At 37.5% G+C, this 121,896-nt stretch overlaps 1 protein-coding gene across 4 annotated transcripts; it reads right to left on the bottom strand.

Annotated features, from left to right (window-relative positions):
• Positions 1–3,945: 3,945 nt before the first annotated feature.
• LOC105380288 lies at positions 3,946–80,261 on the bottom strand. Of its 4 annotated transcripts, none has more exons than XM_048624771.1 (16): positions 78,498–80,261; positions 55,253–55,636; positions 43,359–43,371; positions 42,778–42,932; positions 18,711–18,898; positions 16,110–16,294; positions 14,248–14,386; positions 13,589–13,603; positions 13,126–13,278; positions 11,896–12,089; positions 11,491–11,630; positions 10,872–11,009; positions 10,266–10,523; positions 10,004–10,158; positions 9,538–9,693; positions 3,946–4,723 (listed from the first exon to the last, which is right to left on the bottom strand). In XM_048624771.1, exons 1-16 carry the CDS (start codon positions 79,726–79,728, stop codon positions 4,613–4,615), a joined length of 3,615 nt encoding a protein of 1,204 aa, XP_048480728.1. In that variant the 5' UTR covers positions 79,729–80,261; the 3' UTR covers positions 3,946–4,612. The 4 variants fall into 4 exon arrangements, with proteins under 4 accessions (XP_048480728.1, XP_048480731.1, XP_048480730.1 ...); XM_048624774.1 differs by lacking the exon at positions 78,498–80,261 and adding an exon at positions 74,929–75,983; XM_048624773.1 differs by lacking the exon at positions 10,872–11,009.
• Between the last annotated feature and the right edge of the window lie 41,635 nt (positions 80,262–121,896).

Raw genomic sequence — 121,896 nt, 5'->3', positions numbered from 1 at the left:
TATTGATGATACTTTATTAATGTTTATTCGTTTTAGGCCTTAATTTCATGCTTAAGCAGATTTGCTCTTATGAGAAGTTGGCCATATTGAATAGCGTTCAAATTTCAAAACACATAAAAATGAAACACAGTATTTTTTTACTCGTAGTGTATCTTTTAATTCTATCTTTTAACACATTATTTTCATACTTCTGCCTAATATTTTATTCTATGACTGACAAATTAATGTTAACCACACGTCTCAAAACGTATTAGATAAATTAAAAAATAACAGAAGCTAAGGCGTCGATACAATTTGTTTTATCTTAAACTTAATGAATAATGATTGTTTGAAATAATATTATACGGCAAGACTAGCAAAAACGTGCTAAAACATGAATATGAGCACCACATATTACTATAGGTATTAATTTTTTTTTCGCCATATACAGGATGTTACAAAAGTAGAAGGTATAGTAAACCAAAAATGGGTGACTTAGTTCGAGAAATATGACCCCTTTAAGGCACCCTCTTACGGCTTACTATGCCATTTTGCAATACTCTGTATAGCATTTTGGTGTGATTTTGTGACTTTCAAGGTTGAGAGTAAAGTGCAGCGGGTTGATCCTGAAAGAAATTTCAATTCAATTCAACACGAGTTCACGGAGGACATCAATCAAGAAGATGTCAAAATATAACTGTTTCATATGTTTTTTTTAAATCTAACATTGGTATTGAATGACTACCATTGTGAACTCGACGATATATTTCAGCCTCCCATCTGACTGTTACAGAACAACGCAGAATCTTCAACTGTCATCTTGAATGCCACAGAATCACGCAACTGACATACCTACTTAGGTTTACGAAAGATGACCAAAAATAGTGGCATAAAACGTCAAATTGTAGCATGACAGCATGACTGTGATCGTAAGAAAATTGAAAATTACAGCAGTAAAGTGGTCAACTTACGTAAACCGAACTCAAGTAACAAAATAATATCCTACATTGCACGGTGTGAGATTATAAATAACATTTCTAAAAATGTGCTTCCCTACGTTGCACCTCTAATAATATGTTTTACAATACTGTACTAGATCTTCCATAGCTAGATATAATTATTTATTCTTATCTAAACTATAGGTAGCTACAATTAACTTTAATATAATTTATCTAACTCAAAATCCATCACAATTCTTTTAGAATATCAGTTATTTTATTCGTTCGGGTCATTTAGTTAAGGAATACATTATAATATATATTTATCTATAAGTACTAAGATACATATACCGAGTATTTAGATAAATCGCCTGGTACTTTAGATTATTAAAATAGACGTCTACGTATATTGATTTGTCGATAAAATCTTTCAAGTTTATAACAGTTTATTTTAAAATACATAATTTTGTTTGAAATATAGATGATATTTATATACAAGTTTAGTATTTAGATATATCTAAGTATATAAGTAGTAGTAATAGATTATAACTTTCATGTATGTAACTTTAAAATTTTATTACAGAAAATATGCTCTAATGTACTTTATCGTAAGTATTTAACGTTGACTAGATAATTGAATAATATAATTATAACAATATATAATTAAGTATATAAAAAGGTAAGTTGAAGAAAGATTGGTACGTTAGGGCAAGAAGAAGGATTGAATTTAACTAATTAGGTTTAGGTATAGTAGGATTCAGGTTATTAAAACGGTTACATTATGTCTTTTATACATTATTTACAGTCATAAAATTTGTGGAATGATATTTTAAAATTAGGTAAGTACGTACTCAAAAATATGTATTTTTTATTTGGTGTCTGTGCTTTAGGTGTGCTTATTCTAGCTAAAGATCTTAAAATGTGTATGTGTATTACTTATGTGTGTGTTTCGATGATACTTATACGGTTGATTATGAAATGTCAGTTTGGTTGATTATTCGTTGCGTTGGTTGGTCAGGCCTTTAGGACATGCTATTACATTAATCGACTACCTACCTGTTACATACTGTATCATTATTATCTACCTAAATATTCGAATTATTGTTAATCGTTTCCTAATGAATGCTTGAGATTCCTAAAGAGATCAATTCCAAAAAATAATTATACACTGACAAGCAATGTAAAAGGTACTTACATACATAGATTTATATCTACAGTTGTACCTAACTAGTCATTATTCTGTGATCCTACTAAGCCTATGCTTGATTGATGATGAGGAGAAAAATATGAAAGTAATGAGGCGTTTGTTAAAAAAAAAAAAAGTTCCTTTTTGGAGAAATAGATGGCGTTGTCTGGGGTTGTACCAACTTTCAAACCCTCAGAACACACTCAGATCACAATATGTTATTCTGTGAGGCTAACGAAATGTGAAAGTGACGTAGGTAGGTAGTAGTAGTATTATTTTCTCTATGATGTCGATGTCACTGTTGCTTCAGCGTTCAGTGCGATTGTGCGTACAGCCGTTCTTTTCAAGTTTTCTCAGTTTCCTTGTGTTTCTCCTGTATTAATTGAGTTGTAGTTGAGCTATCTGCTCCTCCTCCCTTGATACTGTAGAGTTAGTGCACTTGAGATAGTGACTCTTTTGAGATAGTTTGAGTTTGAGTTCTTCAGTTTATAACAGTTTATTTTAAAATACATAATTTTGTTTGAAATATAGATGATATTTATATACAAGTTTAGTATTTAGATATATCTAAGTATATAAGTAGTAGTAATAGATTATAACTTTCATGTATGTAACTTTAAAATTTTATTACAGAAAATATGCTCTAATGTACTTTATCGTAAGTATTTAACGTTGACTAGATAATTGAATAATATAATTATAACAATATATAATTAAGTATATAAAAAGGTAAGTTGAAGAAAGATTGGTACGTTAGGGCAAGAAGAAGGATTGAATTTAACTAATTAGGTTTAGGTATAGTAGGATTCAGGTTATTAAAACGGTTACATTATGTCTTTTATACATTATTTACAGTCATAAAATTTGTGGAATGATATTTTAAAATTAGGTAAGTACGTACTCAAAAATATGTATTTTTTATTTGGTGTCTGTGCTTTAGGTGTGCTTATTCTAGCTAAAGATCTTAAAATGTGTATGTGTATTACTTATGTGTGTGTTTCGATGATACTTATACGGTTGATTATGAAATGTCAGTTTGGTTGATTATTCGTTGCGTTGGTTGGTCAGGCCTTTAGGACATGCTATTACATTAATCGACTACCTACCTGTTACATACTGTATCATTATTATCTACCTAAATATTCGAATTATTGTTAATCGTTTCCTAATGAATGCTTGAGATTCCTAAAGAGATCAATTCCAAAAAATAATTATACACTGACAAGCAATGTAAAAGGTACTTACATACATAGATTTATATCTACAGTTGTACCTAACTAGTCATTATTCTGTGATCCTACTAAGCCTATGCTTGATTGATGATGAGGAGAAAAATATGAAAGTAATGAGGCGTTTGTTAAAAAAAAAAAAAGTTCCTTTTTGGAGAAATAGATGGCGTTGTCTGGGGTTGTACCAACTTTCAAACCCTCAGAACACACTCAGATCACAATATGTTATTCTGTGAGGCTAACGAAATGTGAAAGTGACGTAGGTAGGTAGTAGTAGTATTATTTTCTCTATGATGTCGATGTCACTGTTGCTTCAGCGTTCAGTGCGATTGTGCGTACAGCCGTTCTTTTCAAGTTTTCTCAGTTTCCTTGTGTTTCTCCTGTATTAATTGAGTTGTAGTTGAGCTATCTGCTCCTCCTCCCTTGATACTGTAGAGTTAGTGCACTTGAGATAGTGACTCTTTTGAGATAGTTTGAGTTTGAGTTCTTATTCTGAGTTTAGTACTCTTTGCTCTCTATGTAATTTTTGACAGTTGATACACTGCGTTTTCACGCCATCTATCCTCTTACCCAAAAGCTCAACTGACAGCTGTCAAGGAAAACGGCTCATTTAACGTCAGTATTTTGGACGATATATTTTGAGTGTGTGTATGTGTTTACATGTATTTTATATTGCTTGTCACTGTATTACTCCGACATGTTAGAAGAGTTTTGTAAAAATATCAGTAGGTATGTAGGTACGAAGTATTGCAGAAATAAATCTTTTAAAATAATTTTATTAGTCGCTGATTACAATTAGGAACTTTCCACAATCATTAAATTTTATGGTCTCTTTATAGAATTACATAACGAGAGATAAGTAGTATTTTTTCATTATGTATACTTAAGAAAACTCATAATGCTATTAACTTTTACATTAAGTATAAATATTATTATGTTCTCATGCAAACGATTTTTAAATATATCATGCACTCAGTATAGATATATGCTCAACATGCAAATAGCCTCAAGTAGAGATATTATATGCAGATACCACGATTTACACATTCCCCTTTTACTCCCAGTTTTAAATATGTTTTTGATACTATACATTTGCTGGCAAAAAATAAACTATCCTGTATTGTTGATGATGGAATAAACTTTAGTAAGTATTTTGTGCTTATCGCCATCTTTGACCGAAGCCACGATAATTTGCTGCACAGGTACATGAAATTAAATATTTAAAAAATACTTCTTGTTACAGTAGCTTTAGAGCTTATTCACAAGGCATATGGTTCATTTTACTGTGAGTTAGGCGGTCGTAGCACGGTGATGCAGATAGAACCTCGCAGAATGCGGAGCAGGTCGATGACCTCGGGCGTCTTCATGGATGTGACGTTCTCATCATTAACCTGAAACAAGACACCAAGTGAAACTTTCCACGATCGAGTGTGCCTTTCAGGTTCTGACCAATTACATTATTGGGAAAAAAAATGGAGACTGAACTGGGGAATCAGGCACATTCGCCTAAGGCGCCATCTGTAATTATCTTTTAGTTTTTCTCCGCATTAAGGGGATCCCTAAAGCTAAAATGCTAAAGTCGGCTTGATATACTTGATTAGATTGGAAAAACGGTGGCTTCTATCACATTGATAAAAATATATTTTGTAGCAGAGGGTATACTGAACATGTTAGTTGCTTATAAATTGGTGCGGGATTATAATAAGTATGTTAAAAAAAATTGCAAACACACCATGTCTTTTGCCATTTTTTGACTTATTATGAAAAAACCCTCGAAATCAGAGGGCCCATTTTCATGGAATCTTATATGTATGTGTAGGTAATTAAATTCTTAACAAAGTTACCTTAAAGAGTTGGATTTAATGGACCAGAAGTCAACTTTTTTTGCAAAAAACTAATAAATTCCGGTTTAAAAATGATGACACCGTGACAGATTTCAGATTTCTTCAGTCGTCGCCCTGGTGGCGGCCTGTTAGGAGCGATACCCACGCCATTTTATTTTTTATCAAATATTTCACAAAAACTGATTAAATCAACAAATTATGACTACAAGTATTATAATACATATGCATTTGCTATGGAAAGTTAATTTTCTAATCATTTTAGATGCAGAAAAGCCGAAAATTCTTAGAAAACATTTCGCCTTTTCGATTTGTTTACATTTTTTACTATAGAGTTACAGATGCATAGATAAAGGTAAACATTGCACATAATGACACTTATTAGATTCTCCGAATAAGAACTATACGGTCAATGCAGTATGCCAAAGCGCGAGCCTGTTTATATTCTGAGGGGTAATTTATTTTATTTTAACGGTTGTGTATGGTAGGTAAGCTACACAATATACAGGGTGTTGAAAAGTAAGTTCATAATTTGTTTTATTTGAAACCAAAAACCGTAGTTAATTAAAAATATATATATTTTAAGATGTGGTAGTCTGTACACTACAGGTTGTTAAAAATAAGTAAGTATTTTTAAAAATTGAAGATCTAAAATTTACATAATTTTTTAAATCTATTTAACAAGCTTTGCAAAAAAGCGGTTAAGTGCGACTGTATCTCGCCATGAAAAAAATGAAATGTTTACTGTAGCTATGAATTTTATGCGTTACAAGTGGAATAAAATACCGCATAATATTATGTACAACTATGTAAGAGCCTAGTTTTTAAAAAAAAACTCATAAGAAAATATTAAATACACAGGTTTTTTAACCCCTGAAGGAAATAGAGGGGTGTTATAAGTTTAAAGTAAGGGCTGAATTTTTTTTTTAAATTAGGGTGATAGGTAATGTATATTTTTAATGATTTTTTCAAATAGATAAATGTTATACCATTTTTAAATTGCCATAAAATTACCTATAGTTATAGTTATAGAAAAGGGCAGGGCTACCAGTGCCCATTCGCCACTGCAACCTAAAAGATCTATAAATTATGACTCCCCATGCCGAGTCTCACTCTACAGGCCCAGGTCTTTTATAAACCTGATATTACCTATACAGGATGTTGCAAAAAGGGTATACTGTGCCGAAAGGGTTTGACTCAGGGGTTATTCTGAACAACTTTTGTTCTCCAAGTTTTGGAAATTCTCGAAAAATAAATTCGGTCTCTATAGTAAAAAGTCACGTGATCGAATAAGTTTCTATGTAAAAGGTTTTGTTACGTGAATTTTCAAAATTGTAGAAGAAAAGTGGATCAGAATGGCACCTAAATCCACTTTTGGCTAAGCTTTATACCCTTTTTTCAATACCTTGTATAAAATATCGTCAGCGTCACCTTAGATCGTAATCATCGTAACTCCTCGTGACCAAATTTTAGAGGAGACAAAAATACTGTTTTATTTGTAGTTCTAGTTGGCATACTACCCACCTAAAGTTTTTTTTAACTAGCCTAAAAATGATTTGTTTAGACAGTCTATCTTCCTGTTCAACCGCAGCCTGAGTGCCAGTGACTCAATGACTGAAAGGAGGCCATTAGTGCTCCTAAATAAATAAAGCAGGCCTGTAGATTATCTTTCAGTGTACCGACACATCTGATTGCTGTAAGAGCCTGATAAGCTCTTCGAACGAGTCATACCTCTGTGGTGGTACGGTTTCGACCTTTCGGACAGTCAGTTTGGCATCCAAAATGCGGATTCGAATAGTGGGTACAATACTTTGCGTTCGTTCACTGTCGGAGCAGGATAAGAACCACGGGCGAGTTGTTGCGCTGGCTGTTTGCTTAAAAATAGTAACCGCGTTCAACTCTATCCCCTAGAGGGCGAACCTTCCATCTATACCATCACTTGTCTTCTTATCTGCAGAAAATTGACAGAGGTCATACGTGTCTAACAAGTACATTAAGGATGCGAAAAGAGAGGGTTTGTTTTCACTGAAGAAGTTCAGTTGCGGAGTTCCACAGCGGTAGGTCTTGGACCCCTCTGCTGTGGAACTTGGCATACAACGCGGTCCTGCAAATCAAGCTCGCAAACGGCGTTAGCACAGTGCATTTTTCTAATGTCACACAGGTCGTGAGGTAGGCTGAGAGCCTCCTTCGGGGATGACATCCCAATGATTCATTACGAAAAAATTGCTGCAGCTGTGCTCGCCATGCAGTGCATGGGCTACTTCCGAATCTGGGGGGCTGTTGCAAAGGAGTCCGTTGCCTCTATACGGTACGGGTTCCGTGCGATCTATGATCCTTCCGGGAGCACCTGTCTTGTCAAGTCGAAGAGAATGGCTCGTATTCGACGCAACCTGCAGTACTGGTGGGATTGGTTGGAGGACAGGACAGCAGGAAGCAGCAGCAGCCGTCATGCTGTGATTCGACGCATAGATGCAAAAAAAAGTTGAAAGTAACTTCATGTTAATAAAATATTAGATCTTAATTTAACAACATAACATTGCAAAAGAAAAATTAACATTGTTGAGTATGTTATTGTAATTTACTAAAGTAGTAATAAAAACAAAGGCTTATTGCATAGTTTTCGTTCACGTTCGCCTACATCGCACGTTGTATATGAGAATAAAGGGTATAATTACTAAGTTTTCTTGTTTAAAAATCACGGTTTGGGGTTTAGAGGAAAACAAATGGTAAAATGCGGAATACAGTTTTTTTTTTTCGAATAAAGAGGAAAACATGTGAATTCAAAATACGTTTCTATTGACACCAAAGAGTACTTTTCGCCGAGAAAAGTGGAGTTACAATGTTTGCGATCTAAAGTGATGATAGAACTAGAACTTATTTTTTCAGTTCACCTGCTGTTGAGTGAAATCGTAATTAGGTAAATGACTCCTTGACATGAAAATAACTTTTTTTTATAATCGTTATAACAAAACCGTTTTTTTTAATACAGCAATATTTGTAGGTGTACTTACAGTGAGCAAAAGAGCGCAGCAAGGTGTAAATTTTTTGGTTTTTAAGAAACAAAAATATTATTTCTATCATATCCCAAATACACATAAGTACTTAAAAAAAAATACACACTCTCGCCTTGTACTAATGTACCCCCTTGCGGGGGTACTTACATGTTATTATTTTTCTGGTGACCTCCCCATATCCCTTTGCCAGCTACGTAACCTTTTGTGACACCCTGTATATGCAGAGTTCTGCAAACTACTGTTCTGCTTTTGAAACACCAAAAAAAACAGGTCGTCTAACTAAAAGGTCACGTGACCAAAAAAAATTATATGAAGAAGCGTTTTTTTCATGAATATAAAAAAATACGTAGGATAAAAGTTTTTCAGAGTTACGCCTGAGTAACGCCCTTTCGGCTAACTATACTTTTTTTATTACACGGGGGCAGAGTTTAATACAACACCCTGAACTATTAAACTCTGATAATATTTTCGCGATTTTTTTACATTCTGATTTCATTTCCTGGCTTAGAAATAACATCAATAACATGCTGCACACGTAGGTTTCGGCATAGTATTAAACCCTTTTTGCAACAACCTGTATAAATATCGGCACGGGTACGACTTTATATATAATTAATTATTAAATATTAAAAATACTTTCAAATAAAAATAAATATTTTCGTATCACAAAACAATATTACTTACTTAGTATATTTTTAACAAAGTGGCATGTCTTCACTTTTATGTTTTCGAGTACTATGTTAAAATTTCATGTCATTGTCCGTAGAACGCCCCGCATACCTCAACCCCCCCTCACTAGATTTGACAGATTCTGATTTTCTTCCAGCTTTAGTGACAGCCTTAACCGAGATAGGGAACCGTAGTAGTTCACATACACACAGATTGGGAGATTTTATACAAAAGACTTAAGAGTATAAGCGGCCTCTGTACCTGGCCTCCGTGGACTACGAAAAAGCTCTCACCGAAATAGCTCACCGAGTTAGTTAGCTGAAGTGGCAGTGGGCTGGTCATATCTGTTGAGGAACCGTTAACCGATGGGGTAACGTATTCTGGAGTGGCAACTAGGCAAATTTAGTGTAGGACGCCCTCCGGCTAGATGGGGTGACGACTTGCGAAAGGTAAGGATTGGATATGGAAACCTATAGATTTCATCCAGTGGCATGCTTTGGGAGAGGCCTACGTCCAGCAGTGGACTGCTATAGGCTCATGATGAGCTTGTAAACGGCACTGTAACTGTAACTTTTATATGTCAGTAGTGGTGTGGGCAAATGTAGCATCGTCACCAGGAGATATATCTCTGCGCCGACTGTACTATAGGAGTATAATGTGAGTAGTGGTGTAGGTAGGTACCTGTAGTATGACGTCACCGGGGCGCAGACGGCCGTCGCGCGCGGCCACGCTGTCGTCGTAGACTGCGGAGATGTAGCTCTGTGCTGACTGCGGGTGGCTCTGCACGCTGAAGCCGAGCCGACTGTTCCAGCCGCGGTTCAGCTCTACTGTCACCACCTAGAAGTTGAAAATTGCATTTGATGAGAGATAAATTAATGCTGAACTTGATAAAGCTGCATGTTACCTAACAACTATAGACACTGACCAATGAATAGGACACAAAAGAAGAACCCATAACTTTTGGGGCGGGTTTTGGGTAGACGAGTTTTCGCCGTGATGATAAAGACGCAAACGTGGTGTGAGTGCCCTTTATTCCGACGGTGACATTGGATGTCCAGATTATTGTGGCGCTTCTTGAGAAAGAATTATGTCCAGCAGACCCAGTATAGATACTACAGTTTGCTGATGAATGTAATCTGACTCATACCGTGGGTTCAGTGTTGGTGTTGAACTCTGGAGGCGGGTCAGGCTTGATGTTTTCTTTCTGAACGGCATCAGCGTCATTGGCAGGAGGCTTTACTATGGACTTGCGCTCATTATCCGGAGACAACGTCACTCCTTTCCACTTCTTCAAGCCTTTACCTGAAAATTTCGATATAATAATAAAATTAATTGATTTAAAAAATACAGAATCCTCATTCAAAGTGATTGAATTAATTCATGGAATGATTGCATAAAATTAAACAAACCATCATCCTTATGTCCATCAGTATTGCTGCCTCCATCGCCTGAAGTTGTATGTAGAACAGCTGATTGGTAAGCGGGGTTGCTGTGCTTGAACCTCGCTTCATCGCTTATCAGCTCCACTGGCATAGACACTGGCTCGTTAGAGTCCAAGTGGAATGTGGGCTCCGGATACCTCTGTTGAGATATGTCTTCCTGGTACAAATTCGGAGCATCCAATGTTTCATTATCCAAATTGTTTAACTCATATCCGTGAGGAGGCACTGAAATATTAAAATCGTTTTAGTTTCACAGCCAAACATATGCGATAAACATTGAACATAAAACACAAACAAATTACGATACAAAAAGTTTAAAAGGGTGTTGGGTGTAGTGTATAGGTATGTAAATGGGGTAGCACTTTGATTACTTTTTGGATGCCTAGTGTTGAACTATTTAGCGGCACTAACTAGACAGCATAAGGTGTTCGCTGCGTAATGGTAAGAATGTTTGGAACACATAGTTGCTTCTATGGTTAGACGGCGAGTCAGCTTGCCGTCTGGATAGGTGCAGTGAGAAAGAGAGGGGTGAAGAATGGCGCAGGACAGCAGAGTGAGCCGACAGCGTCTCACCTGTCAGGCTTAGTTTTTGTTTTCTACTAGAGCTGGACACGGGACTGGAAGTCACCGAGAAGGCCCTCGGTCGGCGCCCGTCTTCAACATCCGAGCGGCCGCGGCCTTGCGATACTACCGACTTGCCACTTGAGCAATCTGAAGAACACCTACATTGCTTAGTGCGATGCGTGTATCAAACATGCTTCACAAACTCTTAGCCAAACGCGTTTATGTGGAAGCGAATTAGTATTGCTTAAATTGTTTGATAACTTTAATCTACGGAGCCTTTGGTTCATTAGAATAATGGGTTTATACAAGTTAGCCGCTCATCCAAATACAGGAATAATTTCATTACGCCGGCATGCACTCCGACTGATTTGCATAAATAATGAGGCTTCATATGGACATAGGACATTTGTGTTATGTGTGGGCTGTGAGATTAGTATAATTAGCATTTACATTAGAGAGCGAACGCAGAGTTTAGTGTACACTTTATTATATTAGTGGATTTAGTGGTAATCCTGGATTAAATTGCAGTATATTTGCAAAGTTCTTTAGAAAAACCATACTGGCAGGTGTCGAATCTACCAGGAGTTCACAAATCGGAGAAAGTATTCCAAATAAAGAAGCACGTTACCAATAGGCTGTTCGTAGTGGTTTTCCTTGGTGAGCTTGCGGAACTTGCGTGGTGAGAGGCAGGGGGACCGGGAGCCGTCTACCGCATCCGGAGTCAGCCTCCGGGCTGCCAGGTCACATAGCATGGACACTGCTTCTGGTCTGGAATATACGAAAGTAAAGGGTTGAGTGGTAGACTTTACAGAGGGATTTCTACCTCAGCTTTATGAATATAATTGAGAAGTTAAGCGTTGTGTTGGGTAAATTACCATTGGTACGTTCTGAAGGATTGCTCAATAGTATGGTATTATGGTAAGGATTTCAGTGGCCTTACGGCGATACGGTAACCCTTAAAAAATAGCAGGGCTGCAGCAATCTACAGCAAGTGCTATATCCTGAAGAAACAAAGGAAATAAGCCGCTCTTACCGTAGTGGAGGCTTCGGTTTAGTGAGACTGCTAGGGGCATCAGAATCTGTAGGTCCTTCTTCCCTAGGCGACAGTGGCGAGAGTGGCGTGGCGGCGTGGTCCCGGTACAGTCGCAGCCGCACCTCGGCGCCGCACGCCCGCAGGAACGACACGGCGTCAGCGTGCGACATGTTCGACATCGGAGTGTCGTTCACCTGCGGAATTGGGGATGGAATTTTTAGGGCTTTTGCTGCATTAAGCGACTGTACATGCAGTTCGGTCTAAACGAATTGATAGTTCCTGATGTTGACTGTACTTTGTCAAACTAACCAACGACCAATCGTTGAGATTCTTAGTAAATAGGCGGTTTGTTAGTTTCACAAGGTATAAAAGTATTATTCGCTGCCAACCTCAGAATTAGTAAATTGATTGCACCAAACTATACGTCGCGGTGATTTTTACATTAAGTAGTTACTATTAGCTACCGCTCAAAGCAAAGCAGTGCTTGTCCTTAGGTCATATCTGATGAAGGTTGGAGTTGAAGAGTTTATCAGTAGGTAGAAGCACATTATTTGAAACCAATACTGTAGAGTTATACTTACACAGAAAGAGTTCTGAAAAATATTCTTTCGCACTACACCTATTTTTTTCATTCCAAAAATCACCCTATATTACAATGTTCACTGGCATATTGAAATGAATATCATGTGTTATTCTAATCACAATTAGATGTGGACTGGCTGAAATTGGATAGTAATTACAATTGTTATTATTATGGGACATAGGAATGTTTATAGTCATTGTTCACTGTTTATTGATTCCCATTGTTCTGGAGCATTTGATACGAATGGCGTATTAATAATTGCCATTAGCCACACCTATGCAATGTTCATTGTTCCATAGGCTCAGTTATTACTTACTCATATTTCATTTGCCAGTCAGAAATTTGAATTTCGATAATTCGGTCAGTTTTCTTGGGTGTCGGTGTCAAACGTAGAGCTGGTATTGAGTTAGTTACTCGAGGATAAAGTCAGTGCAATTAGCAGAAGTCGATGACTACCCCTAACCTTATTTGCACCATGCCTATTACAGTGATAAGATGCAGCAACACCGGTACCGGTTTATTTAAAACATTCACAAAAAAGTACGCTCACGTGCATCGAAAAAGTTCCATCTGCCATTGACGTGCCACATCTCACTGGAACTCTTTCATTGCTCGTGACTGTACTTATATTGTTACTAGATACTTACAGCAACAATCCGATCCCCCGGTTGTATCCTGCCATCGCTGAGCGCCGGCTCCCGCACCAGCGCGCGCACGTAGTGGCCCAGCGCGCTGTGGTCCTCCTTCCGCAGAGTGAACCCGAGCGAGCCGTTCACCTTCGTCATCACTATGTCGAACTCCTGCGAATTTATGTGCGCCTGGTACTTTAGTCGCTGGCTGATATGATCGGCGTGTTATAAAATACGGGTTTTATGAGTTGTTTATGCTGCTGATTGGTGTGATACGAGTAGGTTAAGTATCTAAACGTTTAGAAGCGAAGTAGAAGATATTACTACCTAAAAGTACAAAATTAGATTTTAATGTTACTTCTTGTTGTAGCAGGGGTTAAACAAAAACTAGAGCAAGAAGAAAGCAAACACAAGACCACTATTATGTGAGTCTTGTGGGAAATAAATTTGCAGTTAAAATAAAATAGATAAAATTTCATACCACAGATCCGTCGTTCTGTTGTGTGGCGTGAACAAAGAAAATGATCCGTTAGAACAGCGCTCATTAAAAACTTCTATCAACATCGTGTTCCCCGTTTTGAAGAGGAAACGTTGTTATAATACATGCTGCTCAATATGAAGCCTTAATGAAGATGTTTGTTGTACGATATGCATATGATATGGTTATAAATTAATGAACGAGGTGCTTTAATGTTCTAACATGATGTGAAGTAGTCAAACTTTTAATGACAAGGTGATAATAAGTTGGGCTACGACTTTTGTTTTGCAAACCGTGATTCTAGAATCTGGTCGGTATGGACATATCTTCTTCTTTGGGTACCATCTCCTATCGGAGGTCGGCAATCATCTGGCTTATTCTTTCCTTCGAGACTGCTGCTCGGAACAAGGATGTGGTGTCGGTGTTGTACCAGTCTTTCAGATTTTGGACCCAAGATGTTCTTTTTCGACCGGACATATACTTCATAACAACTCCTATATTGATTTTAATACCAACGGTATGCTACTCTCAGGGTATAAGAAGTAGCTACACGAAGCTCAATAATATAGTAGGTACACTCACAAGTCGTTTCTAAACAGGATCCATAAAATATTGCCTCAATTTACTTTTAAAAAAGTACTAGTAAATCATAGAAGTCTTACCCCGTACTGCACAACGTAGACGGGCAGCGGACGGTCCAGGTCTGGCAGGTGGAGGTCCCGGCGGTCGTCGGGGCTGCCGTCCCGCCGCCCGCGACCCTCCGATGAGGAGGTCGTAGCACTGCTGGTGGTTGCTGATAGCCTGGTACAATAGCAGAGACGAATGGTTGTTAGATGGATGTTCGGTTTGAATATCGGGATGCATATATTTATGTCTGCTGATAAAATGAATCCATTTGGATTGTTGATGTCAACTTCGGCGCATTTTCAAAGCCGATTTAAATTGAAATTTCTAAGGTTGTGAGTTGTGATTTGAGTAGGTAGACTCTGTTTAAATAAAAAAAAACTAAAGTTCCCACATCCAAACTGTATATACGGATGTAACATGGTTGCAAGAAAAAATGAGTGCGAAATTGGATCTACTAATAATTTGCACTTCAGAGAACATGCTGCTAATGATCGTCGGCGTAGAAAGGACGAATAATGAGGCAGCGTTGCCTAGTTTACCTAGGAAGGCACCCCGAGGCATAAAAGACGACACTTTGTAAGATGAAGCTCTTTAAAAAGGTGGAGCTAAAAATGTTCGCAACGACGCTAGTAATTTCTTTACCTTCCTTAGTGGCAAGATACTATTTTCTTTATTACCGCCATGGACGTTTACAAGCATAAATAGCACCGTGTCGGCCATTAAACAAAGAATGTCACCGTATCTTTTTTATACGAGGCCGCAGTTTAAAATATTTGCTGTTCATTAAAGTTTATAGGGCTGGCCGGATAGTTTAGACGCCCCGCAATCTACACGAAGCAATCCTTTCTTTAATTGAAGGAGTTTCTCATTGAAATTCATGGAAGAAGTTAGTTCGACGTGGATCTGGAACTTGTAAATTATAATGGACATTGAGCTGGCCGATCCTAATCGATAATCCGACTTCGGCAGGCAAGAGGCAGGCCTGAGCCTCATGCTAAGCAGTTCTAAATCTTCGACAATCTTCGGGCATCGCCGCGTGCCTTCGTGACGGCTTAGCTCGCTAAATCCTTAATCTGTGCATTGACGAACGGTGTCTACAAGTTTCGAATCTGCTTTCGCTCCTCAGAGTCGCTCTGAATTATTGTTGGCAGATTTTACAGTTCAATGCTGCTCACTGGGTTGCAAATTAGATAAGATGTGCATAGTTTGCACCTGTAAACAACAGATCTTCCACGTGAATAAGTAAAGGAAGCATCTTATCTGAGAAATAAATAAGATTAGGTTACGCGCGGTCTAACCGGATATTATTTTTAATTAAAAACCGTTTTTATCATATCCTCCAGATCAAATAATCTAAGCATGAGTAATTTAGGTGTACAAAGAAACTTGGGTGAGGCGTCGGTGAGCAGAGTCAACATTGACACAGTGGCCCCGGCCGGGCATCGAACCCGCGCTCGTTTGTTTGTGGGACGACAACTGCTGCGCTAACAATAACGAGGGTCATTTACCAATTTAATTTACACTTGTGGTCGGCCGAGCGTCGTGCAGCGTGTTTTAGGAGACACCAATTTGCATAAGTAATTGAAATCCCAGAATTTTCTTCTCTCTGTCATAGTAGTTACTTAGGTAAGGTTTGTAACATTGATTAAAAATATTTTAGACTACCTACTTTTGTATTTTTTAATTGCAAAGGCAAAATCTTCTAGACTTCTAGCATCCTTCGTAGTGCTACAAGAAATTAGGTACTAGCATTAGCGACTCATAGTAAAATTGTCGTATTGCTATTATAGCGCTGCAGATAAATTAATACAAGTTTTATAATTGCACTTTATAATTCCGTGGAAGTAATGGAGGTGCCATCTTTAAAAGGGTTCTGTTAACCTCCTGTAACCCTTACCTGGCATGCATAGGATGGCAGTTGAGCGGGTCAGGCGGCGGGCAGGGCGTGTGCGGCGGGTGCGGGGTGCGCGCGGGGGGCGTCGGGGGCTCGGGGGGCGTCACGCTCTCCAGCACGTCCAGCGGGGGCCGGCACACCCGAAGCTCGACCCTGGGGGCCGCCGTGCGGAGGACTTCCAGCGCTTCCTGCACAAACAAAGGAAAAACGATTATACTAAAATCTTCATCCATAGAACAACACAATTGTTAAGGTGGCCGGTAGACACTTCAATAGACTCGCACAGGACCGGAAGAGATGGTGTGATAGGGAGGAGGCTTATACTCAGCAGTGGGCAGATACGGGCTGAAAATGATGATGATGATGATAGAACAACACAGACTTGGGTGTACCCCATCAGTCAAATATGACAGAAATTGGGCCCATGATACCTAAGTAAATAGCCTATAAACTTTGCGGATTATCATAAGTCCATAACCCTTTGCGCGGGGTATGCTTATCGCTTACATAATCAGCAGAACTTCTTTGCGTTACGCCTGAACTTAGATTCGCTTAGCTCTGGCGTCCATTTTTTAACCTATTTTATTTTTTTCCTTACAGATACCGAATCAATAGCTAATAGAAATTCAACTAGCAAGCTGAGCTAGATTATTCTGGCGCACGCGGCACTGTTTCAGGGGAACAATGCATGTTGGACGGACAATTTTTCAAACGCCACGAGCAGAGCACCAAATGGATGCTCGGAACGATGTATTATCACTTCTACATTTTCTATTTAGCATTGCGTTGCGGGAATGTTTGAAATTACATTATTCTACATAATTGTACAATCCAAAACTTTGGTTTTGATATTTTATGTTCATTTTCGGAACCTCTCGGATAATTGAGTTAATGATTTGTTTCCGAAATTTAGAATGGAAATATGCGCGGGAAATTGACATCAATATCAATGCCAGTTTATGTTTTACAGTAGGTATTTCCTAACTAAGTATACTGTCAAAAGAGCATACGCAATGTGAGAACTTTATGTATGTAGTGTTATTTTATTTCTGTGGAGGAAGGAATTTTAAAAGCTCATTCATACATGGGCTACACAATAAAATAAATACTTAGCTCCAGCAGATACCATCACATCATAGTTACTTAAATGAGCTTTAGCTTTAGTTTAGTGAAGAATTTCCTAATGTTCCTACCTAGCAGTGGTAGGAAACCTTTTAATAAATCAACTTTTCTTTCACGTCAGCAATTTTTATGAAAGGTGAGGTTTAACGTCAATTTGCACGCCACCCGCTGAGCCGGCGGCATCAACCCAGGGTTATTTAATTTTGAAAGATTTATAGAAAAACATACCTTTATTTTTTTGCAGACCGCTAAAGTAGGTATTATCTACGTCATCAGATCCGTTGAAATTAAGCCGGCAATTATGGGCTTTAATGAAGTTCGGGTGTTGTTCACAGTTGGAAATCAGTTTCAATTTAGCACAAGGCAATTTCGCTGTGTAACTTCAGCCGAGATGTACATTTCACAGTTTATTACGTTCGGCCGGTGCCGCGACGCTCTCCCAAGTTTCATGAAACTTTTATGACCTCGCCTTTGAAGGAAAACGCTTTATTTTTTCACCGAAGAAACATTCTTAATATTCCAACGTAGCTCAGATTAGTGGAAATGTTATCATTAGACAACAAAGGCTCGGTGTATAATCCGGTAGTCTGCAGAAGGGCAAGCAAAGCGCGGAAATATGAAAAATTCATGCTACAAATGGAAAAATGCTTTTCCATTCGCGTTTTCGTTGTTGATTTTATTCTTGCGTGAGCTTTTTTGCTGCGAAATTCCGGCTGTTCCCATTCGACGGAATAATAGCATAAATGTTCAACACCATTTGGATTATTAACAAAAGTAATTCTCCGTAAAGCAGCGTAAGTAGATTGAGGTTACGGCTTTACATTTGCCGTATTATCGATTTGGGTTTTCCCTCACGAGACATTACTCATTCGGCCTGGTACTGATTCTGCCGGCGATTGCGATTCTAAAACCGTAGTAGAGAGACACCGAGTTTCAATTGGTCCCTAATTGTTAATACGGATCAACGGTTGATCTCTCGAGTGGTTTCGATCAAACAGTATCCACCAATAGGGACGCTTGTCCCGTCGGTCGTGCATGCTTTTGAAATTGGAACTGTCGGGGACCGTATTGTGTAACTGCTGTAGTATTGTTGCCGTGTGGGTCAAAGGACTATTACGAATACAAAGTTGCCGTTGTTATCTCATGGATTTTTTGGCGTGTAATCTGCGTAGGGATACTTAGTATAATACATATAGTTGTTTTTATTAGGTACTGTTTTTGGTTAAACAGGATATTTACCTAAAATTATATAATAATATGTAATCTTTAGGCGGTTTACACACTTCACCGCGCACCGCCGCGGAGGGCGGATTATCATTGCAAAAATCACAGTTTATATAAAAAAGCTTACTCTATCACACTGCCGCCGTCTCACCGCGCGGAATTTCAGTATGGTAAATCTACAATCCGCGGCGGTGCGCGGTGAAGTCTGTAAACCGCCTTGGGCCCGCACGTTTCCCCCCAAAAGCCCCACAAACTCACATAAGTGCTAAGTCCAGCGAGCGGCACTCCATTCGCGGCCAGCAGTAGGTCCCGGGGCGCCAGACGGCCGGTGCGCCACGCCGGCTGCGGCGGGTACAGCCGCCTGATGCGCACCAGCCCGCCGCCCCCGCAGACTGACATGCCTAGCCCGCGCCCGTCCTTCTCCACTACTACCGTGAACGTGTTCTCTGTAACAATGGATTTGAGGGTTAGGTGGAGGAGTGGAAGTTGTTAGGAGTAGAAACTGCTAATTTGGTTCATCAGCATCAGCCTGTAGTCATCCACTGCTGGGACATAGGCCTCTACAAGCAGCGCCACAACACGCTGTCCTCGGTCTTCCTCATACACTACCGGCCATCTATCTAAGATCGTTGGTCAAGCGGGTCGGAAAGCGTGTTTTGGTTATTTTCTATCAAAAGTTACTGAACTTCCTCTTGGTGTTGGTAGATGTAAACATTGATTGTGGTATAGATCTCCTCATGTAAAGGAATGATGGAGATTTGGGAAACGAGACATAAACTTAGATATTGTAATAGTTAAGGGTGAATATTGATTATTTCAAAGCCGTTGAAAGCATTATAGGGGTAAGGATACGAGTAGGTACTTCTATCTCCTATTTGTTCAGGACACTTGGGTATTCCAAAGTTGTGCATAAACCAGTCAGTAGGCCCAAAGACAAACACAAAGTAACATACATATAGTCTTATAGTAGACAGGTCATATTGCTGACTGTACTAGGGGCTCAGAAGCTCAGGTGCGCTTCACTGAAAGTAATAGGCGTGTTTACTTTACTCGGTTATTGTTTAACCTTTTTACCTGGATGCGCAACGGTAGCATGTTGTGTTTTTGACTGGTGTCTGGGGAGTTACCTATCTCTAGAGTTCGTACTAGGGCATGCAATACCGCAATACCGGTATTCGTAATACCGGTATTAGGGACAAAATTCACGCTTTTTTCAATACCGGTATTGAAAGTTAATACCGGTATTGAAGTAATACCGGAATCGAACTTTTTTAGGCTATAATAAAGCGATTAAGATATAGTATTCCTATGTACTGTGAAAGCGCACTTGTTTCCAACCGTTTGATGCAGTTTTCGGCCGTTTTATACTACTGTTGCGCATGCGTAAACGGACACTGGATGTAAAAATAATAATTTATTGTAAAATTTAAACTCTAATACTCAATTCTCGTAAAAATCTATTACAAAAAACTTAATTTCATTGCTTTTTCTCGTTTTATTTTGACCTATACGACCTTTAATCACAATATATGCCATTTATTACAAGGAAATCTAATACCGGTATTAATACCGGGATCCCGGTATTGAGTTGCAATACCGGAACTCAATACCGGTATTGAAAATAGTTCCGGTATTGCATGCCCTAGTTCGTACATATTAGGGCATGCAATACCGGAACTATTTTCAATACCGGTATTGAGTTCCGGTATTGCAACTCAATACCGGGATCCCGGTATTAATACCGGTATTAGATTTCCTTGTAATAAATGGCATATATTGTGATTAAAGGTCGTATAGGTCAAAATAAAACGAGAAAAAGCAATGAAATTAAGTTTTTTGTAATAGATTTTTACGAGAATTGAGTATTAGAGTTTAAATTTTACAATAAATTATTATTTTTACATCCAGTGTCCGTTTACGCATGCGCAACAGTAGTATAAAACGGCCGAAAACTGCATCAAACGGTTGGAAACAAGTGCGCTTTCACAGTACATAGGAATACTATATCTTAATCGCTTTATTATAGCCTAAAAAAGTTCGATTCCGGTATTACTTCAATACCGGTATTAACTTTCAATACCGGTATTGAAAAAAGCGTGAATTTTGTCCCTAATACCGGTATTACGAATACCGGTATTGCGGTATTGCATGCCCTAGTACATATGTGCACAAAATGGGTTATCCCGTATTATTATCACATTGTTGTGGTGTTAGTAGTCTGAAGTAACCTACATAAACATTGCTAAGTAAAGTCAGACTCAGGTACATAACAATCAATACTCCACTTACACTAATCTAGCGCGGAAGCCGGGAAAAGTTCGCGTGATATTATTTCGTGCGAAATTGTTGCAAAATGGCACATGTGTATTCAATTTCCAAGAAAAAGGTTAGGTTACGGGCCATTTACGGTCAATTAGAGGCCTTTCCCCATTCCGGCGGACATCGGCGCGGAGTGGACATGAATTATACATAAAGGAAGATGGCCGCGGGGCCACTCGAGAGCAGAATTTCTTTTTTGATATGCGCGGGAATAAACAATTAAAGCGGCAATTTGCATTTTACTCCGCTTTATTACGTCTTTATGGTTGTTTCTTAGGTAGGAATGGAATAATTGTGTTATGCTCTTCTGAGAGCGTAATCACATCCAGATAAAGGCAGCCACTGAGTGGCAAGGCGGAAGGAAGAAAGGAAAATTTGTTCTTTCATTGTTTGGGAAATCTAACCACATTAATTTACGAGATGCATTTTTTATGAAGCATTTCTTTTTCTTGTACCCAAAACTGTGGGAAATTATGAGGACCATTTATAACTCTTTTAGGCAATACTGAAGAGGCGCAGCAAAAACACAAGTTTCTTCAATATTGGTCTGTGTAGTTTGGACATTAGCAAAGTTTGGCGGTCACGCGTCGGCTCGGCCAGATATGACGATACGAGTGGACCAAATGTTGTGACCCTCTTCCTCCAAGTGCGCTGAGGAAACAACTCTCAAACTTCTTGCGGAAACTTTGGCCGACATTATAAATAAACATTTATTGCAATATTTCTGCGAAAATCTGAAGCGCAGTTGACGCGTTGGCACGTTTTGAAACAGAAACTAAAATGTTGTAGGAAAATGACGCTCACCTCACAAACTGCTGTTTTATATTCCTGTTTTATTCCGGAGTGTAAAACGCTTGGAGCTTGCAGATACGTTTCATATTCTATGCTGCCTGTGCTGCCCTGTCTATTTTGTAAGGATAAATAATTCACGACACACAACATCAAATCATTTTCAGTCATTTCAGTGCTATGTAATAAAATAACAGTAAACTTTTCCAGAGCAGTCGTTAAGTGTAGCGTTTCAAGAATAGATTTTTAATGGTTCAATCTAAAGTGTGGTGTTAATATTTCCTACCCTTGTAGGACCGGAAGCGGATACAGCGACAAGGGCGTTTTAATTTACGCACGCTTAAGTTTTCCATTTAAAACGGGATTTTGTATAAGCGCTAAAGGTATAAAATTAATTAAATTTATTCTTTGCGACTTTCGTTTACCGATTGATATAAAAAATGCATATCTTGGTCTATAAATAAAAAGGCATGTAAAATTGTAATCATTTTTCATTTTCGTCAATAGGATGAAATAAAGGAATTGAAAAATTGAATCTTACATTTTGAGGTCACAGATAAAAAAAATATCGTAAGATTGTTAATAGGATTTGTGTGTATCAAAATAAATTTAAGGTTTTATTATATCAGCTGTGGCCTAAGAAAACTCCATAAATAATGGTAGGGAGAATATTAACGCTGAACTCCAGTAGAGTAAAGGCACTTTTTAAAACGTAAGAAGAAATTACCATTGATAGTAGAAACTTGGTGTAGGAACTAGTCACGGTTCATAAATGTCTTACCTATTAAGATCAACGATCCATGTATTAAGTTTTGTGAAAAAGAACCATCTCTTCTCAAAAAAAAAGTAAGTAAGTAAATTAGTTATTGGGTGTTTTTTCATGTTGCAACTGTAGCCATCTATAATTTTATTTCTGTTACGTTCTGTCTATATTTGTAGCCTACAAACATACACTGTTATTCAGAAAAAAAGACCACTCTTTGACAATATTGTTCTTTGCTAAAACGTTCAATAACTTTTTATGAATAACAGGGATAGTTTTTTTAAAATATATAAGTATCCAGTCTTGGCAGAAACAATATGAAGCAAGGTTCCAAGTAAAATATAATTTCCAGCATAATGTCCATATACCTATTTCAATTTCCGTTCACATTCAGTCTACAACTTATTTTATCTTTAAGTTTATTCATATTTTTTGTTAACAATGGGAAAGGTTCTCGACGGTGTATTTTAGGAACGGGTATTTTTAAAGTAGGTAGAGTCTTAAGAGTAGGCACAGGCAGTGATGCGACTCGAGCTTTGATCTCACGCACTTTTGAGCACCCTTGAGCAGCTCTAAGCACCGTCGCCGGATCGCAGCATTATTCCCCCAAATTCCTATCCTCTCTGTTTCGTATTGAGAATAAATAAATGTCAAGTGCTTGTGACGTCACATGGAACGCTTTTGTGAAGAATTTCACGAGAGCGTTGGTAAAGGTAAATTAAATTAATGTTATCGGTGTTTAAAACCCCGATGTGTGATTTTATACGTGAGTGATATATTTCAAGAATAGCTTTATAAAAAGCTTTTGTTTTTTTGTAAAATCATTAAGAAATTATGGTATCGATCATAATAAGATAGGACGGTACAACCACAAAACAGTAAGTACATTTTTATTCTGAAAATGTTCTAACAGTTAGACAAACAATACTTACAGCAATTTTTATTTCTAAAGTAAATAAGCATGGTTTGTGAAGACTTTATTGTGAATAACGAAGTAAGTTGGTACTTGAAAGGAATATTGAATTGGTACTGTAGTTTTAAAAGTTTCGTTTCAGTTCGAAGACAAAAGAGCCCACTTCAAAGAAGACTTGTTCGCCGCTATTCCTCTTTGCTCTTTGATTCTTGAGGCAAGCTCCGTTCACGGCAAATAAATGTTATCTAAAATACATAAAACGCATATTTGGTATTGTTGCGGTATTATTCATTCTCCCTAAAAAGTATGTACTTACAACTTCTTCTATTCGTGCCGCGAGGACTTCCATTGACTGATGATAATGTTCATTAAGATATGAGTAGGTCAATGGAACTTTTTATTTATCACTTGTTACATACAGTGGCAAATCGAAAAATAAAATATATTTTTTTCAGACTCAGCAGTTACTTATTATGTTCATAATATTTTCTCAATTTTCCATCGATAAAGCTTTATGCTAATCACGCAATGAGGGTATAGGATCCAAGATAAGTATTTAGATATTAACTATTCTTAACACTAACGTTCATAGTTCACGACTCCTGCTTACGAACAGAAAGCCCCATTACACACAAGCTTGTGATCGCATTAGTTAAAGGTCAATAACCGGAGTGTGGGACTTACTTACGTTTTATTGATTGTAAGGAAACAAAGTGTGCTTAGTGTTTGTTACAATAATTAGGAATCTCACTGGCCTAGACCATTATTAAATCTGTACCTACCCGTTTGTAATTGATGCAATTAAACACAACAAACAAATGGCTGCACAACACAAACAAATACGTCGGACGATGGTTAAGCAAGATTAATTTCCACCAATTAATTTGTAAAGAGATATCAAACGAATTGCAATTAATAGTAATTGAGTAAAACTACTAGAACTGAAACGATTTGTCTGTGTTTAACTTTCGTTCTGGATTCAGCGGCATGTTTTGTTAGTCACGCGAATAAATACGAACATTTTGTTTGCGAAATTCCGCATTGAAAACACGAAAAATACGTGCTTGAAATACGTGGAAATGAAAAATTATTGAATGAGATACATATACATTTTATACTTAAGCGAATACCGTGAACCGATTAGAGTACGATCACATACCTATTTGTTAGAAAATAACTAAAGATAACCTTTAAAATTAGTTTTATTATACCTAGGAGACATAATAATTTAACTACTTACCGGTTATATGATATAGGAAATCAGATTTTAACGAATCCCCGGATTTTGTATAGTTTGTTTGATTGAGCTCTACCGCTTTTATATTCTTTAATATATATTATCGGTACTTTTTTATTTACTAACATATTCAAATCAATCACACTCAGTACCTAAGGCCACATTACATCAAACATAAATGATAATACTCAATAATACTACTCTTTCCCTCACGGGTTACGAGATAATTAAACACCTAAAGCCCCTCTTCAAACATCACATCCAATACGGTCACAGGTGAGCATCAGCATCGTTACGGATCAGCACCCCCCTTTGTACCCCCACCCCAACGCGGGGACCTCAATTCACCTTTGTTGCCGGCAACTGGCAACCTATTATATTCCAATATTAGAAACCCTTTAGAAACACATTAACGGTAATCGAACGCCATGTTTGTTTTCCATTTTCAAACACATATGTGCTTCCGATATGAGCCGGTGTGTGTGGCCTTGCTAAGCACACTGCTGTAGACTTATATAGTTACTTAGTCAGAATTCGTGAAGTCTCTGTGCAGAATACGGCTCATCATCATCAGCCTATGATCCACTGCTGCGGACATAACCCTCTCGCAAGGGGTGTCGGCCGGTCGACACTCGGCTTTTTATCACTGTCGGTTCTATAGCAAGCTGCATTATACTGAATACAATGTTCGCCTGTTTGTGCATAACTAGTCGAGCCGTAGTCTACCGCGTTCAAACACAATATTCTATGATGACCATAGAAACATCGTCATGATTTTGATTCCTAATTCCTAACAAGTAAAACTTACTTATTCATTGGTATCGGTGGCAATTAATTAGAGTAACTACTTAAAACAGCAAAGTAAAGTTTTACGTAAAGTATTGAAAGATTACCCCCGCGCTACAGTGAATTCGGGGCTAATTTAGGGAAATTGCCTGTGACAGTTGGACAGGCCGACTCGACTGACAAACGAGGGATCCTATAACAGACAATCTGTTATACGTACAGAACTCCAAAAAACATCCTACCCTTATTATGTTCATACATTTTATTATAAAAAAGTCATGAGTTAATACACACACGCACTCACGCCTTGTACTAATGTACTCCCTTGCGGGGTAGGCAGAGGTGCATTGCTGCACCCACTTTTCGCTAGAGTGTTATGTTAGTCCCAATGTAATAGGGGGCGGGCCTATTGCCATTTTACGGGCACATCCAAGACCCGAGAACAAATATCTGTGTTTAAACAAATATCTGCCCCAGCCGGGAATCGAACCCGGGACCATCGGCTCAGTAGTCAGGTCACTAACCACTACGCCATTCGGTCGTCATGAGTTAATATGATTACTTATTATAAAACTCTTGGAATCATAACAAAAATGTCAACATCGTAGTTGAATTTCCCCGAGGATTTGTTGATCGATAACAACATCGCAGAGATTGCCGGGAGGAAATACGACATGAAGTAACTATGTTTTTGCTCGTTTTCAAAGGAGTACGAAGATTTTCCTTTGAGGAATTTGAGGTAAAAGTAAGGCGCTTAAACACGTTATGTTCATGTTTAATCGAGCAGAAATCTGAGATTATTCATATTATTCAAAGTAAGTTTTGATAAGTAAAGTACCCAACACAGTGTCCCGAATTATCGGGAGTTGTACCGATTTCGACTCACAGAATAATCAAGATAATTATTCTGAGTGTAGACGAGCCTTAATATTAATATCGGCGAGTTGAGGGTAGACTAATTTATCCACGTAAACGAGCAGCGCGGGAGCGCTTTTCACTTTTGGTGAGCAGCCGCGGTGAGCAGAGGGAGAGTGAGGGAGTTATCAGTGTCGTGGGTGCGAGAGGACCCCGCGAAGCGGAGCCGAGGCGCCCAGGCTCGGGGAGCCGAGGCGGGCGTGATGGCCCGGTTCAGACAACAGCCAGTTACTGCAAGTGCGCAGCTAAGTGACCTTTCTACTTACCTTTTATATCTCGTTTATGATTGATAAGTTATACCTACACTTGATTTCTTGATGTACCAATTGTGTTTATAATGAGTAAGGAAACTAAGGAGCTAATAATGTAAGGTTTAAAGGAGGTACGAGGTACATACCGTACCCGTACCGTGTGATAATAGATAGATTAGATATTCAGTGCGCCAGGGGAAACAATCCCATGTGATCAGTGTAAGAAGCTAGGGAATCAATCCCATGTGATCAGTGTAAGAAGCTAGGGAATCAATCCCATGTGATCAGTGTAAGAAGCTAGGGAAACAATCCCATGTGATCAGTCCCAGGGAACAACCCTGCTAGCGAGGCACGGGGTGGCTATAGGGGAGGTTGGAGGCCACTGGGGTGAAACCCCTAAGAACATCAGGATTATCCTTGACATTCAGACGATCAGGTTATTAGACTGATCGGTCATCACGTGTGCGTGATACTAAGTAACTAATTTGTTTATGATATATCCCATATTCAGTTCGTCACCGTGATTAGTATGTTTGTACTAATCACGGTTATTAATTATTAACAGTTCAGATATTCGCGTTTACTCATATAAATAGTTAAATGAATACGCGACATGGTGGAGATGCTGGGATCTGAGTGCAGTGTTACAGCTTTGTTTGACTTACGTGTAATTTATTTTTCCCTGCAAAAGGGTTTTGCAAAATACAAGAAAAGTTATTTTGAAATATCATGATAAACGTTCACCAGTGAATACTTTAGTTGTTTGAGAGAAATTGGGGACTATTCTTGAGACTCGTGAAAGGTTTTAATGAAAATATACACATAAAGATTAAGATACATACAATTAGTTTGGTGTAACTGTTATATTAGTAGTCAATAGTATTTGACTGATTTAAGCATTACTTATTGAGTATTTGATGAAATTACAAGTACCTATAAATTGAAGTAAACCTTTGAGTGTTTAAATGATACATGCATTAGAGTCGCTTTTAGAGTAGCGTAACATTATAGTGACAAGATCCTTCCAGTAGTGGATGGCATACGATATTTGAGAGGATTATGATTGGAATTTTGCAGTATGTCAATTTGCAGTTAGCAATTGATCAAATTTAGACCTGCAAATGAGCGAAGTCAGATTTGAATTTATTAGTTATCATACTGAAATAATGTGATAGTACAGTCCGTTCACCGAAATGTGACTTTTAGATAATGAGTATTGTAGTCTACAATCTGTTCACTCAGCATATATTTTTCCCTGAGTATTATAGATATACCTATTTAGTGAATTTTTGAGTAATATATCATAGCGTGTGTGAGTAATTTATTCCTGGCACTTATTATGGTGCAGATTCAGATATTTAGTGATTGAATTAGACGCCATCGGGATAATCAAGTGGTTGCTCACAAGTTATTGGACTGCAAAGATGTTACATAGTTAATGCTATCCTTGATAAATGAAGCACAAATTCTACAATTTTATAATGAAATGAAACTTGTAAAGGTTCAAGTCACAGTACGAGGCGAGTAGACAACAGGCGCCCGCGCTGGCGCCACCGCCCGTTTCTTTGTTATGTTACATTGTTGCAGTCTAAATAATTTGCAAAGAAATTTGTTTTTTATTGCCTATTGAATATGGTTCAGTTTAAAGAAGGATTTCCCAGAAAATATTTTTTGATTTGATGATAAGTAGTACAAAACTCAGGTGATGATCTTGCTTGTGGGTAGCTACTCCTTGAAATTTAGAATAACCAGTTGAAAAGCTATGAGCTAAAGAATATACCTATACCAGATGTTCGAAAGGAACAGTTTGCCTATTACCGAACATTTTGTAGTTCTCTTCGGATTGATAATTCGAGGATATTAGAATTAGATATCGTGAAAGTTGGTAGAACTTGTACCTACTAAGTATCTGAGTTCGGCCGCCACGGCGCAGTCCGCGTTGCACGTGCACATACGGGATTTCCACTGAACTTCTTAGACGGTCAAGATTAATCTCTTGACATGGAGTCAAGTAATTAAATTCAAAACATTGTACCGAATATGAATAGTGAAGTTGTTAGTTAATGAAAATTATACCCATGTATATATTGTTCTCTGAAGTTATTTTAATTAATTCTGCTTTATATTATAATAAAGCTTCAAGTTATTTAGAAGTTAAATGTATGTCTTACTTTAGTTCAATGTGAACTTTAAAATGTTTAGATTTCAGTAAGCGTTAAACTTTAGTTACAAATGGCCTTAACCAAGGAGCGACTCAGAAAAGGATCAGAATTTAAAGTACTTAGCTTATAAATCAAAGAACGTTTTTGGTTATTAATACCCAAGCAGGGTGGCCAATATCGGAGAATGAATCTCCTCTTAAAAATGAATATGATTCACATTGTGCCCAATACTGTTAAGAGTGTTTGAATTGTCATTGTATTGAAACTCGTACTCTTACTGAGTATACTTACTTATACTTACATATATCTTAGCAATGTAAAATTTCAGATAAATTCTTGCGATTTTCTTCTCAAGCAGACCAAACGTAACATAAGTCTGTATAGTTGCTTAAGTACTGTACCTTCAACCTAAAGTTTCTGAAGGTAAAGGAAAACAAACTGTAAAATTGATATACTCAGATGAAATTAGATATATGAATACTGGGTTAACTAAGACTATTCTTTTTCTTTGCATATAAGTACCAAGTTGGGGCACACAATCACGTGCCAACGTAAACAAGATATATACCTTATAGAATGTTTATAGTAATCATATAATTTAAAGGATCACGAGTGATCTCAGAAGTTTTAGTCAATGAGTCCGAGACGAAAATAAGTAGTTTCAGTTTCATCAAAGTTGAAACAGTATGTGAGATGAAGTTGATTAGTGTCGTTACAGCTGTTAGAATTATATCACATTAGAATTATAAAACAAGTAATAAAGTAGCGCGACAACACTTGCATGGTTGCATGTTATGACCTATCAGTAACAGTAAGTTGCCTATACAGAGAGATCAAGTTAAGTCAGTCATTCAGAACGTTGCATTGTGGTATGTGGTATTCACCATATTTTTAAAATGAGTTATTTAGCTAATATTCAAATCTGTCGTAAAATTGGCCATTTTTATGAAAGTTCTGCTATGATTAATGTTATAACATTCTAGTAATAGCACGTAAAATAGCCCAGTTGCAGCAAAAGCAATGCTATTAAGAAATAAGAATTCAGATCTAGTTAAGAAGTTAATCTAGACTACTCATTGACAATGTGGAATACCTACAAAGTAACTAAAATCTTAGTGATAAATATCATGATGGTACAGTAGATCGATTATTAATTTAGAGTTTTACTTTACGAAACGTGGTCTTAAATCCATGGTTATAAACTTATAACAGTACTGATATAGAGGAACGTTAGATATAAGATATATACCACCACAGACTTAAATCAGTCATCAAAGATAAAATTCAGATTCACGTTATTTTGAATCCAAAATAGTTATAAAAACAAGTTTGCCATAGGTAAATAGTATGGATAACTAAGTAGTATATAAATACATCCCTTTTATTGAGATCTGCAATATTTTTAGATTTTGTATCATTTTTAGAATCCAATTATGTGTGGTATACGGTATACAATGTATAATTGTATACATATAATGCACATGACCTTAACTAGCATGTGGTATTGGTACTCATAAAGTAAAGTACCTACGTAAGAACAGAATTATATTTAGATATACATGGGTACGTACGTACGTCACCAATGAAAGAAGAATACAATAGACAGATAGACGGTAATCCTCTTTATGTTTCCTTAACATACATATGTTATATCAGAAGAACATTGTATAAGTCAGAAGTTTAAGTGGTTTGAGTGTTGGAGCAAAAGGGTACCTAAGTCTCAATTAAAATTAAAGATTAACAATTTTCATGTTAAAGATTGAGTACTTACCTAACTAGAGAATGGATATGCAAACTGTTGCTTACGTACTATGTATTAGGCTTGAAGAAAGATAGATAGAATATGTGCAACACATGTAGGTACATAGTCATTTGTTGCTGTTTGCTGTGTTTTAGTGTGAATAAATGAAATGAATATTTGAGGCCCAATGGGGATGTAACTGAAATTATAAGATAAGATAAGAAGACCTTAGTGCAAGGTATGCAGATTGGGGCATACAATACCGGATAAATTTTTAAATTTACAACTCAATACCGGGATTCCGGTATTGGTGCCGGTATTAGACTTCATTGTAATAAATGGCATATATTGTGTTTAAAGGTCGTGTAGGACCAAAATTAAACAAGAAAAGGCAATAAAATTTAGTTTTACTTACAACAATTGAGTATTACTCTAACATTGTTTTTCGTTTACGCATGGACAGCAGTAGATTTCCAACGTCCGAAAACTGCATTAAACGGTTGGAAACAAGTGGGCTTCCATGGTATATAGGAACACAAGGCTAACTATATCTTAATCGCTTTATTTATAGCCTAAAAGGGTCCGATTCCGGTGTTACTTCCATGCCGGTATTAACGTTCGATACCGGTATTGCGGTGTTGCATGCCCTAATGCAGATAGACAGATATGCAAATGGTAACCTGTGTGCGTTTTATAGTAAATGGGTACTACTATTCTTGTTCAGAGTCAGAGTCAGAGTCAGAGTCAGAGTCAGAGTCAGAGTCAGAGTCACAGTCAGAGTCAGAGTCAGTCACAGTCAGAGTCACAGTCAGAGCCAGTGGCAAAGTCAGTGCCCGTTGTAATTGGAAAGGTTGAGCTAATTTATAAGTAATGAACCTACCCATACATCTGAACTTTCATAGAACGTTGAACAGAACTATAGACAGAACATATAATTGCATATCAGTATCAGTATCAGAACCAGTATCAGCATCAGTATCGGTGTATGACTAACCGTGTCATCAAACTCTGTATAATAACCAAGTCCAGTGTCAGACCAAGAGAGAGTTAGCCTCAGTTTAGATATACTAAAGTATCTTATTCATGATCAGGACTTCTCTTGACTTTTATGTGGGTTTACTATCACATAATATTCCCAGCAACTTAGTCCTATTACAAATACTTGTTGCAATGAATGTTTCCAAACTTATATCGTAATCTGTTAATGATAAAGAGACAAATTCTTTAATGGTATCCTAATATGAAGGGATGAAAAGACAGAATAGCACTCCTAAAGTTCAGGCATACTATAAGAGTCTGATGACTACTAAGTTAATGTTTTATGGCAGACGGACAGACATAAGTATACCTGCTTTCACTAGGTATTTCAGTAACAAAATGGATTTTGTTGTTTTGCTAGCATTTATTATCATTACCAATCTATAATAACTAGCACTGTTTTATACGAATAGTCGTAAGGATAAAAGACTTGCCATAGGGCAACGACGAAAGTCGAATACAAATCACAATTTTTAACTTTGAACTGCTGTTAACTTCCTATATTTGCCCTTGAACCATGTATGTGTTGGTTCAACATTTTAACTGACAAAGGCAATATGAAAGCATAACAATAATGATGGAGGTTACAGAATGTAAAATATTACAATACACAGAAATTTACTCTAATGCTTGTTATAATAAAAGCTAAGGCTTAGATGTTCAAATTAAAAGTTTTTCTGTGCCGGGGAGGGTCTTCGAACGTAGTTCAAGATAATAGCTTGTAGTAGCTAACACTCCACTTACACCAAAACATAAATACATATAGAATAATATGAGTATGGTTATAGATGAAGAGATTAATATAGTTGTTGTACATTGAACATTCATTTGGGATACCTACTAATATTTATATCCTTAGAATAGCAAACAATAAATACAATATTAATAAAGATAAATGATAAGAATGTGACATGATTATATTGTTTAGTCTGAAGCGTTAATTTAGCTATATGGGGGACGTGTCGACACCGAATACATTATTGTGTGTTGAAATAGATGTATTCTATTCTATTCTGTGCAGAGAGGAGGCGATGTTTCTGTGCGTGGCTCTCTCGAGTAGAACCTTTGTGCATTTCCCCTTGGTTTCGGCTAGGCCAGCCACAGCTCCCGAGTAAACTGTCACAATAGTTTGTTTGCTAATTCTTATTTGATTTAAGATTATCGTTGATTGAGTATTAAGATTTAGAGTGTTCAAATGTCTACATACTGAAGTCAACAGGAAAAATAGCTAAAAGCAGAAAATTGCAGTACAGTTGTGTGTATTATTTGACAGATATCAGTAATAAATGTAAATGCAAGAAGAGGTGTAGTAAGAAAAGAAGAGGTGTAGTAAGAATAAAAGATAATAGAAAAATAGGATGAACTATTATTTGTAATAGAAGCCACATAGTAGAAGTATCAAATAGAACTTGCAATAGAAAATTGCTTGAATTACTGGCATGTTGTTATGGTACGAAAGGAGAAGTGCAATTGAGGAACTTGTAGCAAAGGAGCCAAAACTAGAGATTGCTACCGATGTATGCTTTATTGCTTATTAATGAAACAGGCATTAATATAGACGTAAAATCAAAACACGAAAATTTTGAGAAGGGTCTAATTTGTCGGTGGCTGATCTATACATATACTTATGACCTATATTAGAATAGGTAAAAGCGTCTCACTCATAGAAACTTTTCTCTCGGCGGGAGTGTCCCGAATTATCGGGAGTTGTACCGATTTCGACTCACAGAATAATCAAGATAATTATTCTGAGTGTAGACGAGCCTTAATATTAATATCGGCGAGTTGAGGGTAGACTAATTTATCCACGTAAACGAGCAGCGCGGGAGCGCTTTTCACTTTTGGTGAGCAGCCGCGGTGAGCAGAGGGAGAGTGAGGGAGTTATCAGTGTCGTGGGTGCGAGAGGACCCCGCGAAGCGGAGCCGAGGCGCCCAGGCTCGGGGAGCCGAGGCGGGCGTGATGGCCCGGTTCAGACAACAGCCAGTTACTGCAAGTGCGCAGCTAAGTGACCTTTCTACTTACCTTTTATATCTCGTTTATGATTGATAAGTTATACCTACACTTGATTTCTTGATGTACCAATTGTGTTTATAATGAGTAAGGAAACTAAGGAGCTAATAATGTAAGGTTTAAAGGAGGTACGAGGTACATACCGTACCCGTACCGTGTGATAATAGATAGATTAGATATTCAGTGCGCCAGGGGAAACAATCCCATGTGATCAGTGTAAGAAGCTAGGGAATCAATCCCATGTGATCAGTGTAAGAAGCTAGGGAATCAATCCCATGTGATCAGTGTAAGAAGCTAGGGAAACAATCCCATGTGATCAGTCCCAGGGAACAACCCTGCTAGCGAGGCACGGGGTGGCTATAGGGGAGGTTGGAGGCCACTGGGGTGAAACCCCTAAGAACATCAGGATTATCCTTGACATTCAGACGATCAGGTTATTAGACTGATCGGTCATCACGTGTGCGTGATACTAAGTAACTAATTTGTTTATGATATATCCCATATTCAGTTCGTCACCGTGATTAGTATGTTTGTACTAATCACGGTTATTAATTATTAACAGTTCAGATATTCGCGTTTACTCATATAAATAGTTAAATGAATACGCGACACACAGGGCAGGTAACCAAATCTGACTATCGTACTTCAGAGGCTATAGAGGTACTTATACGGTGTTGAAGCAAAAACATGCAACTAAGTATGCCTTAGTCCCCCTCTCGCATTACCTTGCCTCTACACGTACTATAAAGGACAAGTTCAGCTTAAAACTAGTAGTAAAATAAGTCTTACGGTGTTGAACTTAAGATTGGCACAGTAGCATGTCAACCACTAGTTACGAGGTGGTGATTTCACGTAGGCACTAAAGTGTTGGGGCAAAAAGCTTAAGTTATTTTCTTGCTAGTAGCGGCGCAGCTTTTTAGTTATAAGACTTATAGTTATAAGTATAGTTACGTAGTCGTGGGGTTCCTTGGTAACGGAAGTTATGTTTTAGTTGTGTATTTTTTTGCGGCCAAAAGACGCGGTGTTATGATTATGCTGAATAGTTTAAGTATGCTTTTCAAATGTTCCAAGACGCACCCATTCTATTCTATTCTATTCTCTGTGGGGGTGTAAGTACCTGCACCTGGCTTTCTCGAATGGAACCTTTGTGCATATCTCCTGGGTCTAAACTGCCTTCCTAAGCTTGGATCATGTCCCACCACGCTGGTCCAATGCGGGTTGGTGGGTTCACATACCTAGATTTATGTGCTAAATCTAGATATTCAGGTTTCCTCGCGATGTTTTCCTTCACCGTAAGAGCAATGGTATACATAAATAAATAAATAAATAAATATGTGGGGACATCTCACACACGGCCATCCGACCCCAAGCTAGGCAGAACCTGTGTTATGGGTGTCGGACTGCTGATATATCTACACAAATACATAGATAGATAGATACTAAATATAAATATCAACACCCAAGACCCGAGCACAAATATCTGTCTTTAAACAAATATCTGCCCCAGCCGGTAATCGAACCCGGGACCTTCGGCATAGCAGTCAGGGCCACTAACCACTACGCCATTCGACCGTCATATACATTGTACTTAAGTTAAAAGAACTCATTGGTACATGTCAGCGCCGGATTCGAACCCGCATCTCTTACGTGAGAAGCGGGCGTTCACCCGACTAAGCTACCACCGCTTCAAGACGCACCCTTTTTCTTAACAATTTCTGTGAGTCTTTCAAATACATAGTATAAATGAAAACCCCACGTGTTGATAGATTGACATTATCTATATTCGTTATCCCTATAGAACAACGCATATTCGGATCTACCACTCTTTTACCACTTACATCACAATTGACTTACTTATATATCTTTATAATATACCATCATTATGATAAATAATTTCAGCGAGAACCTCAATTGCTTAGCGTCAAGCCGTTTTCAGCTTATTTTTATGAAAGTAGACCTAGACCGATCTTAAGCTTTCACCTCCGAGCGAGCCAGGGAAACTCGGTGTAAGTTTCATAAAGTTTATTAATAAAGCTCAGCAGCTCTCTAAAATATTTCATTTTCGTTTTTTCACGTAATAATTGTGAAGCATAATTAAAATGGAAAATTTAGGAATTTGTTTAAGTATTAGTGGAATTTTCATAAATACTACTTAAGTACTATGTGCACTAAAGAATTTAGTAAATACATAGTTTAGGTACTAAATAAACGCTATTTCGTCGAGCGGATCCGTAAACAATAAGGCAACAAAACATATGGTTTATTTATTAGAAAGCTAACCGAAATGGGCAATAGCTCTGGCAGGACACAAATAGCACTTAGATACATACATTGCATTGTCGCATTCAATTTGCGAAGCTCCAAGAGTTCAGGGGGTTACTTTAGCTTACAAAAAGGAAAGATTCGGTCAACTAATTCAAAATGTGGTATTTGTATTTATTTATTTAACAAAAATAATCCTTAAAAACTAATATTTACAATATCAGCCAAACACTGTTTATCGGCTGGTAATATTCCCATTTAAATTACAATGATCTTAAAGTAAACAAGGACCTAGCCAAGTTATAGTACATGCATATAATAGCAACTTATGTATGGTAGAAGGGGGATGTTATTTGATGGGACGTTTCTTTTGCACTGACACTCAATCTTGTTCGTATATTGTTAGTCTATTTTCTGCACTTACCAAGGTCGTTGTGAGAAACCTACATATTGCATGACATTTTTCGTTCGTTCGTTTTTAGTCATGCTGGAGTAACCCTCTAGGAACACCAGCCTTTATACAGGGTGTGTGTGCAGCCACAGTAATATGGAGCTAATATGATTATTGTGGTGACTTTGTAGTGTTGTATTCGTTACGGAGTAAAAGCAAAACAAGCTACGAACACACTTTTATACTGGTTTCACAATTATACTTGTAACCGCGAAATTAGAGTAAAATGATGAAAAATTATAATCCTAAGTGTAAGTGATGAGATAAGAACATTATATTATTATGTAATTACAGCATGTAAGGTGTACTATACAGTAGAAGACTCGAGTAAGCAAAGAAAATGCCAATTTTTTTTTGTTCTTAAAAGCGTTCAGTCAGGTTGTTTATTACTCATAAAATTGCACCTTGTACATGAATACTCGTATCGTACCCCACCGGCATTTTTAGGTGCGTAATGGCCCTATTCATCAACAGGAATTTAGTGACATGAAACGCAAAACATTTTCCATCAAGTGCTCGTAATAATACAGGGGAGGATTCGTTTTATACGAGGAATAATAACATGGTGTGGGTAACAATGTAGGTTAGTAAAATTATTCTAAAAGACGCAAAGTTTCGGTAATTTACCAAATAGGTCAACATGTGACCGGATTTAAGTCCATGTTAAGGTAGATTTACTCAAGTTAGAAAATATTTAGGAGGAATTTCACCAAACGGTAAACTTATAATTTAGTAGCCTATCAAACGTCTATCAGTTAGTAGTACAAAGTGTATTTAAAATTTAATTTAAATCCAATTTTAAACACGTTTAGCGTTTGGTAAAACCAACCCTGAACTCTGGTGACCCTGTAAAGTAAAAAACTCTAGTTGTATTGATGAATTAAAAATTAAATCTATATTAATTGAAAACGTGCCCAGAATATTTTAATAATTGATTCCTCTGAACATTTCAGGTAGTTTATGAATAAAGAAATAAGTATACCAGTTGCGAATATTTATACTTACGATTCACTATCGAGATGATTCAAAAACAACTGTATGCGTCTACGGCTTATGTGCCTAGATAGGTATTGAGTAACATGATAGAGGTACTAGGCGTACATAGTACTTGAGAGTATGGCACAGTAGTTGTAACGTAAGTGCACTGATCCGATAATACTAGTGTCATATTGCTCACCACAGAGACCTACCTGTAACCGTATGCTACTGGAATTGCTTAGGCAATTAATCTGTACTAACCTATGTGATCATTATTATGTAAAAGACTATACCGTAATTCAGTATAACATATATGTAAATTCAATGATAGTACTGCACATACGGTAAAAGCAACGTAAAATCCTGCATTTGCAGTTCCAAATTAGTCCTTTCCACGCATGAATTAGAAGTTTCACATACTCTACAGTAACTTTTAATGAGTGCCCACAGCTAGGTTGTAGTCTCCAATGGCCGTCCATTCGTTTCAGAGATTTCACGACAAAATCAAAAGTATAAAACGCCGAATTCTGGACAGGAAATTGTCCCATCCGCAATTGTTTCGAGCCTCGTGTAATGTGAATGTTGTCTCAAGTTATTCCCGTACCTGTGTGGTGTGAGCATCAGCTAGCAAGATATTTACACGTCAATTTGTATGCGCACGAAGAGGTCCCTCGGCCCTAGAGCGGGGCGGATCCACGCAGGCGAGACAATAGCTTAGCGAGTACAGTTAAACCAAATGATACGGTTGTCAGTGATAAGGTTGTTGAAAAAACGCTTTAAGCGATAAGACCGCCATTTGCATATGTATTAGTATATAACATAGGTTACTTCTGTTCTTGTTTGTAAACATAATAAAGAATATCCTATACTGTATCTATCGATGGGGAAGCGCTGCATGGTATATGTGTAGAGGCGGCATAATACGTTTTTATCAAAAAACGTTTTGATACAAACCCTTTGAAACTTGTCCATTCAATATGCACATCTCTAGATCCGAGAATCCGTAGTATCAGTGCGAATAATGGATATAAATTAAAAAATGTTATTAATAAATATTTGGTTATGAAATCTAAAGAGCCTATTAGTCATATTTTTTTTTTAATAATCGTAACAGAATAGACTTGCACGACCAAGAATAGCGCAGCGTTTGTTATCGTTTCGGCTAGGTCTTCGGCCGAAAGCAAAATTGGCGGAAATGGAATAGAATCGCCTCGGTAGCAAAATCCTGTATGTACGTAGCCGCAATAGAAACGTTAAATTGTTTTCCCATTTACATTCACAATAGATAAAGGTCGTTTTATTTAAATTTAAATGTTGGGGTAAGCTAGGTTTATTTGTTTATTGAGACCGTTATTTTATACTGAACTGACTGTTATAGGTACACCTTAAACCTAGAAGCGAGGCCGGCGGCGGCGCCGCGTGGCATTTTAATTAAGTAAAAAAACCTCTACTTTTGGAGGAAGCTTATAGCAACTTGCAAATTGTAATGCTTGATAAATTTAAAACAGTGGTGTTCAAATAAAGAATATTCTACCCCCCAAATTCATAGAGCTTTTTGACACTTTACAATAGGTTTGAAATTGACGTTGTGATATACGAATTTCAACCTTTTCACTGAGGTAAAGAGTCGAAACTCGTGTGTTTCAAAGTAAATTTTAACCATGTGGTTAATTTACAATATGTTGTATGAATTTGAGTGTAAGTATCTATCTATTTAATAAGATACAGCTCAGCATTTCTTTTCATCTCACATAGTGTTGAACATCGATCAATAATAGGGATATTATTGTGACGATTACGACCGATCTCGACATGATTTGATTAATCGGTTCTACGCAAGAAATAGGTTTTCTACGTGGTGGAATATGTGACACGGATATAAAGGGTTCCGTACCAGCACATGTCGGTACTTGGAATTAATAAAGCTTTAAAACTTTCTGTTCATAATTTGGGGAAAATTTAACATATATTTGTGAACATCCAAATTAATATAATTATATCGGTAGGTACTTTACATACCAATTGACAACGGAATGGGTCAAGGGTCACTCTAACATCAGCAAATCAGAACAACTCTGCGAGTGCTGCGTTCCTATCTCGTCGTATTAAAATTGTACCGATTGCATGACAGCTACCTTACCACCACTGACACATTAGCAATTAACAATCCATAAGCATCGTGGCTAACCTGTCAAATATGACGTAACTTGTATGTATCTGACAGAAGTTTGACAGCGAGCCAGTGCCAGCACAGCTCTCATTCTTTAGTTTTTAGTAAATCTAGTGTAACCCTCCGGAAACCGCTGATACGATATTATGTTAATCGGTTCTACCTTTTTTGGCATAAGATTTTTTTGCCTAATCTCGTATTGCATAGTAACGTTTGGTCAAAGTCTCGTTACGCCGAAAATCGTATGGCATAAATCTCGTTTAGTAAAAAGTTATTTCGCATAACATTGTTTAGCCTAATAATGGTATGGCCAAATCTTGAATAGCCTAATAATGCTATGGCATAGGTTTATACAAAGTAATAATATTCGTTTGGTTTTAACTTTGACGGAGCGTCTCCCTACATAGCGCAAACTGGTGCCTTGTATTGTTTCCGCTGTTTGGAAAACGCTCCGCTCCGCTTCGCTGCGCTCCGCTTTGGTTTTGATGAACATGTGCAACTAACACGCTCCTCCTCGCTTTGCTCGTCGTCGCACCTATTTTTAGGTTTCGATCTCATGGGGTTTATAATAATTATATTGGTCGTTAACTTTCGATTTTTTGATCATACCATATCGTGATTTTCGGGATGTAGGAGAAAAATACCACAATTTGTACATTTACTACATACTTAATATATTATTTATTAAGATAACATTAGGATAAACAAGATTATACATAGGTATAGACGAACATAAATTTGAGCAAACGAAACTTAGGTGTTTAAAGATTGTGCCTAAAGAGTTTTAGACGAAACGAGCCTTATGCCACATAAGTCTTGGCAAAGTGATGGTTCGGCCAAAAAAGTTTAGACCATACGAGTTATGCGAAATGAGTTTTGGTCAATAAAGATTATGCCAGATGAGCGGAACCCATGTTAATCAATTATCACAAGTACGTACATCTGTAATACCAATAATGTGACGTGAACAATGCCGTTATATTGATTGATTAAACAATATGTCTGCCAAATAATGTCCAATGTAGATATATTAGGGATACATTCATGCATTCATTTCATTAGTGGCAATGAATCGGCTTTTGTTTCAATTCAGTATGAATTAATTGATGTTTTATGTTGGCAGATAAAACCATTTTTAGGGTTCCGCACTCAAATGATGCTAGACAACGACATACATACATTGTCATTTAGCTGACCTGTAAAGCATGACTGTAACGGACATATATGTATTTATAATAATTCGACAGGACAGCAAGAAAATGTATTTAAACATAGACATAAATAGGTGAGAAATACTAGAGCTGGACTAGCGTTCGTTACCGTGTTCAAATGATTATTTAATCATCAGCCAGTAACATTAGGTGTCAGTCCGTCCATGTCCATGGCACTGAGGTAATGTTTAGTTTTACTAAATTTTTATTATTTATTTAATCCTTTATTGCAAAAATATAAAAATAAGTGTACAAAGGGTGGACTTAATGCTACAAGCATTTTCTACCAGTCAACCCACAATACTATACAATATGAACTAAGGGTAAGGTCACGTTATAAGCCAAAACGTGCGAAAGTTACATTCATACAACTCCTGTTTTAGCTTTGAGTAGTATTATTTCACAAACTTCTGTTAATTACTTTGAAAGGATGGCAGTTGTTACTTTTCATAATGGGTTTGAAGAAAATTATTTACGTAAAGTACCTACCTAATCCTTTTTGAAATATAAATTTAATAAGCTTGTATTTCTTTAGTACTTACATATCATTCTTATGCACTATATTGAATTCAGTAATACTGTACAATTGTACAAATTGTACAACTAGGACTTCAGAAGTAGGACTGACATTCTCAAGCAAAGCTCATGTTGAGAGCCGACAACGGCATATAAATCCTCTACTTCTTGGCAGTTGTAAGGTTGTCCGCACCATCCTCAAAGTTTTCCACGCGCGACAATATAGTGCAGTTTTCCAGAATACCATATAAGAGGAAAGCTAAAAGTAGATACATATTAGTTTCTATGTTTCCTTCTTAGAAGATGTAAACATAAACAACTATACAAAACCATGTGGGCTATTATACTCTTGCTGACAAAATACAAAGTTTCTAAGCGCTAAATAAAACTCTTTATCGTTATATTAAAATTAGCGAATGCATGACTAGTCTCCGAAACTTAAGAGTTTCGTCAAGCAAGACTAGCTTAGCAGTTCCTACGGTGGACTTATTGCCTTTGGAACTTCAAGGGTTCTTATTTTCTGCGTTGGTAGAGCTAAATTTGATAAGCGGGCGTGACGCCTCATATATCTTTGACTGTACAATACCGTGGCAAACTTTGTTAAAGCCGCGGTAGTCTGCAACCCCGTAGCGACACATTAATTCAGAGGAAATTAATTTAATGATAAATTAGTTTTGTAATTAAATTGTTTTGTGTGAAACTGAAGAGGATTTAATAAGGTGTAAATGGATTAATATCTACATCATGGAGTATTGACCTTGTTCAATATAAAATAGTGTTTTAAAACCGTGTGTTTATCTACACGTAAGTACATAAGTAAAACAAGAGTAAGATATTGAATTAAACTTAAAATTTACCACAAAAAGCCCCTATTAACGGTCCCTAAATATCTAGTTCTAAAAATAAACTAGACAACGTAAATGAAAAGGAACAGTTGAATAAAACCCCCGCTTTTCAGTTTTCAGTTAGGAAGCCCGGCGGCGGATATTGAGAGAAATTAGGCCACAGCCTGTAGATACCTCCCGCCAGCGCGCCAGTCACTCTGGACCTATTCAACGCGGATATCAAATGATAAATTTAATGTGCAGATAAGTCCATGTAATGTGGGTAGAGTAATGAGAACAGATTGATGTAATTATTTATTACATTGCTGGAAACAAAACAAAACAAGGTAAGGAAGTAAAGCGTATAAGTCAGAAGTTTTTTCAGAACGTTCATCCTCATTGGATCCAGCTAACTGACACAACTTGATTTATTTTACAACTAATTTCCACTGGTAGAATCAATTTTGAATCCCTACCATAGATGGTTGAGCCCTAGAGTTTCCCCACCGCAATTCAATTGACCAATTTCTTATTGCTACACAGAACACCGGCAAACCACAACCACCAGCTGGGTCTCTCTAGCTTGCGAATTTTTTGAGTGCTGCTGCGCTTATAACAACTCTATGCATTTAACGCACCAATAAAATGCCAGCGCGAATTTTAATAAAAGAGTAAGCCCTAGTTTTACTACCATAGTCTGTTAAATCATTAACACCACTGCGAAACTGGTAAGTGTCATCTAAAATAAATTTATATTTTGAAATCTTTACAAAAAAAGTCGTGTCAAAAGTCAACAAACTACCTTATTATAATGTAACAAAGTATGGTGAAACTATGCATAAAGTATCGATGATACTGCGATAGTTTACTAGCTGCTAGTTCTCGAGAATTCACTCGCTTATCGCTCGCTGGCTGGCTTTTAAACTCACTGACTAGCTGTCCCAGTGTCATCGAGCCCTAACCCATTCCAAAATAAACTAAACACTCACGGTCATCAATAAACGGGTACACGGCGCGCAGCTGAGCCTCATACTCCTCCAGCGAGACGGGCGCGGGCGGCAGCGCGGGGGCGCAGTCTTCTTCAGGCGAGCGCTCCGAGCCGAAGCCCTGGTCGCAGCCCGGGTCCTGCAGCTTCCACACCGGCCTCTATCCTAGGCTAGGATGCTATGGTCTATCCTAGACTAGAATGCTATGAATGCTAGCTTAGCTAGCTTTGACAACCACCATCATATGCATTGGTCTATATAGCACCACCAACCCGCACTAGGCCAGCGTGGTGGACTAGGCCTAAAACCCTTCAGTGAAAGGTGACTCGTGCCCAGCAGTGGGGCCGTGATGGGTCCTGATGATGAGCATAGCATTGGGAACGGATTTCTTTCGGATCTCTGGTGGAAAGCGTAAAACATAACACTCACGGTCATCAATAAACGGGTACACGGCGCGCAGCTGAGCCTCATACTCCTCCAGCGAGACTGGCGCGGGCGGCAGCGCGGGGGCGCAGTCTTCTTCAGGCGAGCGCTCGGAGCCGTAGCCCTGGTCGCAGCCCGGGTCCTGCAGCTTCCAGACTGGCTCCGCGTCAGACCCTGGAGAGGTAGTGGGAGTTTTAGGGTGACGGTGTCTTGAGGTAAGAAATCTCGGGTCAGGGCTAGTAGTACGGGGCGCATCGCTCACTCACATCGCGCAGCCTCAAGAGCGAGAGCGACGGAGAATTAAGAGAAATAATTGCAATATTTGGTAACAACATAAAGGTGGTGGATATAAGAAGGGCTACCAGATTAAGCTAGGTTGGGTCGTGGAAAGCCAGTTAACAGGTTTTTTTACAGTTTTATTAAAGATCTATATATGTACATGTCTGTGAAGATATACTAATATATTACAGAATCTGCCTAGTTTGGGGTCGGATGGCCGTAAGTGAGATGTGCCCACGTTTTATTATTATTTTTATTATAAAATGAAATTAACGTTAGGAGATAGATATATGCGGGCGTTAAAAGTGCCGAAGGCTTGATGTTTTGTTATAGAAAATAAACTTATTTAGAGCACCTATATGTTCCTTAGACTACAACAGGGTAATGTACTATATAACGAGTTAGATCGGCAATCAGATTTTTATTTTAGTGCTAAGACCATACATATTATGATTGTTGTGTACGCAGTTATAAAATATGCAAAATCTTCATAATATTTTCCTTTTTTTAGGGTCGTAAAGGGCGATGGTTGGCACCATCAAATGCTCATCATCATTTGTTAAGAAGGAGCCCTTCCTTTTTTATGTTTGGTTCAGTTTCATAAAAATATTAGTCCTCGAAGCTTTTCATAACATTTGCTTGGAAGCGAATACAGTAGGTACAACCCGCGCAAAGTTTCTAGACACCTGGCCCAAAAATCTACCCCTCCCCCGCTTCCCCGCGCGAGGCCCCGCTCTCGTCCTTTTGTAGCGTTAGCATAAGAATTATCAGACAATTACCTAACAATAAATATTTTTTATCGCATACTTTTTGTTACTACTTTAACAAGTAGGTATCAACTTGAATACTAATACAGGGTGTTGCGAAAAGGGTATACTAAGCCGAAACCAGCATGTGCAGCATGTTATATCTAAGCCCAAAACTGAAATCAGAACTTTAAAATTCGTAATTTTTTTAAATTCATTTTCCATAGAAACTTAGTTGGTCAAGTGACTTTTTATTATGGAGAGTGATTTTTTATCTCGCGAATTTTGAAATTCCAATTTCAGATTCGGGCTTAGACATAACCTGCTGCACATGCTGGTTTCGGCTTAGTATAACACCCTTTTTGCAACACCCTCTGTATAAACAAATATTCATACATTATATTACAATATAACAAAAGTCAGGTAAGTAAGTATGTTTTTAGATAACCAGAATAATTTCAAATATCGGGGCGCTACATGTATAATATATTATTATGTTTACGTTCTCGCAACAATTTTCTTTATAAAATTAGTTCATTAAAACTGCGCAGTAGGGCGAGGTTCATATTTTTGTAGCCGAGCTTAGTTATAAAAATACTGATAGCAAAGAGGATATTTTTTGTAATATCGATATTACTTTTTTTGCACTCAGTACTAAAGACAAATGTCATTTAACCCAGGTGTCTAGTTATCTCGCCCGCCTTGTATACATAATAAAAATGTCTAAAACAAAAAAAATAACGTACCTAAGTCATCTTTACTTCGTAATTTAGGACAGTAAGTAATATTATAGTGGATATTACTAACTCTCCTCTATGTTTATTTATTTAATCCATTATTGCACAAATATATATGTTCGTAGTTCAATGTACGATATGAAGTGTGTGTTGTACTTATTGTGTAATTTAGTCAAGTGATCTATTCAATAATTAAGGACGGCCTATAAATCCAGAAGGTAGACATTTAATTCCTGTATTTACAACAAAAAAAACATAAGTACATAAGCATCTCAGAAGCCTCTACCCAAGGCCGTAGCCACTAGCCATGCCATGATGAAACAAGCCAGCCACCGCAGAGGAGACCTTTACAACTTCATGCTTCGTAAACTTAAACTCGGTACTGGAATTTATAGAGCAAGTTTTTTGTACTCTTTGTCTCACTCGAGTGCCCAGGTCACAATAGGTCAACGGTTGATATAAAAATAAACTACACTTACTCAGTCGTAACTTAGTATTTACGCAGAGCTTTGAGCTAGGTAGAAGGATTCGTGAGCGTTATCTATCTAAAACAGCTATCCTAATGGCAGGGCGTGGAAAAGGAAGTAATACAGGTAATACTTGGTATTACCTACTAGTATGTTCTATATTTGAATTTTGGCGCGTTCTCCTAACGGAAGTCAGGAAACGAACGGGCAAAGGCAATAAAATATAATGCCGGGGTAATAGCTGTACCTCAGCCATACAATCCTGTGAGTTATTTGCACGCAAATATAGCTTTTGCTGCTTACCAGGTAAAACTGAAAGCTCAGATAAGTTTACAGTAGCCCTTCTATTTAGCGGTTAGACAGGATTCGATTTGTGTGATGTTTTTGTATCCGTTTTTGCTGTAAATGTTGGCACAAACGATTTTGATATTTGCTTTCCTTGTGTCACGTCGCGAGATTGTCCTGAAAATCAATTGTTGGATAGAAATTAACTGTGTTTAGTTGTGATCAGATACTTTCAGATTTTACAGATTTTTTTCAGAAACCGTGTTAAACTCGCTTTATACCTTGTTAAAACTTTTTGCGGTACGGTATGTTTTCCTAGTCGTGTTTTTTTACTTGTACCTAGCGTGTTGGTTTACAAATAGGTACATACCTAACTGTGCTAAATATAACATGTTATGACCTAATTCATTGTTTCAGCGAATCAAATAAAACTGGTTCGTGTTATGTAGTATTTATTCGTTATTTTTGTATTCGTCCTTGTAAGTTAAGAATGTACACTTCCATTACCCTAATTTATCATTAAAGTCGCTATGTTACTTTTCAAAATTAAACTTAATAAGATAAAATACCCAGACCACTTGCTAGTAACTTACTGTAGTTTTAAATCATCATGTGAAATACAGTATAAGTATACATATAACTATGTATTTCTAGTTATCTAACTAATTACTGTACTTACTATATGTAAATAATTTGTTTATTGTATAGACTATTCTTTATTTTTATGTGTGTATGTAGAATATAAGCTGACCGTGCAACACCGACTAGCACCGTTTACAAGCATGTTAACTAAGTCACAGTAATTGCAGCACTCAGGAATGATATACACTAACATTAGTGTCGCTATTATGCAGTCACATCTAAAATGCTCCTGCAGTGAACACTGTTTCAGAAATTTCAGACAATTGTTGTTTATTTTCACAGTGAGAAATATTGGTGCTTCTTACGATTCATAGCTGCAATAACAACATTCTTGAGGTGGTTGGAAGAGTAACCACACTATTTTAGTAAGGTTTCCAGTCTTTGCTACAAAACTTTAGGTCGAAATAAGACGAGGACAGAGTACGTGGCGCTCCTTGGGCGAGGCTTATGTGCAAAAGTGTGGCTGTTGATGATGATTAGGTCAAAATAAAATTACACCTAATTCGGACAACATCGTAGTTTTGTGTTCACACAATGTGAATAAACTTTATGTTTACCAAGAAGCATTATTTGTGATATGGTTTTAAATTGTAGTACGAGTAGATGTACCTAGAATAAAACTTCTATCGTAACGTTAATATTATTTTTGAACATTAATCATTTAGAAACGAAACAGCAAAGTTGATGCAAGATTAGACAATTTGCAAACTGTCACGAAATGTGATAAATGTTTTAAGTTTTTCATAAAAAAAACTCGTCAATCTTTTAGCTTGAGACAGCAGGTCTTGTTACTCGGAGTAGGAATTTACAAGGATTATGATTATGATATGTACCATCTACAGCTACCTAATTAGAAGTAGCATATATAGGTATGCATGTTATTCCTGAACACTAACACAGTTTAGAAATTAGCTTATGACGATTACGGCTGGTAAAAGTGACGGTTATGTTGGATTTCATCGTAACCGCCGACGAATTATCTACTTACTTATGAAGAATTTAATGAATCGTGTGAAATGACAATAGCAATTCTCCATCCCATAGAAGAAAGTGCAAAAGTAAATCCGTATATTGTTTATTTGCCAACAGTCGGCGACGGCGGCGGCGGCATGGTCGTTCACTGTTATCGAGTCGTCTGGCCAATCCGCGCCGAGCACAAAACAAGGAACAAGTCCCACAACAAAGCCCTCCCTTATCACAAAATGCCTCAGTGGCGAGGAGACGCCAGCTTTTATTTCCACTAGTCTTTTGCGATATAAAATAAGCTTTCATTCAAGTGGCTCGGAGCTGCAGAACTCCACATAAAAGTCATTCCAACTCCCAAGTGCTCTCTGCATTTAACAAGCGCTTTCATGCATTTGCTTATTCCAATCTGCTGATGTGCCGCGCTCGTGGCGATTGTCCATCGAGGCCTTTGTCTCCGGGTCCGGGCGGGCGCTGGGGCAAACCCGGCAGTGAATGCAGGGCGAGGCGATACACTCCTTTGTTTAGACGCCACAGTACGTGGTTGGGCTATTGTAATAATATTGAGGACACTTTGGCGCAGTCAATAATGGCAGTTGTTGTTGAAAGAGTTCACTGAGGCAATTGTTGCAGTATCGCTTATTTAATGGGCTAATCGAAGTATGCAGCGGTGGAGCACGTTTAAGCAGATAATAAAATTATTCCGGGAATAAAACATTCGTGTAACATCCTGTGGCAAAATAAACGTACGTATAAAGATAGCGGGAAGTATTTGTGGAGCTAAGCATGTTTATCTTGGTATCTCGCAATCGGTTGCATAACGCTATTTGTTCGCTGTGAACAAAAGAGTCCTGACCTGGCTAACCTTTCCTCCGAAAAACAACATGTTCCACAGAGTTGAAAGACCTATGGTATACGTATTGTAATATAAGATCTAAGAAAATGGTGGGCTTTCCAAACGAGTGTGAATCACTTGCAAACTTTCAATGACACAGTAAAAAGATTGCAAAACTATGATTTAATGAAAGTATAATTCAACGTAAACTTTTGGTTTAATATAATGCTGAAAGCTATTAAATTCTCACAAAAGGATCGGTCATTTCTCTATTCAACGTAGTATTTAGGCTGGCACCGAATTTTCAGTCCGTATTAATTAATGTAGATGTTAAGCCAACCAAAGTTAGCGGGGGAGCTATTCAGGCAAAGTTAGCATTTTTGAACCAGTATACATTCGATACCAAATTAAGCTGGATAAATAAATAATAAGAAATCTATAGGTTTGTTTTTTATGCATAAGCTCGTGTTTATTTTGTCCACTCGTGGGAGATGAGGCTGTCTTTTTCCGCATAATACCACTACCATACATAGCTTATTGGACCATAGGGAAGTGTTAACCTTTTCTTCTCATATTTCAGTATCGAAAGTTTTCGAATAACTTTACACTCGTCTCAGAATAAGGAGCCAGGAAGGTCACTGAAGCTTTACGAAAGCGATATTTCGGAGCGCTGCTTCGCCCAACACGACTCTATTTCGTTGCATTAAACGTACCGTTGCGTTGGCAAGTTATCTCTTCGTATTTCGTCAAGCAGAAGTAGCCCCCCAGGACCCATTGCCGTAGGTTTCGCTCGTGCAGCGCGGCGCATGACACGAAATGCCCGGAGGGAGGGGATGGAGAGGGAACAGGGGAGGGGGAGGGGGAATGACGTCACGCGCTCGCCTCGGAATAAATACAAAGTGCCACGTTGTACACGCATTGAGCAGTATTCGCGGCGCTTAGCTGATGAGGATTAAAGAGTTCTCGGTTGGTCAGTTTTAGTAACGGAAGTATGGTAGTTTGGGCAAGCGTAAATAGGCAGGATTCGGTATTACGGGAGCTTTACAACCTTCTCAAAAATCTAGTCTTTCAATAGGTTTTGTGTTAAAATATCTAAGTACGAATGTGTAAATTCTGTTTCCAACACCTTTTTAATTTTGAGAATAATGCCACACACAATAAGTTACATATTATATTATAGTATATAGGTACATTAGGTACTTACAACATAATACCTGCATTATTAAGTATACCTAGGTAAGTATTATGTTGTAAGTATATACTTAAGTATTTGAATTAGGTAATCTACCAGTTGGCCCAGGATATTAGGTACTATTTCCTTACACTACTTACAAATTATGTTATTTTAAACCTTATGTTTCATAAACTGTGCATGCCTGCGAGTGTGTCACTCCGGCGGGTCAAGGGCACACATAAAGGGGTTCGACGTCGACGCGCACACGGACCGTCTCGGAATAACTCGCGCCGTCCACGTCCTAACCTTTACTGGATACGCTTTAATAAATACTGTGACAAGGGCCAAATGGAATGTTTAGGCTACGGGCTCACTCGGTCTCGATCGAATTTACATCCAGCCGATCGACTTTGTTTTATGTGGGTTTTTGATGATTGAATTTATTTCCTGACCATTGCTTTGCAAGCGTTTCGAGGAAAACCGAAAGACTAATATTTTTTATCAAATCAGCATTCTGGTCTGGAATTCGGTTTCGATATTTGAATAATAATACTTAACATGTTCTGCATGAATTTATTAAGCAATTGTTAGTGGATGGCTGGTGAAATGCCTAAGTAGAAACAAGGTTTACAAATACAATTCTATTCGTAGCATAAACGAGAAGCTTGAAATTTCCACGTGATTTTGTTAAGAAAATACGATGAAGTTAATGCTGCTACCGCAAGCAGCATACCACCTACGGTATAACGGTTTGTGTTGTGGAAATGTTACTTTAATTTGGTAGTAACTGTGACTCACTCCTTATATTACAGAGGCTCGGAAAATGCGGCATTTTGTTACTCATTTATTTTTACAACTTATGGCATTGAGATAAGGCGTTTTTTGGCTCGGCCTACGAGAAAATTGGCAAATACTGCATTTTTCTCGGCGCATTATCACACAAGGAAGCGATAATTACATTGGCACATGTAACTATATGCTTCTATTTATGATTTTGTCAAATATTACATATACAGCATACAATACAGCCTATGTAAATAGTACACCTACTTACTTGAACTGAACATGATTAATGAAAATCAACTTAACAAGTAAGTAATCGTTTTAGGTACAGACATGAATTTAAATAGGATAGGCAACTTTCCTTTTGGGAAACTACCTAAAGTCAAGTTTAAAGGACGCCTCACGGAACGAAAAGCTCTCTCTCTTGGATAAAGCACAAAACTTCTAGAGACTTCTTGAAAACGAAGTTTCCATTTACTAGTAAGTCATGAGCTATGTATATAGCTGTAGGTCATCTAGATAATCACGATTTTTTTAAGCTTTTTATAGAGACCTTTAAACAATGAATCTTTAGACGCAATGGTAAACGCTGTCAATGGCCTTAAAACATGTCTGATCAATTTTAAGCACCCGTTACGAAGATTCTCAGTCATTTACAGTCGCGACTAGTCGCCCAACAGTATTTTCACTTGAATTTTGTCTAACAGTGTAGGTACAGAGATAACAACTACCTACTAAATATTGTTATAAGCTAGAGCAGCAACCATTACTATTATTATTAAATTCTTTATTGCACAAAGTAAATTGGTACAAAGAAGAACTTAATGCTAATCATTTCCATGATCTTCTAAAACAATACAATTGTTTACATATCCAGCAAGAACAGTGAACTGGATCAGTCTCAATGTCCTGGATCAATGAACAAAGCCAAAGGGCTAAGATCCCGGGGTTGTGCCATCATTGCTTAATGTTACGTTAGTGATTACCTCTCCCTTCCGGCCCTGAAGAAGAAAGGAGACAGATGATGTTTTCCCTACTTTTCTGTGGTAATTTCAGATCGGTCGATACGTTTCCTGGCGTAGATTTGTACTCTGAATCTTTGAGCTATTCGATCGCTGTAGAAACTTTAGGTCCCTTCAGATTATCTAGACCAAAATAGAATAAACATAATGAGTACAATCTAGGGTTGTCGGATTTAATGGTGTCTACATCGGTAATCTAAGCACTATTAAGTTCACGGCAGTCGATCATGTCCATCTGCAAATCAGTCTAAGGCGTCGGGGTTCTTTAGGTATATGGCTACGGACAGACACGCGCTATAATCTTATAACACCCATATTTTGTACTTATATAACAATATTAAAATGTAAATTTTACACTAAAAATCTTCCTTTTGGTTATGGCCTGCTATTTAGCATCACCCTGTAAGTATAGCGGGCTCCATAATAAATAAAAATACAAAACTCCGCGTGTGAACCGTCAGTTTAATTCAGCTTCGTCACGGCAAGTTCATTGTTTAATTCACAAATTTTCATTACAAAAACACAGCGATGTACAAAGTTAACAAAACGTGACGCAGCATCCCATTCGTTATTTTCACAGGTTTATTAATTTCATAAAAATAATTTGCTAGGTACTTTGTGTTTACTTTCTTCGAGATGCTTTTTAAATTCACAGCTGTCGTGCCACGACCGACACATTAGCAATAAACAATCCTTAATGAGCAGCGTCGCTTATCTTTCAGATTCATATAAGTTATGTCAAGATTTGATAGATAAACGATGCTGCTTGAGGAATTTCGATTGCTAATATTCGGTGGTGGTAGCCCCGCAGTTCCGGCGTCACTGCAGCCGGTAGCCAGCTGCGGCTGCAGCCACCGAATTATCATAATCTTATGAAGATTATGATACTTACGTCTTACTTTAAAAAAATAAATATTCATTTCTAGTAAGTATTTTTATTTCAATACCGATTCCAATTTCAACTTATTAAAATAAAACCGAATATGAGATGTGTTATTTCGAGTCTGTTTGTGACTAATTGTGACATCGTAACTTGGAAAGGTTTTAATTTTATGCAGTTATTTTTGGGTGTAAATTTTACCAAACAAATGAATTTAAGTTGTAAATATTGGGTTTGATTTGTGCCTTATGTATTATTACAATGCACTAAATATAATTATGTAGGTCACTTCTCTTCAGTACCTACCAATAAAATTTAACATAAACCTTTTACTCTTAAACATCTATTCATGCAAAATAAATGTGAGACCAGTAAGTCTACGCTTGATCAATCAACAATCAATATCAAGGAATTGCTGGTATCAAAAGGTTTCGTTAGAAAATTATATTTCGTTTTAAATGTAGCAGAAATAATAATAAAAAAAACGAGGCACGAAAAAGGAAACACCACGTTTTTCCAATTCAATAACTAGAACAAATAAGTCGTAAATAACTTTTCGTTACAAATAAATTATGTGAAAGCTTTCGTCTACTGTTACTTTTCATTACGGAGTAGGTAGCTACACCCAGCAAATGATTTACCTTTATTTATTTCTGCCGTCTATTGATATAAAATGTTGTGTAATTTTAATTATTGATTAATCAGCATAAATATTACTGCATTTTATGTCTCACTTATGAAGTTATGAATTATTTTCCAACCAATATTTTCATTTTGTTAACAAAAATGAAAGGGCGGTTAATAAATAATTTTCAACCGAAAGCGGAGTTGCAATTAATTTTTCACCTCGATTTATTATTAATCGATTTTTCATCATAACCTCACAAACCATGGACCCTACCCACATTTATTATAATGATTTACGGAGATCACCCTATTGTGATGTATCAAGGTACTTATCTGATCTGACTGGCTAATCCTTTCGCTAGTTTGACAAACCCTACAGCAGCTCTTGTGTTGGTAGCCAATACGCTAAGAAAAAGAAGAAACTGGGAGATATCGTCATAAATTCGTCGTAGGCTCATCTTCATCACTGGATCTCATAAGCGTCAATGTCAAATATTATATGAAAAACAGCAATACATCGCTACTGTTCTTATAAAAGTGTACCTAAGTCGGGCTTTACACCTTCTCATTAGAGAAGTAGGTACTATGTTCCTTGCTTAAAGTTTTAACTTTTTCTAGTGTAGCGTTTACACGCTTTAGCGATAGTAACTAAGGCCCGGGTCTCCTATTTACGCCGTAGATCGCGTCCAGCGTCATAAAATCATCCCAAACCCAGGCCTAAGAATCATCAATCCATCACTTCCTTTTGCTTGGTACTTCCTTACTTTTTATCTCGCCATAAAAGCCTGGGTTCCTAGTTCCGTGAATTCATTGTTTTTCAAATAGTGAAACGAAAGTGTTAAACACTTCTATCATCTTCAGCAGACCGTAATCGTCTGATGCTGAATAAAGGCCTCTCCCAATGAGCTCCACAACACTATGTCATCGTCTTATTAGCAAAACGTAAGGTTACGTGCTTTTATTGCAATATTTACAACAATAACAGTTTGCAATTGTCATAATCATTATCATCATCAGCCAATAATCATCCACTGCTGGACATAGGCCTCTCCCAAGGAGCGCCACAACACTCGGTCCTCGGCCTTCCTCATCCAACCACTACCCGCCACCCGCCTAAGGTCGTCAGTCCAGCGGGCAGGAGGGCGTCCCACGCTGCGTTTGCCTGTTCGTGGTCTCCACTCGAGAACTCGTCCTACCCCAACGGTTATCGGTTCTTCGGCAGATATGACCAGCCCACTGCCACTTCAGCTTGCATATTTTGACAGCTATGTCGGTAACCTTAGTCCTCTGACGGATAACCTCATTTCTGATACGATCCATCAGGGAAACCCCAAGCATAGCTCTTTCCATAGCACGCTGAGCGACTTTAAATCGGTGGACCAGTCCTACCGTCAGTGTCCACGTCTCTGCACCATACGTCATCACTGGCAGGACGCACTGGTTGAAGACTTTTGTAATCATTCACGACGCACGAAAGCATCAAAAAGCTACTTAATAATTAAGTTAATTTTGGAATTAACTTCATGACAACCATTATTAATAAAGATTTTCTGGAAGAAATTGCTTTAAGCGATAAGACCGCCATTTGTGTTAGATTAAGTTTTTTGTTGGCTGTGTCCATGTTTTCTGTGTAAGTACACATAAGTAAATAATATCTTATTGCATCATAAAACATTCACAGATGTATCCAACTAATTTTAACTCGAGAACTAAATAGACGATAGAATTATAAGTAGCCACATATTCCACATTCACCTAATAGACTTCTTTATGCTTGTTTCTTCAATGCCAAGATACATTAGTTTGAATTGCATTTCTTGTAAAGGCGTAGCAGTTAAAACGTTAATTAACTTGGACTTGTCTGAAGTATTTATAAATGATTTTCTTTAATCACATTCTACGGCGATCGCGTTTACAGTTGTTATTATTATCATGCTGTTACTGGGAAATAAAAGATGTTAGAAATAATTAACAGAAACATCCAGTTATTGAGTACTAAAGATGACTTTACGAATAGAAAGAAAATGTATAAAGATATTTATGTTGATTAAAAGCGATTCTTTTCAAGCATTCGTTTCTTATATGACGTTTAATGTTACATAACTAATGAAAATCTCTGACTACCTTTTCAGGGTTTACCGTCGTGAGCATATATCTGTAATAATATGTATGAATGTAACTAATGCAAGCACGTAATAACAATTCAAAAATAATTGGTGAGTTCACGAACATAATGATACGGACCTACTGAAAAGGTTAAAGTGGATCGAGGTAGATAAAAATAGACTAAATGTTTGAGATACGAGCCGCGGCGTGGCGTGTGAGGTGATTGATGTAATGAATCATTCACTGTGAGGCGCAACGCGAGCATCGCAAGTTTGGCCATCAAGAATTACACATACAATATCAATATGTTACATAATCTTAAGCGCGCTCTAGACTCCCGACAAAACTACAAGAGATGCATGGAATACAAGAGTGTAGAGGCTCTATTTGGGAGAGCCGGCGGGTCAGTAGTTTTAATAATGAATGGTATTGTCGAAACAAGTAAGTCGTAGAGAGTATGGAGCAGGCTTTACAGATACTTTAGTAAATGTACGCCGTAAGACACTTACCAGACTTAGACACTCTGTACCGCAGTCCTCTCGCCCCCTTAGCGTGCTGCCGATTGTAGGTGCCAGTGACAAAGTCACCGCAGTTGTTGTTCATGCGACTGTAGTCCGCCAGGTGCCGGTTGCCGTCCAGATGGTTGGGCAGCGAGCGGTTCCAGCCCATGACGTCGCCGACCACGGAGCCGCAGACCGAGGACTCGGTCTGGCTCTTGGAGTCCCCATTGCAGAGGTCCCCGCTGGAGCGCGCGCGCCGCCCCTTCAGCCCCTTGGACGAGTGCTGGCTGATGTTGGAGCCCATGCCGCCGAGCGCTACCCGGGCGCGCGCCGCCGCCCCGGCATCCTGACAACCCTCGCCCGATGATTCGCGAGCGGACTTCTTTTGGGGACCTGGAAAGAGGAATTATTTGTTAGTTTGGTGGCTCGTTTCTATGAGTGACGTGGGGCAATGCCGTGGTATTGGTGGTGGTATTCGTTTTGGGTGGTTTTGGTAAAAAGACGATAAACACAAGAACTGGAGCTCTTTGGTAGCTACAATGTTGTATATTCTATTCAACGGCTTGCAAAACAACACCTACATGGATGAATTCTACAAACACAGATGCATTGAATCCTATAAATAATTCAGTGTGTAATTTAATCAAGATTATGTGACGGAGCTCGCTAAATGGCGTATTATGTATGAACACCTGTCTTATCAATGCAATAATATGCACACAGATGCTTTGTTCTAGTTTCTATTGGTAGCTTTATATTAACTGAATACAATAGTTATGTGAGGACCTATGATAGACAGACATAGATACTGGTAACCTAGATAGATTGTTTTGTGGCCGAAGTGACTATTTGTGCTACTATGTATTAAGTTCCACGAGACCGCTGAACAGCTGCTGTCGTATTGATTTTCGAACAAATGGTTTTATTTCAAGCTATAAAAGTAACCTTTGTAGGCTTTAAAATATCTATCAAGTCGGATTGTATTGTTTTACATTTAAATAAGAGGTTTGAAAATAAAAAGTAGTTCTAAGGTGACACAGTTACTTATAATGTTTTAAAGATATTTCTTGTAGTCTAACAGTGTAGGTAATTAAGAACCTATTTACTTAATCAAAAACTTATATTATAGGGTGTATCCATCTGAACCTTTAAATACTTTTTAGTACTATCTGCCTGAGTAACTTTGCATATGTATCTGCGTAATTTTAATGAGACAAGATAAGATGATTGATTGATTCGTGAGGAATTCTACTGATATGATAGTAAATAATGGAATGAAGTCATTCAATCATGAAGCAATTAGCAAGAGAAGAAGTAAACCGTCTCGTTTGTTATCGCAAAACCTTGATTAGGTCGTGGGAATAATAAAGAATTATAGGTAGTATATACTTGGTGCAAAAAATATGATATGACGGTAAATTAATCAATAGCTTTTATGCCCATAGGAAAAAAAAAAGGTAAATACTAATAAAAATAAGGATAAATATCCGGCTAGAATTATAAAAACACGCTCCAGTGAGTGTCAAAATCAGCTGAAAATGAAATTTTCATTAAAGACACGAAAATGAAACAGCTATAAAACATAACGGCCGTGGCATAACCCCATCGATCTCACTCAGGGCGAAGACCCGGGGGACGGTCCCGGGGGCGCTAGGAATCTCAATCAGCACTCAAAGACGGAGGCAGCAATTTATCACCTCTCTGATGTACATCTTCAGGGAATCTTCCATAAGCAGGTAAGTATTACAGGATTATCCGGTATTATCAATATTTAGGAATTGCTTTACACTTAATGGTACTTAATTTTTCATGTTTAATTAACCTTGGAGAATAGGTTGTCGTTTAGCTGGACAGAATCCAGGAGCTCAATCCCGCAGGTCCGGATATAAGAACCCCAGATATCTTCGGACACTGACATGTCTATAACGAGATGTGGTCGATGGTGATGATGCTGTGTTTAAGAACGAAACATACAATCACATCATAGACAAAAATATTTTATAGGGCTATATTTTTAAACCATCAGATATTTATTTTCAGTTGTCTGTACCTATATTACAATCGATGTGGTTTAACTATTTTACCTACCTATGTAATTAAAAGTACTGGTACAAAATGATACAGAATTAAGTAACCAATTTCGGCGATCACTAGGGCGGCATAGTCTTCAATCACTGTAACTGATGGCCTTAGAACTAATTTAGGTCGTCACCTGTTGAAGTGGAACGTTTTCCTTTTAATACAACTTTATTTTTAGTTGTTGCTATTAAGCTTGTTTGTTAAAAGTGATTTATGGTTTGCGATTGGTTCACAGAATTTCGGAAATATGCTAACCCTTCTTGCTTGTTGTTTGCTAACAATACGATTGATTGATTGATTTTATCCGTTCGATGTTTGTTTGTAACTAATTTTGTAAATGATTTGGAAATAAATAACTTTTCGATGAGATGATTAAGTATAACTTACAGAGTTAAAAATACACTAAGCCACCTATATAAAATTTTACCTAAGTTGAAAGGTTAGTTATATTGAATGTTCGAAACATATAGAGAAGTAACCTCCCTATTTCTATCAAGAGTTTTCATGGACAGAAGTCTGCTTAATTTTATAGATGAGTCAATAGCATGGCAAACACGAGGAAATGTCCTATCATAAATACGTTTGAAGTGACGATTGAATTGCAGCCTCAATGGTTCGCCAATGGGCTTAACTTCGGGCCCTGCACAAAATTTTGCACTACACAATAGCCGTCAAAAGTTGAAGTAGTCGCGCCGTTTTCTAACAATAGACACGTTATGCATACAGTCTCGCCACTCGGCTCAGTCAACATCACACCTACATGGCTCCCTCTCTGTTTGCTCTGCTAGACCAAACTCTAATTGAGTGTTTACACGGTAAACGTTTTGATTATCCTATTGTTATGACAGCTCATGAGTGAAAGCTTCCAGGAATCGAGGAATTGGAATGGTTTATCCGGAATTATACGGGTTTTATGTAATAGGTATTATGATAAATATAAATTGATTTATGCTTATTGCTCAAGAAGATTGTCAAATAATAATAAATAATAATACATCATGTATCGGAAACCAAACAATCACAACATTTAGTAGCTAAATAAATAAAGGTCTTGGATAATTACGCAAGGCACGATTATGGCCGGGACAAAATTAGGCCGAGTACAGACTAGCGGTAATAAGGGATGAACCTTCAGAATCTTAAGTGCAAAAGCATCTTATTAATAAACATACCTTGTAATTAACTGTAAGTAATTCTGCCCTAAAGATATCTCTTCCAGTCTTCTTTGTAGAATCCTGTGTATATTCAGGTTACTGTAGGTATTATAAATATTTATAAGTTTATCATGTCATAATGATAAGTATACTAGTTATACCTTTGAAATCCCTGATAAAGATTTACATAGCTCACATGTAGTGTGTTGTAACTATCTCCTGCGACCATTCGCAAACTAGGTAACTACACTAAGCTGCAAAAATATCTTTCACTATTTAAAATTGCAATAATTTTGTAACTAAATAACTACAAGATCTAAAAAAGTATACTAATTATTATTGCAAGCCAGTGTGTTATTAGATCTTGTCGCCGCCGCCGCACACATTCACTCCACACTCTGACATATTTTCTGTAACGCAATCCAGCTAAACATTTCTGGGTATTCCTCTCTTTCGCTTTCCTGCAGATCTTCATGTCTTGATGAAGTGCATGAGCTGCAGTCAAATGAGGTTTTGCTTTGGAGCGGTAATGACGTAGTCGACGAATGCTGCTATTAATCGACTCATTAAATAGAAGCCGCTGCAGGCGCTCGTTTTAATTACGGACCCATATTGCCGGAATATTGTAAACTAGCCTGATTATTTTGGCTGCAGTAACACATGAAGTTATTAAGGTTGCAGTAATAACGCTAATCTTAATAGGTATAACGTAAGTAAGATATTTATAAATGTACTTGAACCAGGTGGAAGGTAGTAACGGCATTTTTTAAATCTAAGATTGATGATTGAGGAATATACTTAGGTACTTATGATTTCCGTTTTATTCACAAAAATTAAAATAATATAAATAGTAGGTGTTGGTCATTTGTAAACAACCAAAAACATCCAATAAGCATGACATTCACAATTCATAAAACAGACAAGCAAATAGAATTTCTAGTGTTTGTTCTATTTCTGTACCTACATAACTATACAAACTTCTAAATCATAAATTGATACCAAAACCTAGGCATAGGGAATAAGTCGATAGAGACTATAATTGGGATGCGATTCCTCGTTAATTTGACGAGATTGAACTGCAGCAGGAATTTCATCAGATGTAGTGCCGGAACTCGGATCTCTAAATATAAACTTTAGGTTAAGCTCGGTCTAAGCGACTGCTAGCTGTAACTAGATTTTAGGAAATCTATTTTGACTGGAGTTAGTTGATGATTTTAATTAATAGCTAGGTGCAAATATATTTTGGCAGCATTACGAGTTTTATGTTTAATATTTAACAGTCGGTACTCGGTAGGTGTAGGTATATAAAATTACCTATATTTGATATAACACTCTGGAAATAATAATTATTAGTAAAGAATGTTCAATAAGTATAGTATGAAAGTGGCCCACACAGTTGAGAAGATAATGAGAAGGGTCATAGTAATGCTTTCTTGGTTTGCAATTGTTATATAACAAAGAAAATTTTAAACGTATTAGGTATACCTACTTTAGTAATATAACTAGGTTTTATCACATTTGACTACTTATTCATAAGCGTAACTATTCGCTCCAAGTGACTCGTGAGGATGGGTCTCGTCTGTCAGAACTCAGACGTAATCCGAAGCATAGACATGCCTATGTATGTCTGTGATTCAAACCCTATTGTTGAGTTTCACGGCTCCACTGTGACTTCTCTATAGCACCTACGGCACTACTGTAACTCCTCTGTACTCTCTGGCACCTACAGCTCTACTGTAACTCCTCTATACTCTGTATAGCACCCGTTCCCGGAAATAGCGACGGAAATGTATGGCGGTATCTTTGCTAGTTTTGTTAGGTAGATAGTGTAGATACTCGGAGGTTCCGAACGAAAAAGGGTGTTATCATTTCACGAGCGAAAATGTATGAAAGCCTTGGACACAATGGATATTACTATCGCAAAGTCAAAAGTAGTAAAATTAACGAAGTAATTAGTGTAATAGTGTTCAATACAAAATAGTTGTCAAAACAAGTTCGCGATAAGGGGCGTGCGATTTTCTGTAGGTAATAAATAGTAGTAATTAAATAGAAATTGGGCTTTTTAATGAATAAAACGTTAAAGGTTGTATAGTAAATATAGCCGTCGAAATGATAGTACTCGTAAACAAATACATAATTTCTTCAGGAGTCGTATCCGAATTGGAATTAAAGTAATCAATGGAACTCCAAAGCTTCTAAAAGTTGCGAAAAGCTTTTCCTTCGGATATTAATTGAACGTTAAGAAAGTAATGGATACGGAGAAAAAGGAAATCATACAATAGATTGAGCCCCTATTCTTATATATCTATGAATAGAAATGAATGGGGATTCCGGATTAAACTGATGCGGAGCGGAAATACGATGAACTTTCTTGAGATATTACTTAGGCTCGTACCTTAGGACCAATCACAGCGCTGAATAGCGAATCACAAATGTATTAATATTATGTATACTTACAGTTATACATATAAAATTTTTAAATTTTGTAAAGCAAAGAGTATCTTTTTACCGTTATTTATTAAAAAAACATAATATTAGGGTGATGCACAGCATTATTAGTTTCAATTTTAAAAATAGGGAATATGCATTAAAAATTTTTATACTTTTATTGGATAGTTTTACATCATTTTATTATAGTAAAAAAAAATTCAACGCCAAAATAAGTAATTTAAGGTATTTTAAAGAAAGTTAAAAAATTACAACCATCACGACCACTTTGAAATTCCCGTCAGGATGGCGGGCTGGTGTGACGTCATAATCTTTTAACTTCACGGCTCAGAATAATGAGTCCCGTCAGTCGGCATAGATTTTTTACCTAATCAAGAAATCACAGAGTACTTTTGTATTTTCAACAAACCAATGTTGTCATGGTAACAAACGAAAAAGGAAGTGTATAAAGTGTGACCAGTGGCTGTTTTGTAATGGGAGCACGTAAGTAGCTCTTTTGAAATGGGAGCGCGCTAACCAGAGGACCTTTGTACACAATATTACGCTATTATGGCAATATGAATATAAAGTAATATTTGTATTGTATGTAAGTACTAATAAATTGGTTTATTAGTACTTACTGTAACTTTGGTTCTCAGTAAGAGAGGCTAGGGTTAGTGGGTCATTCTATTCTATTATCTGTGAGGGGGTGTAAGAACCTGCACCTGGCTCTCTTGAATGGAACCATTGTGCATATCTCAAAGGTCTAAACCCCCTTCCTAAGCTTGGACCACTTCCCACCACGCTGGTCCACTGCGGATTGGTGGGTTCACATATGAGAGAGCAACTTTTGTCATGTTCATGTCATAATACTTACAATACTAATTTAATTTTATTGTGTTGCAATATGGAGCATATTTGAGTGGCTCGTTGACTAGGGAATGGCTGTTTACGCCTCATTACAAAAGAACAACTAGTGGCAGCCCATACACTACCAACAAAAAATATAAAAAGTCCTAAACTTTGCAAACAAACAAGCATATCAAACAAGAAGTGGAGAGGTTATAGGAGGCTAGGATCTATTGGAAGAATTTTTATGCGATCCATCGTATCTGATCACAACGAGCATCACAAACACTCGGTGACATTAACATTTCTTTGTTTACACTTGACATTTATTTAACTTCCGCCGTAAACGCAAAGAAGTTATTATTCTGAGATTGATATATAAAGAATTTTGACGTCACATCCGCCCTAAGAAAATGGGTGACGTTTCTCTGAAGTTAGAATTTACCGAAGTTTTTTTGTACTTTTCAACTTCATTTACTTGCTCAAAAATAAATTATAATCAAAAATATTGATGGAGTCGTAGTTATGAAATAACAAAGTTTATTATAAATAATATTTGACCTTTATTTGAACGACTTGCATATTCCCTATTCATTATGAACTTTCTTCAAAAATGAAGTTGAAAGTTCCAGTGACATATGGAACGGCAATGCCAGGAAGAACTTTTTCATTGCGCGGAGTTTATTAAGGTGTGAATATTTTTGGTAATCATGTTTCTGATATCACGATTTTTATATTTTAAAACCTGCATCAAGATATCCCTTATACAGTCAGCAAAAGAGATATAATACATGTAAAAGAGATGTAATAGGCGACGCACTGAGGGGTGATGTCATGAAAAATACATCATAATATTATTATACAGATTGTATGTTGTGTGTATCGATAAAATATTATGTCATTCATTTATGCTCCACCCATGAGTGCTGGGGTAAAATTGGTGGCATGTACATTATGTTTAGCTGACTCTACGTCCAGAATCAAACGTATAGCAAGGTGCAGAAGGGTTACTTTATACTGACGAAAAACTAACGAATGAGATATGCCATGCAATTAACTCGTTTAATACAACAAGATAGAGTCGTGGCTTGCGCAGCAGCGCTCCGAACATAGTTTTTAGTCATATAGAGTGACCCCCCAGCGGCGTACAAGAGAAACCTGTTAGGTTTGTTTTATTTTGATGTTGTAGCAACAAGTATGTGCACTTTAATGTCTGGGGACTAAAATAACATTAGTCTACGTCTAACACGTAGAGGCGGCACCTGAGAAACATTCTGCAGAACTAAGAAAATGGAGCATTCCGGATAAGTACTAAAGTACTTAAACATAAATTTTAAAGGTGCTCTAAAAGATTCTTAAGGTTATATATTGCTATGTAAATGATGATTAATGAACACTTTACATTGTACTTATTGAAATAGTAATGAGCGCATGTGTGACACGAATACACTAATGTACAAATTAACGAAATTGTAATTGCTTTAAACAATTCGTCACCAAAATTAATGTTTCAATATAGACGCACGTGCTTTGTATTTTACTACTTAGTTATGTTAGTTTCAACAATCCATATAATTTATTATTATTAAGGCAAAGTTATGTCTGTGTACCTCTATTTTTGGTACTTTTTCAAGCTCAAACGGCTGTAGTAATTTAGATAAAATTTTGAATATACAGGAACCTTTCCATGGTCTCAGTGTAATATTTTAGATACAACACATTAATGTAAACCTTTTTTAAATAACGTTCAATCAGAGAAACGGGCCAAGTGTAGGCTACGGAATACAAGGCAATGTACAATACTATTCAAATTAATAACAGTAGGTCCGCCGGCAGCATTGTTGCTATTTTGATCGGAGAGAAATCGCAGACGTCACGAGGTTCCTTTGTCTGCTGCACATTGTTCTCTAACTCATAAACTGTTTGCACGAGAAATGAAAATAGGACTGGCCCGCTGGATAGTCCCGGCTTCGAATCCGCGAAGGTAGGTACAACAAGGTGATTGTGGGAGAAATTCCTGGAGTCGTAATGACCTAATGAATGACTCTCATAAATTTCATTGTCAAAATAGATAGATACAATATAATTTTTCGTACACGATTAGAATATAAGTACATGTATAACTTATTATAGAAAAATTAAAAATATAGAAAAATTGCGGTCTCAAATAGATTTTTCAAGACAACCTTTGGCAGCATATTATTTTATGATACAAAAATTATTTTGTACTTACATGAAAAAGATCGCAGAATAACACCAATTTATTTACTGGTAGTGTGTACTTACTTAGCTAATGTACTTATTTTATGAAACACTGCCTGCAACGATAATTTTCCCTGATATTAAGTTCCGGTCTAAGATGTCATAAGGGAATATAACACTGGCAGCATCCAGCTCTCTGAGGATACATATATTCTGTTCTTCTGTCTAGGGTAGTTATTTGACTATGGTCCTCTTGTATCGGTTGACAGCAGCAAGTCTTAGCAGACCATATTAAACCAGCTACCAGCATCTCTTAACTGATTCTCGGTACTATGTTTATTTGGCACCCTCGCTTGCGCTTATCCTGAGCAGACCTACACCATTTTTTAATTAGGGCGTATACCTAGTTATAACTATATACTGTCGCCTATTTCTATTATTTTTCTTTAACTTATCAGCACTGGTGAGGCTAAATCGCTGGTACCCAGCCTTCTTCGTTTATAAATAAGCCTTTACAATCTTCTCGCAAAGGGCGCAGGGCATATACGTAATACTCTTCTCCAATGATCGAGATTCTATCATACGGTCTGCTTAGCCCTTTTTTAACCGACTTCAAAAAAAGGAGGAGGTTCTCAATTCGTCGGGATCTTTTTTTTTATATTTTTTTTATGTATGTTCACCGATTACTCCGCCGTTTATGAACATATTTTGTTGTATTGGGTTGAGCTCCCAGGTGGTCCCATTTTTTTTTCAGAATTTTATCCCACCTCCAAGGGTGGGTAAAGGGGTAAAAACAGGGAATGAATTTCCATTTCGGGCACATATTAACCGATTCTCATGAAATTAAGAACGTAAATATAGTTCTTATAACAAAAAAATATGATGGTGACTTTGAGCTGATCTGATGATGGAAACGGAAGGCAGTCAGGGGAACTCCTCAACGGTATATAGCAACTACTTCGTCTTTAGGCTTGAATGATTCGTATTGATTAGTAGGACTTTTTGGTATCATTTGCACCTTTCTTTTGATTGAAAATTATTGTAAATAAACTAAAAACCATAAAATAAAATAATAATTAAAAAAAATAAAAAACCGACTTCAAAAAACCACTAAAATGTACCTAATAAATAATTTAAGGTTTACACAAATTCTACTCGTATGTGACAGTACAAATATACCTAAGCAGGAACTGTTCTTTTTTGAAGTTGGTGCCATATTTCTTCAGATTACTTTGTCCCCGCACCAACATCAAAAAAGAACAGTTCCTGCTTAGGTATATTTGTACTGTCACATACGAGTAGAATTTGTGTAAACCTTAAATTATTTATTACATTTTAGTGGTTTTTTGAAGTCGGTTTTTTAATTTTTTTAATTATTATTTTATATACTCGTCAGTACGAGTCTGTACGAGCACTAATGAAATTTTACCCTGTATTAACACGTACTTCCACATTTCTATTTACTATACACCTACGTATACGCTACGAATTATTCGAAGCGTACACTATTGTAAACACAATTTACCACTTATACGGTGAATCGTTTAACTCAACGACACTACATGTTCCACAAATCTACAAGAATGTGTAATACGGAAGGGTATACGTAGTATGAACTGAACTTAGAATTTAATTTAACTAGAAAGCAACGTCTCAGTTACCTACAACTGTTACGAACAACTTCATTTCGCTTTACCAAATTATTATACTCTAATAATGGTCTCGACGGTATTTATTTATAGACTTACATAATATGAAAACTATTATGAATACTACAGATACCTTGTAAATATTGTATGTATAGGCACATAAATAAAATAAGCAGCAAGACTGACTTCAGCCCAATTTACTTTCAAAACAATAGCTAAGTATACATATACACTAGGTATACCTAGATAATTCCGTATAGCATACACACACAAATTGCAAAAATAAAGGAACTAATATCAGTAATTTAATAATGCAATTGCCTCACTCCCAACAAACAATCTACTCTTATAAAATTATATGTATAAGGTCTAATCTCTTATAGTTGTTTTAAAATAGCTTTCATTATAACAATGTTCCTTATAATCGCATGACATAAGAAGATTTGGCTAATATTACCTTTATTCTTATAATTTGGTTGGGTTAACCATAACAAGTCCAAATTACATGGTTACAATAAGGATTGAAAATGTGTTATACTTGTAAGAGCATTTACAATGCTTTTAAGCCATATAATATTCAAAAGCCATATAAAAGCTTTTTATTTGGCTAATTGTTCTTATAATAGTAATGCATAAGGTAACTATGATACTTTTAACCTCATAGGAGCATTTTACATAATGTCTACCCAACAAACAATTCACAGCATTTTATATGATCTTTATAAGAATGAAAGCAATCCATATTCACTTACATAGCTATTAAAAATGTATTATTCTCCAGATGGTCATATTAAAAGATACCCACCACTTCTACTGCTACAAGTATAATGCCACAAAATTACCAAGCTGATACCAACAAATCACTAGATGGTCCCGTAAATGATTTTATGGAACATGACTATGTCTAATCAGTGAGGAAGATTATACTCAATACTCATATTATAACAGTACTTAGCGGTAGTGAACTAGATATTATACATTTATGGAGGTGAATGAAATGGATTTGGATATTCAAGGGGATATCAACTTTGGCCAATTCTGTCTGAAATTAAAAATGTATCGAAATATTTATGTACTCAACGTGGTGGGAATCTATGAAGGAAAATCAAATAAAACAAATATTTGAGAATCATGTTTTTTTTTTCAGTCACCATATTGGTGATAATCAGTAGAAGCATTAATCAATACGAGGGCTGATTCAATGTTTACAAAAGGGTGTTTTAAGGGCCGATGATTGTGTGGTCTCCGATTGCTTGGAACTGCAGATAGTTTTGATGCGACGACGTTAAAAAGTAATAAGTATAGCTAATAATTATTAATATAGCTACGGTAGGCATAATACTTGCGTCAAAGGAACCCTAACGATAGATAAAATGGCGATAGCTTATGAAACAAGTGTTGCCATTACAGAGCTTATAATCTTATAGATTTCTTATAGACGATGTGCGACTGCTGTTACCCTTGTAAAAGCGTTATAAAGAAACATGACTCAATAATTATTCACATTTTTACCGTAAAACTACTCAAATTCAAGGGCCCGTTGATATAATTACACTTTTTGTACCTCATTTTACCATACGTTTGAATTCCCACACAGTTTTCACATAAATGAGCAGAATATATACTCTCTAAAAAATAAATTAAATTAATTATAAGTACTTGGTTCTTGTCATCTGTCTTTATAATACTTGTTGACGCTGTCAAACTGTCAATAATCACTCAGGAAAACACTTACTGTAGAATCTCATACACTGATTAGCTATCTAATAGAATTTATCTTACCGCTATAAGTTTTACTCCCTTGTTGCTCGCCATAATAAAACACGTATAAGGTTGGTTGGCTTTATTGACGCTTTTCAACATGTCTCTTACAAGTTTATTGGCTTTCTATGAGCAATCCTTTTGCTTTTATTAGTTTGACTCTCTTGTTGCTTGCTATAATAAAGCACGTATAAGAAAAATAAGCTAACAATAAAACAATTATAAGAGGGCTTTGAGGTTATTGTCCTTGTAATTTGTGCCCAAACGCACGCTTATTAGCGATAATACGGCTTTTATAAGTAAATTATTTTTGGCATTATAAGCCACTATGAGAGTATTTTTTGTTTGTTGGGCTGTCTTGTTGCATTACTTCAATGAAACTTTTTGGTAGGTATACTTATACTTAAGTACCTACCTAAAACTCAATAAAATCCGATTGACAGAAATTCAATTAAAGCTAATATTAGCAGCAGTCTTGATTGTTTGAACCTTCTAGCTAGTAAGAAAGTTCCCTTCTGCCATTAAAGGATTAGGCTTGGAGCCGTTAAATACATACTGTCCCTCAAACTGGGTGAATCCTGAAAGTGCTACATCTTCAAGTGTATAAGTACGCGCGATGTTTATTAGAAAAATAAAGAATAACAGGCAGTGTCCCTGTCGCAGTCATCTGGTTGAATCTCCTATTTGATTGAATCACTAGCGATTTTTATAGTGAAGCCAACTCATCCCCAGACCAGAAGTCAGAAGAATGGTGTTAATGCATAAATGTTCGCTTTAATCATGAACTAGTTCAGTTGCTTACACTATAAATAGTATATAAATATAATAATGATAATAATAATGTCCTCCTAGCCGAATTTCGACCACGGCGGCCAATCTCATTTGAGATCAGCCATCTACGCAGGAGTAGATTATAGTGCCCAAGTGTGTGCGCAGTACACAGGAGCACTCTCTGTTCCATCACTCTCATAACCCAATGGGACGGATTGACCGACACGACTGGAGAGAGCTAGGCGCAGGACCGACTGCTTTACATGCCCATCCGACAGCATGGATCGTTTCACTGTTTCGGACATCAGGTGATCAGCCTTCTGTGTCCTAACCAAACTTAGAACCACAATTTAGAAACACAAATTGATGATCCCACCCGGGAATCGAACCCGGGACCTCTGGGTCATGAAGCGAAGCTTTTACCACTAGACCACAGAGGCAGTTAATATAAATATAGGTAGGTACCTACTGATGACTCAGATATTTCGGATACAGTCATCAGTGGGTTTGTAACTACAGTGTCCGTGTTCAAGTGTCCAGTCATTATCATTGTTTATGTATATTATGTACTTAGATAAGATTTTATGTTTTTAGCCTAGTAAAAAAGTTATGGTTGTGTTGAAGTTCGCCTTCTTCTATGGTTTTACTGGTGTAAGCCCTCCAGGGCCGACCCGCGCAGTCCCAACGGATCACGCCCGAACACACCACGAAGATTATAACAATTTAATAGGGCTTAGGGGGGATTTTTGGAAACCTTTCTAAGTTATTTTAATCAAGAGTGATATAGTGACGGATTGGCCGGATAAAAGGTTTCGGTTCACACGTAAATACGTAGATTAGGGGCGTTGATTAAAAAAGTTTTTTTTTAAACTAAGGCTGCAAGCTTTCAAGCAAGTATAATGTCTTTTTTGCTGTTTGATGCTATTTTGGTAGATTTGTTTACTATTTCAACAGTAGTCACATTTACCTATGAACGAATGTTAACATAAACGCAATGCTAATCGCAAAGCCAGGGAGCAGAGTATAGTGTTTGTGTAATAAGGTGTAGGTAAGTAAAGCGTTTGTTGGGGGAGGCTTTTCAGAATACCCGTTGGGAGGCTGCCTGATATCACGTCAGCTGTCACTCGTAAAAGAAAGTAGGCCAAGCCAATAGGTCCGGATCAGTACGCCACGTCGCGATATTGTAAGCTTTTCAAATTTTACTTTACTGCGCCATAAGTAAAAGGATTAAGCGAAAGTATTCTGGATTTTCCTAGAAGTTCGTAAAGGATCTGAGGCTACAAAGCTTGAAATGATTGATTTCTGATTAATTGAATGGTAAAAAAACTTACAGCTTTTGAAGCTCAGAATATCCGAATTAGCGCCTTAAAGCTGAGGTAGCTAGATAATCCATTTATTTCATGTGTGTCCTAGTAGGTATATCGAAGATATAATTTTTCTTACACGTAACTTTTTAATACTTCCTCGTTTGATTCTTCTTTGTTCTCAACGTTGACTTGTTTTCACATCAAACAAGACCGTTGACGGCAAACACTGCCTCCTCGCATCCCACGACGACGTTATCTCACACGCACCCACACGACAAACACGCTCACTAACGAACCATTGTGGAGCAGTAACTTTATTTATAGATATACTTAGTATACACATACAGGAATACAGGGTGTAAAAGTGATGCTCCCGAAAAAAACACTACATTGATTGGCTGATTTTCCAAATGAAACAAAGTACCTATGTGTATATATTTGTAAAATATACTCACGTGCAAAGAAACAGTTCCACTTACAAAATTCCGGAACTAAATGGCCTCAATTTTTTATAGATTCAGGGCAGATTTTTCAATGGTCAGATAAACGTTATGTGAGGAATAAAATTGTTGCTGTCTGTCTACAATTATTCAGATGTGACAGCATCAGAATTATTCCTCAGATAACATTTATGTGACCATTGAAAAATCAGCCCAATAGGATATTTGAGTGGATGAATATCAAACTGCCATATGTCCACCTACCCGAAAAATTCACTTTTTGATTTGGTCGTGTTCTCCGTTAAAATGTCAGTTTGCCTATTCCCTTCAAAATTCAATAAGTGCAAGGCATTCATGAGAAAAAAGCCGTTTAAAAAGTAAGTTTTATTCAAATTCTATTACCTAAGTCTCAGCGTTTCGCATTTCAAATATACTAACAAGTCCATTGCGGCCAATCACAGAGCGTAATTTTTTCAACATGGCGTCTGTCTTGCTGGGAATTTCGAGGTTGTAGTTTGCGGTCCTAGTGTTTTTTAACTAAAATGAATGAAAATGTGGATCAAATTGTTATTGTTGAGCTCGCAATAGAAACAGGTTGAAGACTATAGCGAAGAAAGCAAGGAACACTATGGAGAAGTAAGTTTAAAACCCCTTTTTTCCAACCCACGTAGCATTTTCGTAGTAAACACAGGGCATTATCGGGAAGAATATACAGTAGGTACCTACATTTTGGCCAGGTTTTATTTTTTTCTACCTCTATTACCTATATACTTTCTGTTTTGTATAACTTTTGAAGGGCCAGTTGATTTTGTAAAATAAAATGTTTAAAAAATATTAATAGGTATTTATCAAACAACTATAAGTCCTAAAGATTCATATCAAATCAGCATAAGTCCTGTATGGGCATATCAAACTGCTATAAGTCCAAACTGTTTTTTTTAACTTTTCCGCCTATCTATGAGTGTTATAATGGATTTGTTTATTAAAATACATTCTTAAGATCACAAGTCGACTGATTAAATCACGGGGCAAGTTCTATGACCATTAAATAATACAGAAAACAAAAACCTCCATTTCCCAAATTTTGCGTGGAGGTGACATATATGGCAATTTGATATTCATCCACTCATTTGTACAAAATGTTTACGTTTTTAGTTGATAATATTCTGGTAAGATTTTAAATGTCCTTCAATATTGCAGACAGCATCATTTCCGCTCAGGAATATCTTGGTGATTTTCTGACTGGAACTTTTTCATTGCCCGTCAGTGTCATGTGTTTTTTAATCGACCTCCGATACATAGATTTCTTTTTTTGCATTATCAATTTAGGTTGTTGCGGTTACTATAACCCGGCAGATTTATGTGATCTCGTTGGTAACACAAACCCATTCGGTGTAGATGGTATTTTACGTTGTTCTCAAGGTCTCAATTTAGAACAAAGAGTGCATTCTCTTATCTATCTGTATTTGCGCTAAGTGTGTTATTGTTACTGATAACATTATGTCAAGTAATACAAGAAGGCACTTAGCGAGTATATGCTCCTTTGTGCACTAATGGAAACTGTCTCTAATGCGTGCAGGTAATAGATATCTACCAGGAGTTCAGACAATGCTAGATGTGCACTCAATTGATTACGACAATAGCGCCATTATGTACGGGCTTCTGTGGCGTATACTGCTATTTCGACAAAGATCATAGGAGAATCGTCATTGTGTTCCAAGTTCCTTCCGTCTTCTGTCTCCCCATATCCGTAGGTTCATTTTTTAAATTTGGGTTAACTTAGTCTTATGACCTAACTTAACTTACTCTTAGGACTTATTTTCTTGGTTATCCTTTATCCTCCTATTATGTCAACTTTCATAAGTTTCATAACTCATGATAAATTAGATTTATCGTTCTCTAAACCAGTTCTATGCTGACAGCAGTGATGTTATAAATCACTCTCTTTTATATCACTTTTAAAATGTAACTCAGAGAAATCTTTGAAGGTAAGCACTTACATTAAACACTAAACTTGTGCTACTAGCTTTCAAATATTACATAAAGAGCAAACTCTTCATAAACGAGAGCGTCAGCTGTCTCCAATTTGTCTGCGAATTTAAAACTGAATAATGAGTCTCGGTATTTCTGTGAAAACAATAAGCTGTGTAAATATAAATAGACCATTTGTATCGCACTTGTTTCGCTCACCGCACTTTCAAAAGAATCCATTACGTAAAACATTTTACGAACAAGTGACTGCTGATGGTGTGAATTTGCAAAATTGCAACTCGTTTGGTTTTGCCCATCATGTTTCACTGTTACAGTCAGATATACAAGTTACTCAGCTATATTATCATGAATATCATATCATGAATTCGATTCATTCCTCGCTCCATATCCCGTGGAAGTGAGTAACAATGAGGGAACGGTTGCAAACGCGGGGCGACTAGGTTGCCGCCCCACATCGCTCGCTACGTATTAATAGCTCCGACCCGAGTGCATGCCTGCCCGCGCTCACACTGCCAGTGTCAAGTTCATTACTTCAGACTAGAGATAGCTACGCTAAGCAAAAATACGGGATGAAAATAACACTGAAGTTGAAATTCATGAGGAAGTCTAAACCATGGAATATAATCTGCACTATATCTCTTATGTCCTGGAAGTGTGAGCACACTGTAACTGAGAGATAGTTTTAATTAGTAGTGATGCAAATTATTCTGGATCCGGAAACATGCTTGTCTGGTCCTTCGGGCCGGATAAGACAGACATGTTTCAGTATTGATATTGTTGGTGTGTATATACAGCAGTACTCTTCTCGAGATAGCCCAGGGTGTCATTGACTCCGTATGACAGAATTGCCAGACGCACGTCGGGGAATTCACAATTCCTACTCGTCTCTTTTCATTGACAAATGTGACGCCGCCGGTTACCTGTTAGTTCACTCTCGTGCCGAATACGTCGAATACCACGCCTATAACAATATCAACAATACGCCCACGCTATAGTTAGAGTGAATTAGAACGAACAAAGCTTATGCTTCATAGGACACATTGTGTGGAGGAGACAAGCTTTTGAAGTTTGTTAATTTGTTGACTGTTATAGAACTGGTACCTAAATGTAATTTTAGCAAGAATCGGGGGTAAGTTTCTAAACGAATATTCTCTGTAAGTGGAAGCCTCTTTGTGCACCTAATTTACCTTCAAAAGGGTCACTTATAAGATAGTTTTTGGGTGTTATTAATAAAGTAATAAATAATTTGTATGTTTTGTATATTATATACATATATGTATAGAATCTAGACCAAAATACATAAGTGAAGAAAATAAATTGGGACTGCCTCAAAACTTTCCGACCAAAAACAGAGGAGGCAATAAATAGTTTAGGTAAGCTGATTCCCTAGTAAATAAGCTCAAAGTATAAGTGGGACAGCAGTGTACCAGGGTCGCAGTGGTACCAACAAGTAGACGGCTGATACTTGGTGGCACGGTCGATGGGCACATTTTGTTTTTTAGGTGGTGATACTAAAAGCACCTTTTTTAAAGTACTTTTTACTTGGAGTTTAATTATAATAAATAAAAATAAAGATAATAAGAAAGACAAAAAAACATCTAAATATTTATAAACGAAATACAATTCTAAAGTTTATTTTCATTTGGTAAATAAACTAGCAAAAACATTGCAAAAAAGTTTAAAACAGTTTCAGAGGAAAAAGGGGAGAGCTTGTTTTTGCTGCCCTCTATGCAACTTTTAATAAATGTTTGTTTTTCGCCGGAATGTAAGCATTGGACTAGCACTAACATAATGCCGGTTCTAGTTATGCAAATGTTTGATGGTTTTTTGTAGTTAACAAAGTAAGTAACCTACTGAAAGTGAAATAATAACTTACATGCAAAACATGAATAAATGCGTTAACAACGTTAAAAATGATAGGCTACATGGTAGCTACATAATAAAGTAGATGCAGGTCAAAAAGGGACTATTCATATTCATCCAAAGGAGATAAAATATGTATGATATAGGTTAGTACGAATCCACATTCGTTCAGATTTAGATAATAAATTGCAGTTTACTGGGTGGCATCATGTCATGGCAGCAGGTAGACTTGCAAAAATAAGGGAATAATCTTAAAAGGGTCAGTTTTTTGTTATCTACAAACAGAAGTAGGTAAGTACTTATTTATTTTAATCCCATGAGCCGTTTTCCTTGACAACTGTCAGTTGAGCTTTTGGGTAAGCCGATAGATGGCGTGAAAACGCAGTGTACCAACTGTCAAAAATTACATAGAGAGCAAAGAGTACTAAACTCAGAATAAGAACTCACTAGTTGTGATTAAATGTCGGGTGGTAGCGCGAGCCATCCTTCCGAGGCTCAGACTGCATGTGGCTTGGGATAGTGCTAAGTATTCTGTGAATAGTTCTACCCGCGCCGTTTGAACGGGTGCTGCGTGCGAGAACTGATTTTCTATTTTTATTTATTGTATGATCCTAAATAAGATCCTAAAGAAATACTTACAAGACAAGATGAGAATGTGTGCCGCCTCACAGAATAACATGTGATCTGAGTGTGTTCTGAGGGTTTGACAGTTGGTACAACCCTACACAATGCCATCTATTTCTCCAAAAAGGAACTTTTTTTTTTTTTAACAAACGCCTCATTGATCGGTTAATATTGTCAAATTGACATTATGAATTGATAAAAATAATAATACAGTTTCAAAGTATCGACTTACCTACCTGGTTACTTATGGTGTTTGTTCGTTTTCCTGGTTTTGCTTAATAAAACTGGTGTAAATAATTGACAATAAGTACTTAGCTAGAATTAACCACATAGGTAATGAAGCGCAAAGCTTTAGCTTAAGTTGTAGGAGGAGGTTTGTAAAAAAAGCAAGTTCAAGCAATAAACCGACTAAATGAAGTAACTCAACATAGAACGAAGCCTTAACCTTGAAAAAATGTTGCTTTTTGAACATACATAATATGTACTTACATAATAACGGCTAATTGGCCCTCAAACAAGGACTAATAAAAATGAGAATATAAAATTACCTATGACACCAACACTCACCTTAGAGCTTAAAGCCAACTGCTCACAAAATCAAATTTGATGGCACATAAAAATACCACTCAACAAAATACAGTTGTCACACCGAACACTTAACTTATAACATGAGAATTACAAATGCACCAGTTTCAACATCCGCGAGCACTAACTTTCACAACATCACAACGGATTGCAGTTCCATTTTCGAATAGGTTTTGATAGTGATGATCCTGTTTTTGTCCACGTGATGTGGCGGCACCGGCCGGTCGTACACAGCCCGCCGACGCGCGGCAACCACTGTCAGGCGGCCAGCTGGCCGGAGGTCCGCGCCACTCTGACGGGCAAACTTGGAACTAATGCCGCCTCCAATACCGAACGGAATAACATCGTTTTTGTCACTTTTGTGGCTATGGTATTGACGCGGCTATTTGAGATGTGCGTCATTTGTGCGGTTGTTCTAGAATTTTTGGAATTATTTTGGAAGCTATAAATAAGTTCGTAGTGATACTTTAGCAGTACTTATTTATGAATAAATTGTGGTACTTATATGTATAAATGTGAGCTTAATTTTGAATAAATATTTTACATATTTCTACTTTGCCTAAAAATATTCATTTATGTAAAACTAAATAAGTACTAACTTAAACATAGCTAAAGTTATGCCTTTTTACAGTTTTACGCCTATTTGTGCGCACGAAAGGAGCAGTGTCATGGCGGCTCTCTGGCGGAGGGAATATTGACTCGGCAAGTCGAGAGTGCGCATGTACTGAAGCATGCGTTTGTGCCCTAAGTTTCTCAAATAAAGAGAAAAATCACTTTATGTCCTCGCAGACAAGTAAATCCTAGCACGTCCAACTTGTGGCGCCGAGGTTCAGCTGCCTTCAGCGTTGTCGATTCTGCCCAGCTCTTGTTATTGTTGGTTCCTGAGAAGCGAATGTTGCGACTTGCGGTGCGACCTTGACCGTATACCATTTTAGCGCAGTGTTTTAGTGGCACTCGGTAGGTTGAACCTGAATTAAGGTAGTGAATGGTTCTGGCGTGAGCCTCGTAAAAGTTATGATTAACTTTCGTACTCGTACCCATATTTTCTAGCTTGCTGAATGAAGTGAGTTTAGGGCTTTTAGTTTAAAAAAAATATGTTAACCCTAATAGAAAATCGCAGTTTCATATGAGTTACGTATCTGTCTGTCTATTTGTGCCAAACTAACGTTTTCTAAAGTTCTGATTCTTTGGATTACTTAATCCAAAGAATCAGATACTTTTTGTGTGTATTGTGAAAAAGCTTAATCTATGTGTTTCAGTTATTTCCCTAAAATTATTTACCACAATAAGTAAACTATTTCAGAAAATAATAGTAAAGAAAATATTCTTGATAACAAGTTCCTTTTTAAACAAATCTAATAAAGATTAAGGAAGTAACAGGAAATGGGCACCGTTATTAATCGTCAGCTTACGACGACGACGACGACGCTATTTATGAAACTTACTGATTCAAGTCGGATCTGTCTGTTCATTTTCTTCCCTATTTCGTAAGGAGGTAGAACGTTAAGTATTGGCCTTCAGCCAGGCTTCAGATTTTTCTACGGCCATCACTTTTTTCGGCGTTTTTCTCTTCAGAAGGGGAGGAAAGCCATTACGTAGATTTATGGTATCAAAGGCAAAAAGAGTTCGGATATTTGGAGCCTGCGTTACAATTTACTGCCGGGAACAAAGCAGCCAGGCGATTATTAATTTAATAGCAGTTTTTATTAAAACAGCAGGTCAGAAGTACGGTCAGCATCATAAGTGGCTGTATACTTTTGTAACTTGTTATACATAAACTAGAGAAGCATAAAATCAAAATGTGATTTGTTCATCGCTTCCAAATGATGGGAAAACAAAAAATGGATGGGAAAGAACTGAAAAAGTAAATGGCGATCATAAGTTTACATTGACAATACACTGATTGGATGTTTGAAACCTTCAGAAGCTGTTGGTACCTAAGTTTAACAAGGTACAAAAGTGTATAGCTATATACCTACATACTTCATGAAGCTAACTGTACTGCTACAACACAGGGTGGATTTTTTGGAAGTAAAATTTATGTAATATTTTAGTGATAGGTGCCTTAACGATTTCAGCTATGTAACATAATATATGCAGTAGAAAGTTAGTTAGTTTTACAAGATAAAAGTAAGTCCTACTTAATGTTTCATTAAATTAAAATTAAGTCATCAGTTAAATTAAAAGAAGAAGAAATCGTTACTGCTATTGAAAAAACACGCACTCACCAAAAAGTTACGTTTTTTTTTAATTTAAAAATAAGTACAATTTTCTTTAGTTAAAGTATTTTATTTAGTAATAGCAGTAATAGAAAAAAACTCATTTAAGGGCGCTATCTGTCGAAATAGCCAAGAATGAGTGAACGAGTCGGCAAACTAACATCGAAATAATAATATCCAATTTCAGACTGTAGTTCAAGTTGAGGAGATAGCAAGGAAGTTACCAATCATTTCACTAGAGGGCTTAGCCTTTGTTTTAGCTTAGCCCACAAAGTTGGGTCCTCTCCCTCTTCCTCCGAACTTGTAGACGCCCTCTCAAACTAAAAAGTTATAGCGTTTACTGCTAGATGGCGCTGCTTAGCAATAATTCTCATTTAGAACTATTCTATACAATGTAAATGGAGTAGGTATACAATATAATGATATAATACATATTACAGTTGAATTACCTATATTCAAACAATATACATGTGTGGCATTTGTATTTACGTATCAAATGTCTAATGATAATGGGATTTAATTAACAGCTGTTTATATTCAGTATTAAGTTAATACGCATGTGTAGAAAACGGGAAGAAAAAATTATCAATAACATTTATCTACTTTTATAACTTATATCTAATTATGAGGCTTGTTGTAAGTATATATTTATACTCATGCAATTAAAATTACATCTTAATTTCTGAACGGTTATTTGCTATATTATTTATTCTTATACAGGCAGTGGTGAAAAGTAATATAGTAAGCAAACAATACTGTATTATGTATTGGTAAATGTACACATAAATTTTGCGCGTACTATAAGGTAACTCTTACATAACTCTTGTATTTCAGCACTGACATAAGGTAACTCTTCGATAACGGTGGTCTTTCAGTATGGCTTTCCGAATAAATACCTCTTTCAAAAGGCTATATTTCTTGCACGGCCCATTTACTTTAGACGAAGTAAGACTACTTTATAAACGTGAACGTTTTACATAATGAATGATATCTGTTTCGCTAATGTTCATTGAATAATCAAAATCTTTGAGATTTAAGTTAGCAGTAGTTTACACAATGTGCACCGAGTAGTAGCCCAGTAGCTTTATATTCTAATGTTTACTACCGCTCCCGGCTGTAAGCTCCAGTTTAAAGGCTATAATGGCGTGTATTGTAGTTACGAGTAAGTATTATTAAATGGAGTTTGCATGATATTGGCTTTCTAATAGAAAAGTTAAGAGACAATTTATAAGTATAAGGAACATACTTTTTAAAAAATCATAGGGTTATGCTTTAATCACGTGATGTATGTTATGTTTGAATTATGTATGTTTCAAAAATGTAGGTACTCACCAACAACACCTTGATGTCTCTCCCTCAGCTTATTCCTCAGGATCCTCCTCCTCAGCCGGCTCAGCACCAGATCAGCCTCGTCCAGGCTCTCGGAAGAACTCGTGCACATCCTCATCAGGTCATTCACAGAGTACCTTCTGCCAATGAACTCATTCCTGCGCTCCCTATGTTCATTCTCCGATATTCCCCGTCTATATATTTTCAGTCGCTTTTTGAGTTCGTAATCCGCTGCCACGTCAGAGGGGACATTGCAAAGGTCCTCGGAAGAATGGTCCCTGCGCAATCTGCCGGGCTTCCAGGCTTTAGTTCTATTCATTGGTGGACGTTGCACGAAACCTATTGTTTCTCGGCCGCGCGCCGCCCAATCCGGATTACAGTCAGTCCGGTGCGGTAAGCTTTTTAAATATGTATTAAGGAAGGAGATTTTATTATTTGGTTGCGTATAGGAAACTCCGGAATGCGAACGCTTTAAGCTCTCCCTGCAGTCTTTAGTACAATTGCTGTTGTCGTTAAAGGATTTGGATTTGAGAACCACTGGAGTTTTTGTGTCAATAGGTTTGATTTTGATAGATTCGTCGGTGCACGTGTCACTTGTTGATGATTTTATGATAATTTTATTCGTGTTAATATTTTCATCCTTTGGTTTTGGCACATAAACATAGTCCTCTGAATCACTCATTTCATTATCAGTACTTTTTAAACTACTTACATCACTGGATAAGTCTGAATGAAACGGAGTTGTTTCAATACTATTGGGTTGTAAGTATGGCTCGTAACCTTTAGTGGTAAGATTATTTGGAATGTTTGTTATACTTTCGTCATTCTTTATTACATATCGTTCATTTAGTTTTTCATCGATATTATTATCTTGTATTTTAAGAGGAGCTCTGAATACTCTGGTGTATATAATATCACCGGATATAGTGTTATGTTTCTTTAAGGTTCTGTTATGAATAACATGCCTGAAATCTTTTTCTCTTAAAGATTGAGAGTTTTTTAGTGCTGGAACATCAAAATCGGAACTTTTTATTGATATGTTGTCATCGTTTGTTTCTACTAAAAGATTTCCATCACAATCAAATAGTTGTATTGTGGGAAACCTTACACTGGGGGAGAGGTTCCTTGTTCTAAGCTCCCATTTCCTTTGGTTTGGCTTTCTTAACTGAATCCGTATTACATTATCGTCTATAATAGGTCCATCACTATCCATATTTTCATCGTTCTCTGCCATGATCTCATGTAGTTCCCTCTTATGTACTCTACCACAATTATAGTAATATAATTATTATAACATACGCTAATTTATTTGTTTACAGTTAACGCGTTCTCCTATGTATTTTGGCGTTGTGCCAAAACAAAGTAATTCAGGCGCGGTTTGTTCAAAATAGCATATTTACATTTTTTGTTGTTCACTTTCATCACATTCCTTATTAAAATTAAAAAGAGCACTTATAACACTCGCGGTCGCTTTAGCATGACATGAAACTATAACTGAAGCGTCCAGTGGGGCTCACGGCATAATTATGCAATGTTCGTGTGGATTGCGCGCAATTGCTTCGGTTAATGAGTTTGCACAGATGACTTGGATTCCGTTGATGGGGATGCTAGATAGGGCCAGCAGTCACAGTTCCAGCCAGCCCCGGCCAGGCTAGGCAGACCCGCGGCCCGTGGCGTTCCCGAGCACTTTTCTTCCGGGACGCTCGTTGCGAGGGTCTCGGCGCTGGTTTCTGCCCGCTCGCGACTCTAGTCATGTCTGCACTAAGAGAGAACAGCTGTGTACACGGAGAATACTATAAATAGAGAGCATTGGTTGGCTAGTTCCCCTTGAACCTAGAAACGTTGTGAGTTACGTCAAATGACGCGCCGGCTGCACATGCTGACACAGTTTGCGTGATACGAGTTATGCAAGATATGAACGCAATTACTCTAATGGATACGGTTTTAAGGTGATATTAATCTTGACAGATTAGTTTTGCATTTACCTAGAGTGTAATATATGTACTTACAGTGCCACAAACTTATCTGTTCCGGTGAGAGCTCACATAAATGTCTAATATTTCTTAATTCAATAAGATTTTAAGTTTGCTCGTATTTTTAATTCGCTCTTGCAGTGTTGATAAACCTATCTAATCTTTTACAATATACTATTCATTAGTAAGTAATGAGATATGGATCAATTTAGTTCGCTCTCACCGGAACAGATAAGTTTGTCGCACTATAGTTACTTTTGTGACTTGAGTCGTTTATGAAAATGTAGTTAATTATATAATCTGGACAAAAACGGGTTCATGGTGGCTAAGAAGAAAAAAGCATAATAATGTATTTTTTATGAAAAATTTCATAGACACTTGAAACGGACCCGTAGCAAGCCGCGGTTAGAAATTTTAGCATCGAAACTATATTTTTTGCCAGCCAATAATACTTAACTAGATTTTTCATGCAGAGTTATGAATCGAACTTGGCGGATTTTTAACCCTAAAACAATGCAAATGTCAGCAGCAAATCAATTTAGAATAATAATCCCTGTGTTTATAAATTACACAGTCAGTGATGTTTAGTTCACTGAATTAATTATCGAGTCAAGCACATGAGTGCTCTTCACATTAATAGGCGCTGATTGATTGTGGACTGTGCCGGTTAATTATCATTTTCCTTTCATTAAATTTATGATCATCAAATACAACAAATATGTCATTGGTTTTCAATTGACTAAATTGGTCAAAATATTTGTAAGTAGGTATTATTTTTATTAGTTTGCCTTCGTGCAAATGAAAATTCGTGATTATTCAAATAGAAACTAAAAAATATTAACCAAATAGGAACATTTACGGTCTTATCGCGAGATACTCACGGGAACGACATTACCTACTGCTAAATACTACACTATATTCATCATTAGCCTATAGCAGTCCACTGCTGGACGTAGGCCTCTCCTAAAGCACGCCACTGGATGCGATCTTTAGCTTTCCGCATCCAATCATAACTAGCCACCTTTCGCAAGTCGTCACCCCATCTAGCCGGAGGGCGACGCATACTATGTTTGCCTAGTACTACACTATATTGTGAAGTGCCAACTGATAATGATAAGTTTTAAATTAGATTCATAGTAAACATTGAGTCACTAACAGAGCGTGATTCACTCAGACTTCACTGATGAAGGTCTATTCAACATGTATGGCCCGAGACGAGACCTTTATGTCTATATTTAGTTATTCTCGTAACTACATCATTAATAATGTGTCTAATTACTTATGGCGATTTATGAACTTACTAAAATCATTCTTGCATCCACATTGTTATTTGCAAATTTTCGGTGGTGGTAACCCCACAATACTTAGGTAAATGTCACGGCATGCCCATAGAACAACTCGGACTCGGGATTCCTATCGAGACCATTGTAAAAGAGGTGCTTTGTATGTTATGTTTTGATCTTTCTATCCCTAAAGTATACTTTACTATTACTTCTACATGCAAAAAATAATAATAATTGACTTAATTAAAATCTCCGTCTCTCCAGGCATGGGTGAGCGTGGAATAATAACTCGCCCAAGTTTTTCTCTGCGAGTGACGGGTTCACGCTATATTCCGGTCGAAGACACAATTTCATGAAACTGTCAGAAATATATAATAAAACTTTAGCTGCCATCAGACGAGCATTGCTTGTAGCAATGATATTTAATTTAAGACCTATATAATAATATTTTTCCTCCCTGTATGTATTGTATTCAATAGTCACGGTACGGGTCCAATATCGCTGTCGATAAACTAGTGTCGATATAGTGACGTTTATCTACGCCGATAACGGAGCCGTGAAGCAAGCACTGCTAGGTATAGTTAAATGCCTAGATTCTACTAATCAATTTAAACGCGTCAACGTCACACCACACAGCTGTGCATAGTAAGTGAGCTGTCAAGTTGCAATTTACCACGAAATTGGTACGCACAGAATTCCGTCAGAATTCTGAAACATACCCTGAAATCCATAATATTTTAAATTTTACTTTGAGGGTAGTTTTAGTTGGACATTTGCATGTAAAATGTAATTAATATAATTAACATCTAATTAATTATACTTAGGCACTGTGTATACAAGCGGTAAGTGAAAATGTGATCGGTGAAAGCATTGGGATGGGAAAAAATTAACAGAAAAAACAATTATTGGAGTAATTCTTCCGATTTTAGATTTAGCCCTTTAAAATGTACTTTGGGTATCACTCACTTAGTAATTATCGACGATAGATTGGAACCCAGCTCCGGTAGTGAATAAAATCTATTGGTATCACGAGTAATCACGACATTAATCTTGAACTTCTTACTTCCTGACTTTTAATATATTTTATTTGACAAGGCTCTGGGTGGTTGCCAGAGTTTGAGTGCCATTCATCGAATCTGGATCTTTGATCATGATGTATTGCAGAAATAAAGGCCAATTGATAAAATAGCAGCATTTACAATTAATTACGATTAATAGTAATACGTTACTAAATTTCGAATTGTCAGGACAAATGGCAGAATCCTCTATAAAGAGCTGATGTTCTTCAAACGACTGAACAGGTCATTAAAGTAAAATGATACCAAATTTCGAATTTAAAGTAAATATTTCTATGTCTTATGTCTAGGTTAAACTTATAACACTCTGCTTTTACGCCGGTGCGCGGTGGTTAAAAACGTTAAAGTCACTTAAGTTGCAGAAATTTCCTATTTTCTGATCTCTTAAGGCCGTATACTTACTTACTGATTACTGATTACGAACCAGGCAGCGAGCGGCAGTGCTGATTTCGCGTGCAAAATATCCATAGTAAATGGCATAAAGATTATTTTAGGTTTAAGCGAGTAGTAGAAACGGATCCCACACATCGAACACTTCAGTTAATAATGTAATCCTTATGTCTATCGCACTAACGATCACTGCATACAGTTTGAGCATAGCTCGTGTTCAGGTACAGACATTGTACTAAGCTTGGCTAATTCGAATGCTCTCCGGTTAACACGCACAAACGGATTGTTTCGCATTTCGCACTTAGGATTTCAGTTGTAATACCAAGTGTTAATACCAACCCGCACTGGACTAGAAAGAAAGAAAGAAAGAGACTAGGCCTAAACCCTTCCTTCATTGGAAGGAGACCCGTGCCCCAGCAGTGGGGACGTGATGGGTCGTGATGTACTGGGTACTTTGATAACGAACACTTATTTGAAGTGCATAAAAGTCACTCATGCATGTGTCATGTCGGTGAAACCTGAGACCCAGAGATCTAAAATTTTACAACTTTCAGTTTTCGGCGGTTGCAAACTTAACTTTGTCTGAACCTTTCAGATATGCCTTTCAGATATGTGAGGACATCTCTCACACGGCCATCCGACCGCAAACTACACTGAGAGATACATATTAAATATAAATATCAACACCAAAGACCCGAGTACAAATCTGTCTTCAAAAAAATATCTACCCCAGCCGAGAATCGAACCCGGGACCTTCGGCATAGCAGTCAGGGCCACTAAACACTACACCATTCGACCGTCTAATGTCCTAAAACCCTGTCGTGGGTCTCCACATTATGTCATCATATGGGGTCTCTTGGTCTCTAGAGGTTAAATTACGTAGGAACGAAAAATGGCTAGAATGTCTCATGTTACAAATTAGGTATATTTTCTGTCCCAACACTCCCAACTATAGTTATAATGTTTATAGCATGCTACTACCAGGCCCGGGGCTAGACGGGTGACAAACTGAACCCCTATTTAAATATGTTGGAAAACGTATTTTATTTATTCCATATGATCGATTATTAATCGAATTCCAGTCCGCTCACATAACAAAGTAATCGCCGTCCCTATTTTAGATTGGCAAAATATTGCAGAGGTGTATACTGTGACGTGTTCTAACTGGCAAAGAGAATTCGCCTTTACCTCTCTGTGATAAGAGTCACGGGGGTTGTTATTTTCTTGGTCGTCTGGTACGGTCGGAAGCTGCAATATTGCAATAATTTGTTGGCTGCCAGTCCCGCCCGCGGCGGCCGCGTCCCGTGCGATCTGAACATACTGGATGTGATGTATTAGATGTTGGAATCACAAAAAATGCTTTTAGTTGCACGGTCGTCTTTATAAGTAGTTTTACAGCGTAGGCACGTTGTCAATCTAACAAGTTGCCAATTTTTTAATGAATAAAAGTGAGTGTTTTGTGAGTTTGACGATGAAGGCGATGATGCAAAAAAAGGTATAATAAGCCGAAAGGGTCATTCTTAACACCCATTGTTTTAGAAGTTTTGAAAATTCACGATAAAAAATATGCTTTTCCCCAGAAACTTTGTGTAGGGTATGCTTAGTGAGTTACGAATATTGATTGAGGGTAGCATATGTGTCATTCATTCTGGAAATAAAGTGCGCTCGGTGAACATCAGCTCCCTGGTTTTATTGGAAGATATCCCCCAGGATAGGGACTTCACAGTGGCGACGAAGAAAAATCGGTGCCGGGACATTTGTGCGCGTGTAACGAAAAAAATTCGCGTCGAAAACAATGTCGGTCGGCAAATTAGCGGAGTTCCAAGTGCGCGGCGGCACGTGGTCGTCATACGTAGATAGACTCGAAATGTACTATAAAGTGAATAAAATAAGTGCCGACCTAAAACTACCTATATTAATTGCGAGTATGGGTGATGAGGCCTACGAGTTACTGGTGAACTTGGCGTGTCCTAGTAAGCCGTCGGACATAACCTATGAGGCCGCGTGTGACCTACTACGTGACCATCTGCAGCCTTCCCCGTCGGTGTGGGCGGAACGGTTCAGGTTCAGACAGAGGCGGCAAAGCGCAGAAGAAAACGTTTCGGGTTACGTGGCCGCACTCAAAAAGGCGGCACGTCTTTGCAACTTTGGAGATAAGCTGAACGACAACCTCCGGGATCAGCTCGTGTGCGGGCTGAGGAGCGACGTCATTCGTCAGCGCCTGTTCGCCGAGGACGACACATTGACGTTCACGAACGCGGTGAAGCTGGCCACGTCACTGGAAGCGGCGGAGATAAACGCGGCAGCGGTGGAGGCGCCGGGAGCCAGTGGCGGCGGCGGCGGCGGCGGGGCGGCCAGCTCCGGGGGCGCGGCCAGCTCCGGGGGCGCGGTGCATGCGCTCGAGCTGGCGCAGCAGGGGCGCGCGCGCGGGCCGCAGCGGGGCGGCGGCGGCGGCGCGGGCGGCGGTCCCCACAGCAGCCGGGGCGCTGGTAGCTACAGCAGCAGCGGCGCGGGTGGAGCGGCGTTCAATGGAGCCGACGGTTGGCGTCAATCGCGGGGCCACGAGGCAGTGACGGCAGCAGGGCCCGGCCGAGGGGCATGTCGTGCTTGTGGTGCGCGCAACCATTCGGAGAATAGTTGTCGTTTCCGGGACTATGTGTGCAGCCGGTGCAGGGAGACGGGCCACCTGAGGCGGGTGTGCCCGCGTGCGGCGGGGCGCGGGCGGACCGCGGGCGGCGGCGGCGGCCGCGCCCCGGGCCGGGTGCACTACGGAGCGACCGCTGCGGAACCTGACTCCTGGGAGGAGAACCTCGGCGAGGGCGCCGATCTCGAGGAGGCGTTACACAGCTTGTGTCTAAACGATTACAGAGCGGTGAGTGTACCTATGTGTTTAGACAACAAAATTGTAAAAATGGAAGTTGACACAGGAACAGCTATATCCTGCATTAGTAAACAACTGTATGAGGAATTATTTTCACATAGAAAAATTGAGAAAAATAATATTTGTCTCAAGTTTATTGATGGCTCTAAAGTTCGTCCTTTAGGTATAATAAAACCTTTAGTTAGGTATAAAGATAAGGAAGCTATCTTAGATTTATTCGTAATCGAAGGGGCAACAACGTCTTTATTAGGTCGTCAGTGGCTGGCAGAACTAGGTGTAGTGATACCTAGTTTCAATTGTAACAATGTTAGCGGTGACTCACAGCCTTTGAATAAAGACATATGTGTTTTGTTGGGCAGGTATAAGGAGTTGTTTTCGGGCGGACTGGGTCGGTACACTGGCGGCGCGGCGCGGCTGCGCGTGCGCGAGGGCGCCCGGCCCGTGTTCCACCGCGCGCGGCCGCTGCCCTTCGCGCTGCGGGAGCGCGTGGACCGCGAGCTGGACGCCATGCTGGACGCCGGCGTCATCGAGCCCACCGACTGCTCCGACTGGGCTTCTCCTCTGGTACCCGTTACAAAGGCTGATGGTGGGTTAAGAATTTGTGCTGATTACAAAGCGACCTTGAACCCCGTCTTACTGGTTGATAGGTATCCGTTGCCTAGGATAGATGAGGTACTCGTAGGACTCAATGGGGCGCAATATTTCTCAAAAATTGACTTGAGTCAGGCTTATAACCAGGTAGAACTCGATGATACTAAGAAATACACAGTAATAAACACTCATAGAGGTTTATTCACGTACAATAGACTAGTGTACGGCTTAGCATCGAGCTCGGGCATATTCCAGCGCATTATGTCGACATTATTAAGCGGTATTCCAAACGTAGAAGTTTTCCTTGATGACGTCATCATAGGCGGACGGACGGAGGCGGAGCATTTAGAAGCATTAGAGGCGGTATTCCAGCGGTTGCAAAGTAAAGGATTAAAACTTAAAAAGTCTAAATGCATTTTCTTAACCGATGAGGTGTCGTATTTAGGTTATATTGTTTCAAAAGACGGCATTAAAACGGATCCTGCTAAAGTTTCAGCTATTACTAAGATTCCCCGGCCGGAAAACGTTTCCGAATTACGATCGTTTTTAGGTCTAGTAAACTTTTATGCAAAATTCGTCAGAAACATAAGTGCTACTTTAGTACCGTTATATGATTTATTAAAAAAAGGCCGTGAGTGGCGGTGGGGCTCGGAATGTGAGCGGGCATTTAAAGAAGTGAAAAATTTATTGGTCAGTTCGTCGGTACTAGCACATTACGACCCATCAGCTGAGCTGATAGTGACGTGCGACGCGAGCGCCAAGGGGGTGGGGGCGGTGCTGTCGCAGCGGGGCGCGGGGGGCGTCGAGCGGCCGCTGGCCTACGCGTCACGCACACTCACGGACGCTGAAAAAAATTACTCACAGATACACCGTGAGGCGCTCGCGATAATATTCAGTATGAAGAAGTTCCATCAATATATTTACGGGCGTCATTTCATTCTGCGAACCGATCATAAACCCTTGGTTTCTATCTTCGGTTCCAACGCCAGTATCCCGGTAATGGCCGCGAGTAGAATGCAACGTTGGGCTATTATTCTATCAGCTTACGATTACGATATAGAATACGTACGGACGGACGTCAATGGTGCTGATGGTTTATCGAGACTACCCGTGTCTAGTAGTGAGAATAGTAAAAACTGTATACTGCCGGAGCAGACATATTTACATTTTGCTCAGGAAGCCTTGTTATTAGAATACGAGTATAATGAAATTAAATGTCAAACTGCTAAAGATCAGATTCTAGGTCGGGTTCTAAATTATGTTCGCAACGGTTGGCCTGACAGTTGCGACATAGTGGGTATGCAACCCTATTTTAATAGGCGAAACGAGTTGTATGAGGAGTTGGGTTGCGTAATGTGGGGACACAGGCTAGTAGTACCAGAAAAATGTCGGGAAAAAGTATTAAATATAATACACGAGCCCCACATGGGCGTCGTGAAGTCGAAGGCGATAGCTCGCAGCTACGTGTGGTGGGCAGGAGTGGACGAGGCGGTGGAGCGGGTGTGTCGCGCGTGCGCGGTGTGCGCGGCGCAGGCGGACGCGCCGCCGCGGGTGCCACACTCGCCCTGGCCGTGGCCGGCGCGCCCGTGGACGAGGCTACACCTCGACTTCATGGGACCAATATTCGGAAAGACTTATTTAATAGTTGTAGACTCCACTTCCAAATGGATCGAGGTGTTTCCGGTACCTAGCACAGCAGCCAATTGGACGATAGACAAGCTCGTTGAATTATGGGGACGATGGGGCATTCCTAAGCAGTTGGTCAGCGACAACGGCCCGCCATATTCTAGTAGCGAATTTGCGAAGTTTACTAGATCATACGGCATAGATCACATATTTGCGGCACCGTATCATCCATCCTCCAACGGGGCAGCGGAAAACGCAGTTAGGACTATCAAACGAGTTGTCAAAAAGGCCATGTATGAAAAACAGTCGATAGATAGGGCTTTGCACACATTTTTGTTGTATTATAGAAATACGGAACATGCGACGACCGGACAGAGTCCCAGCATGCTGCTGCAGGGCCGGCGCCTGCGCACGCGCCTGGACGCGCTGCGGGCGGACGTGGGCGGCCGCGTGAGCTGCCTGCAGCGCCGCCAGCTCGGGGGCGCCGCCTCGGGGGCGGCCAATCGCGAAATACACGCGGGGGAGGATGTGTGGTATAGGCAATATCTTAGGGGCGAAAAGTGGGAACCGGGAAAGGTCATTAATAAATTAGGTCCTAAAAACATGGAGGTTAGGGGCATAGATGGTTCTCAGGTTCATAGGCACGTAGACCAGTTAAGACGGAGATCTAGGAATTCGCTTGTTTTCCCAGCAAAAGATAAACAAGAGAACCCAAACGTTGTGATCACTTCTGACACAGCAGATGTTGTAACGGTGGGCGTTTCGCCTCGAGGGTCGGAGGCTCAGTCGGAGCGGGGCGCGGGGTCCGTGACGCCGGCGCGGGCGCAGGCCCCTCCGCCGGCAACTCCGTCCGGCTCGCCGGAAGAATCAGCTGATCAGTTCTTATCGCCGGAGTCATCGCCCGCCAGTGTGCCGCCCCAGTCTCGTCCTATACGTACTTGCAATTTGCATAAAAACCCTAAATATAGATTTTAGAATAAGTCAATTGTTATTGCTATGTTCAACGTGTATAGACGAAGAATACTTACATGTAATTATGTGTTTTATTGGTTCTTAGATTATTGTGTAACTGATAACAACTACAGTTAAATAAATAGGTAATCAGTATTGCCCAGTATAACTACAAACGTTGCTTATGTTTTTAATTTTACGAATGTTAAATGCTATATATATAGGATTAACTTACGTCTTTTGTTTGATTGTTAATGCATTCCTTTGTTATTGTTAAAGATAAGACAAACGCTTTAAATTTAGAATTAGTTGTGTAATTGGTGTGGGGGTATTGTAGGGTATGCTTAGTGAGTTACGAATATTGATTGAGGGTAGCATATGTGTCATTCATTCTGGAAATAAAGTGCGCTCGGTGAACATCAGCTCCCTGGTTTTATTGGAAGATATCCCCCAGGATAGGGACTTCACACTTTGATAGTCACGTGACTTTTTGAAACGTAGCGAATTACGTACAAGGTTTGAGCGAAGCAATTCTTTGTTAGAAAAGTATTTTAAGTAAGTTTTGACTCAAGTTACCATAACCAAACGGGACAAGCCCGCTGTGCAAACCCGATAGTCGAAGTTTAATGGATGTCTATCATTTTGCTTACATATGTGAATTATACAATATTTTTCTCAGTCCACGTTATACAGGGTGTTGCAAAAAGGGTATACTAAGCCGAAACCTACATGTGCAGCATGTTATATCTAAGCCCGAAACTGAAATCAGAATTTGAAAATTCGTGAAAAAAAAAATTCATTTTCCATAGAAACTTTGTTGGTCACGTGACTTTTACTATGGAAAATGAATATTTTTTTCGCGAATTTCCATATTCTGATTTCAGTTTCGGGCTTAGATATACCATGCTGCACATGTAGGTTTCGGCTTAGTATACCAATTTTGCAACACCCTGTATAATAAGTTTCTAGTAGTCGTGGTAGACCATGTGTAAATAGACAGTATAATTTATTAAAGATTTTTAATTCAATTATAGTTTTCTTACTTTACCTACTTGTTTTATGAAGTGCAGTGCAGCAGCATTTATTACAGTCATAAGAAATATATACTTACTATACATACGTTATACGTATAAATTTATTTATTAAGTATTTAGTAGAGAACTGGCCAATAATAATATAAGTACAGTAATTATTTAGAACTATATTCGTTGTTTAGAACTATAAAAAGCAGCAGTCAAGTGAAGTGATTAGTTTACCACATAAACTGTTTAGTAGCAGCCAAGTTGCAGTTCAGCAAGAAACTTCATGCAAATGCGACTTGCATGAGTTAACTCGTGGCCAAGTGGGCCGGTTGACCCTTGTTTTTAACCCCAGACTGATAAAGAGGGGTGTTACAATAAGTTTAAGTGTCTGTGTAGCTATCTGTGTGTATACTGTATAATAATATTATATCTGTCTTTGATAGCGAAGCTCTGAAAAGACACTGGTTATGGTATATACATTAGTAGGTACCTACCTATCATCATCATTGGCCACGACATCTTGATCAGATGATAGTTGCAGCGTCAATCCATTCGATGGGAAGAGGTTTGTGCGCATCTTTTTCTATGGCTGTAGAGTCCGATTGCAGCTCGACACCTTCTGCCACAGAGATCGCAAGTGTAGCGTGAGTCTGCAGACGGTTCTTGAACTGCACGAAGTCTTTTCTGCCTCAAGCCATCGAGCCAGGCTTCGTCGTGGTGAGCTACTCCATCACACAGAAGGCCTCGCCATTCCGCTCTTGCGATGGCTGCCGTTTCCCAGGTGTTCGGGTTAATGCCAAAGGATAACATGTCACGTTTGCAGGAATCCTTAAAACGGAGCATCGGGCGACCTACTGGTCTTTTGGCGTCTGCGATTTGGCCCAGCATCACCGCGCGAGGAAGTCTATCTGGGTCCATACGTAAAACATGGCCCAGCCATCGCAACCTTCGTTGTTTCAGTGTAGCAGTGATACTACAGGTGCGAGTTATGTCGAGAACTCTTTCGTTGGACATCCGGTCTTTCCAAGTGACATCTAGTATTGCGCGAAGGCATCGCATGTGGAAAGCATTTAGACGGCGTTCGTGCATCGAGTAGGTTGTCCACGTTTCAGATGCATACAAGAGAATACTCAGGACGCATGTTTTGTAGACTAAGACCTTGGTAGAGATATTGCGGATGAGGCAACGGATCTGGGGTACCGTAGGCGACAGTAGGGTACAACCTGAACAAGTCGGCAACTCCTGCAACTGATGCGTCTCCACACGTAGTGATCACTCATTCCTGTGGATAAAGACGTTGAGGTCGAGAGAGAGGCATGAATGCTGGGCAAGTTCGTGTTTCTTAAATGTGTCCCAGGCGATGCAGCGCCAGGCCTGTGGAGAGGTCACTTCACCTGCGTCTTTTTGGAAAGATGTGGGAAACAACACGGGGAGTCACAGTCACCGGTGATAAGTCTGCGCCAATGGACGTGATGCGCGGGCGCCAGGGGTGACTCTCGACGGTAGGATAGCCCATCGCGGCTAATTGATCAGTTACCGCCTGCCTTAGCTGGGCAGCCCCCGGCCAATAAGGTACTGATCCGTCCCTCACCTACCTATATATACCTACTTTCAGTCGCCCTCTCGCACCATTCCTATATTAAAATGTTGCAGCTAGTTTGCATAAAGTGGTATGTTCAGATAACGTCTGGGCTGGTCCAACGTCACAGGGGAATAGCTTAATAACTTCTGCATAGTTGGCCGCCTGCCCAATATGTGCGCATGGCGACAATTGCCATACCACAGGCATTGCTTCAAGTTCTTAGGTATGCTTTATAATGAAATTAAATTGTCACATGCCAAGACATAGACATATCGGTAAGTAGATACCATTTGAATTTAGATTATTTATAGATTTAATTTTTTTAAATAGCTGTTCTGTCTTATCCGTCACTCTATTAGTAATTTTGACGTACATAATTAATACAAAGAATACCTGCAGGCAGTTATTAACATACAATTTAGTGTAGGTTACAGACAGGGTTCAGAGTATGGTTGTTATTTGCAACCACTTATTTCATTAAATCCATAAAGAAGATCCCGCTTTGCAAATCAAATAAGATTTACAAAAACGGAGCTGGAATTTCCAAATGCAGGTTCTTTTTAACAAGACACCTATGAAAGACACGAAGAAATTACTTACAACGATTTACTATTTTCGACTTTTATAATTTTATAAACTTTAACCCTGTTTTCCCGAATTTATGATATTATATGCAGTGCATTGAAAGATGATATAGGTAACATTAGCACTGTCGAGTAAAAATAGATGCTTTTGGCCAGAAATTAAATTAAATACATTATGCTACGATATATAGGAATTGGTACATAATTATACATAAATATCATATTATTTATATTTTTTCTTTTCGGGAAAATGCTTATGGAGTGACAGTATACCTTTTACACCAAATTACAGCTTAAATGAGTAAGATATTTTAGCCCCAAGCAAAATAGTTAGAGACTGGTCCCAAGATTGTGGCAAGTGGCAAGTAAACTTGGCAGTTGGAGCATACTCTCTCTGACACTGCGGTGTGCTAGCTATTTCATCCAGTTTACGCAAGCATTGGGAATGTCTATGTAAACTCTACAAGTATTTTGGAAAATAGCATGGTACAAAAAATATTGCGTTTAAGAACCCCCTTTTATTGTGACCACATCTAATTAGAAGATTTTCAGTATGTACAGAGCTAGTCTTTCGTCCGTGCACATAATTATTATGAAAATAGGCCATGATCTCTTCATTCAGAGCAACTTCAGGATGTGAATTGACGAAAGACTCAACCCTGTTTTTACAAAATTCATGAATATTATTTTTAATATCAATAAAACTTACTAAAAATGCTGCAGGCAATATTATATTATATGAATTGTTGAGTCTCCTACTCGGTACCTCGGTAGACGTTACATCTAGTTCTGAAGTTGTTGTTGATGTGATATAATATGAACAAGAACGAGCAGACAATATGAAATTGTGATAACTTAACAACATTTTTCTGTTTTAAAAAGTAAAATACAGGATGAGTCTTTCGTACATGGACATATGAAAGTAAGTCACATAACATTCTGATGTGCATCTATGAAAGACTCACCATGTATTTTATTATGTAGGAGGTTGTTTAAATATTTGAAATTGTCTACTGTACTGCAGGTAGATATATCTTCTGTAAATTTTAAAGTTACACATGACTCATATATTGTAGATGGGCAACTAATGAATGTACTTATACAAAAATTTTGACGTAAGTAATTAATTTAGGTCACGCAATCAACATCTAGATAATGATGATGAATGAAACAGTAAATTATATCCCTTGGATGTGGCATTGTCTTTGAAGAGGTTTCTCAAAATCTTTTGTTTCTTTATAATATTAAGTATTATGATTAAGTAGTGCCGATTCACCGTTTCAAGTTGATTGAATGAGCAGGTTAATGAGTGGTGGATCCTCAATAAATTGCTTTTATTTATGTACTAACTATGCAGCGAGCTTTGCTTTGTCATAAAAGGGACTATCGTGAGGGGATTTTTAGTTATAGAACTGAAGTATTTTATTGTTAATATATTATTAAAGTATTTACTTATATAACTTTTTTGAAACAAGCCTCAACCAATGACTTTCCACTGTCTTTTCATTTAAAATTTGTGGTGAATAGTTAGTGTGTGATTGGCATTTCCAATTTTATCGATATTGTTTGAGAGCAGTCGCGATCACGCAGAGGAGGTCTACTCTAGTTTGACGACGATCGATCGACGGCTGTTATGCTATCGGAACGTTTCTGCTACTGCAGAAGGCTTCATTAAGCTAGCCTTTTCTGTTTAGGAGTAATTTGTTGCTTTTCTCAGTGAAAACTTTTCATTGCCCGTGAGTAATTCGATCACGAAACAAATAATATAAGCTACATTTTTCATTGTTTAATATCATCAATTACCGCCGTAAGTATTCGCATATCACTGTAGTTTGGCCCCAGCATTAGTTTTTCATAAACTAGAGAGGTGCCTAATGATGGACGTCGGCGTCGCGGAAGACCCAGACGGAGATGGCGTGGCGAACCTCGACAGGTTTTTGCCTCAATGGCCGAAGAAGGCACAGGATCGGGAGCGGTGGTCAATTTATAAGGAGGCCTTTGCCCAGCAATGCTACATTACAGAGTCATCATAAAAAAAAATATCTAGAGTGACCCCCCCACTCACCAACAATGCGATTTACGTCGTTGCCCCGGGGCAACGCGATGATACGCACTTCGGAAATTTTCCCGCTCAGATATTTAGGGGCAATTTTCTTCGCCATTATTATATTTACTTCGTATCGTCTAACATTGTGGAATGAGTAATAACCCAGTACTAACAGTAGACTGTACCTAGGTATATAGCGGGTCTTGAGAATGTAGCAGAAGGGAAAATGATAATAGATTCAGCCAATCACAACGCTGCATTACATTTTCAAGTTCTGCTTAGCTCGACTGTCGCCGGCGGCGGCGGTGCCGCCCGTGTAAATATGACTGACAGTTTTTAAGCAGTTATACCCACGCAGTGCATAACTTAAAAAGTCGCCAGTAGGAAATGAAAAGACGAAATTATTTTAGCAGCTGTAATTTCTTGCCATTGCATGATGTCGAAAAATTCAAGTATCGTAGACTTAATAATTATCTAAATGGAACGTTTCATATATTGCATGATTTTTATATACACGAGATGCGTAATAAACGAGATCAGAGTTTGTCTACGTCCAGATAATCCAGCCTATATATTTTTATCCATCAGTTTTATAAGGCCAAGTAAAGGGCAACTTATGAAACGTCTGGCCCTTACTCCATAAGATCTATTGTTGGGTCCCTTTATTAAGACGCTCTCTTGACCCGCCTGTGTGATACTACAACATAATTATTTAGTAAAGAATACTTGAGATGACGAAGGAATATCCGGACTATAGAGGTTACTTATATCGATGGGAAATATATTATTCTCGTAGAACAATCTCATCTACTCTAAAAATACAGATTATACTCTGTCCATTATATTATTGGTTTTTTGACGTTCGAAATCCCATACATATTTGAAGACTGCAAAGGAAAACCAACTTTACTTACCAGACATAAGCAAATGTCAAAAATAAAATAACATAGTGGAAGCTCTATAGAAGTTATTGTGACTTACTGCCAGTTTCAATAACTCTATACAGTTACTAGGTATCATACGACTTTGACAGAATGCAACTTTTTATGTGTCAGAAAAATCGTATGATAGTATAGTAACTGTGCAGCGTGCACCGGATTCGATACTGTTTTCGAATCTACACGAAGGGTCACTTTTACCAAACGCTAAACGTATTTAAATCAAATTTTAAATACATTTTGTACTAACTGACAGACGTATGACAGGCTACTAAATACGTTTAGCGTTTAGTGAAATTCCACCTAACATATTATGGAAAAAAACAAATGTCACTTTTGGAACTAACTTTGCCTTACATTTTGACAGTGACAGTTGACGATACGCAACGTTAACGGAGGTTCAAAACTCTGTTAGCTATCGAGAGATAGAGTATTGAAACATGCAGTTTAATAAATATACAGTATAAGTATAAGTATACAGTACGTTTAGGTACAAAAGAAATCAACATAGTGGCATAAAATATGACCACGGCCTTCCTCTGAAATTATTCAACACAACAGTATTTTCATGTTTCATAATCATGTCCACGGGCAGGTCCTATACTACACGTATGCGATTTATTTAAGACCTCTAAAACAGTTATCTACAATTCGGTATGTTAAGTATTTTTATGGTATTTTTTTATCATTTCTTATTAAAGTATGTGGAAATTTAAGACACTAATTTGTTTTTTTTTTATTTTGATGCTCTGATTAATTTTTTTAAAGATCCGCTCCTTTTGTACAGCGTGACGTCACGCGTTACATTATGCGAAATTTATTTTTAAAATAATGCATAATTACACTATAAAAGAGGTGTTCTGTGGTACTTTGTTATGGTTTCTTGTCTGTTTGATACACTAACAGTGATAATAGCATTGTTAACTATTGTAATTTTCGGTAAGAAAGAAAATAAATATTGAAATTTGACCTTGAGGAGCGTTTTGAAGGACAAAGTATATTTATGTTTTTGTTAATAAAATCGGAATACCTATTTCGCTTTTTTATTTTTTTATCAATGAAACATTGACTAGGAGGACAATATCTCGAAATGGTTTTGGAATCAGCATCATTAAATTTTACTTAACATACCGAATTATGCAGTTCACACGCTCGACGGTAGAGAATAGCACTGCAGACCTCGATCATGAAAATCATGTTTGAATGTCATTGTCGATGCCAATGTTCAGTGTTATATATATGTTGGCCTCTGTCCAATAGGAAGCGAGATTACCTCAGAATAGTTCAGTTTAATTGTAACTGAGCCTATCCAAAAATAAACACAAGTTTATTATACAATTAAATATACTTGCATTACATCAGGTATGTGTATTATCAAATATAAGCGAAGTAAGGGAATACCTGGACTTTAATAGCCTTATGGTGCCGTATTTTTCTGGTGTTGTTAAATAAATCAGCCACGGTTTGCATTAATATAATAAATACATGAAATGGCCAATAAAACACATTTAGCATTTGATAAGAAGCACAACATTATGAATATTAATGACCTCGTTTAGATGTGGAATATTAATATAATGACGTCATTATAATGGCAGGCTCAAGAAATAGAATATAGCGTTACGTAAAAATATTTTCTTTTGGAATAGACAAAACTTGAGCTTAATTGAGAATACCGTTTTCAAATACGTCGTAAGGGTCTAGGGGGTCACAGCTAGGTAGTGCGGAGCTTGCAAAGCTTTGGAGCGCTGCTGAGCTAACGAGGACTCTATATTGATGTATAGGAAACGTAACATAACAGCTCTCATTTATTCTTTTTTTTTCAATCTAGAGTGACCCCTAGTCTTTCGACGTGGCGCATAAATACATCTAGAATTGTGGAAAGCTACCACGAAACTGTCCATCTCTATACTTTATGCAGCACCAACACCGATAAGCACGAACATTTTCATACTAGATACTGCCTGAAACCACTAAGCACTATTCAATCGGCGGCGGCGCTGTTTAATCGGCTTTGGTAGCCAGCTTTCTACGTGTATTATACTTTCTTAAAGTTGCTCAGCGTGCTAGGAGACGGCTACATATAAGTATTTAAGATTAAATTGAAGGATTGTATCAGAAATATGTATAGAAGAAATAGAACTAGACTACCACTTCTGAGTTCTGTAGGTCTAGTACAGGTTTGATAGATTGACGAAAACTATAAAAAAATACGTTTTCTCGCAACTAAGTGGCGCCTCTAATGGATACTATCATGAAACTTTTGACAGATAATGTATGCAGATGACAGAAGAAAACATTTTTTTTTGTTTACGCAAATTGCAAAACCCGTATTAGAAGCCATGTCACTGTAACGTTCAAAACGTACAGAGAACGGCCATTTTTATCTTTTAAAATCTAAAACAATATGTGGAAAAATATAATAAAATGAGTTTCTTTTTCGATTCGTTTAGAGTCTTGCTGCAATAACAAAGTATCCTCTACCATACTAGGCCTGTGTAAGTATTTGTAGACGTGCAGTGTCCGAGAAAGCACTTAGGTTCTAACTCTTGTCTAGAGTTTATTGCACGTATTAGTGCCTAGAGTGCTGTAAGAAACATACTACATAAGTACTTAATGGGAGCTCACTGGGTACTATCTGTAGAGACATCTTGTTTGGTACGAGTATATCTAAACATTAAATTACTTAGGTAGGTACTTATAGTATTTGTATATTGTATAAATTTAATATGTCAGTTAAAATATTTACTGGCCTATTTACATCATAAAATGCCCTACATTATTAAAAAAATATGTATATTTATAATTTACCTATATGCCTATTTAGTAAATATTCTTACTGAACTTGCAGGTGCCTAGAAAGTCCTTCCAGATGAAAATGAATAAAACAAAAATATCTTTATATTTATCCAGACATTGATGCTGTGTGTTAGCTGACTGTGTTTATCCCCGCGTTCGAACGCCTCGAATTTGAATTTTCGATAGCACTTCATAACTTGGAGCACTTTTAAAGCCAACTCCCCTGTTTCATATAACTTTTTTCCGGGAAATTGAGTGAAAATCTGCGGTATGCAGAGTGTTAAAAAAGGCCACGAGAGTTGTTTATGCACATCGTAGTAGATGTTAGTATGTTTATTTTATTGTTCATACGTGCTAGTGCTAAGATATAGGGTTTAATTTTGGCTCTGAGGCTTGGACACTCACTCTCAAGGAAGAGAATAAACTTCTGGTTGCGGAAAGAAAGGTGATGAGGAAAATGCTCGGACCAACTAGGAGGTAAGATGGTAGCTGGAGAGTACGGAAGTACCGCTCTATTACCTATTACGAAGTTTGGAAACAAATGGATATAGGTAATAAGAGCATCTATTACCAATCAGTACTTTTACCTTGGCAATACAACAACAGCTAGGACACTTTCATTATTCACGCCCTGAATTCCAAACTTGTAAAGCTTAATGTCTATTATGTTTTACACAAAACAAATTTCCTCAGAAAACACACACACACACACACCCACACACACACACACACACACACACACACACACACACACACACACACACACACACACACACACACACACACACACACACACACACACACACACACACACACACACACACACACACACATACACATACACACGCACACGCGCGCGCACAGACACCCACGCACTGGTTATAAAATTAATTTAAATTATTATTTGATTTTGTGTTCTATTTTTGTTTATTTGCCAGTAAGGCCCTAATCTGGAAGAGAACTGTTTTCTGAAATACAGATTTATATCTAGTTCGGAAAACAGTGCTCAATATAATTTGTACGTATGTTTTTGGTGAAATAAATAAATCTCTAAAAATCTCTAAAAAATCTCTAATGATACAATCCATTCATGGAATTATGAATTGTTTTCAGTTCTGTTGCATACCGAGCTAGTTGTGAAATTTTGCGAATTTCGGCCCGGAATCAACCGTTAGTTGACCTAATAACCTGACTGCCCTATTGGCCGGTGCTATACGATCCTGTTACGATACGATTACGTACTAGAGTCAATGTAAACATTATTAATATTGTTCATAATATAGGTATGTGCCTATGTAAAATATGCCTTATACTGAATCGGTTAAAAATGTACTTAAAACATACTAAAACTACTACTTTTACTCATTTTATTTTATGCATTTAATATTTTTATATTACGTGTCTAACATAGGGTACGTGTCATAATACCGAAAGTTCATAATAAGTACCTAGGTTCATAATACCGAAGTTTAAAATACCGAATTTCATTATACGTACCGAAACCACGTACATAGGTAGTTTTGTCCAGGCCAACTGAAGCTCAAGCTTTATTTTAATTCTAATTACTAAGTATACATATAATAAAGTATTTCCACCAACCCGCACTAGGCCAGCGTGGTGGACTAGGCCTAAACCCTTCCATCAATGGAAGGAGACCCGTGCCCCAGCAGTGAGGACGTGATGGGTCGTGATGATGAAGTATTTCCTACGTTTTCTATTCCTAAAAATTTCAAAGTATCTGGAATGGATAGATTATGTTGCTTCCTAGAATACCCTCTAGGAATGTTTAGAGTTGGTTACCATGGCATCCGACGCGGCATATTTAGTGACTTCGCAATACCGTAGGAACCGTAAAGGAAGCAATTTTATGTTCCTGAAACGTAATAAACATTGCACAAAATTTAAATGCGCAGCGCCTTTGTGCTTGTTACCTATTCCTTCTGTAAAGCTATGCTATTGTGTAATTCACTGTATAGTAGTTGCAGTTATTTAATATACTCTATGGGTATATGGGCGAGTTCAAAACGAGCTCCTCCTCCCATTTTTACAGAAAATGCGTATAGTATGCGTATGAAATCGACATATTATTATCTACGCCAACATTTGACGGCGAATATTCAAAATAGGTAAATTGCAGGAATATTCATCGCAATATTATGTTTTCAATTCTTAGTTTTATTAAGAATTGAAAACATAATATTACACTACTTATGTAGTGTAATTAGACAAACGAATTACTTAATAAAAAACAATCCAAGATAATTTGCATTATTAATTTTGACCCAAACGAAATAATAAACATAATTAATTTGAATATATATAATATTAAAAAAGCATTGAAAAAAATCTTAAATTATGCAAATGAAAATGGAACAGCTGTGAACGAAATATGAGTTTTGTAAAATTAATTAAATATATTATACTCGTAAAATGTATTTGTGACTACTTAGCTAATGCTGCAAGCTTCGCTTCGGTTTAAAAATTAGATTTGTTGTTCGCAATGACTTTGTGGATTCCGCTGCAGGTAAGCCATTATAAACATAATATTTTGTTATATATAGGTAATTATTTTAAATGTTTCATTTTATTATGTTTCACCCTTCGATATCATATGCTTCTATGACAGGTCTAACGCTAGTATAACACACCTTTACTATAAAGAGAAATAAATGGAGTTGAAAAGGGATAATTGGTTTGGCTTTTGCCATATACCTTTGTACATTCCAAAATGTCAATAGAGTTTTTAGGACAGATTTTTCAGTATTCAGATAAACGTTATATGAGGAATAATTCTGATGATGTCGCGTCTGAATGTTTGTATTAGACAGTGTCAGCAACAATTTTAGTCCAAAGATAACATTTATCTGACCATCGTAAAACCAGTCCTGTAAGATTATTTTCTTAGCCAAAACTAAACAAAAACTACCAAAGAGTTTCTAGATACAAGTAGTCACCTACAGAATTATTATGATCTATTTCGTAACGTTATAATGATAAAAAAATATAAAAGCTCGATTGTAACAATTGTAACTTGCTTGTTTTGGGGTCCACCAACCCGCACTAGGGCAGCGTGGTGGACTAGACCTAAACCCTTCCTACATTGGAAGGAGACCCGTGCCCCAGCAGCGGGGACGTGATGATGATAATGATGATTATTGTTACAATGAACGTTTTGAACTTGTCTTCACATTATACTATTCCCACGAGTGTGTGTTTATCATATTCTAAAATAATTTATTATAGGTACTTGTCAGTCTAAAATATATTTTAAACCAAATGTATAAAGTGCCCTTAATCTATAAGTAATTACATAAGAGTGTGCTAATTAATAACGTTTTGGGGAGCCGTCGCGTCGTCGCGTCAGTAGCAAACGACACAAGATAAATTGCAAAGTAACCACCATGATGTCAATCAATACTGAATATATTTAACCATGTAAGTATTCAGCCTACATTATATACAGGAGTGAATTTTATCAGTGATCTTACCATCAGCAGTTCAATGCACTCGTCACACTGAGCAATTTCATTGCGGGTGGCTCACTTCGGGGACCTTGACCATAATTATTACGTATCTAACTAAGTATGCTTAAATTAATCAAATTAATTTTAAACAAACTCAATTCAATTTGGATACCAACTTAATTTTCTCAGCTTACGTTGACAATAAATCGTTGAACTAGGTTGCGTTTACTAAAATATATCACAGAAACAACAGAAATCCTGCATGTCTCATATGAACACTTTTATATTCAAACTAGCTGTCGCGCTTCGCTTCGCCTTAAAAAGTTTACCCGTGGGAATTCCGGGATAAAAAGTAGCCTATTTTCTTTCCCAGGGTCTAGAGCGTATGTATACCAAATTTCATTCAAATCCGTTCAGTAGTTTTGGCGTGAAAGAGTAACAGACAGACAGACACAGTTACTTTCGCATTTATAATATTAGTTAGGATTAGTCCTGCCAGTAGCGGTCTGCCTGCACTGAGGCTAAACTAATAGAAACTTATCCTATCCCATCCCGTTTAAGATGGCCTATGTATGTTCCTCTAATAAATACAATTAGTTACTGACTATACTGGCATTACGATGGTTATTAAACAAGGGCATCCACCTATAATGGGGTTAAAATTGTTACAATATAAAATCCAACAAATAGAAAAAGGATTATTACTGATACTAATAATTTTAAGTGACTTTTGTATGTTCTACCGATAATTAACACTTTACGGTTGGTTGTTCTAGTTATTTCTGCCATTTACTAATGATGATACTATTACAATACCTATACTGTTTAATGCCGCATAAATCCTTTTACATATTATTGTACCCAAGTGTTAACCTCTTTAATGAAAATTAATTAAAAAGTTTCCAGGGAGGCTCATTAAATATAATTTTAATGAACGGCTTAAGGGCCCGTACAGGGTGACGTGCCGCGCCAATTTTGGGTTTTCAATGCTCTTCACACAGCACACGCAGTGACACGCACACATGTAAGTTTGCACAGTGGGTCGATAAACTTTTACTCGCCAACTTTATTGACAATTATGTTCAAGTACATTTTGGGTGATTTTAGGGTAAGTAAGTATAATTCTTACTTACACTGGTAGGCACCAGGAAAGAGTAGAAATTAATAGGGGTGCCACTTTACTCTATACTCGGAACCCGATTAGCTTTCTCAAACAAATGTGGTATTTACTTGTAGAAAGGTAACTACAAGTATTAAAGTGTAGATAATAAGTTTCGGGCATCCTCCAGCCAACTGAACCCCGACGACAAAGCAAAGTAAATACATAGTGTCGCAAAAGGGCTATACTAAGCCAAAAGGGGATGACTCAAGGGGTCATTCTGAACAACTTTTGTTCTATGAGATTTGCAAATTCGCGAAAAAAAATATTCGTTTTCGATGGTAAAAAGTCACATGTCCAACAAAGTTAATTTCCAAAACTCGTAGAGCAAAAGTTCAGAATGACCCCCTGTCTTACTCCTTTTTACCGGACTGCCGAAAGAGGAGGGTAATGTTTTTTGATTGTATGTATGTATGTTTGTCTGTTTCTTTGTTCCCTCCTGTAGCCTAAACGGCTTGATAGATTTTGATGTATGAGGTATTGTTAGAAGCGTATTGATGGCGCGATGGTTATAGGCTATGTGACGTTCTATTAAAATGTACATAGCGCCCTCTAGAGGACATAACGTGATGATCGAAAAAATAATAATTCAACTTTGCCGTGTAAGGTATCAAATGAAAGGGCTTGATTTTCACATTATAAAAATATGCATATTGAAGGTATTTAAATAACAACACCAAAATTATTGAAATAAAAAATGATCATGAACTACTGACGTAAAATTTCATAAAATAAAAACAACTAAAAAGTTACAAATAAAAAAATACAATTATAAACAAACGAAAAACCCGACTGTACGCTAAAAACATGAAAACAAGTCCCAATGTTAATGGAAAGTATCGCAGGCGGGGACCAACTTGACCGCCACTCAAGGCCGTTTTCTAAGTAACATTCAGCTAAATGGTGAACCCTCTGCTGGTCCCCGCCTACGATACTTTCCATTAACATTGGGACTTGTTTTCATATTTTTAGCGTGCAGTCGGGTTTTTTGTTTGTTTATAATTTGTTTAGTACTATATACCGCTTTTTCAATACCTGTAAGTAAGTAATATTTTTTGGTAGCAGCATAATATTTTTAATTAATTTTAGGGTTTCGAACGTCAAAAGAAAAAAAGCAACCGTTATAGGATCTCTTTGTTGTCCGTCTGTCACCGCCCTTTTTCTCAGAAACGGGTAAAGATATCAAGCTGATATTTCACATAGATGGGGAGTAACCCAAAAAAAATATTATGGTACTTCCAGTCCCACACAAGTAAATTGGGGCTTATATTTTTTCCAGTTATTTTGATGTGTATCCTTTTTTTTCTTTGTTGTTTTGTATAAGTATGTGTTTGTTTTCTTTAAATCTGTATTTTTTTTTTGTTGTTGCTGTCTATGTGTCGAATAAATGTATCTTTATCTTCAAGTCACGCTATCTATCGTTTGTTTTTTTTTGTGGCTACTGTCTATAGAAGAAATTCCGTCATTGACAATTTTACGTTACGAATTTATTTTTATTTATTTTATTGTTATTTTTACATTTTCGTGGAGAACCAACAGCATTTTGTTAATAAATAATTATTACTTATGAACACATAACAACTTGATGCCATTAACAGAATGAACTTAGTAAACCCAGTAAACCTAACACATCCAGAGGAAAAATAAAATCTCTTTCTCTCTCTCTGAAAAACATACTTAATAGCCCAAACTCGATGCTTTTAGCTATTAACATCTTTGAAATAAAATTGAGCCACCACCGTGTTACTGCCCTCATCAGATCCTCACGAGACCATACCTCAACCAGCACCAAGAGACTGTATTTTTGATCCCTAACCTAATGTTCGTGCGTATTGTCATCACTTAGATCCATTCGCTATATTCCTGCTCCTCATCAGACCTTTACGAGACTGTAATGTCACGAGAATATTGCACACTATCTAATTTAATTTAATGTATTGAATATACTGGAAGAATTATGCTTCCTCAATTTCAAATCAAATTATGTTGGTGTCATAAAAGTTGAAAAAGTGCAATGACAACCAATGTGCAGTGATTTTGTATCTGTACACGATAAGATCGCGAGCTGTCAGTGCTGCCTAAACCGACGTGACCCTTCTTTGGAGGCCAGCGGCCAACTGAGTCAAACGTCACTTGTGTTTATGATTTTATAACACAGAAAGCCGCCATAGATATTTGTATGAAGATTTGAGGGAAAAAAATTGCTCAAGTTTGGGATTAATTTACACAAAATAAGTGTATGTTTATTAAAAAACAAGGTATTTAGCGCCTAGTCCAAGCCTTTAACTTTATAATTTGATAAGAATCATATGAAAATTCTTGATAATTACGACACAGTTGTTACAATACGGGAGTGGTTTTTCGTCATATTCTGAATTTAATTTACAGTTATCCATAAGCATTTACTTAAATTCGAATGATTCAGCACCTAGCTAGACTCTTCGACTACCGGTGTGATTTTTTTCAAGGCTGTAGAGCATCATTTACTACATAATTCTATGACAATGCCAACCCTCGATTACCTATTGCTGACCCTTAAGGTGACAGAAATTACTTTCTTATAATGGATTGAAGTTACGAAAGTATTACAGGCTGCTTTTAGAGTTAAGGAGATATTTCTAGATACACACATATACCTATATTTAATCACTTGACGAAAAGTTTGGCAAAATATTTACTTGCATTTTTGATGATTGAGACTACAAGATATTTGTACAGGGTGGAATCTTATGTCTCACATTAAAATCTTATAAGCGTTGTTATCAAGACACTTACTAAGAGTGATATAGGTCGCTCTGTATACGGTCCCTATGGACGGAATTCCTACCAAATTGCCCGTGAACGAGAATAGCTGGCAACACCGCTGGCATCTGTAAGTTAGTGCGAGTAAACAGGCGAGGCTTACACCGATTTCAATTTCGCCAGCTAGTAGCTTAGTGGAAGCACTGGAACTGAATGTAGGTCGAAGTTTTTATGTCCAGACTTCAGCACGATTGCGCATTTTATATTACAACGTTTCGCGTCAAAATCTGAATATTTCAAGGAATTTCTGTTAGTGGCCGCTCGCCGGGGAACTTTTCGTGTTCAAGTAAAATGATTTTAATTCCGGTCGGTCGGCGTCTCCAAATGACGGGCTTTACAGTTACAAACGTACTTTTTAAGCGGTTTTAATGATCGGTACTGAAAATTAAACAGGGTGATGGCTAAAGATTATATAGTTTTCACAAGTTTATACAATTTATAACATGTTACAATGTTATAGGTACAACATCATTATAGAGGGGTCAGTCAGTCTTTTAAAATAATGTAGTCGTATTAAGTGTATCATATTTTTTTGTTAAAAATTCCAAGTCGTGTTGTTTTTTTCTCTGCTGCACAGCGCAATTAAACTTACTTTGAGTGAAACAACTAAGTAAAAAGAAGTGAGATACGTAAGTGAACGTGTAGAGATTTTCTTCATACAACTCTGCGGCAACTGGCTTTGAGACCGAGTGTGGGCTGGATAATTAATGATGTGTTACTTTTACACACAACAAAGAAACTGCGTATGTGTGAAACACATAACTAACACCTATAATTAACTAAAAATAATTAAAAAATCATACATAGATAGGTATTCAATATCATAGATTTTCTTCATACAACTCTGCGGCAACTGGCTTTGAGACCGAGTGTGGGCTGGATAATTAATGATGTGTTACTTTTACACACAACAAAGAAACTGCGTATGTGTGAAACACATAACTAACACCTATAATTAACTAAAAATAATTAAAAAATCATACATAGATAGGTATTCAATTGTATAAAAACTACACAAGAGGCTGTAAGTTACACATGCTACGATAATGTCGTAGAGGTAGTATATAAAAAATACATGTACGTAAACTTCGTACTTATAGTAAATGGATAAATTATTTCAATAAAATAAAAGTAAAGTTATAAAAGTTGCTAAGAACTCTACCAAGTTGTCAATCTAGAGATTTACTAGGGGCCGTGCGGGCGGGCGGCGGACGCGTGCCGTGAAAAATAATGTCGAGCTGAAGTCGGAATGGCCCTAGTAACCCATGGAATAAGGCTGGGTTGGTAAGGTAACACGAAAATATGAGATACTGTGGTGTTTGGCCTTTTTTATAAGAGTTTGTTTATAGTTTGTTTATACTTCTAGTTAGTCTATTACCGAATAGAAGAATGGTGAACAGCAAACTCGTATATTATTTCCCTAAATATCACATTGGCGACAAATAAGAGCTCACGCAGTGTAATAATAATAGGTTAGTGCATTTTACGTGAGCTGAAAGTAAATAGAAGCGCAAATGTGTGGTAACCAAAATTTTGACCAGAACCGTCGAGTCGTGTGGCGAAGATTGAAAAGCCGGTTTGTTTAGTTCTGCTCAGCGAACGACAACCGAGCGAGGCCACCGATGCAGCAGGCCTTAAGAGGAGAGCTGTGCTGCCGACGGAGTTGGTCGAAATCACCGGGTCGTAGGGGGCTTGGCCTTCCCAAAGAAGCTGACAATGCGGAGTAAAAGGCTCTAATGGCATTGCCAGAGAGGGGACTGGCTGAGGGGGCGACTCGAGTGCGGAGTTTGGCGCAGTAGGAGAAGGAGCGGAGAGTGAGCGGGCCTGCCTGATGGAACACAATGACTCCTGGCACAGAAGTACAGCTGTAGAGGGGGAGGAGAGCGAAGAGGATGCTGCTCCTCAGCCGCCAGGAGGGACAGTGGACAGCCAGTGCATAGAGATTTTGAATTGTTTATTCTTTGATATTTATGTTTATTCAATGTATTGACTTTGTAATGGTTTATTGAGTTTTATGTTATATTATTTTATAAATAGTAGGGGAGGTATGTGGTGTTTGGCCTTTTTGATAAGAGTTTGTTTATACTTCTAGTTAGTCCGAATAGAAGAATTGTGAACAGCAAACTCGTATATTATTTCCCTAAGCCCCTGTTTCACAATGTCTGGTTAGTCGCTACCTGTCGGATAAAATACATGCTGTCACTGTCTAAAAAATTATAACAGAGAGTGACAGCATGTATTTTATCCGTCAGGTAGCCACTAACCAGACATTGTGAAACAGACCCTAAATATCACAGATACAGTATAATATAATTATCAGGCGCGGATCCAGACCTCAAAATAGGTGATGGGCAAGTCCAAAACTGATTTTGCCTCGCCTTGAGTTACTGATAGCTGTTTTTGTTATTGTTGTTGTAGTGATAATAATTCAAAACTGTAAAAAATACAGTTTAAAAAAAACAGTCAAAACTCTGTGTTAAGGCAAAAATTACAATTAAGTATCCTACAACGTAAACAACTAGACTAAATTCGCATTTAAATGTGGCTGACTTTATAGGCAGAATAGTTTTAAAGATAAGCTATTTAAAAGAAAGGCATTTCTTGATAAAACCGTTAGATTTCCTCAATTTGACCCAAATACAGAAGGAAAAAGTTTAAATAAATAAGTTTGGATGGATGTTTGTCATTTTTTTAAGAGAAACCCGATGTAGATAACTGACATCCTGAACCTAAATTCAGGTTACTTTTTATTGCGGAATTCCCAAGAGAAACGAAAGCAAAGCAATAAGGAATATTTATTTACTAATCTAAGACGAGTTCACTATATAATTTTTTAAGGTTCCGTAGACTATTAGGAGTCCTTGTAGTCGTCATGTCTGTCCGTCCGTCCTGGCTCGTTCTCCGCCGTTTCTGCACCGATTGCCACGAAAATTGGTCGAGAGAGATGTATATTGATAATCCAAAAATGGGTTTTTAAAATTAACGAAAAATAATTGCTTTTTCCTCCCCCTCATACAGCGAAAAGTTAATAAGAGAAAAAAATCGATCTACCCTATCGTCTGGGGGTCCAAGGTATCTTTATACAATGTGTTGTTTTTCTAACCCGAAAAACTTTAAGGGTGTATTCTACGAGTGATTTCATCGAGAAAACACCTCCATATGTGGGGGTCAAATCTCAATACTTATTCTAGAAATGGCAGCCGTTTTAAAGTTTAAGATCCTTAGTTTTCATAAAAATTCATATCTCGAGACATGAAATAAAATGCTTTTATCCGCAAAAAGTCATCTCTATCGAATAAAAATATGCAAAACTTCTTAAAAGATACATAAAATAAGTTACAAGTACCCCTTAAAGTTTGTCGGGTTCGAAAAATGACATGTTGTATACTTACAACAAAAATGACCTTGAAACCATGTAGATCAAACCCCTTAGTCTCGAGATATATTAATACAAAGTTAAAATTAAAGTTTCCCCCCTTAACTTTTGAAATACTATCAATAATTCTGAAAAAATGTGCTGTATTCCTCCAAGTAAGTAGGTACTTTCAACTAAAACTATAGCGGACTCTGTATCATACATAGTTATTTTTATACAACTCGACTCACTTGTGACGTTCAGTTGCCCTTACTATTTTTTTTTTGTTTCGAGCGGTCTAAGAATGAAAGATGGGCCTCTTATGGCTACGGAACCCTTTCATGTGCGTGTTCGACACGCTCTTGGCCGGTTTTTTATACTTTATTGTTTGGGATCCTTCACATAGTATACCTACGTAAAACGTGCAAAATTTCAACTATGGCTTATTTCCTATTTTAGATAAAAAACAATTTTTATAAAATTCTGGCTTTTTAGTCATAAAACAACGTGCAGTCGTTTAAAAAAAAGTGCCGCAAAATTTGAAATTATAGGATCCTACTTAAAAATTGTTAATACCCCAAAAAATTTACACAACTCGTACACTTAATATTTTATAATTTTTTCCACAAACCCACTTCAGGGGTCAAAATTGGGGAATAGTATAAAAAAACTGAATTTCTGGCCGTTTTTCCAAGAAAAGGCTGTCTTTTAAATAACAAAACTACCTTTTGACTAATCGAGATCAAACTAGTCTCATTGTGCCCCTACGTAAATAGTTACTTTGGCCGTAAGCCGTAAAACAGACTCTTAAAAGACATGACAGAAAATTTTATGGTTTTAAAAATTCCTTAACAACTTTACTACTCCCTGGCTTAGCTTTCCAGGAAATCATCTCATCATAACTATAAAAAATCCATTGGATAAAATAACTAAATTATAAAATCCCGTGGTTTGATATGGCAAGTCATTTAGGTGATGGGCATGCCCACCTTGCCCATATGGGTGGATCCGCGCCTGATAATTATGACAAAAGTTTAATTTCGTACCCAACATACTGAGCAACGCTCATTATGAAACCAACTATGAAGAATACGTTTCAAAAAACCGTTGTTCTATAACATTTCGGTAAGTACCTAGGTCAAATTTAATTTAACAATGAATTAATAAAAAAAATCGCAGTTTCAAATGAGGAACAGGTTGTAATATTAAAAAACCGGCCAAGTGCGAGTCGGGCTCGCGCACAAAGGGTTCCGTAGCAGCAAATAGTTAAATCAACCTATCTCAAAAACTATAAGAGATACTTTGATCAAACCAAAAATCGTTGAAAGAGTTAATTAGCATGCATCACCTCTATTTTTTTTTAGAATTTTATACCCCGTAGTTATAAAAATAGAGGGGGGGGGACATACTTTTTACGACTTTGAGAGCTGATATCTCAAAAACCGTTCACTTTAAGAAAAATGTTTTTTAGAAAACTTTATATCATTTTAAAAGACCTTTCCATTGATACCCCACACGGGTATGTACATCGAAAAAAAAAATTTCATCCCTCAGTTACATGTATGGGGGGCCCCACCCCCAATTCTTTTTTTTACTATTTAGTGTCATATTTTTGTAGCGGTTCATACAACACATATTCCCATCAAATTTCATCACTGTAGTACTTATATAGTTTCCGAGTAAATCGGCTGTGACAGACGGACAGACGGACAGACGGACAGACGGACATGACGAAACTATAAGGGTTCCGTTTTTGCCATTTTGGCTACGGAACCCTAAAAAAGACGATAAATTTAAGTTGTAACGAGCGAAAGCCCGCACCAATTTGTTTATTGAGTTTCACCCAATACGCTTAAACAAGATATTTTGCTGAAGATTTTTCATTTCCTTGTTAATCAAGTCTCGGCGCTCCGGCTAAGGGCGGCCGCACCGGATGACCCTATAAGGGGCGCCGCTAACGTAAACCTCTAAACGGTTTTGTCATTGCTTTAGAACGAGCTTGAAGCTTGTAACTGTAGCTAGATTTTAAAGCTCGTTAACTTGTTAGCTACTTTAAAACGAGATCTGTCATACAATCGGTACGTTTAGGGCTTGTTTGTTTCTAAAGCTAACTAGCCGTTAATTAATAAGGTGGATTGGTTAGTCCAGTAGCGCTATGGATTTGGATTGCATTATGTGTAAGCACAAAGACGTTGATCGAAAAAGAGCGTCAGCCTTTTAGCTACTATTCACTATACGTTGGGTTGGCTTGCCTTTCAGAATATACGTACTGGGCCTAAATGTTTTCTTACTAAATAAGTAGAATAAAAATTGCTTAAATCTGCTAATGCCTCTCGCGACAATCCATTTAAATGAATGCATAGAATATTATAACCAATAACATGACAATAACCCTTTTAATAATATTAAAATATATACATATAGCTGAATTATTACCGCTCACTGACTGACTGACATGATTGTTCTCCCAGAAGGAGTCATTTTTCGATATAACAATGTTTTAGGGAAATGTACAGGGTGCTCCGGTGAGTAGAGAAAAACCTTTAACTTAAAAAAAAACAATTATATTATTAATATGTGGTGCTCTGTAAATAACAATTTCGTTTTCGTTATTCTAACATGATTTTGTTGACTGCCTCTGTGGTCTAGTGGTAGAAGCTTCGCTTCATGGCCCAGAGGTCCCGGGTTCGATTCCCGGGTGGGACCATCAATTTGTGTTTCTAAATTGTGGTTCTAAGTTTGGTTAGGACATAGAAGGCTGATCACCTGATGTCCGAAACAGTGAAACGATCCATGCTGTCGGATGGGCATGTAAAGCAGTCGGTCCTGCGCCTAGCTCTCTCCAGTCGTGTCGGTCAATCCGTCCCATTGGGTTATGAGAGTGATGGAACAGAGAGTGCTCCTGTGTACTGCGCACACACTTGGGCACTATAATCTACTCCTGCGTAGATGGCTGATCTCAAATGAGATTGGCCGCCGTAGTCGAAATTCGGCTAGGAGGACATTATTAACATGATTTTAAATCAGATTTAAGTAAAATTTAATGTTGTCCAGAATATTTTGATTCATTTATGATTTAAAATAATATCTACAAATTTAAATCCATCGTAAACCATGAATTCATAATCTACAGCTTAATGTTAAACAAATAGTTTAGTAACAATATTTTTATTGAGTGCATCACTTTTCAAACTACATACAAAATTTGTATTCATAAAACGTTTGAAACTACAAGTTACTACTACTTATCTCATGGATCTTAAACAATACAATAACATATATAACGAAAACAATAGATTACTGGACCCTATGCTATCAAACTGCAATAATTGCCAATGTTCAAAACCATATATAGAACTATCGCGTCCAGACTACAGGCACCATCCTCCACTTATGTTCACCTTCAGTAAAATTAAACCTATAAAATGCATCCAAACAAAAGCAATTCCAAAATTCAATTTTAAAATATGTGACTACAGTATTATCAATACGCAACTGTCCTCTATCAACTGGGAAACCATGCTAAAGGACAAAAATACATCAGAAGGCACCGAGGTATTTTACAAAATAATGTATGATATTATAGACAAAAATGTCCCACTGTGTAAAAACAAATCTCGTACTTTTCCTGTTTGGTTTTCCAGAGCTCTTTCAAGTACATTGATTCGGAAGAAAAAAGTTTTTAGTAAATGGAAAACTTATCAAAACCTTAGGGATTATAGAGAATTCTCTCTTCTACGAGAGAGAGCCAAATTATTATTAAAAAATGACTTCCGACAATATATTTCAACAACCGAGCACAACATTGTGGCAAATACGAAAAACTTTTGGAAATACGTCTCCTCGCTCAAAAAAAACGAATCAGGGTATCCTTCCAAAATGACATTAGGTAATTCCATATCCGAAGATCCTCTAGAAATAGCCAACATGTTCAATGATTTCTTTAGCTCAGTCTTTGAAAAGTCCGACACTAACCTCAATGACATCAATCTATCACAACTTATGCCTAGCCCCCAAGCAGTTAATATCACCAACGTATTTATTAATAAAAATCAAATTCTAAAATCATTAAAAACATTAGATATTTCAAAGGGCCCTGGGCCAGATAAAATTGGTGCAATGTTCTTAAAAAATACGGCAGTAAACATGACAACGCCTCTCCATATTTTATTTAATAAAAGCCTGCAGGAGGGACACTTTCCAGACTGTTGGAAGCTAGCATTTGTTACCCCACTCCACAAATCAGGTTCAAGAGCCAACATACCACATTATAGACCCATATCCAAGCTATCCACAATACGAAAAATTCTAGAGTCATTAGTTCACGAAAGTGTCTATGCCCAAGTAAGAAACAACATATGTAAATTTCAACATGGTTTTATGAAAAATAAATCTGTTATTACTAATCTTACTCTATACAGTAATTTTTTATTTAAAGCTCTTGATAGAGGTGTCCAAGTCGACGCAATTTATACCGATTTCCAAAAAGCGTTTGACAAAGTAGATCACTTTCTATTACTACAGAAACTAGCTCGGAATGGTATAAGAGGAAACCTGTTGGAATGGTTTAAATCATACTTGCACAACCGATATCAAACTGTCGCAATAAATGGGTATCAATCTGACAAAAAACTGGTGTCGTCAGGAGTAGTTCAAGGATCGATATTAGGTCCCCTTCAGTATGCACTGTTTATTAATGAAATAGATCACTGCTTCCAAAACTGTCAAATTGTATTATTAGCTGACGACCTCAAAATTTTTAAAATTATCGAATCTGAGGATGACTGTTTGGAAATTCAAGAAGATCTAGATCAGCTATACTCAAACTGCGGCCCGCGGGCCGCATGTGGCCCGCCGAGCCTTTATCAGTGGCCCGCGTGCCATGAGAGATATGTAATAGAGATTATAGAGAATATAGATTCTGTGTAAAAAGTATCGGGATTAAATATATCCATAAAACAAAAAAAGTTTTTTATTCATCCAAATTTATTTTATCACCTTCAAATTTTGCTTGATCAGAAACGATACACATACGCCAACGAATTATCCAATCATCACAACATTTTTTTAAACGCTGTTTTCAGAGTTGTTTTTAGTACTCGCGGCGATTTTTCCTTATTGTTTTCTATCGATTGAAAACAGTGCCTCTACAGTGGTAATTTAAGTTTAGGAAAAAAAAAGAAGCTAGAGCCGTGAGCTGCAGCCATATATCTGGTTAATATGGTGGATTCTCGATGGTATTTGTTGAGTGTTTGCTCAGAAATTCATTCACAATGATGATCCTTGTGCGAAAGGCGCGATATCGTGGTGCAAAATCTTTTCTAGATTTTTTTTTCACGAATCTGGCCTTCTTCATCGAATTTGCTGTATTAAATTCTACATAAAAATAATATTATTTTCGTTTGACTTTCTGGCAAGAATTCCGAGTGCACAACACCACGATAGTCAAAGAAAACAGTCAACATGACTTTAACTAACAATCGATAGAAGACAAAAAGGAAAATTCGCCGCGAGTACCTACTAAACACAATTTTTTAAACAGCGTTTAAAAAAATGTTGTAATGATTGAATAATTCGTTGGCGTATATGTGTATCGTTCCTGAAGGAGCATACTTTGAAGGTGATGAAAGAAATTTGGATGAATAACAATTTTGTTTTATTAATCTAATCCTGATACTTTTTATACATAGTAGTATATGCATGTGTTTTTTTATATTATTATTCGATAGTTTACATCTCTTTATAATAGTTTAAATAAAAATTGCTTGCGGCCCGCGACACCATGACTTAAATGTATTTGTGGCCCTTATATAAAAAAGGTTGAGTACCAATGGTTTAGAGCAGCTATACTCAAACTGCGGCCCGCGGGCCGCATGTGGCCCGCCGAGCCTTTATCAGTGGCCCGCGTGCCATGAGAGATATGTAATAGAGATTATAGAGAATATAGATTCTGTGTAAAAAGTATCGGGATTAAATATATCCATAAAACAAAAAAAGTTTTTTATTCATCCAAATTTATTTTATCACCTTCAAATTTTGCTTGATCAGAAACGATACACATACGCCAACGAATTATCCAATCATCACAACATTTTTTTAAACGCTGTTTTCAGAGTTGTTTTTAGTACTCGCGGCGATTTTTCCTTATTGTTTTCTATCGATTGAAAACAGTGCCTCTACAGTGGTAATTTAAATTTAGGAAAAAAAAGAAGCTAGAGCCGTGAGCTGCAGCCATATATCTGGTTAATATGGTGGATGCTCGATGGTATTTGTTGAGTGTTTGCTCAGAAATTCATTCACAATGATGATCCTTGTGCGAAAGGCGCGATATCGTGGTGCAAAATCTTTTCTAGATTTTTTTTTCACGAATCTGGCCTTCTTCATCGAATTTGCTGTATTAAATTCTACATAAAAATAATATTATTTTCGTTTGACTTTCTGGCAAGAATTCCGAGTGCACAACACCACGATAGTCAAAGAAAACAGTCAACATGACTTTAACTAACAATCGATAGAAGACAAAAAGGAAAATTCGCCGCGAGTACCTACTAAACACAATTTTTTAAACAGCGTTTAAAAAAATGTTGTAATGATTGAATAATTCGTTGGCGTATATGTGTATCGTTCCTGAAGGAGCATACTTTGAAGGTGATGAAAGAAATTTGGATGAATAACAATTTTGTTTTATTAATCTAATCCTGATACTTTTTATACATAGTAGTATATGCATGTGTTTTTTTATATTATTATTCGATAGTTTACATCTCTTTATAATAGTTTAAATAAAAATTGCTTGCGGCCCGCGACACCATGACTTAAATGTATTTGTGGCCCTTACATAAAAAAGGTTGAGTACCAATGATCTAGATAGATTTGATGAATTTTGTTCAGCCAATAAACTTCAATTAGCACACCTCAAATGTCAACAAATATCCTTTAGTCGCAACAAAAAGGTAATAACACAATCTTATAACATCGGTGGTCACCTGCTCCAAAAAGTATCCTCAATACGCGACTTAGGAGTAAATCTGGACGAAAAGCTCGTATTGAGCGATCACATCAATAATGTGTGCACCAAAGCTTACCAGATGTTGGGGTTTGTGTTACGTGTAAGTAAAAACTTTAAAAACCCAGGCACTTTAATGACTCTATATAAAACCTTAGTTCGTTCCCAACTAGAATATGCATCAATAATCTGGAATCCATTCTATAATATTTATTCTGATATGCTAGAAATAATTCAGAAAAAATCACTAAAATCTATTCACTACAAACTTACAAAAACTAAAATGAGTTATGAAAACCTACTAAAATACTAACTTTAAAATCAAGACGTCTTATTAATGATGAAGCAATACTTTATAATATAGTTAATAATATTTATGACTGCCCGGACCTTACCAATAGCATTTATTACCAGGTACCTCGCTCAGCAACGACCCGCCGTCCCAACAAACTGTTGTATACAGAAGTCTCTCGTACCAATGCTGGACATCGAGCTCCTATTAACCGGATATGCCAATCTCACAATGACAACTTTCTGTCAGTAGACTTGTTTAGCGTATCAAAAAATCGTTTAAAAAATATATTAAACGAACAATTATGCGGGTAACTCGTTATTTTGAAAAAAAAAATATCTTTAAATTCTCATTTTGAAACTTAATTCTTTTTATAAATAAGTATTATATATTGTTATGTACCTACTTAAGACTGCAAACTTTTTACTGTATACAAAAATCTTTATTCCATTTGATTTATGTTGAGTGTGTAAATCCTTATCTTTGATCGAGTATCGTTAGTCTATTTAGGCCCGGTTTTTCAATGCCAGGATAATAGGTCAAATAACTATCAAACGAATAAATTTATTTGGCTGTTTATCGGCTTGGTAGTTGTTAAACCATTTTTCAATTGTGATTTATTCCATAGGTAACTATCTTACCGATTTTTCTACTTGAACTCTGGAAAGGTGAAACAAGTATATGTAGACACCTAGTGCTAAAGCAGGACAGACTACTATTTTGACTGTCAGAGTCAACTGTCACTGTCAAGCCACAAGCCTAACTGACTGTTTGGTTTGGTTGTTTATTGGGTTGTTTCAATTTTGGTATTTATATTTGTTATTTTTGGATCGCAATGGAATCACAAAAAAGATAGCGTTCGGCGAATTTTAATATTAATGAAGTTACTGTGTTAGTGAGTGGTAGATAAATTTTATTCAAACATGTCATAGAAAATAAAAATACCGATGCAGCAACAAATAAAGATAAGGAGACTGCATGGAAGAAAATTGAGTTTCTTTTAACTCCAGTGGTATAACCAGTCCGCTCATTGAAAATGCTTTAATTTAAGTACGAGGGCATCAAAAAAACAATGAAGAAGAAGTCTTAAGAAGAAGTCTTCCCTGCAAAGGCAGGAGATGTACAAAACTGGAGCTGGGCCCTCAAATGCACCTTCATTTAACGATGTAGAAGAAAAGGTGTTAGGCATTTGCTCCAACATTAGCATACAACGTATCCTTAATTTAAATTTAATGAATAAAAACTGAAAGAAATAACACCTATGTTTTATTATCAAGTACTGGATGGTTTCTCTCTTTTCTCCTCAGCTTATAGCCGTCCACTACTGGACATAGAAGATCATGCCGCCAAGCAGGAGGGATGTCTTAGATACTTAGGTATATGTTGCATAGGTTACCTACTTATCATAAAATGAAAAACTATAATGTAGGTACCTTAATATTTTATTATCAAGGAAGTGCTACTACATTCCTGTTTTTTTTAAATTAATGCTTGAAAATAAATCAACATAATGTTTGTAGTCTGGCGCCTTTCGGGGCGATGAAATTCTTTTGCATCTCACATGCTGTAATGATCAGGCCTCGTTTTGACGACTCTGACTTTCCTTTCAACAGGATTAATACATTCGTTCATTACCTACTGCCTCTTTTTCGATCGCCAAATCATCAATATCATCGAAAATATCCATTGAAATTGACGATTATTCTCTGCGCTTGTATAGTTTAGAATTGGTATAAACACAAAAAAGAACTTACTTCATAACCTCAAATGTCAAATTATCAATCGAATAAGCACTATCTGGCGGCTCAAGCAGCAGATAGATTTATTCTCCAGTTAACTGAGTTATTGGACGAATAAGTTCTATCTGACGGTTGAAAAATTCAATATTTCGCTATCTGTCGAATAAACGCTATCTGGTTGTCTATCTGAGCATTGAAAAATCGGCCCTTACAAAAATATTATGTTCTTAGTGGTAAACATATAAGGTAATAGACTAGTTATAAGATTATGTTTAGCTGTTAAGTTTCATGGTGTCTATTACTGTCGTTTATCCAATAAATAAAATAAAATAAAATAAAAGTTCTGAATTTTAGATCTCGCTTCAAACGCAAACACCGGGAAAACACAAGAAGCTGTTTGTCAAAATATGAAAGTTTATGTTGATTTTAATACTATAAACTTTCATTTACTTTATTCATGTCTGCGTATCCTGCTTTAAAGTTATGGAAACTATATTTAAAACAAAGAAAAAAACCTAGGACATACATACCTAATTGCGAAGGTTCTTTATCAGGATAACGTAATTTTTTATATTTTTTTAATGATGGATACTATTGGATACTAAATCATTTATTGCATCCATAAGATTTACAAGTGTTCAATACATTAGTATTCAATACATTAATTTAAATACTTTAGTTCTCCACCAAACAAAGGTTGGTTGGAAGAAATTGCTTCTTGGCAATAAGCCCGCCTTTGTATACACTACTTTTAAGTCCCATTTTTGTAACTGTGTTCTAAGTATACAATAAAGTGTTTATAAATAAATAAATAAATTAGTGAGGCCTACCAGGGATTCATATTAGTGTAGGTGGTAAATTGGAGGGGATCGGTCATGTCGTTCAAGCAGATATGCGTCCGGCTTACAGCTGACGTCATGATGACGTTGATTGAGAGTGCTCATACTGCAAGCTTGCTACGACCTACGACGTGCTACGAAGCTACATTTTGTATAGTAGAGATATTGCTAGATGTAACAATTTATATGTTTTGTAATAAAGTGCATGTTTAGAGTTGAATATTACGTGCGTGAACATACAACGTGTCACGTTAAATGTGAAATACCGTTTTAGCTTTAAATCGAGGTTTGTGTTAAAAAAACACGCACTCACGCCTTGTACTAATGTACTCCCTTGCGGGGTAGGCAGAGGTGCATTGCTGCACCTACTTTTCGCCAGAGTGTTCTGTTAGTCCCAATGTAATAGGGGGCGGGCCTATTACCATTTTACGGGCACATCCAAGACCTGAGAACAAATATCTGTGTTTAAACAAATATCTGCCCCAGCCGGGAATCGAACCCGGGACCATCGGCTCAGTAGTCAGGGTCACTAACCACTACGCCATTCGGTCGTCACGCCATTCGGTCGTCGTATCTTAGGTAAAATATATAACGAATTATAATTCCCTACAAACAATATTCCGAAACATAATTAAATGTGATAAGTTTTTAGTTTGTTCATGTATGTACTACATATACTTGTACATAATTAGAATAGGCTGTGCAAGGAAGACGGGTAACTGAATAGACAAACTTTATAATTAATGGTTCAAGTCCACCTCTCTTCGGTGTCTACATCCCTGGTATGAAGTTTATTAGATGTAGGTAAAAGCTTTATTTACTTAGAAACAAAACAAGACTTTTGTAAATACTAAGACTTTTTAGTAGGTACTTATAGTATATTATTTTATTGAAAGAATAAGAATGCCCATACGAATTTTGGATGAATAACCCTTTCTAAACATTTTGATTACGAATAGGCGAACTTTGAAACATAATATAGTGCGGTAAAAAGCAAAGTTCATTAGCACGGGCGTTCACTGCATTACTGCAAAAGACAGCGTTCTCTTTCTAGCACTTGGAGAATTTAGTGCCGAGTTCGTGTGCAAGTGAGATGTCGTTTAGGTGGACAACTCCTATCAAACACACAAATTTAAAATAAGATAAACCATAAAAGTGGAACTTGGCTATAGCTAATGTGGAATCTGCCGAATCTGGTATCTTCAGGCATTACCATTCGTCATATATTGAAAATCCTTACGAAACTGCACAAAACAGGCATAAAACATCATCCTGACGAAAGTGTAATGTGTAAAAAGTGTCAGAAATCATAAAAACAATACAGTATATATTACAATATGACACAAACCAAATGAGACAAAGTACGATAACGCAAATTTTTCAAAGAAGCTTCGCTGCCCTCATGCTTCCTCACAGAACCAATGATAGCTTGTTGTGACCAGGGCCAGGTGACCACGCCAATTTGCCCGATCTTCGTAGGTATGCAGTCGAGGACTCGACGTCTACCCAAAATTCTGTTATTTTCCTATGAAGTTATTACATAAAATAGAAGTGTAGTGATCGGATGAGAACACCATAACTGGCTCTGGCTAGTAAGCGTTAATGCAGCAACCACTCCGGGAGGCGGAATGAGTACCTGACTATCGCGACCGCCACTTCGACTGAAAAACGAATGAAAAAGCCATTCCCATTATTCTGGTCCTTTGCGGTATTTAAATTATTGCGGTATTTCTAGATGATGGATATTTTAGATGAGAATCTTTAGTGAACTAATACAGCGTGAGGGTTTTTTTCTGACATGGCAGGTGATGAATATCTTACTGCATAATCAAACTTAGAAACCACAATTTACAACATAAAGTTACATAGATATCCTATTCGGGTATCGAACACGAGATCCCAAGCATTGATGCAGAGTTTCTATCATCAGATCGATATAATTATAAAATATACAGTTAATATAAATATTAAAATATAATGCTTTTACAAAACAACTTCTGCTATTGAAGAATATTTACGGGGTACTTGAAAAGATCGAAGGATTAAAATAAGTAGGTAGGTATTAGAGATTAGTATCGGATCACTTTGAGCTCGGGATTATAGAATTTAAGTAGAGATCGAAAGATAAAAACCGAGAGTCTTTAACAGACTTTCGATTTCAGATTATGCTCAATATTCACTGAATTTTATAATAAGTAATAAAAGACATTTCAAAGCAATTAGATACTACTAAGAAGGTTCAAAGCAATTATTTACTATCAGTACATAAAATATTTAGTATAGGACGGCTAAATCTGCTAAGCGGTTGTCCAGACTAGTTCTATGAATTTTTATGAAATCCTTACTTACTTACTTACTCCGCTGGCTCAGCGACCCAAAGTGAGTCTTGGCCTCCGATACAAGAGATCGCCACTTCTGACGGTCCAGTGCAGTCTCCCGCCAGTCAACGACTTGTAGCTCGCGCAGGTCCGCCTCCACCGCGTCACTCCAGCGGTACCTGGGCCGGCCCACCGGTCGGCGCCCCGTCGGACGGCCCATGTAGGCTCTTTTTGCGCTACGATCTTCTCCCATTCTCTGGAGATGGCCTAGCCAGCGAAGTCTGTGGGCTTTTGTTTCTCCCACTATGTTAGCCCCCGCCATCAGATCTTCCAATTCGGCGTTTTTCAGGACTCTCCAGCTTCCATCGGGTCTCTGTCTTGGGCCAAAGATCTTCCTTAGGACCTTCCGTTCCGCCACCAGCAGTTTGCTCTCTTCTTTCTGCGTTAACGTCCAGGCCTCACACCCGTACATCAGTATCGGTCTTATTACCGTTTTGTAAATTCTGAGTTTGGTGTTTCTGCTCAGAAGCCTAGACGTCAACACTTTATGCAAAGCGGCACTGCAGCGCAGGAAGCTTTGGATGCGGGTATCGATTTCCTCGTCGCGAGTGTTCGTATCCGTGACAGTGCAACCTAGGTATTTAAACCGGGAGACCCCTTTGTACGTCACATCTCCAACATGCAG

Source organism: Plutella xylostella, chromosome 12 (genome assembly GCF_932276165.1).
Source record: "Plutella xylostella chromosome 12, ilPluXylo3.1, whole genome shotgun sequence".
In the NCBI taxonomy this organism is placed as follows: domain Eukaryota; kingdom Metazoa; phylum Arthropoda; class Insecta; order Lepidoptera; family Plutellidae; genus Plutella; species Plutella xylostella.
The sequence above is the reverse complement of the archived record's forward strand: the minus strand, read 5'-3'. Positions and strand labels throughout refer to the sequence as shown.

Coding starts and splice junctions, on each gene's coding strand:
- LOC105380288 (XM_048624771.1), bottom strand. CDS start 79,728: ATGGCAGAGAACGATGAAAATATGGATAGTGATGGACCTATTATAGAC. Junction 55,637..78,497: donor GAGACATCAAGGTGTTGTTG/GTGAGTACCTAC, acceptor TCCTCTTTCCAG/GTCCCCAAAAGAAGTCCGCT. Junction 12,090..13,125: donor CGGGGGATCGGATTGTTGCT/GTAAGTATCTAG, acceptor CCAATTCCGCAG/GTGAACGACACTCCGATGTC.